The 139,590-nt window shown below is 47.6% G+C and overlaps 13 protein-coding genes and 1 pseudogene across 17 annotated transcripts in view; 11 read left to right on the forward strand and 3 right to left on the reverse strand.

Moving 5' to 3' along the window:
* The first annotated feature begins 4,043 nt into the window (after window positions 1-4,043).
* On the forward strand, window positions 4,044-33,293 carry LOC129338693 (sacsin-like). 2 transcript variants are annotated; one of them, XM_054993113.1, is made up of 8 exons: window positions 4,044-4,153; window positions 8,335-8,365; window positions 8,874-8,961; window positions 10,963-11,074; window positions 11,789-11,935; window positions 12,336-13,794; window positions 16,366-16,454; window positions 20,169-33,293. In XM_054993113.1, the coding sequence occupies exons 2-8, from the start codon at window positions 8,343-8,345 to the stop codon at window positions 30,944-30,946; spliced, it is 12,696 nt and encodes a 4,231-aa protein (XP_054849088.1). In that variant the 5' UTR covers window positions 4,044-4,153; window positions 8,335-8,342; the 3' UTR covers window positions 30,947-33,293. The 2 variants fall into 2 exon arrangements, with proteins under 2 accessions (XP_054849088.1, XP_054849089.1); XM_054993114.1 differs by lacking the exon at window positions 4,044-4,153 and adding an exon at window positions 5,282-5,339.
* A 7,383-nt stretch (window positions 33,294-40,676) lies between these two features.
* Window positions 40,677-48,542, forward strand: FIZ1 (FLT3 interacting zinc finger 1). The gene is made up of 2 exons (XM_054993121.1): window positions 40,677-40,806; window positions 44,932-48,542. Exon 2 carries the CDS (start codon window positions 44,948-44,950, stop codon window positions 46,391-46,393), a length of 1,446 nt encoding a protein of 481 aa, XP_054849096.1. The 5' UTR covers window positions 40,677-40,806; window positions 44,932-44,947; the 3' UTR covers window positions 46,394-48,542.
* Window positions 48,543-52,120: 3,578 nt separating this feature from the next.
* Window positions 52,121-53,428, forward strand: ZNF579 (zinc finger protein 579). The gene has a single exon (XM_054994119.1). The coding sequence runs from the start codon at window positions 52,121-52,123 to the stop codon at window positions 53,426-53,428; it is 1,308 nt and encodes a 435-aa protein (XP_054850094.1).
* A 3,769-nt stretch (window positions 53,429-57,197) lies between these two features.
* LOC129338442 (histone H4) lies at window positions 57,198-58,143 on the forward strand. Its single transcript, XM_054992687.1, has one exon. The coding sequence runs from the start codon at window positions 57,210-57,212 to the stop codon at window positions 57,519-57,521; it is 312 nt and encodes a 103-aa protein (XP_054848662.1). The 5' UTR covers window positions 57,198-57,209; the 3' UTR covers window positions 57,522-58,143.
* A 3,692-nt stretch (window positions 58,144-61,835) lies between these two features.
* On the forward strand, window positions 61,836-62,616 carry LOC129338439 (histone H1-like). The gene has a single exon (XM_054992684.1). It carries the CDS (start codon window positions 61,867-61,869, stop codon window positions 62,530-62,532), a length of 666 nt encoding a protein of 221 aa, XP_054848659.1. The 5' UTR covers window positions 61,836-61,866; the 3' UTR covers window positions 62,533-62,616.
* Window positions 62,617-63,431: 815 nt separating this feature from the next.
* LOC129338443 (histone H4) lies at window positions 63,432-64,708 on the forward strand. The gene has a single exon (XM_054992688.1). It carries the CDS (start codon window positions 64,308-64,310, stop codon window positions 64,617-64,619), a length of 312 nt encoding a protein of 103 aa, XP_054848663.1. The 5' UTR covers window positions 63,432-64,307; the 3' UTR covers window positions 64,620-64,708.
* A 2,066-nt stretch (window positions 64,709-66,774) lies between these two features.
* On the forward strand, window positions 66,775-67,076 carry LOC129338444 (histone H4-like; annotated as a pseudogene).
* A 3,763-nt stretch (window positions 67,077-70,839) lies between these two features.
* LOC129338441 (histone H3) lies at window positions 70,840-71,250 on the forward strand. Its single transcript, XM_054992686.1, has one exon. It carries the CDS (start codon window positions 70,840-70,842, stop codon window positions 71,248-71,250), a length of 411 nt encoding a protein of 136 aa, XP_054848661.1.
* Window positions 71,251-72,138: 888 nt separating this feature from the next.
* Window positions 72,139-72,807, reverse strand: LOC129338440 (histone H1-like). Its single transcript, XM_054992685.1, has one exon. The coding sequence runs from the start codon at window positions 72,802-72,804 to the stop codon at window positions 72,139-72,141; it is 666 nt and encodes a 221-aa protein (XP_054848660.1). The 5' UTR covers window positions 72,805-72,807.
* Window positions 72,808-101,238: 28,431 nt separating this feature from the next.
* LOC129340568 (urotensin-2 receptor-like) lies at window positions 101,239-102,246 on the forward strand. Its single transcript, XM_054995437.1, has one exon. It carries the CDS (start codon window positions 101,239-101,241, stop codon window positions 102,244-102,246), a length of 1,008 nt encoding a protein of 335 aa, XP_054851412.1.
* Window positions 102,247-114,449: 12,203 nt separating this feature from the next.
* On the reverse strand, window positions 114,450-123,231 carry LOC129338938 (zinc finger protein 665-like). The gene is made up of 4 exons (XM_054993499.1): window positions 123,158-123,231; window positions 121,811-121,896; window positions 120,094-120,191; window positions 114,450-118,562 (listed from the first exon to the last, which is right to left on the reverse strand). The coding sequence occupies exons 1-4, from the start codon at window positions 123,164-123,166 to the stop codon at window positions 116,155-116,157; spliced, it is 2,601 nt and encodes an 866-aa protein (XP_054849474.1). The 5' UTR covers window positions 123,167-123,231; the 3' UTR covers window positions 114,450-116,154.
* Window positions 123,232-126,038: 2,807 nt separating this feature from the next.
* On the forward strand, window positions 126,039-129,980 carry TBRG1 (transforming growth factor beta regulator 1). 2 transcript variants are annotated; one of them, XM_054994937.1, is made up of 2 exons: window positions 126,039-126,131; window positions 126,827-129,980. In XM_054994937.1, the coding sequence occupies exon 2, from the start codon at window positions 126,878-126,880 to the stop codon at window positions 127,898-127,900; it is 1,023 nt and encodes a 340-aa protein (XP_054850912.1). In that variant the 5' UTR covers window positions 126,039-126,131; window positions 126,827-126,877; the 3' UTR covers window positions 127,901-129,980. The 2 variants fall into 2 exon arrangements, with proteins under 2 accessions (XP_054850912.1, XP_054850913.1); XM_054994938.1 differs by lacking the exon at window positions 126,039-126,131 and adding an exon at window positions 126,179-126,229.
* A 5-nt stretch (window positions 129,981-129,985) lies between these two features.
* LOC129340256 (translational activator of cytochrome c oxidase 1) lies at window positions 129,986-139,186 on the reverse strand. Of its 3 annotated transcripts, none has more exons than XM_054994940.1 (6): window positions 139,109-139,186; window positions 135,318-135,536; window positions 134,254-134,360; window positions 133,151-133,281; window positions 131,382-131,559; window positions 129,986-130,710 (listed from the first exon to the last, which is right to left on the reverse strand). In XM_054994940.1, exons 2-6 carry the CDS (start codon window positions 135,532-135,534, stop codon window positions 130,510-130,512), a joined length of 834 nt encoding a protein of 277 aa, XP_054850915.1. In that variant the 5' UTR covers window positions 135,535-135,536; window positions 139,109-139,186; the 3' UTR covers window positions 129,986-130,509. The 3 variants fall into 3 exon arrangements, with proteins under 3 accessions (XP_054850915.1, XP_054850914.1, XP_054850916.1); XM_054994939.1 differs by lacking the exon at window positions 139,109-139,186 and adding an exon at window positions 136,898-136,918; XM_054994941.1 differs by lacking the exon at window positions 139,109-139,186 and adding an exon at window positions 136,662-136,681.
* Window positions 139,187-139,373: 187 nt separating this feature from the next.
* The window catches only part of LOC129340562 (zinc finger protein 24-like), an 8,305-nt gene continuing 8,088 nt past the window's right edge, over window positions 139,374-139,590 (forward strand). Inside the window, exon 1 of the mRNA XM_054995430.1 lies at window positions 139,374-139,460. The gene's annotated coding sequence lies outside the window, so the exon portion shown is untranslated. The remainder of the gene's footprint in view (window positions 139,461-139,590) is intronic.

Here is a 139,590-nt window from a genome sequence, read left to right on the forward strand (position 1 = left end):
AAGGGGGCAGGCATTGCTGCCTGCTCCGAGCCTGGTCCCAGCTGGGTGAAGGGGAGTGGGCATTGCCACCTGCTCCCCGCTGGGTGAAGGGAGGAACAGGCATTGCCTCCTGCTCCGCACCAGATCCTGACATGTGAAGGTGGTGGTGGGCTTTACTATCTGCTTTGCTTTGCTCCTGATCCCAGCTGGGTGAAGGGGGTGTGGGCATTGCCACCTGCTGTGCTCCTGATTCTGGCAGGTTGAGGGGGGCAGGCATTGCTGCATGCTTGGTTCCTGACTCTAGCATTGCCACCTGCTCTGTTCCTTATCCCGGCTGGGTGAAGGGAAGAAGGGCATTGTCTCCTGCTCTACGTCTGATCCCAGCCAGGTGAAGGCACAAAGTAGGCATTGCCACCTGCTCCTCTCTTGATCCCAAATGGGTGGTGGCGGGGGGCATTGCCACCTGCTCCACCATTAATACCAGCCGGGTTAAGGTGGGAGATGGGCATTTCCACCTGCTCTTCTCCTAATACCAACTGAGTTAAGGCGGGGGTGGGGCATTGTCACTTGCTCCACTCTGGATCCCAGTCGGGTGAAGGAGGGTGGGCCATCAGATCTGCTCCTGATTCCAGCTGGGTGAAGGGCAGTGGGTATTGTCACCTACTCTGCTCCTGATCTCAGCTGGGTTAAGGTGGCAGGTGGGCATTGCCACCTGCTCTGCTCCTAATGCCTGCTGGGTTAAGGAAGTGAATGGGCAAAGCCACCTGCTCTGTTTCTGATCCCAGCTGGGTGAAGGGAGTGTGGGCATTGCCAAGTGCTCCACTCCTAATACCAGCTGATTTAAGGTTGGGGGTGGTATTGCCACCTTCTCTGCTCCCAATAACAGCTGTGTTAAGGTGGAAGGGGAAATTCCACCTGCTCTGCTCCTAATTCCAGTTGGGTTAAGGCGGGGGCAGGCATTGCCACCTGCTCTGCTCCTGATCCCAGTTGGCTGAAAGGGGGGGTGGGCATTTCCACTTGCTCCACTTCTGATCCCAGCTGGGTGAAGGGGGGCGGGCATTGCTAACTGATCTGCTCCTGATCTCAGCTGGGTGAAGGGTGGGTGGGTATTGTCACCTGTTCTGCTCCTGATCCCAGCTGGGTCAAGGTGGGGGGGGCATTGCCACCTGCTCCACTCCTAATACCAACTGGGTTAAGGCGGGGATGGGCATTGCCACCTGCTCCGCTCCTAATACCAGCTGGGTTAAGGCAGGGAGAGGGCATTACCACCTACTCTGCTCCTAATACCAACTGGGTTAAGGCAGGGGGCAGACATTGCCACCTGCTCCACTCCTAATATCAGGTGGGTTAATTTGGGTGGTGGACATTGCCACCTGCCTCACTCTTAATACCAGCTGGGTGAAGGCAGGAGGCGAGCATTGCCACCTTCTCCCATCCTGCTCCTGGCCTGGGCTTCCCACCATGGCACATTTTCTGGAGTGATATGGTGCCTTGTCTAGGCAGCTCTCCATGGCAGCGCCCTCTGCTGGTGCACCAGGGTATAAAGTGAGTTGTCTGAAATACGCTTACTCAATTATATAGTAAGATAACTATTTATCAGGTGATGTTATTTACCTTACTGCCATGAAAATCTTCAATGGCCCATTTCCACACATTAAGTCTTCATAAAATGGTCAGGACATTTTTCTCCTGGCCTGTTGGTATATATGGTATAGTGGTTAAAAGGCTGGGACCAGGAGACACAGATTCAAATGTCTACTCTGCCATGGATCTGGGAGACTCCAGTTCGAACCCCTCCTCTGGGTGACCTTGGACTAGCTGCTTTCTCTAATCCTAATGTGCCTCACAAGATTATACTTGTGAAGATAAAATGAAAGAGGTGAGAAGTTGAGAACAATGTTGTAAGCTGCTTTGGTTCCACAGGGGGGAGAAAAACAGGGTATATGTACCTAAATGCATTTGAAAAATTTGCTTTGGGGAAATGATACCTTCAGCTTTGCCCTTCCCATGTGCCCACCCAAAATAATTCTTTCCCAGGGGTGACCCAAGGTCATCCAGTTGGCTTCAAGTGGAGGAGTGGGGAATCGAACCTGGTTCTCCAGATTGGAGTCCTGCTGCTCTTAATCACTACACCAAACTAGACCCAGATGGGAGCAAAAGAGGAAGAGCAGTGCCCCTGAGCCTTCTCTTTCACATCCTGTTGTCTCCCTGCCTGCTCTTTTCCTGGGCCCACTTCACCCGCCAACCCTGCCCCCACCCCCATCACACACCACCTGCATCACTTTTTGAAACTGATGTTTGTTTTCCATTTCTGAAAAGTGAAATGGAAACCAAAACTTTGAAGCTTCCCCTTCTTATGCTGATGAAGTTATAGGGGGGAAAAAAACTTAGCTCACTTAACTGCTGTTTCATTTGTTCAGTATTGAATAAGGAGGAACTCGATTTCCAGGAGTGCCTTGACCAAATGCAGCTGAACAATCAATGTCTCATATTTCCAGTGTTCTTACAGTGCTTTGGGGGAAATGCTCTGCCCTGGGGGGGGGGAGGGGGGACTGAGGCACAATTAGCGATGCTGACAAGGAGCTGCCAGGAAATATTAGCTTTTATTAAACAACAACCTGAAAAAGTGCAAGCTGGACTTGCTTGCCCGGCTTTTGGAGTACAGAGGAGTTGCTTTCACCTGGAGTGTGAGGTCTGGCTCGCACATTCTGTTCTCTACCATGATTCAGAGCAGAGAAGCAGGGCAAAATCTGGATATGTGCTTGCTGGCTATGACTGGGCTCAACAGTAAAGCAAGAGGAATAAGTTGTTCTTCCCATCTACACCACATTTGAGAGTGTAGGAGCCAAGCAAGGGGGGAAAGCTGGCAACTGTAAGAAAGTGGTCTCAAGAGATCCATCAGTAAAGGGATAAAGAGGGACCACAAACTTCACTACTATTACTGTAAACAGTGAGGGACCACAGACTTCACTACTATTGCTATAAGTATGATCGTACTGGCAATTCCTATATTGTTTAATATACCGGTAATGGAATTTGCCTATTCTCTGTTTCAACATTGTTTAATCTGTAAACCTTTCTTTTTCTTTTTTCCCTTTTCTTTCGCTTTAAATCTTGCAAATTGCATGTGTATACCCATTACATGTATGTTACATGTATATGGAAATGTCCTGATATTGAGAGCCAGTTTGAGGTAGTGGTTAAGAGTGGCAGGACTCTAATCCAGAGAACTGGGTTTGATTTCTCCCCTCCTCCGCTTGAAGCCAGCTGGGTGACCTTGGGTTGGGCCAGTCATAGCCAGAGCGCTCTCAGCCCCACCACTTCACAGGGTGAATGTTGTGGGAATAACATACTTTGTAAACTGCTCTGAGTGCGATAAACCAAATGTTATTGTTATTATGACACTGACTCATGCTATGTAATTTGCCTTGCATCTCAGTGAGACAGGCAAACTATAAATGATGTAAATATAAATAAATAATTTAATTTTAATTTAATTTATTGTATTTATATTCCTCCCTCCCCGCTTTCGCAGGCTCAGGTCGGATAACAGAATACAAATATACACATGATTAAAAACACCCTAAAAAACACAATCATCTCAGCTACATCTATTACATATAAATAATTTTTTTTAAATTTTTTAAAGCAGCACATAGCAAAAGTTTAGTGTATCACACAGAGGTGTGATAATAAATAAATAAATAAACTTTGCCTAGTAGGCTTGCCACCATCCAGGTGGGGTCTGGAGATTTGGAATTACAGCTGATGCCAGACTACAAAGATGGAGTTCCCTGAAGAAAATGATTGCTGAGGTCTTTCCCTCAAACCACACTCTCCTCCAGTTCCACCCCCAAATCTCCAGGAATTTTTCAACACAGATTTGGCAACTCTAGCAACTTTGATCTTTCTCCGAAGTCTCCCCTTCTGACTTCCACCAGCACAGCGAGCCCCACGCCGCCTTTCCGCAAGCCACGCAACAGGAGCTGAACTGCTTTCGGTTTCCATTTCTGAGGCTTCACTCTCGAGAAGCGAAACCGGCGGAAGCTTTAAAAGCCGGCGGGTGAAAAGCTCCCAGCTGGTGTCCTGCTGCGGCGTTCGGACGTTTCCGTGCGATTGCGGAGCCGGGCGGGAATCTGCGTTGGGACCTTAAGCCGCCATCCTTCCTGAGACGGTAAGTTGAGCAGGAGCGAGGTTAGTTCCTCTCTTCGAGAAAGAGCTAGCAGGGCAGGGAGGAGGAGGGCAAAGACGTTTGGAAGGTAGATTGCTAATTACCCACAAGAACGTCATACAAAGGGCGGTATAGCAGGATAGCGGGTCGCCGTGTTGGTCTGCAGTAGAACGGCAGGGTTCGAGTCCGGTGGCACCTTCCAGACCAACAAGCTTTTCAGAATGTTCGCTTTGGAGAGGCAAAGCTCTTTTCTTCAGACACCTTCTGTCTTGAAAATCTTTGTTTCAGTCCAGTGGCAGGCGCCTCAGAGACCATCAAGATTTTCAAGGGTGTGAGATTTTAAGAGTCAAAGCTGTTCTTCACATACCCGCTTTGGTTCTCCAGATCTTATACCCTGAAAATCTTCTTGGTCTCGAAGGTGACGATGGACTCCAGTCCTGCTATCCAAAGGATGTGATGCTCTAGCACACCTCTGGGAATACCACTAGCGAGGCATGAAGGCAACAGCCTCTGGCATTTCTTTGTATGTTGCTGCTGAGCCTTGGAGGTTCCATTAAACTGAACTTTTAAAAATGCTCTTCATGTGGGTGTGTTGTGGGGGGGGGAAGGTTTGTTTTTTAAGCATTGAGGTTGTTCAAGAATAGAGCGCCCCCATCTGGTGGGGCAGTGCCCTTTACCCCCTTCAGAAGACCGAAGCTGCACTAAGAGGTTTGGTGTGGTAGAATGGTTAGTGTTGCAGATGGGCAGAGAGAGATTGGGGTCTTCTGGTTCTCCTACGCCCCCAAGGTCATCAGTCCGGAGTCTAACCTACTTTGCAGGGGGGGGGGAAACCAATAGAGTCCCGTGACACCAGCCTAATTTATTCTAGCATAAACTTTTATTGGACAGTTTTCATGAGTCACAGCTCACTTCCTCAGATAAAGTGAGCTGTGACTCACAAAAGCCCCTACCACTATTTTTGTTAGTCTTAAGGTGCTACTGGACTCTTGCTGTTTTCTACTGTGTTAAAACAGAATCTAATGAATGCCCCTGAACAGATTATCCTTTTGGCTGGAGCCTGAGTCACACCTCTCCCCCCCTCCCCCCAGTATCTGATGAAAGAAGATCTGACTTATGAACGCTTATGATGGAATAAATGCTGGTCGTCTGTATTTTGGTGCTGCAGACTAAAATGTGTGTGTAATTTCAGGTGGGTAGCCTTGTTGTAGAACAGCAAGATTTGGGCCCAGTAACACTTTAAAGATCAACTAGAGTCCCAGGGTATGAGCGTTCAAGAGTCAGCTCTTGCATCTGATGAAGGGAGCTCTGACTCTCAAAAGCTAACCAGAGCTGGCCCTGCTTAAGCTTCCTAGATCTGATGAGATCAAGCTTTGTCTGGACTGTCCAGGTGAGGGCTGTACCACAGTCCCCAGTGAGAACTGCCTGCCTGCCGGGGGCTTGCTCTGGGGATAAAATGGAGAAGAAATTTTGTCTTGACTTCTGTGATTTGTAGGGTGGGGGTAAAAAAGAGATGGATAAAATGGCATCTGGGCAATGACATTGCAAATGCGCACATGTTCACTTGCACAATATGAAATGCACCAAGGGTTGTCTCCTCCCCTTGGTTTCTTGCCTGTAGGAGAGGCAAACCTCCCAAAGGCTTTTTGGCACAGAGAGACGGTGATGGGAAAAGGCTGAATGAATCTTTAGAACAAGAAACAAAGTTCATGTAATGCCTTTTTAGGGCCAACCAAAATGACAGTAAACATTATGTAAGCTTTTGAGCTCATCAGTCCAGATGTTGCAATTTTTTTAAAAAATGGAGGAGGGGAAAACTAATTTTCCAGATCTTAAGATACACTCAGGCCACCTTTGGGGGTTAGACTCCCACAGTCTCTAATTTAATGGCTGTAGGTGTGAGATTACAGCACTTGGCTTCTGGAAAGAAGGAACAAACAATGGAAAGTCGTCTTGCCTAGGAAAACAGAGTCTAGCAGTCTGCCTTGCCCGTGGCTTTAAAACTCAACTAAAAGATGGCACCCTGGCAAACCACTTTGGGGCACAAATACTTTTCTATAAAAGCTCAATGTGTTTGTTTATGAAACTCTGGCTGGAGCTTTGCCCCCGCCCTCTCAAGGAACTTTCCCCTTTGCGGAAATTGTGGTCTTTGGATAGTTGTTAAGGGGGAGATAGAAACTTACTTAAAGTTAAAAGGGGGTATATTATTATATTCTATTGAATTAGTATAGAGTTATAGTATTAGTATTATAAAGTTAAGAGTAAGATAGCATATTCATATGGGAAGTCATAAGGTTGAATAATAAGGTTTTATAGGTAATAGGGAGTATATACGATATTTTAGTGATGTAATAGAAGTAATAGATTTATAATATAGATAATAGGTATTTAAGGAATAGTATATTACATATATATTTTTTCTTTTAGTTAGTATATGTACCTATTATATACTTATATAATTTTTATACTCTTAATTTAGATAAGTATTATATTAAGATAATACAATTAAATAGACTAGATTAGTATGTATTATATATATATATATTATATATATTATTATAGACTTTAAGAATTTATATTATATATTCTTTAGGTTAAGTTGGGTATGGAAGACTGTTCGGAGTCATTAGAAAAGGGGGGGGAAAGGATGGGGAAAATGCAATGGGGTGGAAAATGATAATGATTATTATGTTTATGTTTGTAAACCCATCCAATAAAAAATTCTTTAAAAAAAAAAAGGAACCTTCCCCTTTGCCCTCACCAAATACCCTTCTTCTTTGGCCCCCACTCTCCTTCCTACCCCGTTTCCCTTTGTGTGTCCCCCAAGACCCTTCCTCTTTGTTTTGGAAAGGGGAAGGCTTTCACTGCAAGGGAGGGGGGCTGGAAGCTTGGCATTCCCACCTTGCAGTTTTTGTAGGGGCCCTGCTAGTATTGTTTAAATTCAAGGGGAAAACCCCAAAGGCACAGAAACTGCAGATTCTCTAATTTTAGCTCATCTGAAGACCTGTACATGTGGTATGCCATAGACGTGGTTGCCCACTTAACTGTTTTGCCAGAATTGAACACTTATCCACTGGCACTGCAATCCTAAGCAGAGTTAAACCCTTCTAAGTTAATCAAAGCCAGTGGGCCAAGGAGGGTGTAACTCTGTTTCTCCTACCCCGCCCCAAAAGCTACAAGATAGACTGCTTTTGCAACCAACTAGAATTTTAAAAACAGTTTATGAAATAGTAATTTTAGGAGCCTTACTGTTTGCTTTCTTTTCTGTTTTGTTTGTTTGTTCATAGCATTCATTTTACAGTTGTTAGGTTGTTTAAAGGCTCAGGGTGAGACAGAGCGCAGCTTTAGGCCTCCATTTGCTTTTGCTGTGAAGCCACGCCCCTTCTTTGTAATTTTTATGCAGAGAATTGTGTTTGTTCTTGTTGTACGGTTGTGTTTTGTTAATATTTCTAAAGTTCTGTTGGGAGCAGGAACACACAACCCATGTACCTTCTCTGTGTATAACCTGCTTGTTGCCTGCAAAGATGCATGGCCAGTTATAGCTTAATTCAAAGTTTGTTTTATTCAGAAATCTTGCCAAGTTTAAGGGGGAAACTTTTCTACTAAATGTGCTCGAGGCTGTGCTTTTAGCATTGAATGATGTTTGAAAGAGGCCTTGGTATGTGTGTTCATGCACTTTCACATCTAGTAAACTGGTTTTGCAGGGGTTTCTATTTAAAAATAATGACCAGAAGTCACAGCAGGACAAAAAAAATATTGCCTGTAACCAGGGCTTTTTTTCAGCTGGAATGCGATGGAACAGAGTTCCGGAACCTCTTGAAAATGGTCTCATGGCTGGTGGCCCCGCCCCCTGATCTCCAGACAGAGGGGAGTTTAGATTGCCCTCCATGCCACAGCGCAGAGGGCAATCTAAACTCCCCTCTACCAGCCATGTGGCCATTTTCTCCAAGGGCAACCCACTGAGTTCCACCACCTTTTTTCCAGAAAAAAAGCCCTGCCTGTAACCATTGGAAGTGATGCCTCATCGTAACCGACTTTGGGCTGGAGGCTTGCTAAGAGAGTTTAAAGTATCATAGCAGTTTTTGTGTACTTCTTTCAGTGTTCATAGCAAAGCAGTGTGCAGACTGTACTGATGACATATTGCGATTTTCCCCCAATTCTCTGCATTTTTCTCCCCACTTTTGCAGGTTTCATCATGTCTGAGAAACGGGTGGAAAGGTGAGTGAAAAGAATGATTTCTCAGGACAGAAAATGTCTCTTGATAGGTCTGAATTCAGACTTGACACCAAATCAGAAACCAGTCAACGCGGGGGGCATAAAACCATGGCTTTACATGGTTTAGCATGGTGTCTGGATGGGCAAACCATAGTTACAGGTTGCCCCACTCAAAGGACTATAGAAATGAATGAATTTATAAAGTGGAGTGCTGAGAAGATTGAAAATAGACAAGGGGCTTGAAATCATGATTTGCCTGTTTTATGTTTGCAGTGCAATCCTATGCAGAGTTACTCCAGTTTAAAGGCTCATTGATGTCCAGTAGTTTTCGTTAGCCTGGAGTAAAAGTGTATAGGATTGTACTGAAAGCATCAGCCATGGTTTGCTTGTAATGGTAAGCACAAACCGTATGACATCTTTATTCAGTTTGTGCCGGATGGACTGATCTAGAACCATCTTTGGTTTGATGGCACCTTTTGCTCATCTCTTTCTTTCTCTCTTTTTGCCACAGGAAGGGCTTTCGACAGAGATCACCTCCATTTCTGAAATACTTGCAGAGCATTCTCCGCAAATACCCAGATGGGGGCCAGATCTTAAAAGTAGGTTCTGGGGTTGCTTGTTTGTTTGTTTTATAATCACATTTTTATTCTACTTTTATTTATAGTCTGCCTGTCTCACTGAGGCACAAAGGGATTACATAGTGCAAGTCAATACAATACAATAAACAACTTGAGCATTCATTGAGTAAAATTCCAATACGATCAACAGTTAGGACATTCAATTAACAGACACAATAGGGTATGGTTGCAGAAAATTTGGAAACAAGCATAAATCTAAATTTGGAGATGAAACCTTTCTGAAACAAAGTGTAACTAAGTAACACAACATCTTTAACAATGTGGAAATTACCCAGTAGGAGCAGCTCTACATCAGCAAGCAGCACGCAGTAGCATAGTCTATAGTCCCTATCTCTTACCAATGCATCTCTTTGAGGTATTTCTTATGACATAGCCCTATAATCTGAGCACAAAAGCCTCCTGAATAATTAAGTTTTGCATAATTTATGGAACGCCAGGAGAGAAGGAGCTTTCCTGACTGCCTCAGGTAGACCATTCCATAAGGTGAGGGCTACCACAGAGAAAGCTTGTGTACAGGCAACCGTTGATTTTGCTTAACTGCAGAGCGATACCTGCAGAAGGCCCTGTTCAGATGAAAACTTCCATGGTGAGACATGGGGGAGAGGCAGTTGCACAGATACAAGGGGCCAAGGCCATGAATGGGCTTTGAATGAGATAGTCATGAAAACTGAGCCCAGTTACTGATGGGTATGCAGATGATATCCAGCTCCATGTCTCGCTGAAAGCAAATGAATTGAAATCGAACCTGGACAACACGGAAGTGATACTGGCTGGAAAAGCAGAGATCTTGGAGGACGTTGTGCTTGTTACACAGAAGAAAAATATAAAATGAGACCATAAATACAATTGTAGATAAGCCAATCTAATCAACAACTTATTGGCAAATTGCAGGAAAAAATTAATTTCCTCTTTTTAAAAACATGTTTGAAAGGGGTGTGTGTTTGATCCTCTGCACATTGTTCCTTTGATTATTAGTTTCTCCACCCCCTGCCCTTCTTTGGTCTTCTTGTGTTGCATCTTAATTGTAAACTCTTCAGACATATAATTTTGCAGTCTCCAAAGCGGAGGACGGTGTGCTGCTACTACCACTAATAATCATAATATGAGAAGTGGGCTACAGCAAGAACAGGAGCAGAGCATTGGGAAGGGGTGTGTACAGCTCCATAGCAAGAAATTTGGAATGGAGGTGAGGGCACTGCGAGGAGGGTCATGTTGGAGTGATTCGGCTTTATGAAATGGTTTCGACGACATTTTAATGTTAAAAATCAAGCCTAGTGCTTGTACCTTTGCAATTAATTGGCCAGGATACTGGAAGTTAAGGTTACTGTTGATTATAACACTCTTATGTGCATCTTGCCTTCATTAGTTCAGGGGACCAAGAACTTGTTTGTTTAGGGGGGAAAAACCCTAAAGCAAAATCAAGGGAAACGTTTTGAATATTCCTGTGGGGGCATTCTCCCCGCACAGGACCTCAGTGGCCAAATTCTTGGTGTGAAGATGTTTTTACATACACAGCATGTAAGAGATCCTGCATATTTAGATAGTAAAGAGTCCAGTAGCACCTTTAGGACTAACTAACTTTATTGTAGCATAAGCTTTCGAGAACCACAGCTCTCTTCATCAGATGCAGATGCTCTCATCAGATGCGGATACATCTCTAACTCTTCTGGATCTATGCATATGTAGAAGAGAGCAATGGGTGAGAGCAGAGAGAGGTGACTGGACTCCTGTGTTCCCTGAACAGGATCTAAGCAGGGGTGTTCCCTCTTTTCTCCTGGGAGGGAAAGAATGAGAGGGGGGGGAGTGTAGCACCTTAGAGCAGGTAAGACTGGGGGCCTGGACAAACTGATTTTCTGGGGAAAGATTCCAGGCAATGGGGTGACCCCTGGGTTCTGTTCTTGCCTTCATCTGTTGTCCATTCCATCCCTCCATCCGTTGTCAATTCCCTACTTCTTCCCAAAGGAACTGGTCCAGAATGCAGATGATGCGAGTGCTAAAGATGTGATCTTGATCTATGACGAACGGAAGTTTGGGACCCAGAGACTTTTCTCAGAGGGACTGGCGAGTGCCCAAGGTATGGACTAGGCATTATAGAGGGGCACCATGTGGCTGTACTACATAGCCAAATCATAAACCATGTAAAACAGAGACTGACTGAGGAACACCCATATTGTATTATTTGGGGTGCAAAAACCTGTGGGTAACGCCCCATAACTTTTAAATGATAATGGTGGTGGTGGAAGGGGGAGTCAGGGCTGACCAAAGAACTATAGGATGTTAATATATTCTTCACTTTTCTGTGCTAGAAGCAGGGTAAGCATCTTCTAGGTTGGAGAGAGAGTTTGGGAATGGGAGAGGCCAGGACAAGTCTTGGGCACAAGTCTAGGAGCTTAGAGCTGCTGTTGGGTGAGAACCAGGGCTTTGGGATCCTTTGGGAATCTAGTGTGGAAAAGAGACAGTAGGACTTTGAGATTCCCTGACGTGTTGGGGTAGTGGTGGGGAGGCTGCAAAATAGGTACTTTCAAAGTCACGTCTGGTACTCCCGCCCCAACCAATTGCAAACCACAACATGCCAATTCAGACACCATGCCAAGCCACAGATGAGCTTTCTTGCAATGCAATCCTACGCACAGATATTCCCATCCAAGCATATGGACATCAAAAGACTTAGACTGGAGTAATTCTGTATAGGATTGCATTGCCAACCCCAGCTCGATGTGGTGTCTGAGCTAAGGAATCCTTCAAGCATCCTGGCCCTTTCTAGACAGCCCCTTTTCCTTTCTCTTAGGACCTGCGCTTCTCGCCTACAATGACGGCCTGTTCTCCGAGGCTGACTGGGATGGCATCCAGAGCCCCGGCCTCAGTCACAAAGTAGATGACCCCTCTACGGTCGGGAGATTTGGCTTGGGCTTCAATTCAGTTTACCACATCACAGGTGAGAAGTTCTGTGCAATTGGACTTGGGGGGGGCAGGTCTTTAAGCCAGAGGGGCACATCTCCCCAGGGAGTGAATTTTCATTTTGAAGCTGAGATTCTGCACACTGTGCATGCATGCACCCCACCCCACCCCGCCCCCATTTCAGTTCCTGGGCAGAGGAAACTGAAATTATGTTTCAGAAAAGAATCAGATCCTGCCAAACTGGGAATAAATGTTTCTGGATTTCCTCTTGGGGCAGTGGTCTAAACTGATGCTATTTAAATAATTTCCCACCCTTGTCCCTTGTTAGTTGGGCATCCAGCTCTCTGTGCTGAATCAGGGACATTAAGTGGAATGAGTCACCCCTGTAAGAAAATACACGTCTTTGTGATCAAATTTCCTCCCTTCTCACTCTCCAGATTTCCCATCTATGCTCTCTGGTCAATGGCTGGGAGTGCTGGACCCACAACAAACAGCCTTACATGATGGGGGGCAGCTTTGGAGTATGGACGAGTGGGAAGAGGCGTCTGACCAGTTCGAGCCGTTCTGGGCAGCCCTGAAATCGCTAGGCCGGCCGTATCCTCCTGCTAAGGGCTACTTCCCTGGCACCTTGTTCCGCTTCCCGCTGCGGCACAGTCCCTCGGAGATCTCTGAAAATCTCTACAGCCCAGGACGGGCACAGGAGCTGCTGCTCGCCTTCTTGGACGATGCCCCCATCAGCTTGTTGTTCCTCAGGAACATCCGGCGACTGACGCTGGGCCTCATTGGATCCGATGGTGCCGTCCGTGAGTTACTGAGGGTTGAGGCCACTGCTCACTCTCTTAACGGGCCAAACGTGGGCCCGGGTATCCCTTGCTGCGTGCCGAAGGTTGCAGAAGGTTGGCTGGACAGAAGTGGAAATGCAAGTGTCCTCCTTCATGGCTCAGACAATGCTAAACTGGATTCTGCAGTCAGCATCACCACGCTTGCCCTGTGTGGCACTGGGATTGGACAGGCTACCTGCCGGGATTGGTTGGTGTTGTCAGCGGTAGCTAAAAAGGAAGCCTTTCCAGAACTCTGGGATCTCGTGGATTCAGTGAGCTCTGAGCCGACACTGTCCTTGGCTTACCCCTTGCAAGGTGGGTGCGCTGGCCGCCTCAGCTGTGTCCTACCACTCCCTGCAACGGAGGAGAATGCCACCGGCCTGCCACTGCATATCAGTGCCCCTTTCCAGCTGACAGATGACCGAAGACATGTGCAGTGGTCTGAAGAAGGGTCCCGAGCACGCAGTGAGGATGCACGTTGGAACCACTTGCTGATGGAAGAGATGTTGCCGGTTGCTTACTGCCAAGTCCTGTATCTGGCATCTGGCTATCCTAGTGACCCGTATGGGGCATGGCCAGACCCAGACCAAAGCCAGCAACTCCGATTCAAGGCTCTAGTAGCTCGCATATGCCAGAGATTGATGGACATGAAACTTTTGGTGCGGGTTGGAGACGGAGATCCCCGTTTGCTCCTCCCCTGTGAATCTGTTCTCTTCCCAGAGAAGGTGGTAGATAAACCAGTGGGTCGGGCACTGGAGAAGGCTCTGCTCTTGGCAGGGTCACAACTGGTGGTTGCCCCTCCCCATGTTCGTCGTGCCTTGAATTTGGGTGCCAAAGGCAGGGCAGAAGTGCAGGAGGCAACTGCAGGATTTGTGAGGGAGATTCTCCGAAAGGCTGCCCACATCTGGAGTGAGATACCTGACTTGGAGAAACTGTTACTGTTGGAGTACGTGACCGAGGATGGGTGCTACCGGGCGCTGAAAGGTCTGCCACTGGTGCCAATGGCAAATGGCCACTTTGCCAGTTTTGGAGATTCTGCAGAGACAGTGTTTGTTGAGACCCATAACTTTCCCAGGTGAGCGATCTGCTTGGCTCTTTGGTTAGGCCAGCATAGTTGCATTCTTCTTTCTGTCCTATAGCAATGTTTCACCCCCCAATAAATGGTCAATCTGAGACTTGCGAAAGGTTATGGTTTGCACATGTTTCCGTTCTGGCAAGTACAACAATGGCATAAGTTTTTTGTCAGGCAAAGACCACAAGTACAAACAGGAAGGGTGTTGTCAAAGACTGAAGACTCGACTGTCCAAGAAACAGGTCTGCTTCATTACTTTGCAAAGAACAAATATAAAGATAATTCACTCAAAACAGTGAAAGAGTCAACTGAAAGTGATGTGTGGAACATTCTAGATTGAATGGGATGAACTGACAGAGCTAGCTAGCTAGGGTATGTAAATCTTCTAAACAGGGTTTGGCCGAGGGCTGGAGATGACGATCCTACACTGAGGCCTGTGCAGAGTTCTCATCCCATTCTGCTGCCAGATTTACTGGGTGTCCTTGGACCACTTGGTCTCTCAGTCTATTTTATCTTACAGGGAGGTTGTCAGGAGGGGGAGGGGGACATGCTTGCTGCCTTGAGCTTCTTGGGAAAAGGGTGGAATAGAAATCTAATGAATAATGTCCTGCTTCGTGTATCAAGCTAGCTCCTCCAAGTTCCTGTTGCTAACAAGTCTGCATATGATTCCTAGAGACCAAGTTTGATGGTGTCAGATAGGCATACGAAGTGACGAATTCTGGTCTGTTATCAAAACAACAGTCTCATAGGTCCTTCATAACTTCATAACTCCTTCATAGCCGCCCAGAGCCCCTGGGGATGGGCGGTATATAAATTGAAAAAATAAAATAAATAAAATAATGCACACTGCAATCCTATGTAGACTTTTCCCAGTCTAAGCCCATTGTTTTGTGTACCCTTAGACTAGATTAACTGCACAGGGTCGCACTGTCTTTGTGGCATACACATTAACAAACGAGCCTACTTGGATCAGACACAGGACTGAAGGTGCTGTCCACCTATGGACAGCTTTGTGTAGTTTCTCTGTTGTTGCTGTGGCTGCCAATATAGCACAGCAACAGAAAAGCTTCCACATAGTGGGTTTCCCCACATTTTCTCTGCCCTACTCCCCTGCAGCAGGCAATTCCCCCTGCACCGCCAGGGGGAGATTTTTTCAGCTTGTTTAAAAACCAACAGTTGACAGGTTATATCATTGTAACTATCTATTAGGTTCTCTGAATTCTCTGATTTCATCTAAACAAAAAAAAAATTCTCTAGGCCTTTTTGTTGCAGAGATAAGGGGAAAGGCCCCTCTCTAGCTTCATTTTAATATTTCTCAAAACATTTACAGCAAAGCAGGATTGCAAGAAAGACTAGGAAAACCTGCACATAAGTGCCACGATTCTGTAAGGAAGTGAGGGGTGATGACTTGCTTCTCTTTAGCATCCAAGCTGGGGCAAATAACTTGTGCATAACTGAATTAAGTGTTCTCAAACCAAGATCTAAAAAAAGAAAATACCCAGTACCTGTGATTCTGTCCAACAGTACAGTTTGGAGCCCTCCCCACTTCCAAGGTGGGCAGGTCATGCTTGCCAGTAGAAGGTTGGATTCTTTAGGATAAGTGTGTTTTGAAAATTTAAGGTCAGTCTCTCTCTTTCAATGCCTGTCTTTAAAACATACAGATAAAGAAGATATTGGTGGTTAAGGATTGTCTTCATAGCAGAGGCAAAAGTTGTAAGGGTTTCTTTCTGTTGCAAGTGGGTTGATGAATCGGTCTCATATGTCCCCTTCACTAAGCAAGAGGCAGTTTCTTCATACTTTGAATGACAGAAAGGGCAACTGGGGCTAATTGTGGTAGCAAAAGGGATACCCCAGCCAGTCTTTTGTGGAGGGGGAATATGTGAGTCCCTCCCTGTGTTTTGCCCCCCTCGATCCAGGCCTGGAGTGTGCTTTAGTACATGCTGGTCCACAAGGCCTTCTGGCCCCCAAGGAAGGTGCTCTAGGGTCGCTTTAAAAAGCCTATGAAGCTGCTCCATTTGGTTTCTAGCCACTATTATTTGATACAGAGCAGGGATTGTTGGCAGCATGGCACTGGGTACCAAAACGATGACTGGCATAACAGGCAAGGTGGCACCTTTGAAACAATGGCTAAATTAAAGTTGGATTGCTGCCCTCTGCCAGTCCTGCATGCAAAGCCACTAGAAGCCCAGATACCTAGTGAAAGGACAGTGGCAGGGGAAGCAATTCCTCCTTTTGCCTTCTTCAGCTGCCCTGAAAATGGGCACATTGGAGCGTGGCTAACTCTGGAGACTTGTGAGAAAAGGAAGGACGGACTTATTCCTAAAGTACCTTCGGTCACTAGGTTGGCATTGTACCTCAAAGAAGTTTAAATCTGTGGGCCCTGCTACTCCCTCAAAGTTTCCCTTAGCAGCTAAAGGAATCCACTATATGCTTTTGATATTTACGGGTTTAGAGTCTACATGACTCATGCCACATTTCTTTGCCAACTGAGATAGTCCCACACTGGGAAAATGTCTTGTGTGGTGTCCTCTTTCCCACCTCATCCTTTCTAGCTTGTGTCCCTTGGTTTTTCAGAATCCTCTTGCCTGGCCTCGATCACCAGTTTTTGCCCAAAGATCTGAACCCCGAGCTGTGGAAGCGACTGCAAGCAATTGCAGAACAAGGTGAGTTCCCTCTGGCCAAGAGAGACAAAAGGGTCACCTCTGGTCTGATTCAGCCCCCCTATTGACCAGCTATTTGACTAGGCCCACCTGCACCCATGGATGCAACCACCGAAAGGGCTTGCTGTTGTGACACGCACACCTCCCTTGCCAAAAAGCTGCAGTGTCCTGCCCTTTCCTCTCCCATGGGGGTCTTAGAACGAATTCCCATAGAATTCTTTTCGCGTTGGTCCCTGCCAAAAAGAGCCACCCTGTTCTGATGGTGGGTTTTTGTGATGACTCCTAACTGTAACTCTCTTTCTACTGAAAGATGGGGGTGGATCCTACTCGGAATAATAATAATTTGGAAGCATGAATCAAATGTTCTGGGTTGCCTGGGGCCATTGTTTCCAGAAGATTTGGATGGTGTTCATCTGTATTGGAGCCTATATGCATGCAGCAGGAGGAGGGAATGGAGCCTTGAACTGGCGGAATGGGCTGTGCCATTTCTGCTAACAGTGGGGAAATCACATTCATAACCCCCTCTTCTACACTCCCGCCCGCTTATCCTTCCTTCCCAGAGGCTTTGCCCCATCAACGGCAGAGGTTCTCACCCAGCTCTGTCTTCCTGCAGTGCTAGGCTCCTGCTAGGGGGAACGTGTGTTTTGTGCAGGGAGGTATTCAGAATGGACTTGCCCTCTTCCCGCAATCTGGGATGGCACAGCTGCTTCTGCCACCTGACTCCTTTAGCATGTGCAAATCTGGCCTCAGTATTGTAAACGTGATACGTATTTCCTTGGTTAATTGTAAATTTGCTACGGCCAAGGGCTAATTGCAATAAAACTACTCATGTATTTCCTTTGCATTTTTGAACATCAAGATGAGTCAACAGTGTTATTAGGGTTCCCAGGTGCCTGCTGGTGGTGGGCAAACTCCCAGGGGTTTGCCCCCTTGGCTGCCGATCTGCCAGCAATTGGCAAGAGCTGGCAAGCCCCTAGAGGTCGCCTGGCACTGGCAGGCACCCCAGGATCACACGTGGCGATGTTACTCCCAGAAGTGATGTCATCACGCTGGCTGCTGGAGCGCTTGTGTGCTTCATTTTGAGCTGAGTTTGGTCCCAACACAGAGTGCTGGAGCCCTCCTGTGGCTGGCGCAATGACATCACTTCCGGAAGTGATGTCATCGCATAGGCACTAGTGTGTGTGCTCACAAAGAGACCACACCACTGGCAGAAGGAAAGTGCAAGCCTCCTCCCCTCCCACCAGGAGGGTATAGCCCTAAGGGTGGAGTAGTGGTTAGTGCAGGAATAAGATCAGGAAGGCCTGGATTCAAATCCCCACTTGGCCATGAAGCTCACTTAATGATCCTAGTCTAGTAACTCTGGTCTTTTCTGCGCAGGGTTTTTTCATAGGTTCTGGCCCCATACTGCATTGGTTTTTCTCCAGACTTCTGACCCCAATTCAGTCTCTAAACTGCTTCCCAGACTTTTTTTGCATTCTGCACAGAGAAAGGCTGCAATTGCCACAGAATCTTTCCCCAGCTTTTCTGCAGTTTTTCTTCCGGCACACGTACCCCGATGTTTTTCCCCCAGCAAAGTCAAATTGGGGCCTTTTGGAAACGCAGAATGCTTTCTTTGGTGTGAGGCCTGGCCCTGCCTTTTGTCCGCCCCTTTCCCCCCCTGAATCCTGATTGGTTGAATAGCAACTAATCAAGTGTTTTCCTGAATTAAAAAAAATTAAATAGCAACCTTGCAACCTTGGTGCTATTAAAACAGAACCCCCCCCCCCAAAAAACCCTTGTAAGTTTCCTCAGCCTATCCACTGAGGAAACAGATAAGTCCTCAACAGAACGGAGCATGTTTCTGGAGCAGAAATAAAAAACAGACACCACTTCAGTTTAACTCCTTCAAAGTGTAAAGTTACAGAATTGAAGCCATATGGGGCCAGAACTGATTACTAAAGCAGATCCAATCTTCATGGGTTGAATAAGCAGAAAGCCTACTGTAAAGCTCACCATGTTGAAAAGGCCTGACAGAGTTGTTGCGAATATAAAATGGGGAAGGCAAGCCAGGCGTGCTGCCCAAGGCTGAGGAAAACAGGCAAGACAAACCTCTAGTTCTATTTGGGATAAGATTTAGGATATTCCCCCCTTCCCCCTCCACCATCACATTTTCTTCACATGAAAATACAGGACTCTGTAGCCGTGGCTCTTTCCTATTTTACTACCAAAGGCCTTTAAGCTAACTAAGCTTTCTAATCGATAAGAGCTGGATAAGCAGTTAAAAAGACATTTTCCTTTTTAATTGGTGTCTTTGTTGAAAGCTAAAGGGAAGAAACAAGATGGGAAATAATGGGGAACTGAAGGGATAGACACCTACTTATATATGAAGAAATCAGAAGCAGTACATGTAGGAATTTGTGAATCCTGCTTGTAAAAGAGTACAGCATGTGGTGATCCCACATGTCAATTACAGTTACGGAGGAGTCCCAGATGTGAGGTTCCAGACCCATAGTTTTTTAAAAAAATAAATGTATTATATGGTTGTTGTGGGTTTTCCGGGCTGTATTGCCGTGGTCTTGGCATTGTAGTTCCTGACGTTTCACCAGCAGCTGTGGCTGGCATCTTCAGAGGTGTCACTGTGACACTGAGAGATCTCTATCTTTTGGTGCTACACCTCTGAAGATGCCAGCCACAGCTGCTGGTGAAACGTCAGGAACTACAATGCCAAGACCATGGCAATACAGCCCGGAAAACCCACAACAACCATCGTTCTCCGGCCGTGAAAGCCTTCGACAATACATTAAATGTATGATACTTCTGCCCCTTGCTTCATCAGAAAGTCCAGATCACCTGGCAAGGAGTTCCCCAGTGTCTTTCTATCTGTGCACTGCTCAGGCCTGGATCTGTTTTGTTTTTGGCAATGCTGCAGCTTCATGTGTGCCCAGATTGTGCACTGGGCCTAGCTGGGCTCCTAAACATATAGGAGTCTTGCTGCATGAGAAGCAGGTCTCTGTCCCCAAGGATGAATGCAAAACAAAGGAGAGCGTTTTTACAAAGGGATTATTTATTTATTTGCATCATTTATAGTCCGCCTTTCTCACTGAGACTGTAGGCGGATTACACAGTATGAGGTTAATACAATCAGTATCAAGTACATTTCAATACAATACCATAAGGTAAACATATACAAGTTTAAAGACATAGCATCAGCAAGGATACATATACATAGTGAAGCAAAACATAATCAATTCTAGTATAAGTATAAGGAAACAGCTCAGGAGGATGCCTTTATAAGGAGATAAGATTGTGGTCTGTTACTATGTTTACTGTACTTCTTGCTGCAGTGTGCTGTACCTTTATCACTCCCTTTCTTCAGTATGGTATATCATGCCTTAGACAGTTTTGTGCTTGCAGTGTGTTTCCAGTTCTGTAATCCTAGTCCTATGGCTTTGTTTGTTTGTTTCCTTGTTTGTTTGTTTATATTCTGTTGGACCCACAAGTGGGCTCAGAACGGACCACAATAAAATCAACAGGGTAGCATAAAAATATAAAAACATCCATAACAATTGATTAAAACAGCAGCACACACATCTTGCACAACCCTCTGGTAGGTCTTTGCTGTCTGATTGAATGGCTTTTCATATTTTGTAATCTGCCTTGAGTGTCAGTGAGAAAGGCAGGCCTGTAAATGAAGTTGCTAATAACAATTCCCTCTCCCTCCTTCTCGTCCTCTTTCAGAGTTATTCGGCAATCTGGTCACCGTGAATCAACTTGTCGTCGAGCAGAACATTTGTGCGGCTCTCCCCAAGGACTGGGTCGGCAGTAATTCAACCCCTGTGGCTTGGCACCCAAAGGAGTCCCTGAAACACCCCCCTCTGGAGTGGCTTGCTGCTTTTTGGACTTTCTTGAATCGTCACGTTTCCTCCCTGGTGCCCTTCAGGGGCTGCCCACTGATACCACTGACTTCTATGCACAATCACCCCAACGGCATCCAGCTGGCCCGGCTGCTTCCTCGGCCAACCCTGCTGTTCCAGAGCCAGAACAGGCTCAGCTTGTCAGCTGAAGTGGTTGGCATTCTGCAGATGCTGGGGTGCACCGTGATCCAGAGCTGGGAGCCAAACTGGTGCCACCACCAACTGAGAGAGTACATCCTAGAACCCTCGCCTGGCAGTGCCCTGAAGGCTTTTGCACATTTGGGGGTGTCGTCTGTGGCTAACCGCCTGGCACTTCTGTCCACACACCAGATTGAAAGCTTGAGCACGTTTCTCTCAGGGGCTGCCTCGCTTTCCCAAGAAGAGAGAGAAGTCCTAAGGGAACTGCCGCTGTTCATCAAGTTGCCTTCTCTCCTTCCACCCTGCATGCCTGCCTTGGTGCCAGCCGGGAGCCACATGGCTTTAGAGAAGAACCTGGTCCCACCGGTGCCCAAAGATCTGTTGACTCCACAGCCTATGTTGCTATGCCACTGTGAAGCAGAACGCCGGCTGCTTTTGCATCTCCAGGTAAACCTCTTGGGAGCACCAGGTCTGGGTATTCTGTGTGTCAAAGCAATGAAGAACGGGGCATATGCCGGACGAGCACAAGAAGCAGAGAAAGTCATGCTGTGGGTGCTGCACAACGCAGACATCCTCTTCAGCCAGAGCCAAGAACTGCAAGGATTGTGCCGCGACTTGCCATTTCTGGACTGCGGGTCTGGAGAGCTGGCCCGGCCCGGTGATCTTTATGACCCAGACAACCACACTTTGCGGGCCTTGTTGAGACCTCACCGCTTCCCCAGTGGACCCTTCCGGGAGCCAGTGATGCTGCGGGCCCTTCGTGCTCTGGGTCTGAAATCTGATCTTGCTGCTGTTTCTCCAGCTGATGCACTGATGGCCGCACAGGATGTGAATCAGCTACAGGAGGCTGCCGTCGCCAGTGCCAAATCGCAGGCATTGATCCGGGTCTGCAATGAGACTCCTCTACTCTCACGCATGTCATCACGGGAGCTGGAGCAGCTGCAGTGCCTGGCTTGGGTGCCTGCCATCAACCCCTCTGTGCTCGTGCCAGCCAACTGCTTCATGGCACCTGAAATGCTTCGCTCGGAGAAGTATGCTGCTCTCGTGGGGCTGGTCATGGGTCTGACGAATGCTTTTTACCCACACGCTGCAAAGGCATTGGGGCTGGAGCAATCACCTCCTCCAGAGAAGGTGGGAGAGAATCTAGCCTGCTTGGCAAAGGACTATATCCCTGAAGGGACTCTAGTATTAATTTCAAAGTTGCATAGCATCTATCAGCACATGCAGCAGCATCTGAGCGACTTCCAAAAGCCACCAGCAGGCCCTGCAGTGTGGAACGGGAATGGCTTCTCACGGCCTGGAGACGTGGTGCTGGGCTACCCTGGTGGCTTGGACCTTGCTGCCCTGATACCACGAGTGCCTTCTGACTTCCAGCACTATGGTCAACTCTTTGCAACCTGGGGCATCCGTCGGTCACCCGATGAGGAAGAAGTGTGCCAGGCCCTCCACAAACTGGCCGATCGCATCAACAGCCAACCGCACAACAGCACGCAAGCAGAACTGCGCCTTGTGGTGGCTGCCTTGGACTGGTTCCGCGCTCAAGATTACCACGGAGGAATGGAGATGTTAGTGCCTATGCAAATCCCAGGACGGGCTGGCTTTGCTCTACACCCAGTCAGTTCAGCACTGTACTGTGACATGGATCGCAGCCGCCTTGCCGACCTGGATGGACCCCCACCTGCTTTGGTGCATGAAGCTGTTCCCCCGGCCACAGCTGTCTTCTTTAATGTGGAGATGCTGAGCACTCGGCTGTCAGGCTTAGAATTATTTGAGGCTTGGGGTCCTTCGGAAGCAATCACCCTCCGGATCCGAAACATTCTTCGTGAATACTGCCAGGATGCAGACGTGTTTCAGGAACTGCTGCAGAACGCGGAGGATGCTGGCGCCAAAACCTGCCACTTCTTAGTGGATCTCCGGCCACATAATGGCACTATGGAAGGACTCTTGGACCCTGGCATGGCTGCCTGCCAGGGGCCGGCACTTTGGGCTCACAATGATGCCGTGTTCACCGAAGCAGACTTCTCTAATATCATCCGACTAGGGGCAGCCACCAAGGAACACCAGCATGACAAAATTGGCCACTTCGGGCTTGGGTTCTGCACAGTGTACCATATGACTGATGCCCCCTCGATTCTCAGCAGCCGCACTGTACTCATCTTTGACCCCAACGTCACCCACCTCCAGAAGCATATCCGTGACCCATCCCGGCCGGGCATCCGTTTGAAGCTGAGCCACCAAACTGCTGCTATGTTCCCTGAGCAATTTCGGCCCTTCAGGGGCGTCTTTGGTTGTCAAATCGGCGAGGATTACCAAGGCACACTCATCCGCCTGCCCTTCCGCACTGAGCAGGAGGCACGAGATTCTGAGATTTGCTCTGAGCCCTTTGGACCCAAACGAATCAAAGCGCTGCAAACTGGTTTCCAGGAGATGTACCAGCACCTGCTTATCTTCCTACACAGTGTGCAGGAGGTGTCGCTGACCCACTTCCCTGGGGGTTCCAGTTCTCCAGAAGCTGCCCAACCATTGGCTACAGTGATCAGGCAACCACTTGCCAAGGCGGGCGCTTCTGATATTGTGCAAGTGACTGCATCGTGGGAATCTAATGTTGCTGTAAGTCATTACCTGCTGCACTCCTGTTCCGGTATGGGAGAAGCCTTGAAGCTGTTCCAAGGTGGAGGAAAGGAGGGTTTCAGCTTCTCTCCTCCTGTCGCCAGTGTTGCCTTGCCCCTCTGCCCCGCTAGTACTCCTGGACAATGGGCCCCAGATCTAGAGGGCTTCGAGGGCCGTGTCTTCTGCTTTCTGCCTCTTCCTATAGAGTCTGGCCTTCCGCTGCACCTCACAGCGGCCTTCGCTGTGCTTAGTAATCGCAAAGGGCTATGGGACACCACTGAGAAAGGCCAATGGAACAGGGCACTCCTTCGGGATTCGGTGCTGGGTGCCTGGCTTGGGGCGCTGTGCCGGCTCCGAGACATGTGCACGGCAGGATTGCTGGAGCGTTACGAGTACTACACTTTCTGGCCCGATGTGCACCATGCAAAGCATCCTTTCAGCGAAGCAGCCCAGGCTTTCTATCAAGCATTAGTGGACGGCGTTGATGGGGAGCAGCCGATTCTCTTATCCGATGGGGACTTGTGGTGCTCAGCTCAGCATGCCTGCTTCCTGGATGCTGATGTTATCCGTGAGAAGCAACTGAAACCTACAGCTACCAGGGTCTTCTCTTCCCTCCTGCCAGAACCAAAGATGGCAGTGAATCTTCCACACTGGGTGAAGCTGAGTTTCAGAGCAAGCACCTCGAAGGATGTTCTGTCTCCGAACACCTACAACTGGGCACGATTCCTCCAGGAGCTTGTTCTTCCCAATTTAGCTGAGCTGGCCGTGTCTGATCGTGACGCCCTGATCCTTCATGCCCTGGATATGAAGGATGCCAGTGTGGACGAACTTCTGAAATCTCTGCCTTGTGTTCCTGCCACTCCAGATAACCAGCTGAAACACATCAGAGGGTTGGTGAATCCCATGGGGCGTGTGGCGTCGCTCTACGCCCCTGAAGATGGCCGCTTCCCTATGAATGCAGAATTTCTGAAGCCAGAGCGTCTGTTTCGCTTGGTGGAACTCGGTATGACCCAAGACCAGGTCGCCATGGAGGAACTGATAAACCGAGCCAGAACAGTGGCAAACTTATGGCACCATGAGCCACGCAAAGCCTGCCTGCGTGCCCGTCACATCCTGCATCTCCTCGAGGACCGTCTCCAGGAAAGCTTCAGCAACACTGCGCAAGTTGTTTTCAGAGAAATTCCCTTCTTGCCCGCTGAGCTTCCCGGCAACCACCACAGACTCTGTTGCCCTAACCAGATTTATCACTACAAGCTGCAGCCCTTGGTGGGCTTGATTGAACCCGTCCTAGCCAAGAAGTTTCTTGATGAAGGCCTGAAGCTTTCCAACGAACTGAAGGAATTCTTGGGACTGAGTCGCCAGCCGCCAGTCACCACAGTATTGATGCAGCTGGAGGCAGCGTCACGTGGCTCCAATGCCCTGAACAGGACAGAGCTGGCTAAGATGACACAAAGATGCTATGCCTTCCTGAATGAAATGGTTCACAAGAACGCTCAGTGCAGACTGGAGGTATCCCAAAAGGCACAGACATTCCCCTTTGTTCTGGTGGGTTCTAGCTTTGTACCCGTGCGCAGTGTGGCCCACAACTTGGCTGTTGACTCTGCTCCGTATCTGTTCCAACTGCCTCAGGAATACCAGCAGCAAAAGGAGCTGTGGAACTGCATAGGGATATCCGATACCTTTAAAGTGGAGGACTATGCCGCAGTATTGCAAACGTTAGCTAAGAAGGCAGATGGAAAGTCACTTTCTAAAGGGCAGCTGAACCTAGTCATTGGACTGATTGCTGTAGGTCTAGTTGGGGCCTTGCCAGAGGGCCAAAAACTGGATTCTTTTGTGGCCCAGAGTATCTCTTTCCCAGATACACACAAAATACTGCATCCCTTGCCCAAGCTGTTCTTTGATGACACTCCCTGGCTGCCACGTGAGAAGGGGGTCCTATTCTGCCATTCCATGATCTCACGGGAAGTTGCCCTTTGCTGTGGAATTCCCACCACAAGGCACCACATGTTATCACGCCGGCAAATCCAGGGTTTCTCCCAGTGGGCCACTGATTTTGGAGCCAAGGAGGACCTCAACACCCGGTTAGCCAACATCCTCCGTGAGTACTCCTCCTCTTCACGGGATGTATTGAGGGAGCTTCTGCAGAATGCAGACGACGCTGGTGCAAGTGTTGTACATTTCCTCTGGGACCAGCGCCACCATCCAGCTCATCGTGTCTTTGGTGATGAATGGAAAGATCTTCAAGGCCCGGCCCTCTGCATCTACAACAACCGGACTTTTGACATGCGTGACATAGAAGGCATCCAGCGTTTGGGCTCCGGTGGTAAAGGTGGGAGGCGGGATACTACTGGCAAATATGGACTGGGCTTCAACACAGTTTACCACTTGACTGACTGCCCTGCCTTTGTGACGGGTGACAGCGCCCTGTGTGTCTTCGACCCCACGTTATGTTACCTGCCTCATTCGGATGACGTCTCTCCTGGAGGAATGTTCAGCCTCACTAAAGATTTCAAGGATGCCTTCCAAGATGTTTATGACACTTTCTTGCCTGAAGTGTTTGATCTGGAACGCGGCACCGTTTTCCGATTGCCCTTGCGTACCCCTGCTGGGGCAGCAGTCTCCCCCATCTGCCAGCGTTCTGTATCGGAGGAAGATGTGAGTAGCATGTTAACGGCACTCACTGAAGAGGCGGATTGCTTAATGATGTTCCTCAACCATGTTCACCGTGTGGTTTTCTCTGTCATCAAGGAGAACCAAACTACACCCACAGAAGTGTTCTGGGTGGAGACCAAAGGTGGTGAGCCTGAAAGACTGGAATACCAGAAACAATTCCACCAAGCAGCTGCGGCAGGTGGGATGGATGTGGGCGAACCAGTAAGAGTTTTCTACAGAATGAAGGTGAACAGTAGCGTCTCTGAGATTTCCAGTGACTGGCTAGTTGGGAGACAGATTGGAGTAGACAGCTTGGCCACCGTGGAAGGTGTGCATCTGCCCCATGGTGGGGTGGCCGCTTGCATTAATGGACAACCAGAGGGCAGGGCCTTCTGCACCTTGCCACTGCCAGTGAAAACTGGCCTACCCATCCACATCAATGGGAACTTCAATGTGGACTCTGGTCGGCGTGACTTGCGGAAGGATGACAGCAAGGACAGCCCTGAGGTGGTGTGGAATAGCTTTCTGCTGCGGGACCTTGTAGCCCCCTTGTATCTCCACCTCCTTGAGGAGCTGCGCAAGGCACTGGGAAATCCGCCGCTGCAGTTCTCCTCCTTGAACGCATGCCAGAAAACGTTACATTCAGATTACTTGCGGCATTTCCTACTTGTGACAGACCACGTCCCCCCGTTCTGGCATCAGCTAGTGCACCATATGTATAAGCTGGCATGTAAGGGGCGGTTTTCGCTGGTGCCAGTGTACCAGAAGAAGAGTAACCATAGAATGGAAGTGGTGAGTGTGTCCTGGAGTGTGCTCCGACGCGGACACCCAACCAAAGATCCCTATTTCCTGCAATCTAAGATAAACGGTTCTCTTGAGGATGCTCTCCAGAATCTGGGCATGCTCTTAGTCCCTGCCTTCCAGTGTCTACAGAAAATCCGTGACCAATGTGTCAAAGCAGGAACTGACGTCCTCATCCTGGATTCTCCATCTCTCTGCTGCTTCCTCAGGAGTTTGCCTGGCTTGCGTCTGCCATGCCCGCTCAACCAAACACCTATGAAAAATAGTATGGGCTGCTCTGCTCTTCTCAATTTTTGCCTCAAGGGGCTGCTCTCCAAGGATGCCAGATGCCTGGAAGGTCTCCCCTTACTGATAACCAGTGATGGTGTGCTCCGGCATTTCAGTCAGCAGGATCCGGCCTACCAGAGCAGCGCTTACGGACTTTTCCCACGTCATAAGGATCGTTTCTCTGCCTGTTGCATTGACAGCCCAGAGGCCAGCCAACTGTTAGTAGAGACTGGGTTTATGAAAGAGTTTACTCTCAGTGAATCTGCTTTTTACGTCCAGGAGAGGCTGAGATTGAACGACTGGGTCACTGGTGCTGACAAAGGCCGGGACTGGCTGCGCAAGGTGTGGGCGTTCTTTGAAATGAAGATCTGTGCATCTGGCGACGAGGACACAATGAACCAGATGTTCCAAAAGCTAGTTTCCCTCTTCGAAGGCTGGAGGGTGCTCCCTGTGCATGGAAGTGGCGAGGATCTGGTTCCCCTTGATTCCCTGAACACAGTTGTGCTCGGCCTCTCTGGGGATGTGGCTGAAATTCTCTGCAAGCTGGGCTTTGCCAGGCTGGACCTGTCTCTTCTGCCTTCACATCTCACCACACAGTGCATCATACAAAAACTGCTTCAGACGGATGACCCTGCCACGGTGCTGGTACAGTTGGCTGCCCAGCCCAGCCTCCAGTGGCAGGCACTTGAACAATGGGAATTTGAAAGGCTCCTGAGGTTCCTAAGCAAAGATCTGCAGAAGTTAGCATGTGACAGTGGATTACTCAACAAGCTGAAGGCCTTGCCAATATTTGAGACACATCAAGGACACCACGTGCCCCTGGCTTCGTACCAGAATATGTACCTGCTGCAGTCGAAAATCCCAGAGAAGTCCAAGAACTTCAGGGAACTTTATGAGGCAGATAAAAGGACAGTTTTGCTAAAAGATAGTTCACTCAACAGAAACCTGAGTGAGTGCTTGGGTATTGTTGTAATGAATGATTTGCAGCAGTTTGTTCGACTCCTCTTGCCTCTTCTGCAGAGTCTCTCTGAGGCCCGTCTGCTGGAGGCAGTGAAGTTACTCCTTACCATTGAGGTACACTATCCAGAATACAAAGATCAGAAGGAGACTGTGATAGCAAAGTTCCAATCCGTTGCCTTCATCCGGGACAAGCAAGGAGTGCTTCGTCCTGCATCCTACTTCTATGACAGCAGCGTTGATTTTTTTCAGAAGTTGGGGTTGGACTCTCGATTTGTGCCAGACAAATTCTATAAGACTGTGGGGTCAGGAAACAAACCAAAAGTGATTCGATTCTTAAAAGATGTGGGTCTGCGGCATGAAGCCTCCGAAGATGATTTCCTGCAGTTTGCAGTCCAGATTGAGAGGGAAGCATTGAAGAATGGTGCTATGTCCCCTGAGCTTCCTGACAAACGAAAAGCACTTCTGTCACACTTGCTTGATAAGAAAAGTGATTCTTTATCCGATGCCTTCTTGGATCAGCTGTCCCAGATCCGTTTCTTGGCACCTCGGCTCATCTGTGACAATCTGTGCAAACTCCATTCACCGTTTGTCTCTAACAACACTGCAGTGGCACCTCAAAATTCTTTATGTAGTTGGGGAAAAATGGAACTAGCCTGGACAGCAGCAGTACTTCTGTATCCCATTCCAGCATTGGATGAAAACACAAGAGCCATTTTGACACGCCTAAAGGTACAGTGTACCTTATCAGCCCAGCTGGTCTTGAAAAATCTGAGCAATGTCTGTCAGGCACAATGTAACACGCCGGAAACCAGGAAAACTCGGGCAGATGTCCTCCGACTGATGTATGATTACTTGATGGAACATGAAACTATAGAGACTGAATACGCCAATGGGCTCCCTGTGGTGCTGGTAGATGGCGACGAAGTAGCAGAAGCCCAACATGTGGTGGTGTCTTTGAACAACTGGAATGAATTCCGGCCATACCTCTACAGGCTACCCCCAAAGTTAGCTCCCTACAGGGAATTTCTGGAGAAATTTGGGGTGAAAGTTGAACCCACCATCCATCACTATGCCAGTGTCCTGGCCAGAATCTACCAGGAGACTATGCAGAAGGATACACTGCAACCCAACCTCATTAAAACAGTAAGGAGGGCTACCAAGTGCTTCTTCCAGCTTCTAGCCACAGCAACGGAAACAGACGACTTTTCAGACCTGGAAGAACTGCACCTGCCCTGCACTGATGGGAAGCTGTACCCCTCAAACACCCTTGTCTTCAACGACTGTGCCACAGGCCAACCCCTCCAGGCTTTGCAGGGCACATTTCACTTCCTAGCGGATCTCTCTGATGGCTACCCGTCATTTGAGAACTGTTATCTTAGAAAGCTTTTGCTCCTGCTTCCAGTATCCCTGAGACTCCAGAGACTGTCAGATATTACCACTGAGCAACTAGATGATTTGTCTCTAGAGCTCTGCTCCTATGGAGTTCACTGCGAATTCCAGTCCCGCCTAAAAGAACTTCTGATTGCCCCCGAGTTCCACTATGCCCTTGTTGCCCTGCTGAGGTGGCAGAACACAACCAAGGAAGGAGAAAAGGAGGCAGAAGTCGATGGGGTATGTGTTGGACTCTTCTCATTGGATCAGCTGGAGGTTATCTGCTGTGAAAAGGTATGCACAGTGATGTGTCACAACTCACAGTGCTTGGAAGGGAGCCAAGAGGCCAAGACAGTGTTTGTTGCAACGATGGCAGATGGGAAGCAGCACATTTACCTATTGCACCAGGAGCGTTTGGATCGCCGAAAAGCTGTGAAGATCTCTGACACCTTGGCTGAAGAAGTGAATAAGCTTCTTGGAGAGAGGCTTTGCAGGGAAGCCATGCGTGTCCTTAGAGAGGTTTTGGCTTGCCAAGAACCTGAAGAAATCGCTGATGTGCTGAATGAACACAAAGTGCCCCTCCAGAAGTTTGGTCTCAGAGATGCCTTCATCCTCCCTGATCCTGGGGAGGAGATTCCTGAGGAATGGCATGATAGCCTGGATATGAGCATCCTGCATTCCTTTATGCCGGAAGATTATGTTGGTTACTTGGACCCTTCATTGCAAGGTGAGCACTATGTCTATGCTGTGGTCTTGGAGGACCTGGGGCCACGGCAGAGTGGAGTGGGACAGGTGCATATGTACCATGTTGATGTGGGAGGTGGACAGCACTTGGAGGTCAGCGCTCACGATCTGTACCACTTCAAGCGGAGCAAACCAGCATCAGACACAAGCAAAGCTGTGGTGTCAGTGCCAAGTTCCTCTGATGGTGCTGCTGCTGCAGGCCTAAGTGGTGGCGATTGGTACCAGCAGCCGCTGAGTGAAGTGAAGAAAAAAGTGGATGCCTGCCTAGCTGAGATCTGGGGTCTGTCCAAGGAAGAAAGGAAGAAGGCCATACGGAGACTCTATCTGTGCTACCACCCAGATAAAAACTTAGGTCAGGAGGTCTTAGCCAACAAAATCTTCAAATACCTTAAAGAGAAAATTGAGGAGATGGAGAACAAGGGAAAGCTCCAGGGTTGTGGCGGGCAACCTAAAAGCAGCAGTTCCTTCAATAGCAGCAGTTGCAACTTCTCAAAGTATTGGAATGAATGGGACGGGCAAGCTCACCGACACCAAGAGAGGCGCCAGGAATTCACCAGGCAAAGACAGAGTGGACGAGGTGGAGGCAATTTCACGTACAACTTCTGGTCCTTCCACGCATCTGGAACAAAAGGCTATCGGTCAAAGGGCCCTGGCATGGAGGAGGCAAGGCGCTGGCTGCAGCAAGCGGAGTGTGACCTGAGGGCAGCAGCCAATGACGTTGCGAACGCCAGCACTGAATGGCTACTTTACAAAACGTATCGAGCGGTGGAGAAGGCCTTCACAGCGGTTGAGTACAAGCAAGGTGGACATTTTGACAACAATCTGTCTGTGGCGATGCTGGTGGGTAAGGTAGCAAGTCACGGACAAGAGTTGGCCACAATTCGTGACCATGTGACCAAACTCCGGAAGCAGGGCATGGATGATAAGACAACACAGTATCCCAGATACCACCCACTACCCACCATTCCCAACGAGGCCTTCAACACATGCAAAGAACGGGAAGTGCTGCGGCTAGGCCAGGAGATTCTAGACACAGTACGGGGGTGGCTTGGCCCGTAGTGAAAGCTTGAGCAGTTAAAAATACTTATTATGTAGATTAGTTTATGTAACGCCAACTACCTGTAACAAGAAACTTTAGAATCAAACGAATATGGTTAGTGTTTCATCAGATGTTTGATGGATTTTGGGCACTAATTTGTGGGCCCAGCAGGTTATCCATAAGTTTCAACTAACAATCTTCAACTGCACCACTTCTCAACTGTGTTCTTCACATCTGGCCTCTATATCTAGACTCTAACTATATTCCTTAATTTTATTCTGGGCAGGTATGGCTCATCTTCCTGCTACACAGAAAGTGTCCAAGACAACTAACATTCAGGGATAAAGGATCCAAATATAAACTTTGTCTAACAAAAAAAAATATCTCTCCTGGTTTGGCAACCTTACCCTAGCCTGCCTTAATTTGCAAGTTGACCTGAAGTAACACAACAACAGTAGAAATGATTCCATCCTTTTTGGTGTAGGTTTCAGAGCATTTAATTCATTTTCATACTCCCCATGTTACCATTGGATTTATGTACTTAATAATATGCATGTCCAAATCTCCCTTTTATAGTAAGGGTTGGATAGCCAGCTTTCCCAGTAAATCTCACCCAATCTCCCTCATTACTACAGCCCCCATCTGACACACCTTTTGTTTATGCAGGTCCCATGAACCCCAGCAGATTCTTTTTGGGGTGTCAAAGGGGAACTCACCTTCCTTTTTCATTAGCGGAAATGCTTCCTGGCTGTAACCCTATTTGTCCAAATTACCCCTCTGCAGTATTTTATCAATGTGGATATTGTTCATATATAAGGCTGTGCCAAGATTTGTTAATATTCTATGGTTGTATACACTTGCACAAATTACCAGTTTGCACATCTATATTGTGGAATTGGGCAGGAGAGAAAGGAGCTGAAAACTGTACCAATCAGTGTGTGTGCTGATTCCAGAATCATTTAAACGAGAAATATGAAACAGAAGGCAAGGCAGAGGGGGAGGAATTGGAGGGGGTAATTTATAACTCGTAAGAACAGCTGTGTAAAGCAAGAAACTACCTTCTGATATTCTGTACACTATGCAGGAAACATCTGACCATTGGACAGCTGCTGCCCACTGCCCCTAAATTGTACTCTTTTTGCCTAGTTCCCTGGTTTATTTCAGATCTATAGCAAAACTTCAGAGGATTTTTGGAGTGGGTGATAAAAACAGGGTTTCTCACCTGTAACTGTTGATCGTCGAGTCTCTTCTGTGCAGACACACATTGGGACTGCGCAGGCGCAGGCCAGCCGCGGAAAAGATTTTTCTAGCTTCCAGAGATGTGAAGGGGACGTTCGGATCCACCGCGCATGCGCGTCGGTGTTCCCGCCAATTTTGAATGCATATATATCCGAACGTCCCCGGCATTCCCTCAGTTCACCTGAGCCGCCGGAGAAACTAAGTTAACGAAACACTCACAGCGGGGCAGGCGGGAGGGAATGTGTGTCTGCACAGAAGAGACTCGACGATCAACAGTTACAGGTGAGAAACCCTGTTTATCGTCTTCGTCCTTCTGTGCAGCCCCACATTGGGAGAGTAACTAGCATCTCACCAATGGGGGCGGGTGTGAGTGTCTACTTGAACAAGGACTGCAGGACAGCTGTGCCAACAGCCGAGTCACGTCGTGCATGCACATCCACAGAGTAATGCTGGATGAAAGTGTCCGCAGAGGACCATGTCGCAGCTTGGCAGACGTCCTGGAGCGGCACTCCTCGCAGGAAGGCAGCAGAAGCAGCTTGCGCTCGAGTGGAATGAGCGGTAACCAACAAGGGACACTGGACTCCAGCATGCTGATAGCAAAGTTTAATCGTAGACACAATCCAGCGAGAGATGGACTGGGCAGAAGCAGGAGAGCCCTTGCGAGGGCCAGAGTAACACACAAACAGGGCAGGAGACTTCCTGAAACATTTGGTGCGGTGCAAATAAAACAATAAAGCACGCTTTACATCCAATGTGTGTAGTGCTCGTTCCCCTGGGGATGAGGGTGTTGGAAAAAAGGAAGGGAGGAACACCTTTTGCTGTAGGTGAAATCTTGAGACTACCTTAGGCAGAAACTCCATGCTAGTGTGGAGCATGACAGTACCAGGGAAAAACTGCAGAAAGGGAGGGTCACACCGCAGGGCAGACAGCTCCCCAACACGCCTAGAGGACGTGATTGCCACCAGGAAAGCCACCTTCTGAGTGAGCAAAGGCAGGGGGCAGGAAGATAGAGGCTCAAAGGGCTGGAGCATCAGTTGGGAGAGAACCAGGGAGAGACTCCATTGTGGAATGGGATGGGCCCTAGGAGGGAAGGTCTTGAACAGGCCCTTCAGAAACTGCTTGGAAAGCCAGTGAGTAAAAACGGTCTTCCCATCAATCTGCTCATGGAAGGCAGAGATTGCAGCCATGTGGACCTTAACACTGGAAAACGCAAGGCCCTGGGAGCAGAGATCCAGGAGGTAGTCCAGGATGACAGGAAGCGGGCAACTAAAGGGAGAAACCCCCTTTGGGGCCAACCACCGGGAAAAACGTGACCACTTCCTCTGGTAGGACAACCTGGTGGACGGTTTCCGGGCATTCAAGATCACCCCAAGCACCCCAGAAGAGAGGTTCATTCCCGGTTGCCCAGAAGCCAGGCAGCCAGATTCAGTACAGCCACATCGTGATGCCACACCCCGTCCCTGGTTAAGAGGTCCGGGGCGTGAGGCAGGGGGAGGCATCGCCCCTGGGACAGGGAGAGCAAAAGGGGAAACCAATCCTGGCGAGGCCACCGAGGGGCAACGAGGATACAGTGGGTTCGGTAGGCCCTGACCCTGGAAAGAACCTTGTACAGGAGCGGAAAGGGCGGGAAGGCATAAAAGAGCCCTGGGGACCAAGGTATTTGGAAGGCATCCCCTAGGGAGTGGCGGCCAATGCCGGCCCGGGAGCAGAACAGCGGGGCCTGTTTGTTGCGGGCAGTGGCGAAGAGGTCGACCAAAGGCGTGCCCCATGTGCGGAAAACCTGGTCGAGGTAGACCCTGTTTAGGGACCACTCGTGCTGAGGCAGAAACACCCTGCTCAGCGCATCTGCCGAGGTGTTGAGCTCCCCGGCAATGTGCACGGCCCTGGGAAGGACGTTGTTGGCCACGGCCCAATTCCATAGAGTCGTTGCCTCCTTGCAGAGCTTGAGCGAGACCGTTCCCCCCTGCTTGTTGAGATAGTAGCAGGCCGTGGTATTGTCCGACAGGACCTGAATCTTCCTGTTCCGAACGGCATCTGCAAAAGAAGCGAGGGAGTAACGGATCGCCCTAAGCTCAAGAAGGTTGATATGCATGGATGCCTCAGATGGGGACCAGATGCCCTGAGCCGAAAGCTGTCCACAGCGCCCCCCCCCATCCCAAGTTGGAGGCATCGGTATAAACTGTGACCTCAGCTAGGAAGGGGCCGAAAGGACAACCCTCAGACAGGTTTCCAGGGACAGTCCACCAGGCCAGAGAGCGCAGCACCACCCTGGGAATGGAGAACTTCTGATGCTGGCCCATAGTGAGGGGGTTGTACCTCCGGACGAACCAGTTTTGCAGAGGCCTCATATGCAGGCGTGCAAAGAAAACCACCCCAGTGGAGGAGGCCATAAGGCCCAATAACGTTTGGATCAAAAGGGCAGTTTGGTAACGGTTATGCAGGAAATGACGGGCTAAGGAAGAAAGCCTGGTCAGGCGATCTGGAGGCAGGTAGGCTCTGCCCCGTGGTGAGTCTAGATGAACCCCAATAAACCTAATGGCTGTGCCCGGAGTAAGGATGGACTTATCCCTATTAACCACCAAGCCCAACTCAGCCAGTACAGACAAAGTGAGGGCAATATGGTCCTGGAGAGAGTCAGCTGAGGGTCCCACTAGGAGCCAATCATCCAGGTACGGGTAGATAAAGCACCCCCTGGACCGTAGGTATGCCACCACAGTGGCCATGCACTTCGTAAAGACCCTGGGTGCAGAGGCCAGCCCAAAAGGCAACACCGTATATTCATATACAGAATCCCCATAGGCAAACCGCAGATACTTCCTGTGGCCCTCAAAGATGGAGATGTGGAAGTAGGCGTCTTTCAAGTCTAGGATAGCTAACCAGACGCCCACCTCTAGGAGCTCCATGACCCGTGCCAGGGTCAGCATCCGAAATTTCTCAACCTTTAAATAGCTGTTGAGGCCCCTAAGGTCCAAAATGGGCCGGGAACCTCCATCCTTCTTATCCACAAGGAAGTACCTCGAGTAAAATCCCCACGGGGAAGCAGCGACATTGACCACCCGGACAGCACCTTTGTTAACCAACTCTATAACATTATTGTGCAACATAACATCACAACATGGAGAACAACGGGGAGGGAGAGAGAGAGGAGGCGCATCTGTAAACATTAACTTGTAACCATGGGCCACAATGGACAGGACCCAAGTGTCAGAAGTAACACGTTGCCAACAGGGCAAAAAAGGCCGAAGCCTGTCCAGAAACTGGGCAGCAGAGGAGGTGTCCTCGGAGGCCAACAGGGGAGCGTTCAGGCTTAGTCAGAAGACCGAGGGCTTCTGCACCGAGGTCGAAGGCTTGGGTGAAGAAGGCTGTTGCCTGCCCTTGGACCGGCCGGAGCGCCTGGAAGAATGACGCTGCTGGGCTGAATAGGATCGGTGACCGTAGGACTGGCCCGAGAAGAAGCGCCCTTGACGCTGCTGGTAAGGTTGGTAAGAGGCCTGGTAGGATCGGAACCGACCATAACGATACCTCGGACCCGATGACTGAACTGAGGGGGCGACTCCGAGGGACTTGGCCGTCTGCTGATTCTTTTTCATCAGGGAGAGGGATTCATCCGTCTTCTCCGAGAAGAGCTGGGGCCCCTCGAAGGGGAAATCCTCCACTTTCGCCTTCTTTTCAGGCGGCAGGGCAGTGGACCGGAGCCAGGCGTGTCGACGCAGGACCACCGAAGTCGCCATCGAGCGCGCCGCGGAGTCGGCAGCATCCTTGCCCGCTGTCATCTGCTGTTTTGACAGCCGTATGGCCTCTGCCTGAAGGGCCTTCACCAAGTGGCGGCGATCCTCGGGGAGATCGGAAAGGTAAGAGGACAGCCGTTTCCAGAGGAACAGATTGTAGGACCCCATAATGGCCTGGAAGTTGGCAATACGGAACCCCAAAGACGCGGACGAGTAGAGTTTCCTGCCCATGCCATCCAGCTTTCTGCCTTCTCGGTCCGCCGGGGCCGACGAGGAACCGGAACGGAACCGAGCCTGACCCTCCTCAGCCACGATTGAGGAGGGTTTCGGATGACTGAAGAGGTACGGGCAATCATCCTGCTTTAAACGGTAGTACCTCTCTACCTTCTTTGCCGTCGCGGACACGGACGCCGGTGTTTGCCAGAGCGCGAGAGCGCTGTCAACAAAATCCTCCACAGGGGGAAACGCCACCGACGCGGGGGACCCGGAATACAGAGCCTCCAGTAGCTTACTCTTGGGCTTGGAGGTCGTGGAGGAGACGTCTATCTCCAGCGCGGCGGCCATCCGCACCATCTGCTCGGAGAACAGCCTGTAGTCGTCATTCGGAGACGATGAACGGGGCCCACCCACGGTGTCATCCGGGGAAGGATCAGAGGCCGCATCCGAAGAACACTCCGACGGGGACGCCAGACCTTCCTCATCCTCGGAATCTGAAAACTCCGGTGAGGTTTGTGTCGGAACCGAGGACCGGTGAGCGCTCGGGGCCGACGGACAAGCCGCCGGAACCGACGGTCGCAGAGGCAGGCCAGGAGGTGGAGGAGCGGATGCCGGGAGCCCGACTGGCTGAGCCGGAACGGAAACCACCGGAACGGAAGGATGCTGCAGGAAGGGCAGCGACTGCTGGAACCACGCCACAAAATCCTGCCAGGAGGTCATGTTCCCAATCCCCGCGACAGGCTGGCAAGGGGGCAGAGGAGCAGGCACCGGGGCGGGCCAGCGAAGAGGCATCGGAACCGACGAGGTAGACGGCAATGGAACGGAGGCCTCCGAAGGCGCCGGGGCGGAAGGCAGGGAGCGTTCGAATGACTGGAACGGTTCCGTGAAAGATGGGAACGACACGAATTCCTCGGGAACCGACGGAGGAGGCGTGCAAGGAGGAGACGGGGTGTGGAGACTCACCACATCGTCAGGGATCAGGACCGGTCCAGATGGAGTACCAGGGCGCACAGTCGGAGCCGGGGATAAAGCACGGCCCTTGGCCCTCGATTTCGCCTTGGCCTTCTTGGGCTGGGGTTCCGAAGCAGCCTCTGCGGCCGAGGGCTTGGAGGAGGACTTCGGCTTGGATGCGGAACGCTTCTTGGCCTTCCGGTCGGAAGGACGATCCCCGGAACCGGAGTCAGGTCGGGCCTCCGGAACGGGTTGCCCCATTGGTTCCGTGGGGAGCTGCTCTGGCGACTTACGAGATGGCGACGGCGACGGAGCGGCGGAGCGGGGTCTATCTCCCGAAGAGCCGGATGGCTTGGGGGGGAGAAGGTTAGCATCCCACAAAAAGGCACGGAGCCTGGCCTTCCGATCACTCCTTGCCTTCGGGGTGAAGGACATACAGATGGAGCAGCGCTCGACAACATGCCCCTCGCCCAGGCAGATGAGGCAGAGCTCATGGCCGTCCGAGTGCGTCATTTTAGTGCCGCACTTAAGACACTTCTTAAACAAAGAAGTTTGGGACATAATGAACGGTATCTCCCACCGACAAGGGGAAAAAATACCGACCAGAAGATCACGATCCAAAACTCCGAAGAGACGCTGAGAGGATAAATGCTAGACAATAGAACCTTTTCGTACGGCGGCGAAAAAGGAACTGAGGGAATGCCGGGGACGTTCGGATATATATGCATTCAAAATTGGCGGGAACACCGACGCGCATGCGCGGTGGATCCGAACGTCCCCTTCACATCTCTGGAAGCTAGAAAAATCTTTTCCGCGGCTGGCCTGCGCCTGCGCAGTCCCAATGTGGGGCTGCACAGAAGGACGAAGACGATCTGTTGCTGTCACAGTACCCCCTAAAGGTTACCCCAAGTAGTAGCTCCTGCTTCCCCTCAAACCAATGCAGTATTCCCAGCATTCATTCATCTGTTTAAAGATTTTCAGTACATCCATATAACCATCATGAACCTAACTGGTCTTGTAGGCTGGAGTAGGCATGCCACACAGCCTCCATTAATTGCTCTTTACATTTCTACATTCCTGATCTCCTGGTCAGTTGGCATGCCACACGGGAAGACTCGGGGAGTAGTTTAAATGTGTAACATTAAGTCTCTCACCCTTCACAGAGCACTATATTCCCATACACTCTAACATTCTTCTATGCTCAGAAGCTCATGATGTACCTTTCATTCTGTTATGCTTCCTAGATAAGACAAAAGTCAACGCAGCAATATTTTGCTTAGTTGGCTGAGAATGGAATGTGTAACTTGCAACTGTTGTAATAGCCATATTTGGGCATCCGGGAGTTCCTGAATACAAGTGAATAAAACTGGCCTCCATTTTGGAGGGACAGACTTTGCATCCAGACCCTGTCTCGTGTCGTTCCTACATGGTCTGACTTGGGGCTAATTTCTTACAGAAGTGGCAAACTAGTCTTGAATGTGCACTACACAATGCATTTTATGGAGTCTTATGGAATGCTCCAATAGCTTTGCCTTCTTCCTGACAGTCTAGGCAGGGGTGAGGGGATTTTTACATGTGGATCACTTGTGATCCTGGCCTACAGTCTGAAATAAGTAACACCCAGACATCATTTTCTGGAACTAATGGCTCATGGGTCTTTCTGTATACGTTATTTGCCTTGAGTTTGATGCTGTTGGGAAGTAGTTTCCCACAGCATTGTGATGCATTGTGCAGCTTCTCAACATTTTCCTGGTTTTTCTCTGAACTTTTTCAAAGCTGATTTACTCTGAAGTTTTGGGAAAGATTGTAGCAAAATCTGGGTAGTTGAGTGGGTGAAAAAGTGGGATGGGAAACTGGCCCACTGACATACAATTTCAAACAAGAAATAAAATTGTGTTTTATTTTGTGGCAGAAGAGGATTATGCTTTGTGCATGCTTACGAGTTGAATGGGGGTTCTAATCTTTGTAGCTGGTTGGGTGTATGAAGGCAAAGAACACTAGCTATTCTAGAACACTTAATCTGAAATAAAAACGTGGGTCTTGTATATGGCATAAAATGGTGTTGGTTCTAGTTCAGAGATTCTGCCTCTGGTCACGATAGAAAAGGAGGACAAGGTTGGGTCTCCAATGGTGAAAACTGGCAATGATCAGGCACATTTTCCCCCCAGATGAAATTACCAGATACAGCCCTGGCAATCACCATTCATTCCTTTGCTACTTTAAAAAAAATTCCCAGCATCTTAGAAAAACGTGGTTGTGACGCTGTTGCTGGTCTGCTAATGAAAGGTTGATTCAGAAGAGCATCTCAGAATGATTAGAGGTGATGAAAACAGGGCAGTAACTGGAAATCTTATTTATTAAGCACGTTTTAATCCTACACTTCCTCCGTGGCGATCACAATATACCTCCAAGTTACAGCAAGATGAACGTAACCTGTTGAATTTCTGCCTGTTGTGACGGCAAAAAAACAACCATTTCCAGCGCTGAGGACTCAAAGGGCCAAACTACAAGTGACAAACGACACTTGAACATCAAGTGTATTTCTCCCTGTTCACTTGCCCTCCACTCAATCCACTTGCTGATCAAGTGTCATTCGTCACTTGTAGCTTGGCCCAAAGATTACCCTGTCTCTCCCACCCACCCACCCCGCCCCAAACCTGTGGATCATGGGGAAACACTGCAGTTTTATCTTTTCTACCCTTTCGATGAAAGAATCGAATCCTCCCCATACCTATTTATTTCCCTTAGCAGTAGAAAAGAGCAAGAGTCCAGCAGGACCTTTAACAAAACAGGACCTAACAAAATTTGTGGTAGGGTATGGGTTTTCGCGAGTCACATCTCAGTTCATTCTGATCTTAATGTCTAGGATAATCTGTATAAGTGAGCTGTGACTCACGAAAGCTCATACCCTACCACAGATATTGTTAGTCTTACAGGTCCTACTGGACTCTCGCTTTTCTATTGCCACAGCCTAACACGGCTACCCATTTTGATCTTTCCCGTAGTAATGATGGCACCGATCCGGGAACTATTTTTGCTCATAGTAAAAAGGACGTCTTTATGATTACACTAACAATGGCACTTGTCTTTGTATTTTAAAATTTGCGGCAAACCGAACATTTGGCGCCACTTTGAACACGAAAACCAGACCTCCAACCTTCTTTTCCCATTTCAAATATGGCGACCCGCGGGGCGGGGGGTGCGACTATCCTGGCAACAGTAAAGATGGTGTCTTCCTCCAGTTTTCATACATGGCGGCTCTGCCCACCTCGCTCTGCCAATACTAAAGATGGCGTCTCAATTCCTATTTTCCCACCCCCTTTCGAAACATGAATCGTTTCCCGGCGAAAAGTGAAGTATTTGCGGTTGCCATACAGTTTTGTGGGTTGAAAGCCTCACCGTATTTCGAGTAAACATCACGCCCACCTCCCTGTGCCCACACTAAAAATGACACCTCTCGCAACGAGGGGCCTCGCCTACCCCATGCCCACAGTAAAAATGGCCGCGATGTGTCCGTTCTTACTCCTCCCCTCTTTGCCCGCAGCAAAGATGGGTGCGGAGAGGGGGGTGGGGTGTCCTGTTAACTTCCATGGGGGCTGGATTTGAGGGTGGAGGGGACAGGCTGTCGCAAGAGGTCACCTCCCGCCCCTCCGCGACCGCTGCTTCTCTGGGGGTGGGAGAGGCTCTGCCTCTTCCTCTGGAGAGAAGTGACTCCCCCGTTACGATGTCGGCACCCATAAGAAGTTGTGAGTACCGGGAGGTGGAGGAGAAGGAGGAGGGTTTGGGGAGGGAAAGCAAACAGACACACAGAGAGACTCCCTCAGGATCATACCTACTCCAGGGCAGGGGAGATGCTAAGTGGGTCATGCAGGTCGAAAGGATAAAGGGGCCAAGAAAGGAGGAGAGCCAGGACTCCTGGGTTCTAATTCTGAGCAGAATTAAAAGAGTAGTTGGGGGAGGGGGTGCTTGGAGCTCATGGGTTCTCCAGGGGTGCATGCTCAAAATCGCTGAAGGCAGATTAGACACACGCCTCCCTTTCACACTACTTAAGATGTATCTATTTAGGACTTGTATATGTTGATAGCCAGCTGGCTAAAGAAGGGCAAATGAGTGGGTTACAGCCATATGCCTTTAATGTATGATTAGGGATATATATTTGTGCAAGAGCAAGATTAGAGTCAAGTAGATATTTTCGGGGTATGAGCTTTCAAGAGTAAAAGCTCCTTTAACTCTGGAAAGCTCATACCACGGAAATCTAGTTGGTCTCTAAGGGGCTACTGGACCTGGATCTTGCTCTTCTTCTGCACACCAACAGCTACCCACCTGAATATATTTTTGTGTTAGTGAGCCTGCTCTCAAACCCCATGTGGCAGAAGTTATTCCAGAATAATTAATTGAAGGTGCGAGCAGTTATGTACTTAACCCAGCAAACAATATTAATGGAATCTTATGAGGGATGTTGGGGCTTTTGGATTCTTCTGTGGGAAGGAAGGCTGTGAAGTACTAAGAGGTTACAGATGTTCCTATCTCCTTCTTCCCCCCAGATAATTTTTTGTTACCTCAGCCTGTCTGTGAAGAACAACCTAATGATAGTGCCAGAACTGCAATAGTTAAACATTGGGTGTTCATTTGTCAATGCAGTTTTAAATTCTTGTACTGTTATGCTCCTATTAGTGTTATGTCAATCCCTCTACCTTGTTCTGTTATATAATGTGTACAAAATGATACTGGAGCTCTGATTTTTTCCTAACATTACCCCAAGCACATATTTGTAGTGTTGCATCTGCTAATAGGTTGTTGGGGTGTGCATGTGAATGACTTCGGTGAGGAATGAGACCAGGAACCAGAATTCTTGGGTTCTTTGGGAGAAAGTTAAAGTGGGATGACTTAGAGCATGGTGGGGTGAAAGGAGATTTATTTCAAAATACTCTGCATGCCAATTTAGTTCTTCTTTCAGACAATACCCACAATCGAGAGACCAAACAGTGATCTATAAAGAAATATGAGTTTTATTCCAAATAAAGCTCAGATGCATAAAGAACAATCACATCAGAGAATCTTATATACATTAGCACTAAATGATAAAACGGAGGCTATCGTACTTTGGTCACATCATGAGAGGATAAGATTCTCTGGAAAAGTAAATAATGCTAGGAAAAGCGGAAGGCAGTAGGAAAAGAGTACGGCCCAAAATGAGATGGCTTAACTCAATAAAAAAAGCCACGTCCTCCAGTATGCAGAATCTGAGCAAGTCTGTTAATGATAGGATGTTTTGGAGATCTTTCATTCATAGGATCACCATAGGTCGGAGGTGACTGGACAACACATAACATGCACACACACAGAATAAAAGATCAAAAAGGTTAATATAAACCTCTTCAGAATTACATTTCCCAGAATACATGGCGCTGTACAAGCTTGAGTGACAGGTCAGTCAGATCTCACTATAATATAAACGCCTCAAATGCTGGAACCATACATTTGTTATGAGTTCAAAACACTTCTGAGAAGTAACATTTCCATTGCTGAAATCATAGTAATGGAATGAAAACAAAAGGATGTTTACAGTTGCTGGATAACTTCCTCACTTTTTATGATTTTATGCTGACCAGCAGCTAAATCTCAACACTGTAGGAGAAAGCATTTGCCACTAAGGCAGATTTTGCCTTTCTGCGTGAATGCCTTGTTTGAATGAATGCTCACATATGTTTTCTAGAAGAGGGTTTTTTAAAAATCCCTTAACATAGGGCGGAGTTTCGAGAGTCAAGACTTCACTGTTCCCTGGAATGGAAAGAGTTTTGTTCCTGGTTTTAATCTTAGAAACGCAAAGCTAGGTCTCCTGTCTACAGTCCTCCTTTTTTCTAGGGCATCGGGAGCTCCATCCCTCAAAAATTTCTGAGCATACTGTTTTGCTCTTGCGACAGGAAGATTTTTAAAATTATTTTTCCTCTCTACTCAAAGTATTTTGATGGTGTACAAAAAAAATCATTGTCTAAATTAATTTTCATATCAAGCTAGTGAAACAGATTGTGCTGGGAGCTCAGAGGGTGACTTTCCTGAAGTTCAAATCCCGTGGCGGCTGGACAGAGATTTGAACCTAGGATTGCAGACATTCAAACCCACTCCTGTATTCACTGTCCCCTACCATCATACGGAACTGAGGAATTGGGAGAATCCCCCAAAGCCTTTGATTCGGCTTCCAGTCCTAGAAGGAAAAGCTCGAAGTGGAACCACTCGGTCTCCAGCCCATACTGAAACTCAGGAATTACAACCAAAATACTTGGGAGATAGAAATTATTACACAATCAAGGGTTATTTCAGGAAATATAGAACAATCAAAGTGCTCACTGTACAAGTTATATCACTTTTAAACAACACATTTATACATACAAAGATCTGAAAGTCCCAACAAAGGGGAGGGGATGGTCAGTCATAGACCGTGTCCCTGTGGTGCGTTAAATGGATTGCATGTGAGAATTTTTGTACATGATGGTGTTTATTCTCTGTGATGCTGCTATTTTATATTTTTGTATGATGCTTTTTAATGTTTTATATGGAATGTTTTTAATGCTGTTATCCGCCCTGAGCCTGCTTGCGGGGAGGGTGGAATACAAATATGATAATAATAATAATGGATGTTTTGTCGGCCCCTGAGGAAGTGGAAGTTCTATGAAACAAGCTGGAACATCCAGCCGGCAGGTTGAAGGGCCAGGGGGCTCTGCGGAGCTCCTCGTTCTTCCTTGGAATCCACCTACAAAGGAAATTGGCTTTCCACACATTCTACAAGTTCATCTACTCACCTTTTGAAATAGACATCTCCTTTTTCCTGTAGACTTTGGTTGACATCTCATGGTCAAAGGAATAGTTTTTGTATGGGAGTCTCCAGAGTTTATTTACAAGAAAAATTCATTACAAGACTGTTCAAATTACCTCTGTGGGACTCTCTTAAAGGGATACGGTTTATGACTGACCATCCCTTCCCCTTTGTTGGGACTTTCAGGTCTTTGTATGTATAGATGTGTTGTTTAAAAGTGATATAACTTGTGCACTGAGCACTTTAATAGATTTTCTATATTTCCTGAAATAACCCTTGATTGTGTAATAATTTCTGTTTCCCAAGTATTTTGGTTGTATTTCTGGTTGTTTCTTGGGTTTGCCTCTGTCTAGGTATACTGAAACTCAGCCTAAAGAATATGCAATAGAAACAAAGGGTTGTCTTTCCCTCGCTCTTCCACTCCCACTTTCTTGGATCCCTTGTGTAAAATTTTAGATTAAAGTAGATATCTGCCTACTTGTACTCAGTAAAGTAGTAACTCACGTGCCTACCTGCCCTCTGTAAAGTACTAAATCATCTTAACCAGATAGTTTTGATGTTTATTGTCTATGCCTACCCCACATAAACAGCCATTTTCTCATACATGCAGTCTCTTAAAGTTCCTGCCTTGGTCTGTCATGTGAATCAGTTGGAACTATTCTCTTGGCAGGCACCATTTGTCTCTGTTGATGTGTATTCTATGGATTAACTGAGTGGGGGGTGTTATGTATGCTCAGGGCTTTTTTTCTGGGAAAAGAGGTAGTGGAACTCAGTGGGTTGCCCTCGGAGAAAATGGTCACATGGCTGGTGGCCCCGCCCCCTGATCTCCAGACAGAGGGGAGTTTAGATAGCGGCGTGGAGGTCATCTAAACTCCCCTCTGTCTGGAGATCAGGGGGCGGGGCCACCAGCCATGTGACCATTTTCAAGAGGTTCCGGAACTCCGTTCCTCCGCGTTCCAGCTGAAAAAAAGCCCTGTGTATGCTAAGTATTTGTACTCAGTGGCTTTTTTATCCCTTTCATCTCTATTGCTGCGATTGTCCCCTTTCTGTTCTTCAGAGGCACTGTTGGGTAAATGGAGAACTGCGATGCACAGTGGCCAGAGGGCCAGCGCCCCATTGAGACACCGGGAGTTGGTGCTACCACCGGCTCTGTGGAAGAGTGCGCGGTTCTGTACTCTGATACCGAGGACGATCCGTCACTTCTGATAGACAACGGAGGTGGGGCCCGGGCCCCTTTCCACTGCTCCGAGTGCGACAAGAGCTTCCGCTACCGCTCTGACCTGCGCCGCCATTTTGCCCGGCATACAGAACTGAAGCCTTTCCAGTGCCCTCATTGCGTCAAGAGCTTCAAGCATTCCTTCAACCTGGTGAACCACATCCGGAGCCACACAGGGGAGCGCCCCTACCGCTGCACCATGTGTCCAAAAGGCTTTCGGGACTCCACTGGCCTTCTCCACCATCAAGTGGTACACACAGGGGAGAAGCCTTATTGCTGCCATGTCTGTGAACTCCGCTTCTCCTCCCGCAGCAGCCTGGGCCGTCACCTCAAGCGGCAGCACCGGGCTACTCCTGCTGCCACAGCCCCTCAACCGCCTACCCCTCGCTGCCTAGCCTGTGGCAAAGAACAGAGTCCCCTGGGACACCTCTGCAGTGCCGGGCGAGGTCGGGCTGCCCCCTTTGGTTGCGGGGCCTGTGGACGGCATTTCCAGTTGGCATCTGAACTGCGACGCCATTGGCTGGCTCATACAGACATCAAACCTTTTAAATGCCCCGAATGTGAGCGAGACTTTAATGCCGCATCCTTGTTGGAGCGCCACAAGCTCACTCATGCCAAGGACAGGCCCCCACCCTGCCAAGTCTGTGCTGGGAAGGTCCAACCAAGCGAAACGGTTCTGGAACTGGTAAGCCTGGGAGAGGAGCAGAAAGAGGGGGAGCCAGAGGAACAGGCCCTGCAGCACAGCAGAGGTTGTCCGAATTGCCCCTCTCCAGACACGCGACCCCCGGAGACTTTGTACCAGTGTGAATGTGGGACCTTTTTTGCCAATGGCAACACCCTCGCAGCTCATTTGACTGCCCATGGGGGGGAGCCCTCCTTCACCTGTGGCATATGTGGCCAGCCCTTTGTGAATTTACAATCCTTAGAGGAGCACCAATTGAGCCACGCTGTGTCGACACCGCCTACACCTGCCCCGGGCAGCGAACTGGAACGCCACCTCTTGCCCCAGCTGGATCTTCGAACGTTCCCAGCACGGCCAGGCAAGAAACTCTACAAATGCAGCGAGTGTGAAAAATACTTCCGCAGCCCGCGGGACCTGGACCGGCACGTCTTGGTGCACACTGGGGAGAAGCCCTACCAGTGCACCGAGTGCGGCAAATTCTTCCGACACGAATGCTACCTGAAACGGCACCGGCTGCTGCACAGCGGTGAACGGCCTTTCAAGTGCACCGTTTGTCACAAAGGCTTCATCACCCTGAGCAACCTCTCCCGGCATCTCAAGCTGCACCGTGGTATTGACTAGCAGGGGACCAGCATCTCCTTAAAATAGCCCTCCACCCCCTGCACTGTTACCTCGATCCCAGTGGCAGCCAGAGGCAATCCTGTTCCGGAGATGCAACTCCTGCCCATGTGCTCAAACCACACTCACCCACCTTTCTTCACAGTCCGTTAGCGTAGAGTAGGGGGGCTTGCAATGTAAAAATGACAGTAATATGAAAAGTATTATTTGCTAATGTTCCATTTTTGCAGCTGGTAAAATATCTTGCACATGCTTGAGAACTGTTAAGTTTTAGAAGTGCTTGCTTGGAGAGGGAATTGAGGATTTTGGATTCTTTCCTTTAATATTCCAGGCAGAAGTAGGATATGCTCGGGATGAGGCAAGGCTGCTGCCTTCAGGAGTGCAGTCCAAGTGAGCCTGTCCCTGCCAAGGTTACATTGTCCCAGACTGGTGTAAGTGCCCTAGCTCAACCAACCCCCTAGGAGGGTTTTCCAGTGGTAATGGGAGACTGAGCTTTGACCAGGAGACCCATTCCTAACCTGTCCCCATCACTTCCTCACCACTGTCAGGCGGGAGGTGTCGTTTTTGTGTTTCTAGGCAACGCTGTTGGTCAGTGTAAATGTATTCTTTTGCAGGAACCCTACATCTTGCGGTTGGACTGTCTGATTCTGTTCCTTCCCCTTTTCCCTCCTTTGAATCCTCTCTGCCTCTGGACAAGTATAACCACAGTTAGGATGGACTTCTGCCTTTCCCTCCCAACTTGAAAGGCATAACTGCATCACAAACATCAGTCTGCCAGGATTTCCACTCTCTCAAAGAATCCTGGACACTGCATTTCCTGGGGAAAGCAAGAACCCGATTGAAAATCCATTTAATTTTGTAGCGTAACTGTACCCCTTGTTACTTAGAGAGGCTTGAAAAGGTTTACATTCAATTTAGGGAACCCCTGCTTAACAGTTGTGATATTTCTGATTGCAAACACTGTAAAAAGCATCCCTTTAAAAAAAAAACACACACACATACGTTTGGCATAAAAATGGCAAGATTTAACAGCAAAAATAGTTTTCTCCAGTGTTCCCAATTTTTTTTTTTTAGCTTTAGGCCAGAGGCTGAAACTCTGTTTTCAAAGGTTCTTCTTTCCTTTTTCCCCCTGTTCTTTTCTTTGCAGTCATGAGGACTAGACATTTAATTTTAAAACAAAGCAGCTAAATTATCTTTGCTCATTACCAGGTAGAGCAAAATAGTCTCTAAGGCAACCACACTGCCTTGTGGAGTGCATCTGGTCAGGTCTGCTGCAGGGTCTCTGGGGTTCAATGTGGCCTCGCCTGCTTGCCTAACTTTATCTGTAGGTTTTTTTGACAAGGTTAACGCCAGCACTTTTGGTTAGAGTGGAAGGGAGGGGTTGCTTCTGATTAGAGGTAATTTTTTTTGCCTTCACTTTTTTTTTCTCCCCAAAAGAAGACATGATTTCTCTTCATTTTATTTGCAAATCAGAAATTCTTTCATTTCTAACAAATCTTTGCATATCTGAAAATTGTTTGAATGGTAGAAGGATGCCTTTTCTTTCACGAGAAGGGTCAGCTCTTCAGGAAAAGCTCACATTTTTCAATATAAGGGCAACCTCGAACAAACCATTTTGGTGAAGGAAGAGCTGCAGTGTTGGTAATGAGACTGGGGAGCTCAATAAATGCCGTCTTCACGCTTGGACATTTGAGGTGGGAGACAAGCTAACTCTGGAGCAGATCCAGGTTTGTACACCTGTGTTTTAAGGGAGTCTCCCAGAATGCCGGGGGGGGGGGGGGTTTGAAGCCACATGAACTTTATCCACAGAAAAATAAGCTGTCGAAGAACAAGCTGGAAAAGAATAGCATATTGTACATGCAGAGGGCTTGTCGAATTGTCACTTCTGCACATGAAAAAGGAAAACCAGCTTCCTATTCCCCGTTACTGCTCTTGCTATCCAGTTCACTTGTGTCCATCTTTGAGGCTTCTGGGCTGGACGGATGGATCCCTCAATGAATTCAGGTTTCAGTACAGAGACAAATCTCCCCCGCAAATGGAATTATTTACTGACAAATAGTTGTTTTGTTCTCTCTCTTTTGTTTGTTTCCTTAAGCCCTTGGTAGGACCTTGAGAATAATCTAATAAAAGCCAGCTCCTGACCAAATTCCAATTCCTTATCTTCTGTGGAATGCAAGCCTTTTGGCTGGGAATTTCTCTACCATGTAAGTGAGCGTGGCCCTGCGTGTTTTGGAACGCAAGGCCATCCTAGGGTACAAGCCTTGCAGGGCTAGGTGTGGAGCCTTTTCAAACATGAAGCTGAGATCAGCTAAAGCAAAAACCTGGCCTGGGAGGTGAAAACAAAACTGACATGGGCTGGAACATGCAGCTGGATTAAAAGGGTGTCTTCTACAAATGGAAGGAGCTGTGTTATGTTGAGCCAGACAGTTGATTCACCTAGCTCTGTAGTATTGTACGCTCTGACTGGCAGCTGCCCCGATCTGAAGGCCTTTCCCAACATCTCTTGCCCCTTAACCGGAGATGCCAGGGAGACTTCCCTGGACCCAGAGTATGTGCTCTCTGGGCCTTTCACCTTCCTGTCCTGCTGAAATAACTTTGACCTGTCCTGTGCAGAAATGGCACAAAAGGGTTGAAAAGGAATGTTTCCGATCCAGCTCGGTCTGTTTCCAAAGATGGGGCTTAGTGCAAGAAAGTTTTGGCTTGGCTGTGCCCCACCCCATCACTGATTGTTTTAGGGTAATATAGGCTGTTGGGAAGACAGGACTCGCTGGAAAAGACAATAATGCTAGGAAAAATGGGAGGCAGTAGGAAAAGAGACCCAACATGGGATGGATTGACCAGTAAAGGAAGCCACAGCCTTCAGTTGGCAAGACCTGAGCAAGGATGTCAATATAGGATGTTTTGGAAGTCGTTAATTCATAGAGTCTCTATAAGGTGGGAGCAACTTGACGGCACTTAACATACACCGTCGGTAGCTTCCAGGGTTTTATGAGAAAATGGGAATAATTTTAAAGTGATTGTTCTTAAGTTTTTTTCAGCAAATTTCTTAAAAGTAGAAACGTTAAAATCATGCTATTTGAACTGTACAAAATGAAGAGGCAACTTTCTATGGTGTAAGGAAATAATTCAGGTTTAAAATTACATCAGACGTAGAGCTATATTCTTGCCCAACATTCTTCCTGGGCAGTGTTCCAGTGTTGCACAAAAGGCCATCCTTGCTCCGGGAATTCCTAGTTTAAACCTGTATTTCCTTTGAGGAGAAAAGGGATAAAATGTTAATCAGCCTGACATTCCACAGAAGTTACATCCTAAAGATATGGAGAGTTTTTATATGTGGAAGAGTGGCAATGAGAAGGATCAAACCAACAGCCAGCGGAACAGCATTCCAGAGGCTGGAGGCCGCCACTGAAAAGGCCCTGCTCCCTGTAGATCCCGACCTAGCATCCGCATAAAAAATTTAGAATAAGGCTTTTCTTAGCAGACGTCCATATGAGAGGAGACGCTACGATCCTGCTAAGCGCGTCTGGGTGGGCAACAAGCTTGCACGGTTGCATTTCCTGCTGCACGTCTGTATGCACGCACGGCTGCAGGTGTGAGGGTCGCAGTCACCATTGCAAACTTGCACGTTGCCTAAAGCTGTTTGGGGAGCAAACGGGGGGCTTTGGCGCACACGTGAAGGTCTCCCGGGCTTCGCCGGCGCTGCCCACGGGAGAAGGAGGGGGTGTCTGCCTGAATGCATCGCCGGAGGACGACGCCTCTTGCGCCACTGGATGCCGCCACCCTCGCCGCCCGCTCTCCCAGCCCCGGCGCGGCGCCTCCCCCCGCCCCTCCGGGCGGCGACTGCGGAACCAGGTACTGAGCAGGGGATCGGGGCGAGCAGACGGGTTGCCGGGGGGCGCGTTTGGCGGAGAGGGCAGTGGGGGGAGAGGCTTTTCTCGAAGAACGGGGGCTGTACACAAAGCTGCGAGGGAGGAGGAGGGCGGTTGGACAGGCGCCCCCAGGCGGCTTCTGGCTGCTCCGATGATCCCATCCCGCCCTTCCTGGCTGATGCCCAGGGCTGCAGATTTGAGGGATCGAGTCTCTCTATCCTGGGGTAGCTCAAAACACCCCCTTCAATTTTTCCACCCTTTGAAAGAAGATCGAGCGTGTGGGGGGGGGGAGCACTTACCCTCCAGGGACCCCTGAAAGAAGTCCTGTGGCGCCATCAAGGTGTGTCGAGGCTTGGCACCAGTTTCCCTGGACTCGACCCTCAGAGGCAGGAAGCCTCCTTCCCGGTTGGAGAGGCTCGTGAGCTTGTAGAAACAAAATGTGAACCGCGGGGCCACATTTTCCTGTGTACCTTTTGTGTGTCTGTGCGCGCGCGCACACACACATTTCAGGCATCTGTTGGAGAGAAGCTCTGGTCCTCCAAAGCGCGCGCCAGGATAAGCGCAGTCCTAAGCAGAGTTACCGCCCGAAGTCAGTGGATTTGCTTAGGGTGGCCCTGCAAGTTTTTCAGGTGCCATTTGGGGATGCTACAATAGGCGAAGGCAACTTCAGAACCTGGCCTCTGGAATCTTGAGCCGCTGCTCCAAACTCACCAGACCCCCGTCCTTGGTCAGATAATGCTGGTGCCTCCTATGATCTCGGCCACTGGGCTTTCCCTAGCCTTTAACCACAGGCTCTCCCTGATGTCTGTGGACCATCCATGACTCTCTTTCCCCCTAAACAGCTCCCCCACCTAATGTGTAAAGAAGATAAGAAGCCTGGGATTTCAGCTCTTTTCCTTGGACCACCAAGATCTACACCAATCTGCATTTGTCTTCCTCCCTTCCTCCCCTCCTCTCTCCTCCCCTCCTTGTTATTTCCTCCTTTTGTCTTTAAGACTGTAAGCTCCTTGGGGACAGAGACCTCTCTCTTTTACCTAACACCCAGCGTATGTTGCTGTATATAATAAACAAGCGAGATCCTTCCAGTGAGCTCCCCCAAGTCATGGGAGGGCTGGCTCCCGATCTTACTTTTTAAATTTGTTTTCTAACCTCTCAGCAGGGCCATGCTTTTCCATCCGTGCAAAGAGACTCGATTCCTTAAGGCAAGTCAGACTCATCCCAGGCAGCTAGGAGCACCAGCTACTTGCAAGCTGGAATTAAAAGAGCTTTAAAGAGATGCAGCGGAGTTTTTTTATATATAAGCAAATACTGTAGGTCTGTATGGTAAGTCTAAATTAAAAAGAAAAATGAGCTGAAAGCCTTCATACTCATGTATGGTCTCATAGAACAAGACACAGAGATAGAGTAACATAGGAAGGGAAGACTGAGGCTCACGAGGCAGTGTGTATCCTAATTAAGTATCAATGCAAATGAGAGCTTAATTTTAAAAAATCCTGAACATAACAAAATAAATCAGCATCACAATACTCCCTCTTCTTTTACATCTTTCTCTCCCAAACACATTCTGAGGAGTAGTTCTGTGTAACACATAAACTGGCAACTTGTCGAAGGCAGCTCTGACTCTTGAAAGCTTATACCCTGGAAATCTAGTTGGTGTTTAAGGACTCGGATCTTGCTCTTCTACTACAGACCAACATGGCTACCCCACCTGAAACTGGCATGCATTTTGAAATATTACTGGTATATAATAAATATAGCTCAGTGGTCTTCTCTTTCTCTGGTACAGGGATAATTCATGGAGTCACCTAAGCTGCCAGACTCACGTGAACCAAAGTCATTGACTGCACCCTCCAAGCCTACCATGCTTGAAACTCACCTGTATCCTACCCACCGTTGCCCTGCTTGCAACAAGGCCTTCATTTCTGCAGCAGCCATGCATGATCACCGTTGTCAGTCTGGAAGCAAGCACCAGAATTCCTGCCATGTTTGTGGGAAGGAGTTCAAATTCCCTTACTACCTAGCACGGCACCGTCTGACCCACAGCAGGCAAAAATCCTTCCAGTGCCAATTTTGCCATAAAAAATTTAGCCGTCCTGTAATTCGGGCCTGCCACAAATGTACCCAAAGTGCCAAGCATTCCCCAGGTGGCACTGGCAGCTCCCAGCCCTTCCAAGAGCGGGGTCAATTTCCCCCTCAACAAGAATTGCACAAGGAGGAGGTAGTGGCAGCAAAAGTTGGCATTAACAACACCGCGACTTCCTCTTCTGCTATCCCCAGTCAAAAGCAGGTACTCCTGCTGGAAGACTGGACCTTGCTATGCCTCAAGTGCAATGAGGCTTTTGAGACCAAGGGGGAGTTAAAGGCCCACAAGTGTTTCAAAGGGGTGGCAAGCCAAGATGGCGCCAAGCAGGACGGACCTAAGCAGCACCAGTGTAGCATTTGCCACAAGAACTTTGCCCGACCTTGGTCGCTATCACGGCATTACGTGGTCCATACTGGTGACAAGCCATTCTCTTGCCCTGAGTGTGGAATGGCCTTCCGCCTCTCTTCCTACCTCAGGCAACACAGCCGGATGCATGCAGCCAGTGGGGACTGCCCTCTGCTCCATCAGGCCAACACCCAGGAAGGAGAAGCAGCGTCCCCCCCTTTCACTTCCTCTCCCGCTGGGCCACCTCCCAAGAAGGCCTACAAATGCAGCGTTTGCTGTAAGCCCTTCAAGAGCAAATATGACCTGGCCACGCACTTCCTCATCCACACTGGAGCTCTGCCTTTCCAGTGCAGCCGCTGCGGGAAGCGCTTCCGCCGCCATTCACACCTCAAACAGCACGACGTGACGCACACAGTCGCTCGCCCATTCCAGTGCGTCATGTGCCAGAAGGAGTTCAAACGCCTGGCCGACTTAGCTCGTCACCGGCAAGTCCATGAGGGAGACAAACCTCACCAGTGCGGGGTCTGCCACAAGTTTTTCTCCCGCTCGTACAGTCTGCTGAGGCACCAGCGATGCCACCTGTCAGAAACGGCTGTCGTCGCCCATCCTGAAGATTACCTCAGCAACTCCTGCTTTGACAGTCAGGATCACTCGGCCTTCCTGACACACCAGGAGAGGGAGGATGAAGACGAGGGGGAGGAAGATCTGAGAAGCTCCAGGGAGGCTTCGTGTAGCTCATGATGGGACCAGGATTTGGAATATGACCCGAAACGTCCACTTGGACTTTGTGGAAGGAAGACGGCGATTAACTGAAAAGACCAGCCGAGAAAACGGGTGATTCCTGAAAACAAAACTCCCGTTGAGGATTGCCGCATGGGTCAGTGACAGAAAATAAACATGAGCAGTTGCACTGTGAGACAGATTGATTCTTCAAATAAATTGACACATTGCCTATGACGAAATTGCAAGTATCCGAACAACAATAACAAAAAAACCGACATAAGATCAAAACAAAATTACGGTTACACAGCAATGTCCAGTTTCAACTCCTCTCCATTATAAAATTCAGGCTGTGATGGAGATGCACCTTTAGAGGGGGAGAGAATTAAAGCACAGGTGGTGTGGTGTAGTGGGTAGAGTATTGGACTAGCATCTGGAAGCCCGGGTTGGGCTCGCTCCTCTGCCATGGAAGCTCCCTGTGGGACCTTGTGCTAGTCATTCTCGGTCAACCTAACCTGCCTCACACAGGATCTAGGTTAGTCTTATAGGTGCTGCTGGACTCTTGCTCTTTTCCACTGCTACCTCACACAGTTGCTGTTAGGACAAAATGGTACGGAGAATGATATTGTAAGCTGCTTTGGGGCCCCATTAGGGAGAAAGCAGGGTATAAATTTCTAAATAAATAAATGGATGGATGGATTTAGAGCAGATTGATGATGTCATCCTCCTAAACAGAGTTACTTCTTTTTAACTCCGTTGAAATTAATGAGATAAGCAGGGAGTAAACTCTGCTTAGGATTGTAAATGTTTGTATGATTTGGTGTATGACTCACTGTATGACTTGGGTTATGTTTGGATTTTAGAGTGGGTTCATTTCATATTCTAAAATTATGATTTTCCAGCTGCAGATTACAATTATGTAGCATTTTGCTCTGTGCAATGAAAAAAGAACATTAAGAGGGGGGGATTCCTGGAGAACAGGTCCCCCCACAGTACACCTTGGAAGCATTCATTACAAAGAGATGCTCATCATCTACTTTTGGGAACACTCCTAATAAAGAATCATTGTTGATGTCAGGATAATGGGAAAGTAGCCCCACTAGGAGGCAGCTGTAATGCAGGATTTACTCAATCTCTGACAAAGGCTTCGAGCCTTTCCTTGCCTCTGATTCCTTTATAGCTGGTGGTCGCTTCAGTCAGGAGGTCCACGCTCAAATTAACTTGCAGATTGGAGAAAATGCCAGTGTAGTGTAGTGGTTGCACTAGGACCTGGGAGAAGAAAGGTCCTTATTCAGCCATAAAGCAAAACTGGGTGACCTGCTTTCTCTCAGCCTAGCCTACCTCACAGGGCTATTGTGTTTATAGAATGAAAGGAGAACCATGTATGCTGGCTCAAGCTCCTTAGAGGTAAAGTGGGATAAAAATGTGATAGAATGCACTGTTTGGGCAATAGCCCCCCTAAATGTGTTGGGGTGCATATGTATGGGGGCTGTGATGAAGAAAAGGACAAGAATGTGTCTAGAGAGTATGATTATAGGGCTATCTTTCGACAGCAGGCCTGGGGAAATACAGATTCAGGGGTGAAATCAGATGTGGGAAGGGTGGAACTGCCTTTTGTGGGCTGAGGAGTCCAGTTGCATTCCCAACAGATGTGGGAACAACTCTTTTTTGTCTTTTTTGCCTGTACAAAAACTATTGTAATCTAATAAATTCAAGAGGAGATACATATTGGTGGCGGTCAAATTAAGCCTCTGTTAAATTGCTTCATGCTCTGAAGCTGTCAGTGGCTTTCAAATGTTAAGATTTTTGCATCTAAAATATGGTGCATTGTCAAAATCTAAAACTGGGTACACATCTAGTTCAGCTAAAGTATGAGAGCAGAAACTAGAGTTGCCAGCCTCCAGGTGGGGCCTAGAAATCTCCCACAGTTACAACTGATCACCATACTATAGAAATCCATTCCACTGGAGGAAATGGCTGCCCTGGAAGGCAGATTCTATGGCATTATACCCCCTTCACCCCTAAATGTCCAGGAATTTCCCAACCTTTTTGTTACTGAAACCTGACTTCTCAACAGGTTACACACATTCTCATGATACCCAATCCAAAAGTATGAATGCTCATGCAAATTTAAAACCTCACAAAGGTGTGTTTTATCCCAAAGGAAAACTGAAAGGTGTATTTTGTTCTCACTACCCTTAGAGATAGGTTAGATCTTCCACCGCTTTCTGGCCATCGATGTCTTTTTCAAAGATAAGAGATTAAAATGGTTTAAAATGAGTAAAACATATCTATATTCAGTGCCCAGTGAAATAATTTCGCAAAACAAACGGGGTAGATCGGGAGGCGTGGCCGTGGGTTAGGCTGTTTTAGCAAAATTAAAGAGTCCACTCACACCGGAAAAACTAACATTATTTATTTTTCAGCCCAAACTTGCTTGAGTCAGATGTTTTGGACGATTGGGACAGGAAACGGTAGGTATACGTTCGTTAAGTGTAGATAAAAATGGCCGCCCAGAGAACAGTTCCCATATTTAGTTAATAATGGTTATCCTGGAGGAACAGGAAAGTAGAATTAGATGTTTTGTTTTTAAAATTCCCGCGCTTCGATAGGCTTGGTCACGACCAGGAGAAAGTATTTCCAGCACCCCCTCGACTTCCCTGCGAAATGGCTGGGGGCGGGAGGGGGAGACAGATAAGCACGTGAGAACGGCGCATCCAAAAAACAGATCGCGTGGAACTTTGCGCTCGGAGCCAGGCCGCCAGATTCTTTCGCCACAATTATTTCGAGAAATGGCTTGCTGGTGTTAGAAATACAAGCGAGATTCGTTTGAACTGGAGACCTTTTGTTTCGAGACAAGCATTTCCTCAGCTTGGCAGATTCCCTCCCCCACCCCCAGCCACCATAAGTTTCTTCCTCTAAGACTAGATATCAGACAAATGAAAAAAAAAATCAAAGCGCCTGGCTCTTAAGAGTTGACAAGTCAAAAGCCAGTAGAAAAGCGAAAGAGTCCAGTAGCACCTATAAAACTAACAAAATGTGTGGTAGGGTATGAGCTTTCCTGAGCCACAGCTCACTTCTTCGTGAGCTCAGGAAAGTTCATACCCTACCACAAATGTTGTTAGACTTGTAGGTGCTACTGGACTCTTGTTCTTTTCTACTGCTACAGACAAACACCGCTACCCATCCTGATCTAAGTCAAAAGTCAGAACGGGGTCCTGTGCCTGGAACAGCAGGATTTGAGTCCAGTGGTACCCTAGAGACCGATAGGATTTTCGGGGTATAAGCTTTGGAGAGTCGGAGCTCCCTTCTTTAAATACTTGGAGGTGCTTTTTTCCTTTCCCTGCCAACTGGAATCTGTAAAGGTTCTACTTTGTTACCCAACAACGCACACAGACATGTAAGCATACACGTGTAGCACGCGTTGCATACATGGAGAAGACTGAATTTTAGCGCCGCTAAATTAAAGTCCTTAAAACCCTTTTTAAAAGACCCGGATTTGTCAATCTTGTTAATGTGTAGGATTGCATTTGGTTTTTAAAAAGATTGGTGTGGCCAGGCTTCTGCAATTGGTCTCTTATGCTATTAAATTGGCCTGAGCTGCGATTGGACAGTTTTCAAGCGTCCCCTTTGTTGATTGGTGGAAAAGCGTCGACGCCCATTTTTAGGGTAATCGAAACGTTTGGGAGGCGGGGACCGGAGCACAGCAGCAGTGGTTTTCACTGCGGTCGGACCGCTGGAAATAAAATGCGCGTCCCTCTGATTGTCAGAGTCATTCTTGTTGGTTTACTGATCGTGGAAGATGTCTGGGCGCGGAAAAGGAGGTAAGGGTTTGGGAAAAGGAGGCGCTAAGCGGCATAGGAAAGTGCTTCGCGATAACATTCAGGGCATCACTAAGCCTGCAATTCGTCGCTTGGCTCGTCGCGGGGGAGTGAAGCGTATTTCTGGCTTGATCTATGAAGAGACTCGAGGTGTGTTGAAGGTCTTTCTGGAAAACGTTATCCGTGATGCCGTGACTTACACCGAGCACGCCAAAAGAAAGACCGTGACCGCCATGGATGTGGTATACGCTCTGAAACGTCAGGGCCGCACTCTCTATGGCTTCGGAGGTTAAGGCATCTTTAAAGAACTGAAGAAAAAAAGAAAACAAAGGCCCTTTTCAGGGCCACCCACATAGTCATAAAAAGAGCTGTTGCCTTTTTGTATGTTTAAGCAGTGTCTCGCTTGAGCTCATTTCCATAATTGTGATAGGTTATTTGTCATGCTCTGATGCTAGTTCAGTCTTCCTTTAAAAATAACAATTCAATGAAGCTTATTCCTAGGTAAAGATCCTAGTCTCATCTGAGATCAGGAATAATTTCTAGAAGCACAGAATTGTATGTAAAAAAATGTATTAACTTTCACTACAAGCCAATTCGTTGGAAGGTTTTTGCAAACTAGATACTTGTCTTTATAGTGTTTCAGTCATTGTATGTACAGCATATTACTGCCTTTTGTTGAATACACCCATTATAACTATAGGTTTAAATTTCTGAACATGCTTGGTAATAGAAGTGATAGCCAAAGTTGCCTTTTTTGTCCTGGATGTATATTTTAGTATCTAATAAAGGAAAGAAATACAAATCCACCCTCACCTGGCTTTTAATTTGATCCTTCTGCTAACATCAGTAATTGCCAAGTTGGGGGTATTCAGACTTCACAAAGAACAAAGATAACCAAGGGGAAGTCTTAACTGCCCAGCCCACTAGCAGCAGGCAAACTGGAATTCTTAAAAGTAGCAAAGAGCAATCAGCAATCATGAAGTTCATTGGGTAACTAGGCCTTTATGTTAGTCTAATCTACCTCCAAGGACTGTTGTGACTATAAAATGGAGGCATATATATTTAGAAGAGCATGATAAAACATAGTAGATATATTACTGAATGTAAAAGTAAATGTGGAAATAGCTTTGCAAAACCTTCCATGGTAGAATGTATCCATCACTTTGTAACTATTCCAGAGACCTGTATGTTTCTATCAACTCTCCCGTGTTGTCATACTAATCTTTTTTATAAAGATTTTCAAGTTTCACCAAGTCAGAAAAAATAAAGCAATGTTGGACAGGGTTGCTTTGGGCTTCTGAAGTGTTTTCTGATCACAACACCATCAATCTTTGTCCTGTACTCTCAAAGGGTTTTAATTATTTACTGATTTTATTTCTAGTCCACTTTTTCATGCTGAGACTTGGCAGATTACAACTAAAAGAAGCCATAACAACTGGATAAAACATATAACCTCCCAAATTAGAGATCATGGCAGTAAAACCATAATATAGTTCAAATATTAAAATAGGAGTTCCAAGAGCTTCCATGCAGTGAAACATTATACACAATGTAATAAATCTGGGTTACAGAATTACAGAACAATGCAACAAACAAAATAATATGTATCCTTAAAAGTCTACAAACGACAACATTGTTTACTTTATTAAAAAGAAATTATGGACTAAATTGTTTACTTTATTAAAAAATTATGGACTATAAATAAAGTGAATAAATATGGGAATCTTTTAAATCACAGCAGGTTTTTTGCACAGGAAAAATATCCTGCGCTCTGACTCTGCTTAGGATAAAAAGGAAACAAAATAGTTCTTGAAGTCTTATCCTGCCATAACCCCAAAGTAGAGGCTATGATATTTTAAAAAGTTTTTCTGTCCCCACAACAACTTGGGAGGATTGGTCTCTTACCAGACTGCCTATTGTGGAGGATAGATCTTTAAGTGGCTAGAAGCCATGACAGCTGAAAAGAACCTCCATGTTCAAGTGCAGTATCTCTCTGAAGACTAGTTGCTGAGGTACAAAAAAAAGGGGAGGTGTCTTGTTTTTGTGCTGTTTGTGAACTTCCTAGCTGGTTGACTATTGTGGGTTACAGGAGGTTTGGCCCAGCAGAGCTGCTCCAAGTTAGAGTTAAAGAGAACAACTGCGCAGGATTTTGCTCTCCTTTCCTATGCCTATATTTAAGCCTCTTTCTGGACGCCTACTGGCTTCAGCTACAGCATTGGCTGGTTCATAGCACTGTTACTTTACCATAAACAGGGTTCTAAAAATCCTAGAGATTGCAAAAACCAAGAAGCTAAATTATTTGGCTGCAAATAAATTGACTTGAGATTTCAACTGGCATTCTCTTGACAGCTCCTGTCAAGTGGTGGCTCTGGAATGAGCAGGGCGCTTTGGAAATCAAATTCAGCAAGTCTTTAAAAGTTTTATGACATTGAATGAACTGAAGAAGTAGCTTAAATATATACTCAGGTAACCCGAGTAAGTTGCCTTGCCAGTGGAGCGGAGTGGTTAGAGTGTCAGACTAGGATCTGGGAGTCACAGGTTCAATTCCCCCCATGGAGGCTGGCTGGGTGACCATAGGCCGTCATGCTCAATCAGCCTAACCTACCTCAATAGGTTGTCCTGAGGATAATATGGAGAAGAAGAATGAGGTACCTCAATTTGGGTCTCCATTGGGGAGAAAGGAGAGAGATAAATGAAACAAATAAATGTAGCATTATTTCCACTTCCTCTAACTTTTAGCTCACTCAGCGAGTGGCCCACCGGTTTACAAGCATCTTGCAGAATCAATATCAAATCAACCTAGTATAGCTTTTTTAAAAAAGAATTGCAGCAACCAGATAGAGGGTCCACTGGTAAAGCAGAATCTGCCTTCTGCCCACATCAGCTTTGTGGGGGTTTGGTAAGCTAGTGTCACAAAGATCTACAGAAATCACAAAGAAATACAAAAATCTATCAAACATGTCCCTGGCATCAATCTGTCATGGCAAAAGCAACTGAGAAGCTATGAGGACTTGGGAAGGTTTAAAATCCAAGGTTTGAAGTTCTGACCTTGGATTTGTGTATGTATCAGTGGTTTTGCCATTCTTCCTGAGCTGCTTTGTTTACACTTAATTAATAGCATAGTAATTGGATCCCAGATATGTGGTCATTGATTGGAATTCCTGAATGCAACCACAGAACAGAGAAAGAGAAGTCAGTGGAGGAGAGTGAAAAAATATAAAATGTTCCGAGTTTGAAAAATCCCAACAACAAATGTAACTCCTGAGTTAGAATAAAAGTGTGATTGAATTCCTCAGAATGCACTGCTGGGTACAGAAGAGGGGGAAAGTGGGAGAGGGGAAAGGGCCTTTTCAGCACACAATAGAAGACTCCAGAGCCAGGCAGGTTTTTAGAGTCCTCATTGGAGTAGGTGGCTCTGGCTGCAAAGTTGATTTCAGGATGTAACATCACTGGGAAAGAGGCAATGAAAAAAATGGCTTCTCTCCTTTTGAGCATACAAAAGCTAGCAGAATCAAAAAGAGTCCAGTAGCACCTTTAAGACTAACCAATTTTATTATAGCATAAGCTTTCGAGAATCAAGTTCTCTTCATCAGATGCCTGATCAAAACTGAAGAGAACTTGATTCTCGAAAGCTTATGCTACAATAAAGTTGGTTAGTCTTAAAGGTGCTACTGGACTCTTTTTGATTTTGCTACTACAGACTAACACGGCTAACTCCTCTGGATCTAAAAGCTAGCAGAGAATCGGTCTCCTTCCCAGCAAAAATCAAACCACCCGGGTCCCTTCCAAAGCACATAGCAGAAAGGGAAAGGTGGTAATTAAGGAAGAGGAAGGTTAATAATGAAGCAATCGAGCTGCCTACAATCTTTGTCCCAAGAAGTAACAGTGCTAAGCACGTTGGCGGCCATTGCTATATAAATTACTGGACGCAGAACGAGGCTATCTAGGAAACGTGCCCCAGGCTTAAGCGTCTGAAAGTTAAGCTTCCTCTTAACACACCAGCACACAAAAGGAGAGCAAAAACAGATAAACATTTTTAAATTCAGTGCTTAAAACGCAGCGCACTTGTGGGCCAGGCATCCCCTCCGGCACGCGAAGCCACTGCGTGCATGTGTTACTTGGGGCCGTTCAAAGGCCTTTGGCGGGCGCAGGGCAGCTCCACTGGGGTTGCTTCCCGGCCGGGAAGGGGCGCCGCCTCCAGACACGGCCCCGGCCGCCTCCGCCAGCCCCGGGCCCCGCAGGGGGCTTCGGAATCGGCCGGAAAAGGGCAAAGATTCGGCAGCCCCAGAGGCGCGCGGCCGGCCCGCGCCGCCTTCCGCTCGCCTTCCCCGCCGCGCCCGGCCCCCGCCGCGCCCCCGCCGGCCACGCGGGGCCGGAGCGGATCCCGCGCGCCCGTTTCCCTCGGCAGCGGAGGGCCGGGCCTGCGCGGCTGCGGAGACACGGCCGCTTTTGCCCCCGCAAGAAACACAAAGTGGCGGCGGCGCAGCCATGTCTGGGCGCGGGCGAGCTGGGCGCAAACGCACCAATCAGAGCGCAGCTCCGCCCCTATAAATAGCAGCCGCCTGGCCAGGGCCGGCTCAGACTTTATTTTCCTGCTCCCGGGGAGACTTCGAGGAGGCCCGCAGACCCGCAGCAGCCATGTCGGAAACGGCTCCCGAGGCTCCAGCCCCCGCCGCCCCCGCCGCCAAGGCGCCGGCCAAGAAAGCGGCCAAGAAGGCCGCCGCCAAGCCGCGCAAGGCCTCGGGCCCCAGCGTCACCGAGCTGCTCACCAAGGCCGTGGCCGCCTCCAAGGAGCGCAACGGGGTGTCGCTGGCCGCCCTCAAGAAGGCGCTGGCGGCCGCCGGCTACGACGTGGAGAAGAACAACAGCCGCATCAAGCTGGGCCTCAAGAGCCTGGTGAGCAAAGGCACGCTGGTGCAGACCAAGGGCACGGGCGCCTCGGGCTCCTTCAAGCTCAACAAGAAGCAGGCCGACGGCAAGGACAAGGGCGCCAAGAAGAAGGCGCCCGCCAAAGTCAAGAAGGCGCCCGCCAAGAAGCCCGCCGCCGCCGCCGCCAAGAAGCCCAAGAAGGCGGCCGGCGTCAAGAAGAGCCCCAAGAAGGCGCCCCGCAAGCCTGCCGCCGCCGCCAAGAAGGCGCCCGCCAAGAGCCCCAAGAAGCCCAAGCCCGCCGCCAAGCCCAAGAAGGCCCCCGCCAAGAGCCCGGCCAAGGCCAAGGCCGTCAAGGCCAAGCCCAAAGCCGCCAAGCCCAAGACCCCCAAGGCCAAGACGGCCAAGCCCAAGAAGGCGGCGCCCAAGAAGAAGTGAACACGCCCGCCCGCCCCGCGCCGCACTCAGCCCAAAGGCTCTTTTCAGAGCCACCCACAGCCGCCCAGAAAGAGCCGAGTCCCTTATGCACCGACCTTCCCCCACAGCGTGCTCTATCAGTATGCAGTATGCCCAGGGTGCTTCCCGTTTACACTGGGGAACAAGACAGGCAGAAAAGAGCACGATTCAACCCCGCGCCCTTTTAATAACGGCAATAAATACTGATGGGCACTCGTTCAAAAGCGCAGACCGGCTCTGCGCTCAAGCACTCTTACCAACCCAAAAAGCTGCTCTTGCCTAGCGGCGAAACACCCAGGCGCTTTGATTCTCAGTAAAGTGCCCCCTGTCCGACTCCCAACACTTTTAAACGAAAATGTAAGTGGTTCTGCAAAGAACCTTTAGGTTGCTGAGTGGAGTTGACAACCATTGGCGAGGAGAAGGGGAGCGTTTTACGTTCTCTCCCCGCGGGCGCACCTGGCTAGCTGGATTATCATTCGGCACGATGCTTGACCCGTTAAGCGATGGGGGCGGAAAGATTAGTGTCTAGATGGACCGAGTAGGTCTCGCTGGCCTCCTGCAGGGCCATGACAGTCGAGCTTTGGAAGCGCAGGTGGGTCTTGAAATCTTGGCGACCACGGGCGCTAAACCCTGAAAAGGATCAGCTCTGTAGACTTTTGGTGGGGACGGATTTCTCCTACGGCCACCTCGCCAGGGCGCTTGCGGTGCGGGTGTTTTCCACTCCCGCCAGGGCTGGAGCACTTCAGTGGCTGTTTTGGGAGTCACCAAGTGCTCGCCCCCCCTCCGCTCCCAACTACAGAAAAATAAAATCAGTTCTGACCGACCCTGGATGCTTGAAAGAAGCGCTATAAGCCTGGCTTTCAAAAGGTTCCCGGGTTTTACAAAGAGTGGATAGACACCGTCCCCGCCTCCGATCGTCAATGCTTCACGTTGGCTCCCGACCAATAGAATGATATTCTCAGGGAGGCGTTCATCCATCGAAGCCATTTTTGTTTCCTTGTAAGTTTCAAGGTTTTGTTCTTAGTTCTTACTGATAATGGTGAGCAGCTGCTTTATATTCAGTTTTATCTTGTAGGGAAAAGTAAGAAAAAAGCATTATTCGCGGAACTGAGTATGCAACTCTGTTGCCGACAGCGCTATATGAGCGCGCCTGTGAAGAGTATTGATAAATAAAATAAAGAGAAAATAATGTAAAATCACGGAAGACTTGATAAATACCAGAAGAGCCTTGGGATCTCGTTTATATAACCACGTAATTTAACTTGCCCTGAGCTCCAGCCACTATATTAAAAACCCATTTTTTTTCCAGATAAATGCTGTCTATTTAAAAAGTAAATGACCAGGATACGGTTTGAGACGAAGTTAAAACAGTTTGTTGTGCTCCTTCATATGTCTTTTTCAGAAACAGGAAGAAAATCCAGATGCATCTTCCAAACCAAATATTGTAAAACATTTTTTTAATTGATTGCCCTCCCAGTAAAAAGAGTTTCTTTGACAGAAACCGCATGTTTTCGAGCCTACAAGAAAATACTCTATTTGAAGTATCCTTAAAACTGGAAGAGTCCGAACAAACTCCCGGAAGGTGAAGCTGATAAGAAGCAAATAGGCTGATAAGATGGGCGGAGCAAAAATCAGGACCCTCCCTCTTGAAGTTTTCACTCAAGTCCGATTCCGTGCTATAAAATCCGGCCGCGGCGCTTCGATTTTCAAACGTTCTGTTTTTGCGCAGTGTGTGGGAGAAAGATCTTGCCTGAAGCATGTCTGGCCGTGGAAAGGGAGGCAAAGGTCTTGGTAAAGGGGGAGCCAAGCGGCACCGGAAGGTTCTTCGGGATAATATTCAAGGCATCACTAAGCCAGCTATTCGGCGTTTGGCTCGTCGCGGGGGTGTGAAACGTATTTCTGGCTTGATCTACGAGGAGACCCGCGGAGTCTTGAAGGTTTTTCTAGAGAACGTGATCCGAGATGCTGTGACATACACTGAGCACGCCAAGAGGAAGACGGTGACGGCCATGGATGTGGTCTACGCCTTGAAACGCCAGGGCCGTACTCTGTACGGGTTTGGTGGCTAATTTCCCCGTTCCTGCTTTTCCCATAAACTCAAAAGGCTCTTTTCAGAGCCGCCCATGTTTTCCAAAAAAGAGCTGTGTTGCTATCTACTGAAAACATAAGATCTAGTTAAGTCTCGCCCAACGTATACTACGTGTTTTTTACGCTCCTTGTTTTACATGTTTGTTAATAAAAACGTTTTTAATTCATTAACACGTTTGGATCCAACGCTTTCCCGGGAAAAATATGCTCAAGTAATTATCACGGGACAATTGTCAAAATGAGGGTTTGAACTTGTATCTCTTGGGGGTTTTGTTTGAATGAAACAATTTTTAAACATTGGGTTGTAGGGTGATTTTTTGTATTTGTAGCAACTTTCGAACGGCTGCTGCTTTGTAATGTATCAAAACGGTTCATCATCTTCCTATTTTATTGCTATCCTGAGCACTTTTTACTGATTTTTTTTTAAAAAAACATTTTCTATGTTTTGGCTTCTATAAAATGCAAGTCGTGGAGTGGAGCAGAAACGATTCTGTTTTTCCAAGTAATCTTCAGGAAGTTTTTCTGGTTTATTGATAAAGCGTTTATTTCTTTATAGCCTGTCCATTTTTACTGCCTTTCCCCTTCCCCCGCGTTCAAATTGTATTTCAGGCGGGATTCTTCTCCTTACGAATTCTCTGGATGGGGCGGTATTTTTCATGTCAATAAAGAACGCAGAAGCATTGTAGAAAAAGAGGTCTTCTAGCGTCTGTCCAATCACAACGCAAGCTACATTCCCTACGTCACTAGCTTTAAGACTAATCAGGCGCCTCCAATCTTCTAACCATTTTCTTTCTTTGATACCAAATTCTCGCAGTTTTCGATGCACGCAGAAAATAAAATAGGTTAATTCACAGGCTCTAGAGAACAAGCGAAAAACTGACACAGTTGGGAACAGTTCGTGGATTTCAAATATTTTAAGATACCGTCTTTCTTTGTGAAGAATTGTTTGTTACCAGCTGCGCAGAGAGGGCCTCAAACCGTATAAAAGGCATGTTTTCCTACTGGGTAGTATTGACATTAATTTTAAAACTCGGGGCCCTTTTCCTATTTCTTAATCAAGCTAGCTTCACTGGGCTTTCTCGCAGGATATTCAGGCATGAAACTGACCGACACAAAAGCACCAAATCGCAACGCTGTTCTTGGGGGAGAACAGGGAGAAATTTATACCGCTTGGTAACAGCTTCGGAATTTTAATGACATGAGGTTTCAACTCTATGCACTCTAATTAGAGAGCAGGTCCCATTGAACTTATTTACTTAGGAGCAAACATGGATTTCAACAGCCTGCATTTACACTGATTGCCTGCTGTGCGAGTCTGATATCTTAGTTGAATAAAATAAAGTCCAAAATAAACGTTCATACATCAGATGCATCCGAAGCTCTGATTCCCAAAAAGTTAGGCTGGAATAGCTGTACTCTGGACTCCTGTTTTACTTGGCTGCGGCAAAGAAATTCTATTGCTCCTCTGGAATCTTCTGAGCGATCAGAAAATAATCCTGTGATTAAACTAGAGGTTTAGTTAGCGCTCACTTTCTGGCCATCCCGAACAGTCACATACATCATTTTTTTCGATTTATCAATAAATACAGCACGACTCAAATCTTGCCGGTCCTTGGTACACTGATTTCTTATTGGTTAATTTAAAATTGTATTCTTGTCATTCATTGGTCAGACCTCCCGCGGGAGGAAATGACGTCACCTCGTTAAAAAAATCTCTGCAGTTCCCACTCTGGTCGGATTAAGAAAAATCAAAAAGAGTCCAGTAGCACCTTTAAGACTAACCAATTTTATTGTAGCATAAGCTTTCGAGAATCAAGTTCTCTTCGTCAGATGCATGATACAAACTGGGCAAATACAGAAGAGGAGGAGGGAGAGGGGAGAGAAGCCCCTCTCTCCCCTCTCCCTCCTCCTCTTCTGTATTTGCCCAGTTTGTATCATGCATCTGACGAAGAGAACTTGATTCTCGAAAGCTTATGCTACAATAAAATTGGTTAGTCTTAAAGGTGCTTCTGGACTCTTTTTGATTTTGCTACTACAGACTAACACGGCTAACTCCTCTGGTCGGATTAAATACTCTCTAAATAGTTTTTTTTCCTCTTTCTGCTTACACGCAAACCGTTTGCAGTAGTTTGAGAGATGCGTGGCCATGGAAACGATGGCAAAGGAAAGGGGGAACCGAAAGGTATCGTAAAGTTCTTCAAGATAAAATTCAAGGGATTGCTGACCCTGCCATCCGCCGTTTGGCTCGCTGGGAGGAGTGAAGCGCGTTTCAGGACTGATCAATGAAGAAACATGCAGTGTGCTGAGGGTTTCCCTGGAGAACGTTATCAGGAATGCCGTAACATATAGGGAACATGCTAAGAGGAAGAGTGACCACCATGGATGTAGCCTGTGCTCTGAAGTGTCAGGGTCCTACTCTGTATGGCTTTGGAGGCTAAAGAGCTACTACCTTCAATTCAGGGTCACTTACTTGTACATGGAAAGAGTTGTTTTTTTAAATTGCAGAATTATCATTTGCAAAAATGAGTATTTGGAGGATCCCATTCCAAAATAGACGGAGGACCATAAAATGTGTTCTATCAGTGAAGAAATAAATCTGCAATAGACTAAAACTTAGACAGTTAATTCTTCATAGTTTATTTTTTGATAAATGCTGGTGCAACAGTTTGGTATTTGACTTCCTGTGGCAATGCTTGAATGATTAAAGTGGGAGAAGGTGAGGGCTTTTCACCTTTGAAAGTGACATTCTAATTTTCCACTATATTTGAGTCTTTGTTACAATGTGGAGTGTTTTAAAGCATTTTATGGATTTGTAGGGATTGTCTTGTTAGTTTTGCTTTAGTGGATCAGTTGTACAGAAGACTTATCCCCTAAGTGCAATTTAAAATTAATTTGCCACTGTAGCAGAGATGATTAGTGAAGCACTAATGGTAGTTTACTTATATACCACCTTTGAACCAAAAGTCTCTAAGGTAGCTTATACAACACTGAACTGCAATCCAATCAGTAAAAGGCTATTTAAAATTCTGTTGAAAGCAGTGATATAATTAAGTATATAACGTTTATTTATTTTATTCATCTTATACCCCGCCCTTCCCACAAGTGGGCTCAGGGTGGCTTCCAACAAATATATTGTTAAAATACAATAAAAACCTTATCAACGCATTGACACATCAAAATTCAGGTGCCATCAGACAGATCAGCTACTGCAAAATCATCACAAGCCCCGGCACCACCATGATGTAACTCAAGGGCAGCTGTAAAAGGAGGGTGTGGTGGTCAGGAGGGGACAAAAAAGCTGGCCCCTGGTCAAAGGCCCGGTGGAACATCTCCATCTTGCAGGCCCTGCAGAACTGTAAAAGGTCCCGACTCCCCCATCTCCATTGGGAGAGTGTTCCACCAGGCTGGGGCCAAGGCAGGAAAAGCCCTGGCCCTAGCTGAAGCCACCTGAATTAAGTTCTGCCAGTGCTACTGCTCTGATGTGTTTTTTTGAAAAACACCAGTCTTCAAAACCACCTGGAACGCCATTCTCAACTCCTGCAAGGAGGAGTTATAGAACTTGCAATAGGCCCCAAAGCCCTCTTCCAGATATCCACCAACTGCTAAGGCTGGTTCTTGGGGAAAGCCCCTCTGGACTGACCTCGAGTCTCCATTTGGTTCATACAGATAGTAGTGCCCCAGGAGACTGGATCCTGCAATCTGTAGCTGCAATCACCACTTCGTGTCCTTGTGAAAGGTTATCCTGGGATTGCACGGCCAGCATAGATTAATGGGGAAGGTGCAGTGCAGTGCAGACAGCAAAGGGACAAAGTTGCTCCCCTCTCTCTTCTATGCTTTCCCCTTCAGAGATAGAAGGGGAATCCTTATTAAGAAAATCTGGAAATTCAAAGAAACAAGTGGAGGGTGGCTGCAAGGCTAACCTGCCTCAGTTTGAGAGGTCTGCTCCCCCACCCCAGCCTGGAACCCAGGAACAGGCCCCTCCATTGTCAATATAACTGAACATACTCTGCATTTGGATCAGCAAGCTCCCAGCAAAATCCCCATAAAGCAAAAGGAACTTTATCCAAAGAGATTTTAATCAAGAATTTCTGACAGCAATACAGTTCCAAGGGCAAGTTCAAATGCACAAAAACAATAACATTAACTCTCTTGATACGCTTACATAACTAGGTTGCCACAGCACAAAAAGCATCTCTTTATATTGCAGCAAACTGCCAACATGATATGGGTTGGAAGAGAGCAGGCGAAAATCAAAAGAAAATAACCTTGACCATGCAAATAAACAACATTTATAGAAATGCTGGGCATAGACCTTCCACTAATCATCACCCTTTCTCCAAAAGACAACTCTCCCCACCCACCTTACACTAGCTGCAACTAATGCCCAATTAATAGGCCTAAAAAAAACCCTGATGGTAACAGTTTTTACTTAAGAGTATAATCAGCACTGGTTGTTTAAAACACAGAAAGAAAGCCAAAATTTTCTTCAAATTATTCTGTTAATAAGAATTTATTATTATTTATTTATGACATTTATAGTCCGCCTTTCTCACTGAGACTTACTGGTCTCTCCCCCCCCCCTCACTAGCCTTAGCCTTCTGGTGGTGGGGTGGGGAAAATGGTGGCCCCAAAGGCTTGAAGGGAGGCAAATGACACTGATACTTTTGGCAACTGAATACCTACTCATCAAGTCCGCTTGATTACACACCTGAATCATGCCAGCCCCAATAAGATAAGAGAAAAACAAGTTTGGGAAAGAGTGAACAGAGAAATGTGACCCGAGCCACTGAGTCATGGCATATAGGGGGACTAGCTCTACCCACTATAGCAGATCTCCTGGCTTGCCTCTCCTCCATTTTCTGCTGCCAGTTGGGGGAAATGGGGCAGCAATTTGGCATTGTTCCAATATGCTATGTCACTTCTAGTGTAAAACTGGGTGTAATATGTTGAAGTGATGTCATTTCTGGTTTTGCACGGGGTGTGATACAGCTTGTTGATGCAATGCTGAAGAACTTGTCTCTGTTCCCCAAACTCTTCTGCTGGGGTGCCGGCGCCATATGGAAGCATCTTGCATTCTTAGTATGGCCATAATAATTAAAAGTGTAGCTTCCATACTCAGGAGCAGTATACTTAGATACTAAAGATAAAAAAGTTTTTTAAAACTCTAAATGATCCTGTGGCACCTTAAAGATTAACACATGTATTGTGTGTAAGTTTTTGTGATCCACACCCACTTTGTCAGATACAGGTTTCAGTTCTCAAGCTATAAAGTGTATGGCACACCTCTAGAACATAGGTATGTTGCACTCCGTTGAAAATGAATACCAATGCTTCCTGCATCCAAAGAAAGGAATATAACAGACAAAAAACGTTGCCACAATAAATTCTTCAATCTTCAAGGTGCGGTAAGGTTCTTGGTTATTTTAGTTGCAGCAACGTAACCTGGCTGCCTTCTGGAATGTATTGCTTTGTCCGGCTTGTGGGTGTCTCTTGGGGCACATCCCATGTTGGAGCTGGAACCGGAACATCTGGGGGGGGGGAGCGGGTCTGCCCCGATTCTCTCATTTAATTGCATGCAATGGAGAACTCCACCACTGCGACCAGTCTTTTCTCTTTGTAGAACGTGTACTGGAATTTCTCATGTCGTATAATTTCCCAGAGAGGCACAAGAACCCTCTGAACGTTGCAGCTTTGTAGGTTTAGAAGCAATGGGAAGGGGGGTGAGGGTAAGAAAGAAGTGTTTCTAAAGCTGTGATCCTAAGCACGCTAAACGGGAGTAAATCCCACTGAACCCCGTAGGACCTACTTCTAAGTAGGCATACGTAAAGGATAAAGCTGCATGGTTACTAGAAAGAAGCTCCCCCCCCCCCAATCCCGAGTGGTATTAGCCTCTTAAAAGAACCGAGGTGGGGCATGGGAGCAGGTAGGGTGGGAATGGGATTTGTTTAACAGAGGGAACAAAGACGGGGGGGGGGGGAAACAGAGAAGAAGGAACCAATCAGAACGTTTTTACCTCATCGGCCCAATCAATGCGAAGCGCGGGAAATTCAAATATTGTAAACGGTTGCATTCCAGCTCTCAGCCAATGGGACGAGGAGAAGGCAGCTATAAATAGGCACCCGAGGGGCTGTGCAGTTCACTGTTCGAGATTAGCTACTAGGAGGAAGATACTGAAGAGGGTGTTCGTGAGCTGCTGAGACCATGGCCAGAACTAAGCAGACGGCGCGTAAGTCTACTGGTGGGAAGGCTCCCCGTAAGCAGCTGGCGACTAAAGCCGCGCGCAAAAGCGCACCGGCGACTGGTGGCGTGAAGAAACCGCATCGTTACCGCCCTGGGACTGTCGCCCTTCGAGAAATTCGGCGCTACCAGAAATCTACCGAGCTTCTGATCCGCAAACTGCCTTTCCAGCGCTTGGTGCGTGAGATTGCTCAAGATTTCAAGACTGACTTGCGCTTCCAGAGCTCCGCTGTCATGGCCCTGCAGGAGGCCAGCGAAGCCTACCTCGTTGGGCTCTTCGAAGACACCAACCTCTGCGCCATTCACGCCAAGCGAGTCACGATCATGCCCAAAGACATCCAGCTGGCCCGACGCATCCGGGGAGAGCGAGCTTAAACTGAGTCCAAGTTTCGAGTCATACGGAACTCCCGTAACTACCCAAAGGCTCTTTTAAGAGCCACCACTTTTTCACTTTGAAAGAGCTCGTTTCCTACTTTTGCAACATTTTTTTTTCCTTTCTAGGGGGATACATTGAATGATAACCTTTGCAGTAGGTAGTCATGTAAAACTGAGTGCGTGAAGCAAACTTGACATTTCAGTACCCCCATCGAACGGCTAGGAACAGGAATAATTTAAAGTTGGTCCGGACATGTGAGCCTGTAACCCGCTACAAGCTTGGGGGGGTAGTCTGAAAAGTAAACCGCTTCAACAAGACTAGCTTTTCTGATATGCTTTCTAGCTGTATTTACATACGAACGCACATAAAGCTGCCTTGTACTGAAACTGAGTATCGATGTTAGTGTTGTCTACGCAGTGAGGGTCTTACATAGATTGAATCACCTAAAATATTTTTTGCTAGATAGTGGGGTTTGAGCTTGTACCAGATGCTCCACCAATGACCCACTGCACACTTCTCATGATTTTTGTATTGCAAAGCGGGATGGAGAGTAGTCTTAACACATGAGCAATAAATGTCGCATCCTTGCTATTGAAAGATGCAGGGCTGCCTGAATTCGCATCATTGCACAAATGATCTTGTGCGGTTATTGATCTACTGGCACTTCTACGGTACAAGCTTTCAATAGTGAAAAGCAGCTAGCTGGGCGTTATCCAACCACAAGAGGGTTTTTTGGTTGGGAAGAGTTGTGGCTGTTCAATTTCCGTGTTAAATATTTATTGTAAAGCACGCTATGGGAAAGGACTCGGCTCTTTCTGGGCGGCTGTGGGTGGCTCTGAAAAGAGCCTTTGGGCTGAGTGCGGCGCGGGGCGGGCGGGCGGGCGTGTTCACTTCTTCTTGGGCGCCGCCTTCTTGGGCTTGGCCGTCTTGGCCTTGGGGGTCTTGGGCTTGGCGGCTTTGGGCTTGGCCTTGACGGCCTTGGCCTTGGCCGGGCTCTTGGCGGGGGCCTTCTTGGGCTTGGCGGCGGGCTTGGGCTTCTTGGGGCTCTTGGCGGGCGCCTTCTTGGCGGCGGCGGCAGGCTTGCGGGGCGCCTTCTTGGGGCTCTTCTTGACGCCGGCCGCCTTCTTGGGCTTCTTGGCGGCGGCGGCGGCGGGCTTCTTGGCGGGCGCCTTCTTGACTTTGGCGGGCGCCTTCTTCTTGGCGCCCTTGTCCTTGCCGTCGGCCTGCTTCTTGTTGAGCTTGAAGGAGCCCGAGGCGCCCGTGCCCTTGGTCTGCACCAGCGTGCCTTTGCTCACCAGGCTCTTGAGGCCCAGCTTGATGCGGCTGTTGTTCTTCTCCACGTCGTAGCCGGCGGCCGCCAGCGCCTTCTTGAGGGCGGCCAGCGACACCCCGTTGCGCTCCTTGGAGGCGGCCACGGCCTTGGTGAGCAGCTCGGTGACGCTGGGGCCCGAGGCCTTGCGCGGCTTGGCGGCGGCCTTCTTGGCCGCTTTCTTGGCCGGCGCCTTGGCGGCGGGGGCGGCGGGGGCTGGAGCCTCGGGAGCCGTTTCCGACATGGCTGCTGCGGGCCTCCTCGAAGTCTCCCCGAGAGCAGGAAAATAAAGTCTGAGCCGGCCCTGGCCAGGCGGCTGCTATTTATAGGGGCGGAGCTGCGCTCTGATTGGTGCGTTTGCGCCCAGCTCGCCCGCGCCCAGACATGGCTGCGCCGCCGCCACTTTGTGTTTCTTGCGGGGGCAAAAGCGGCCGTGTCTCCGCAGCCGCGCAGGCCCGGCCCTCCGCTGCCGAGGGAAACGGGCGCGCGGGATCCGCTCCGGCCCCGCGTGGCCGGCGGGGGCGCGGCGGGGGCCGGGCGCGGCGGGGAAGGCGAGCGGAAGGCGGCGCGGGCCGGCCGCGCGCCTCTGGGGCTGCCGAATCTTTGCCCTTTTCCGGCCGATTCCGAAGCCCCCTGCGAGGCCCGGGGCTGGCGGAGGCGGCCGGGGCCGTGTCTGGAGGCGGCGCCCCTTCCCGGCCGGGAAGCAACCCCAGTGGAGCTGCCCTGCGCCCGCCAAAGGCCTTTGAACGGCCCCAAGTAACACATGCACGCAGTGGCTTCGCGTGCCGGAGGGGATGCCTGGCCCACAAGTGCGCTGCGTTTAGGACTATAGGAACTTTTTAATACCCCGTTCTCATTCCTCTTCCCCCCCTTGCTCTGAAATGGAACTGAAGGGATGGCCATGAATAATCCCCAGAATCTTCGGGATGGGCCCTTTGCCCTCCAGTGTACTCTATTGGTTCCTGTGGGCTGCAAGCAGGGAAAAGGTTATAGAGTCCTCCTCTCTCTTCTCGTGTCTGATCTGCCCCCCCCTTCTTTTCTTCGTCAATTCCTTTTTAAATCCTGTGCTTCTAAGGGGAAAACTTGTGCTATGGCGCTGCTTTACAATGAGGTCGATTAATTTAAGAACTTAGTGAGTTCAAGGGGATGTCAAGGCAGTCCCCAGAAGCAGGTCTGTTAACTGTCTCGCTGGAAAAAACAACAGGAGTCTTGTGGCTCTCACTTGAAGGGACTTGAGTTGTGGTTCTGATACAAACATTAGTGGACTAGAAGTGGACTGCAGTGCAGACCACAAAAGTTGATTCTAGAATAAAAAAGTTTTTTCAGATTCTTCTAGAGATATGTCCAGCTGCCTGATCTGGATGGGCCCAGGATAGCCTAATCTCATCAATTTTTTACATTGCATATGTAAAAATATGTTACATTACATTACATCCTTAAATAAAAACACTTTGCTGGGGATAAGCCCCTTTGAATTAGATGGGACTTCTGTGCAGAGTCACAACTGCCCCAATTATGTTTCTGCATGAATGGTAAATGGAGAGCCTGACAGGTGGGTAGTAGATATGCATGCTGAACTCCAGATTTTTTAAAGTTGAAATAATTTTTTTAAAAATTGGGTGATCAAAGCACACATTTTTTATTATTTGGATATTAGAATTTAATTCTGCTCTTCAAGTTGCTCAGGAGAGCATATACAGGTCCCTTTCAGCTATAAAATAAACCTTTGAGGTCAATTAGTCTGAGAAAGCTGAGGGGGGGGGGTTGAACCCAGGTCTTCCTGGTACAATAGCATCATTTTTAAACAGGGTCTGAGTTCTGGTATACACAAGTGACAGAATCAGGAGCTAGAATGCTGAGGTGGTAGATCGGGCTGAACTGCTTCTGGCTGGAGATCACATTTTTTTTAAAAAAAAATCCTGCAGTGGGGAAAAACACAACACGGACTGTACCCTTTCTCTCTGGTGCTTTTTACATGGGAAGCAGACAAAGGTGGTATGGCCTATCTGTATTGTGCAGTGGCACCACTTGTTCTATTGCTGCTTTCTATTGTTGCCAGCTCTGGGGTGGGAAATTGCTAGAGCTTTCGAGGTGCCGCTTGTGGAAGGCGGGGTTCGGAGAGGAGTGGGACCTCAGCAGGGTTTAATGTCATGGAGTTCACCCTCCAAAGCTGTCATTTCCTCCAGGGGAACTGATATCTGTAACCTGGAGATTGGTTGTAATTCTGGGAGGTTTCTAAGAATCTCTCTACACAAGACGTCTTACCCAGGGATGCTCAAGTGAAAGATTTTACACTTGTTCTCCCATTGTGGATACCTGTGCACCACTAGGGAGACAGAGTATACTTGAATATAAGACCACAAAGAAAGTCACTTGAGCATCCCTGTGTATGATGTCTTGTGCAGAGAGACTCTAAGACTTACCTGGAGGTTGGCATCCTAACCTCATTCTGTTGCATGTTTTGACCCAACCTGTGACTTCAGTGCCGGGGAGGACTAAAGAGTTTAGACACTGATGATCAGTGTGGGGCAGCTTGTGAAGTCCCCCCCCTTCTCTTCACCCCACTCACACCAAAATGAAGTATTTGCCAAATATAAGATTAATGTTGGATTATTTCCAGGCTACTGTCAAGTAAGCTAGAGCCATCCCCACCAATAGCACTCTCAAACATGTGCAAGGAACTGAAAAGTAAAAGTGCTGATTTGAGACAAAAGAAGTCAGTGGTTTTTGTTCTTAGGGTGAGGGGGGGATACTGCTCCCTGGCACTACTTTATGCGAGGAAAAGTCTGCTCCCGTGCTGCTTCTTGAATCTTGTAAAACAACCAACCGACTAAAGCCCACTCTCTTCATTTTACCAGAAAAGTAATACAAGATGATGCCAATTTTAAGCATTAGGTTATTTCCAAGGAAGAAAACCAAATGGCAGCAGTGTCCATATTCCTGAATCCCTGAGCTTGCAAAACATTGCTCTTTGTTCTCATTGGAAAACCCTTGGAAAACCACAAACTTCTACGGCATCTGGGAATCAGCGATGAAGATTATGACCCTTTGGGTAGGGAGTTTTAATACTCAGTAGTTGCTAACATCACTTGCTGTAAAATAGCAACAAATGAGGTGGGTGTGTAGGGAGAGCATTAGGGTATAGCATAGTGTTGGGCAGAATGACCTGGAACCGCCGAGATCACAGTTAGCCACCGCACTGAACCATCATTCTTCGCTCCAGTAGCTACAAGCTCATTAGGAAACTGTTGGCCAGCCATTCCCCAGTCTGCAATAGAAGCCTACCATACAGGGTTGTGACAGTAATATAAAGTGCTTTCAACACAGAAAACGCTATCTGACAAAGGGAACTGTGTCTCTTGGAAGCTTATAGCCTGGAGATCTTGCTAGTCTTTAAGATGCTACTGGACTCAGATCTTGCTGTAAGTATTATTATATTTCATTCTTGGTCTTTTTGCTTGTTTCCTTTTCCTCTGGCCAAAAAGGATTTTGTTAGAATATCTATTAACTTTTTGTTCATCTTCGTTCTTCTGTGCCTCCACACATGGGGACTGCGCAGGCGCAGGCCAGCCGCCGGAGAATTTTCTAGAGCTTCCATGGCTCCGAAGGGGCCGTTTGTCGCGCGCCTCAGCGACCGTTTTCCCGCCCAAACGGTCACGTGATCCTCCAGCGACCAACGGCCCCTTCCCTCAGTTCTCTTCTTGCCGCCGCTTGGAGAGAACGTGAGCTTCGTTGCTCTGTGCTTTTGTGCTTCGTGCTTTATTCTGACTGATTGCTTGGCTTTTGACTTCGGACTTCGTGACCTCGACTATTCTTCGGATCTCGTTTGGACTTTGTTGTGGACTCGGTAATTTGACTCGGACTGTTTGTTGACCTTCCTTTTGCGTGCCCCTGAAGATGGCCTCAAAGGCTCTCTTCAAGCATTGCCTCCAATGCCACACTAAAATGGCCAAGACCGATGGCCATGAACTGTGCCTGTTCTGTTTGGGGGAGACCCATAATGTAACGGCCTGTAAGATTTGCCAGGGCTTCACCAGCAAGGCCCGACAGGAGCGCAAGGCCCGTCTTAACTCCTCCCTGTGGCAGAAGGTCATGTCCGGAGGCGCCCCGTTGCCCTCCTCCAAGGCCGGCCCTAGCCCCTCTGCCGAACGGCATTCCAGAGCTGGCTCAGTGGCCTCCGCGAGGTCGGGGTCGAAACCGCGTCCCCCGAGTGCCTCGGCGTCGAGAGCGGCCTCTCCAGCGCAGGGACCGGTGCGGCCGCCCCGTAGCGCATCTTCCACCAGGTCGGATCCGAGACCGACATCGGAACCGAGGATCCGTCTACCGAGTCCCCGATCGGAACCGACGACCGGGTCGATTCCGGTAAAACCTAAGAGATCGAGGCCGAGGTCCCCTTCGAAGGCGAGGAGCGCGTCGGTTCCGAGGTCTTCTTCGGAACCGGCGAAGAAGAAGAAGAAGACCAAACATCACCGGTCGCCGCATCCCGCTCCCCAGGAAGAGGTCATCGTGCTTCCTCACACGCCTTCCCCTCATCTGGATTCCCCGGAGCCAGAGGACATCTCCGTGCCGGTGCTGGATCCGATGGCCTTCGAGACGGTGCCCGCAGAATTCTCTTCGGGACCGGAGCCGAGCCCGCGCCGTCGGATCCGAACATCGCCTGCTCTTCGGTCGCCGAGGCTGGAACCGAGCCCGTCTCCTCGTCGGAGCCGTCCGTCGCCTGCCCGTCCGTCTCCACCAGCTGCCGGTCGTGAGCGACGTCGGTCTGGGGACAGTGTCCGATCGGTCCGGTCCACTGCGTCCCGACATCGACAGGCCTCCTACCTCCCCTCGCCATACCATTGCCAGTGGGAAGGGGCACCTGCAGGTTTCTCCGTGTCGGAACCGAGGCCTCCGACATCGAGGTCGACGTGGGCTCCCCCTCCGCACCAGGTTCCGGAATCCCAGCTCGGTTCCGATGAGGAGGATGTGGAGAGCTTTGGCGGCTACCAGTCGGAGTCCTGGTCCGAACCATCGCCAGCTGAAGAGCTTGTACCATCTGCGGACTCGCCATTCGAGGACCTCCGCATCTACGCCGACCAGATGGCGAGGATGGCCAAGGCTCTCGAGATGGACATCTCCTCGGCGGTTCCCCAGACCAAGGACAAGCTCCTCAAGCGCATTTACGGAGACAACCCGGCATATGTTGGCTTCCCCATGCTCGAGGGTCTTGAGGAAATCGTGGAGAAGGTGTGGCAGGTGCCCTGCGATCAACCTCCAACATCCAAGAGGATTGAGCAGCTCTACAAGATCAAGCAGGGTACCTGGCCGGCGCTGGTGAAACACCCTCCACCTTCCTCCTTGGTCACAGAGGAGTTCAACCCCAGGCGATCGGGTCACTCCTCGGTACCTGCCGATAAGGAGGGCAAGAAACTGGATGCCATGGGCAGGCGCCAATACATTGTTTCTTCCCTAGGTCTGCGGATTGCCAACTATCAGACCATCATGGCAGGGTACCAGCTGTACCTCTGGGAGAAGTTGGCATCCTATACACGAGACCTCCCTCCTGAGCAGAAGGCTGTGGTGTCCCTGCTGCAGACAGAGGCTGTGAGGCTGTCTAAGCAGCAGATGAACGCTGGAAGCCACGCTGCTGACACTGCTGCTAGAGGAATGGCTTCGGCGGTGGTCCTCAGGCGCCACTCCTGGTTGCGGTCTACGGCCCTGTCCCAAGAGGTGCGTTCCAGAGTGGAGAGCATGCCATTTGAGGGGGACTCGCTCTTTTCCAAAGCGACCGACGAGACCCTGAAGAAAAAGAAAGAGGACCGGCAGACGGCGCGGTCTTTGGGTCTGGCTCCAGCGGACAAGCCCTCCTCCAGGTCACGGTACGCTCCCCGATCTGGTCCTTACCATTACCAGGGCAGATACCATCAACAGCGGCCAGGCTACCAGCAGTATCCTGCCTACCAACAGCGGCCTTACCCTCCCGCACAACAGCAGAGGAGGCGTCGGCCCTTCAAGCCTCGTCCGGCACAACAACCGGCCCAGCAGAAGGATCAGCAGGGCACCGGGAGGCAGTACTGACGGGTCACGCCAGCCGTATCCCCGAACTTTTCGGACAGACTTAGTCCACTCCTCTCTGAGTGGGAGTCAATAACATCTGACTCATGGGTCTTAACTATTGTTGAACTGGGATACGGGCTGGAGTTCGTTGAGCTGCCTAGATGCAGTTCACCCCTGACAGCTGTCAATAACACTATGGCCGAGCTGGATGCGGAGATCGTGTCGCTCTTGGCCAAAGGTGCTGTGGAAGAATTGCCCTATGAGGACTCTGTAAAGGGATTCTTCTCTAGGTTCTTCCTGGTCCCTAAGAAGGATGGGGGCTTACGTCCCATCTTGGATCTGAGGGGCCTTAATGCCTTCCTCAAGGTGACCAAATTCAAAATGGTAACGTTGGCGGCTGTGATCGCCTTGCTGAAACAGGGGGATTGGTTTGCGGTTCTTGACTTAAAAGACGCATACTTTCACGTGGGCATACGGAAGGAGCACAGGAAGTACCTGAGCTTTGTTTACCGGCAACGGGTTTTCCGGTATAAGGTGCTCCCCTTTGGCCTGTCCACTGCCCCACGAGTGTTCACTAAATGTGTGGCCCCTGTGGTTTCCTTCCTACGGGAAGAAGGCTGTACCATCTTTCCGTACCTCGATGACTGGCTCATCGTGGCTGAATCAGAGTCTAGGCTGGTGCAGGACATTGGCTTGGTACTTAGCACTTGCCAACGCCTGGGGCTCCTGGTGAACTTGGAGAAATCCAAACTGGTGCCCAACTGCAAGGTGTCCTACATTGGTGCACTGTTAGACTCTGTGGAGGGTAAGGCCCTGCTCCCCTTGGAGAGGGCTCGGTCCCTAAGGGGTCTAGTGTCCATGTTTAAAAGGAACCGGTTCCAGTCTGTGCGCACTATCCAGTGCTTACTAGGGCATATGGCAGCGGCCACCTCTGTGGTGCCTTTCGCTAGGCTGCGTATGCGCCCTCTACAGAACTGGTTTGTGCGGAGGTATGATGCTCTACTGCACCCTCCGTCCCTCAAATTCTCTATCCCGAGGGTCATCCTCTCCTCCTTGGACTGGTGGCTGTCTGATGACAACTTGTTTAGAGGGACCCCTTTCGGGTATCAACACCATGACATCACGGTTACCACTGATGCCTCTCTGTTGGGATGGGGGGCTTACTGTGGTGATGTGTCGGTGCAAGATGTCTGGTCTGACAGGGAAAAGACCCTCCATATCAATGTGCTTGAACTAAGGGCCATTCGTTTCGCACTTGTGTCTCTTACAGCACTGCTGAGAAATCGTCATGTCTTGGTGCAGACGGACAACACGACTGCCATGTACTACGTGAATCAGCAGGGGGGCACAGTGTCCATGGCCCTGTGCCGGGAAGCCACACTCACTTGGCAGTGGGCTATCAAGAACGGCGTGTCGCTCCGTGCTATACACGTGGCTGGGTCGGACAATGCCCGGGCAGATGCCCTCAGCAGGGTCCCTTTACTGGAACACGAGTGGGAACTGAACGTAGAGTGCGTTGGGCCGATCTTCCAGATGTGGGGTCATCCAGTGATAGATGTGTTCGCCACTGCGGCGACCACCAAGGCCCACACGTTCTGTTCCAGGGCAGGGAGCGACCCCCTCTCTATTGGGGATGCCTTCCAGTTTACGTGGACGCAGGGCTTGCACTACATGTTTCCTCCGTTCCCCTTGATTCCCAGGGTCCTGTGCAAGATAGAGGAGGACGGGACGGACTGCATCCTAGTGGCCCCCTTCTGGCCAAGGCAGGTTTGGTTCCCGAAGCTCCTGCGGATGTCCCAACGGACGTATGTGAGTCTGCCCTCTCGGCAAGACCTTCTCCTAAACGGGAGCCTGGTCCACCACGATCCAAGGAAGCTGCATCTAACGGCTTGGCGGATCGTTCCTCCCCGATAGGCTTTACTGACGAGGTACAGAGGGTCCTCCTGAATGCTCGTCGGCCATCCACTAGGCGCGCTTATGCGGCCAAGTGGCGCAGGTTTGAGCTCTGGGCACTTGCCAGAGGAGTGGTGCCTGACAACAGTCCCTTGGGGGTGGTGTTCGAGTATTTGTGCCACTTGCGTGGCCTGGGCTTGAAGGCTTCCTCCCTCAAGGTCCACCTGGCAGCGATATCAGCTGCTCACACCCGAGTTGAGGGTGCTACGGTGTTTTCTCACCCACAATCCCGCCAGTTCCTTAAGGGCATGTACAATCTTTACCCACCTGTGTCAGCGCTAGTGCCTCAGTGGTCGCTGTCCTTGGTGCTCTCACGTCTCATGTTGCCTCCGTTTGAACCTATGGCTACATGCCCCTTGGATATGCTATCCTACAAGGTAGCATTCTTGGTGGCCGTCACATCGGCCAGAAGGGTCAGTGAGCTGTCTGCACTGCGGTCTGACCCTCCCTTTCTTGTGTTTCACCCCAACAAGGTGGTCCTGCGTCCCTGCCTTGGGTTCCTGCCTAAGGTGGTGTCCGCCTTCCACCTCTCGCAGGATATCTCACTGCCTGCATTCTTTCCTCAACCCTCCTCTAAGGGGGAAAAGGCCCTCCATACCCTAGACTTGAAGAGGGCCCTAGCCTATTACCTGGATAGGACGAAGGGATTCCGCTCCAGTCCTCACCTGTTTGTATGTTTTGGGGCCAAGGACAAGGGTAACAGGGCTTCCTCACAGACCCTGTCTAGGTGGATTGTGACGGCCATTAGCAAGGCCTATTCCCTAGCAGGGGTGGCTTGCCCGCTTCATGTCAGAGCCCACTCCACGCGGTCCCAAGCATCCTCTTCGGCACTCCTCAGGGGGGTGCCCCTGGTTAACATTTGTAAAGCAGCCACATGGTCCTCTGCAGACACCTTTGTCAGGCATTACGCCGTTGATGTCAATGCGGAGCAGGATGTATCTGTGGCCAAGGCTGTCTTACACTCCCTTTTTTCCTGAGGGAGTTTTGGAATGACTTTCTTGGCGTACCTGTTGGGTACCCTTGAGTGAAAGTGTGTATATATGTACCTGGGGGTGTGTATATATGTAAATATTGAATATTTATGTGTCCTTACACAGTATTTTTTACATAGATGTATATATGCATATCTATTTATTGTTGATCTTGTTTGCTTAATAAAATTGTGTTGGACTTCACCCCCGCCTTCCTTATTGTGTGAAGCTTGGTACACTCCCATGTGTGGAGGCACAGAAGAACGAAGATGAAAACAGGGTTAACATACCTGTAACTTATGTTCATCGAGTTCTTCTGTGCTGACACACAACCCTCCCTCCTACCCCGCTGTGAACTCCAATGCACAATACTGTGATGGCTGTAACGGATATTGGTGTTTTTAAGGTGTTACGGCTGAAGTGTGTTGGTCAAGCGGCGGCAAGGGAGAACTGAGGGAAGGGGCCGTTGGTCGCTGGAGGATCACGTGACCGTTTGGGCGGGAAAACGGTCGCTGAGGCGCGCGACAAACGGCCCCTTCGGAGCCATGGAAGCTCTAGAAAATTCTCCGGCGGCTGGCCTGCGCCTGCGCAGTCCCCATGTGTGTCAGCACAGAAGAACTCGATGAACATAAGTTACAGGTATGTTAACCCTGTTTTTTGCTTTATGGTGCCAGATGTCAAGCCACAACTTTTTTGAGGATGTTAATGTACTGTTAATCTACTTGCTTGTCTCTTGGAATCTGATGGTCGATGGAAATGAACCCTCTGTGCTTTTACAGTTGCTAAAAGACTTAATACTTAAACATTGGAAAGACAAAAGTCCACTTTCTGTAATTCCCTGGATTGAAGACTTATGAATTTATCAACATTTGAATGTATCGTATATAGAAAGCAATTGCGTATGGACTTATTTTTAGGTATTTGGAAATCTTTATAGATACCTATGAATAAATTTGCTAATGAGCTTTTGTTGCCACCACTGTTTTCTTTTTAAAATTTGTTTCCTTTTTATTTTTTCCTGTTTCACACTAATAAAATGTTTTAAAAATTAAAAAAACTTTTAGAGTTGGGGGAGGGGAGGCTCAGACACACGTTCTTACACTTTGTAGCAAAAGTCAAGCTGCAGAGACTCTGATAAGAAGAAATCCCTGCACCAGTCTCAAGGCTTAGGACTTTTAGTTAACTTAGGTACTTCCAGGCTCAATAGAAAGCAACTGGAGATGATTATCTTTAAAACCCTCATGGTCTAGTACTAGGGTAATTGGGAGCCTCTGGAAATCTGCCTGACAGCTGGAATTGTTATTTGAGGCCCCTTCTCTGCCTTAGGATGGACAGTGTAATATTTGGTTGTAGTCCAGTTACAGAACTCCCTTCCCAAGGACATTCACCTGGTGCCATTGTTATACTTCAGACTAGGGATCCCCAACATGGTGCCCATGGGCACCATAGCACCCGCTGATACCTTACTTGGTGCTTGCCAAGTGTATTTAAAAAGTGGGCATGACCACTTCAGATTGGCCGTTAGTAGGGATACCATGTCCCCATTGGGGGCAGGACTCCCCTGTACCCCCACCTCTGCTCACCTGGCCAGTGGGTGGAGGCATCTGGGGGGCATGTGTACAAAATGCATGCTCACTTTTGTGTTGCACCAGAAAATGATGTCATTTTTTGGTGCAACGCAGAAGCTGTGGGTCGTACTGGGGGCAAGTTGCTAAAAATCTCCCTCAAATGGGGAGCTTCCATGTTATGCTAAAAATGACGACAGGTGGGTGAGGGAGGATGTGTACACTTTGTGTGCTTGCAGGGGTAAATACCTGCTGCCCCCCAGTTATGGCACTGCATTAAATGATACCTCTATCTATTGGAGATCTGATTGGCTGTGCAGATTAAAATAACATTGCTTCTGCAGCAACTACCTCCACAGTGTTGGTTTTATCCTCGATCTCATTCCTTTTTCCAATGTATTTTTTAAAATTACCCCTCTTTCCCTCTGCACCTGCACTTGTCTGGGGATGTATCTCTACCTCCTGTGGTAGCCATTTTGTGGATGGCTCCATCTGCCATGGCAGCCATTTTCTGGTTGCATCCTCCACCCTATATCAGAACTTCAAAGGTGTCCATGGACTCAAAAAGGGGCCCCTGCTTTAGACACTGGGCAAAGCATATCTCTTCATCGGACTCTGTTTTGCTTTGGTCTGTGTTTCGTGATGTTGTTGTTCTTACTGCTGTTTCCTTTATTTTTTAGCACTGTGATGTTTTTAATATAAGTGTATCTTAGTCCCCTTGAATTGTGACCAAAGGGGGGCCATGTACCTTTGAGAATTATTATTCTATGTGCAGTTTCAAAGCTTGAGAAAAGCAGGCCTAGAGCATGGTAATAAAATTAGGAGCTGTTGCTCTGTGGGAGAACATCTAGGCCCCAGGCACAGTTCCTGATGTGTCTAGTTGTAAGGATTGGATAATAGGTGATATGGATGACTTTTGCTTGGGACCCTGAAGAACTGTTGCCTTTCAGAGTAGACCACGTGGACCTAAATAGACCAATGTTCTGGCCTAGAAGAAGGCAGCTTTATGTCTTCATATGACTAAGAGAATGCAACCGGAAAGCACCTATGGCTTTCTGGGGCTTTGAGATAGATGTTGAAAATACTGCATTTCCCACACACACTGGTGAGTAGACATGGGCACAAATAAAAAAAAAATTAACAAACCAGCAGTTTGTGGTTTGGTGCCAACGACGAACCCGAACCAGCGAACTGCAACAAACATTTCCTGCTGATGAACCGGTTCGAGGTTCGTGGTTCATGGGCATTGGAATTGCCTCCATTGTACTTAGAGAGTCCATATTCCCAGGGAGTGTTTAGCAGGCTCTCCTCCAGCCAGCACCCAAGTTTGGTCAAGATTGCAATAGGGAGCTTGGAGTTATACCCTCTCCAATCCAAGGCCCCCAGGAAACTCCCATTCGATACAATTAGAGCCACCAGTTGATGCTGGCCCAGTGTACAAGGGGTTGGCCATCAGAACTGCCTATCAGGGTTTGCATGGAATTTGGAGTGCCCATGGCTACAGAACACCCCCTTTCCCCTTCCCTCCCCCAAGGTGTCTTCTCCCATGTAACCAATTGTAACCAATTTGCAGCTCCATGGTTGGAAGGAAGACCTGCCAATCAAAATAAGCTGGGCTTCGATTTGGGTTTCCAGGGCGACAGAAGGAGTGCAGACAGAGTTCAGGCATTCCCCCAGCTCCGTTTCCAAGGGAATTGATTGATGGTTCCTGACGAACCGCAGGCGAATGCAACGATCTGGGCTTCCAATGAATGCTGGTACGTTGGTCATGGACCCTCATGAACCGCCGGTTTGTGAACAGACAATCCGGCGGTTTGTGGGTTTTTTTGGTTCGTGCCCATGTCTAGTAGAGAGTCCAACTAGGATCTGAGAGACCTAGGTTTAAACCACCACTCTACCATAAAGCTTGCTGGGTGAACTTGGGCCAGTTACACATTCTAAGCATGGTGGACTGACCTTTATGGCTCCTGGGACTTTTGTTGGTGGGCCTATGGTCTTCACCCTACCGGGGCTGGGCCATTTCAGTGGCAGAAGGGTGACATATGGCCCACCTGAGTAGGCAGACTGCTCTTCCACCTTGCTGGGAGGGCAGGATCCTTTTTCGGAGCTATTTTTCCATCCCAGTCCACCTCTGACCTTCAGCCTCACCTACATCACAGAGATGTTGTGGGGATGAAATGGAGGAGAGGAGAATGATAGAAGCCACTTTCAGTCCCCACTGGGGGATGAGAGAAAGGTGGGGTATAGATGAAGTAAATAAGCCAGTGAACAAGCCAGTTCTCATCTTCCTGTCACACAACAGAGTCACCAGCAACCCAAATATAGCCCAGGAATATTCCGCTGGTTGGACAACTAGTGTAACAGAGAGGTTGCCATAAATATAGGGAGACTTGGCTCCACAATCTCTGCTCCACCATGAAGCTCACTCGGGCTACGGTCCAACGTACACTTATCTCCTAGTATAGTATGTCTCCATCTAAATAAAGCTGGACTTACTTCAGAGTAAATATGTATATTAATATATTTATTTACGTTATTTATAGTCCAGATGATTGTATTGTGAGTGATCGTGAGACAGTGGCTACCCTACTTTGAAAAGGTATTGTGAAAATAAAGTGTAGCTTGGGGAGGGGGACGCTGTATACACCTTCCTGAGCTCCTCAGAGGAAAGTTCAGAGATGTCATAGCAATCGTGTAAACGGGGGGAAGGATGTCTAGATACTGAATTAGTACTGCATCCCTTTCCTTTCATCCTCTTGCAAAAAGTAATGTATTTTGACATGTTTTAGAGTGCAGAAGGGTAATCTGGCCTCTGTCCACAGACGCTGCGTGGCCTAGTGCTCACTGACAGGTAACCCCGCCCGCTGATGCGCTGAGATCCCCCTCCCCGGATATAAACGATGGGAATTTTACTAATGGGGCATGATCATGACAGAGTCCACTAGGTGGCAGTAAGAAGCAAGATTTGGTCACAGCGGCCACTGTTCCCTACTAGTTCCTGGCAAGACTGTATTCCTTGTCAGCTCTCTTTTGTAATTATCCAATTAAAGAATCAACGAGTCTCTTTACACAGAGGTCTGACACGTGAAGAACATGTGTTGGGATATGCAATGTTAGCTGGGAAGGGTAGTTAACAAGACAGAGCCTGCGGCAGGGCAAAGGCTTTGCTATACCCTGGAGCTGTGTGAAGGGGCTGTGAAATGCCAGAAGGGAAATTTCAGCCCATTACAACTGCTCCAGGTCCAAGCCCAGATCTGGAAGGCAGCTAGAACACATTTCCAGGGCTTTTTTTCTGGGAAAAGATGTGGTGGAACTCAGTGGGTTGCCCTCCGAGAAAATGGTCACATGGCTGGTGGCCCCGCCCCCTTATCTCCAGACAGAAGGGAGTTTAGATTGCCCTCCGCGCCACAGTGTGGAGGGCAATCTAAACTCCCCTCTGTGTGGAGATCAGGGGGCGGGGCCACCAGCCATGTGACCATTTTTAAGAGGTTCCGGAACTCCGTTCCCCTGAGTTCCCCCTGAAAAAAAGCCCTGCACATTTCTATTCCTCGCTGCCCTCTGGTTGCCATCCCACACAGTTTTAGACTGATGGGGAGAAATTGACAGAGCCTTCTGGGAGGCAAAGATGAAATTAACCAATCCTCTGAGGAGCTATCTACAGGCTCTGTCTTTTTAAACTATGCTTCCTGGCTAACATTGTGTCTCCCTACACTTGAGGAACACACCCTGAGGTGACTTGTGTAGAGAGACTCTCACTATCACATGCATTTAAGTAAAATGAAAAGGGAGAGGGAATGTTGGGAGATGGAAGAATATCAAGATCCTTTGTTTCAGGCAAAATGAAAAGATCGCTAACAGTGCCATAGGTTTAATGGGAAGGATGGACAGAGGGAAAATATGAAAGGAAAGGGTGGGGACATGCATGAAATGGAGGGATGTTTGTAGGAGAGAGATTCCAGAGGGGTCATTGTATTAGTTTACTGCAGCAAAAAACAAGCAGGAGTCTTGTGGTGCCTCAAACACTAACACGGTTTTATTGTGACCTACAGCCCACTTCATCAACTGCATGAGAACAATCCTCACCTTGGCAGATTATATATATATATGTATACATATATAATAATAATTAAAAGAAAAATTGGTAAGGCGCAGGATCAAACAGGGAATGACAAAAATTTGTACAGGGTGCAGCCTTCTTATGGACAACTTACTGAAATGTAATCAAAGCAAGCAGTACAGGCTGGATCCCACCAGCTTTTCTGCTGGTGAAAAAGTGTGTGGGGGGGAGCTTTTAACTACAAAAAAAAGGCTATGCTGAAGATTGTGGGGCCTGCATGTGGAAAAAAGGCACGTGGAAGGTTCTGGTAAGGACAGGAATGATGTGAGATTGACTGAAAAAGCTAACAAGATCCTATGTAGTCATTGATTACTCACTGTAGTGGTAATCAGTGATAACACAGCCACCCTAGTTCATCCTAATCTGGCTGATGGCTGAGAGGTGCTTGTTCTTTGTTCAAGCCTTGAGAAACATTCAGATTTCCTGATGGATTCTAATTGTAGGGGAGAAAGGAATGATAAACGATTCCCCTTACAGTATGGAAGACAGAGGTTTTCTTTCTTTCTTTCAAGCCATCAGTTGCAAATGGGACAGCATAGGAAGATGCTGCAGATGCTCTGAAGAAAAGTGTATTTCAGTTCCTCTTCTCTCTAGATCAAGGCGGGAGATATTTAAAGACGCTTGTTTCTCTCTGGTACACTGCAGGCGCTTAAGATAAGTGGGAGAAATCCACGCTAGGTGGGCACCACCTTTCCAGATCCCAGAAGGGCATGCAGGGCTCATGGGAGGAAAGCACTAGGTCAGAGGCAGGGACGGGGCATTGGGTTGCAGCTGGCAGGCAAAGATTTGGATCTACGGTGGTTCCACAGGCTGCAGACTTTAGGTGCGGCTGTGTGTGTGGATGGATGTCACATCCTCGCAAGCTTGATCTGGAAGGATCTGGGCTAAACCAGCTCCTGCTGTCGGTTGTGGGCCCCATCTCCTTAGAAATGGGCTCAAAGAGTTCACCAGGATCTGGCACCAGGGAACTTAATGAGGGGGCCCAGCTGGAGCTCTGGTCAGGAGCCACAAAAGCTTCCGCTGTGCCCAAAAAGGAACCAGGAGGGGCCACGATTGGCTGTGGAGTACAGGGTCTAGGACGTATCTGGTGGGGCACTGCAGGGGGTGCCACAGCCTCCTGGGAAAGGATGGAGGAGGCCAAGCGTTGAGTAGCAGCTTCAATGTCTGCAAAGCTCCTGTGGGAGGAAAGGAGTGCAAGTTTATCAACAATAGTGGCATGAAAGCGGAAGGGGGGAGAGAGGCCCAGGGAAGCAACCCCAAGCAATGATAGTTTTAAAAAACAATCAGAACAGACTGTTAACAGTAATTAAAAACCTCAGCATATGAACTCATGCAACCCTGCTGTACATCTCACAGCCTCATGGTACCATTCAAAACAGAGTTGCACCCTTCTAAGGCTATTGAAGTCAATGGGCTTAGAAGGTCATAGCCTGGAAGAACCACTTTCTCCTGGGAGTAAAGTGGCATAATTGAGGTTGAAGGTCCTCCAATTTCTTCTGGGTGGTTAGATCAGGCCTGTGCGTTTTCCTAGAGGGGTCAGCTTCCATGAAGTAGTGCATTATGGGATACTGCAGTGATCTTCCCACAACACCATTCTGAATTCACTGGCGGTGAGCAAGAAGACAACTGATTCAAGACGTCCTACCTGCATATTTGGTTCTGCAGAAACCGTCGGTGGTTCACTTTCCTCTTGCTGGGCCGAGTCTTGCGGGGTCTCTGCAAAGTGCGCAGGATGTGTGATGCTGCTGTTGCCACAAAGGTGCACAGGTCACGCCCACGCTCATACGTGGCCAGGGGCTGTGGAGCTGCCAGGGAAGGCAAGGCCAAGGAGCTGCTGCGAGGCATTCTCTGTTCTGCAGGAAAGGAGGCCACACACTGCGAAGCACAGAGAGCTGTTCCAGCAGTCCTGCACGGCGTGGCATGAATATTTCAGGCTCCTGTTTCTTTATTTGCCGACTCAATTTCTATTCAGATTTTCCTTGCTGCTCCAAGCACTTTACAATTTTAAAGAGCTCATGATAAACATGCCCTCCCACCCAGTTTCCAATATTAGTCCCAACTGGTGTGTGTGGCTGGCAATTGTAAAGTAGCAGCAGGATGCTACACTCTGTTGCAGCAGGCAGAGAGTGTTGCCAGTCCCACACACCAACCCCTCACGACACTCAGAATGGAGGAATCAAGAATGGGAGGCATTGGCAAAGCTGCCAGGTGAAAACAAAACAGGGCCGTTTCCAGGTGGATTACCTGAAGCTGCTCCATGCCGCAATGTTGTGAATCGTGCCGGGGAAACGCAAAATATCGCGTTTTCTTGCGCGAGTTTTGTGCGACGTCGTGCAAAACTCGCGCTAGAAAACACGATATTTCGCGTTTTCCCTGGCACGATCCACAACATTGCGGCATGGAGCGGCTTCAGGTAAGCCATCTGGAAACGGCCTAGGTGTGGAGGGAAGAGATTGTGATGGAGGGACATGGGCTGAACCATGGGGGATGCCTGGTGCTGCACCGATAGGATCTGACATCTTTATTTGCAATTGATCTACTAATGTGCTGTGGGTGTGTGATTTGGGATGGTTCTAAATTTGTTTGGGAATGCCACACCATTCAGAGTCCTATTCCTTATGCAGGCTCCATCAGCAATAAATAAGTAGGTAAAGGTAGTCCCCTGTGCAAGAACCGAGTCATTAATGACCCATGGGGGGGGGGACGTTGCATCATGATGTTTTCTTGGCAGACTTTTTACAGGGTAATTTGCCATTGCCTTCCCCAGTCATCTACACTTTACCTCCAGGAAACTGGGTACTCATTTTACCGATCTCAGAAGGATGGAAGGCTGAGTCAACTTTGAGTTGGCTACCTGAACCTGGCTTCCACCAGGAGCGAACTCAGGTCATGACATGAGCAGAGCTTGGGCTGCAGTATTGCAGCTTACCACTCTGTGCCATGGGGCTCTTTTACCTAATAAGTACATGTAAAAAAACGCATTACACACACCATTCAGCATCCAGTGTAAAGCTGCAGTTAATTTATGGATCAGGAATAAAGAGACATACAAAACAGAGGGGGGAAGTCAATATAATAATAATAATAATAATAATAATAATAATTGTGCTTATAGACCACTCTTCTAGACAGATTAGTGCCTCACCCAGAGCAGTGAACAAGTTAGTGTCATTATTATCCCCACAATGCAGCTGAGGAGCTGGAGCTGAGAGAAGGGGCTTACCCAAGGCCACCTGGGCCGTTTCCAGACGGCTTACCTGCCTCCGGAACGTCGTGCCATCTTGCGGGAAAACGCGAAATATCGCGTTTTCTCGCACGAGTTTTGCGCGATGTTGTGCAACGTCGCGCAAAACTCGTGCGAGAAAACGCGATATTTCGCGTTTTCCCCGCAAGATGGCGCGACGTTCCGGAGGCAGGTAAGCTGTCTGGAAACGGCCCTGCTGAGCTCATGGCAGTAGTTGGATGTGAACCAGTAGAGTCCTGATTCGCAGCCAAGCCACTTAACTACTGTGTTGTACAGGTCAGAGTGTCAAGACTAGAATATGGGAGTCCTAGGATCGAACCCCTGCTTTGCCATTGAAGCCCACTGAGTGACCTTGGGCCAGCTGCACTCTCTGTCTCTCAGCTCAACCTACCTCACAGGGTTGTCGTTGTGAGGATAAAATGGAGGAGGGAGAATGACGGCGCAAGCTGCTTTGGGTCCCCCTTGCAGAAAAAGCAGGGTGTAAAAATCTAAATAAAATGTTTAAATCTGCAAAGCTTTTGGACTCTGACCACAAGTTCTGATTATCTTCTTGGTATGTTGCACCCCCCCACACACACACCTTCCCCAGCAGACGAGTCCTTCACACAGACTTTGAAACTATGTCTACGTTTTGTGTAATACCAACAAAGTATCACTGAATTTAATAAGGGGCTGCACCGATTTAAAGGAATCCCATCCCAAACATATTTCCAGTTCTACATACCTGCTCCTAGATGAAGCGGTTCAAAATGGTGGGTTCCAGGTAAAGGTGCCAGGACTTGCTAATCCTGTCCCTCTCTCTATTTATCTGTCTGCCCATTCATTCCGCTCCTTGAACTCTTTATTCTCATCTCTCTCTCATTCTCTTCCCCTCTCTCTCTGCTCCCTTTTCTTTTCTAGAGCTCCTAGCTTGAGACTTGGCTGCCTGTCCAGAGACTGGTACCCTGTGCAGAGTAAAGGGTATTAAAGATGCTCAGGAGCTCCACCCCTTTCATCTTCCCACCCACCCCTACTCCTTCAATAAAACAGGCACACAGTTGAAATTAATTTCTGTCTCAATCATCGTTGCTGATCGAAGGGTTTGTTTTGCGGTCTTCTCCCTTTCGGGTCTCTGACTGGCTGAGGTGACACATCTAGGAACAAGGCTGTTCATTCAAGACCCCACCCCCACCCTCCCTCATTTGAAGCATTATACTATACAGACAATACCCAAGAATACAGGAAGGTCAAATAGTTAAGGGGGAGGGAAGTCAGCACACACCATCCCAGGTTATCCAGGTGGGGCCAGATCCCATGGCTCTGGGTGGCTTTTGCGTTTCTCCTCAAAATCCGGGCCTTCAAAAATTATTTTGCTGAACAAATTTAACCTCACTTACTGCACCCCCATTGCCACTTGTAAATCTTTTTTTTTTTGAAGTGTCAATTTTCAACATTCATGAAGTATAACCATTGAAGCTTTTCCTTGTGGAAAATGCCCAGTTTCTTAAGGCCAGTTTGCACATTACAAAGTCCTCATATACACCCTTGTGTGCCACAACACTTGTTGACAGACGTCCTCTGGTGTTCCGCGCTCACAACGTGTTCAAGGGACTGATTCAAATCGGAACTGCAGTGCACAAGGAGGGGGAACTTACGCACCCCTCCACATACCATTCCTGAAACAGCCCTGGGGAAATCCTTATTTGGGCTACACGTGCGTTTCCCCAGCATTGGAAATAACAGCTCCTGGGCCCATTTCAGGTGAGTAAAGCAGCACTGGGGCCTGGGGAAGGCTCAGACCTCCTCTTCCTGTGCACTATTATTCCAATCCGAATCAGGCCTTCACGTGCCTATACGTTAAATTAGGAGGAAACTCCCAGAGGATTTGTTTGTTGATCTGGTGCGTGACAGAAGGACTTTGTAAACTTGAACTGAACATACAGGAACAGGACTGGAGCAAACCCGGTCCCTTCTATGTCGCCCTTGGCACACCATCTTCAGGTCTGCCAATCTGCTTATCTTACCTGCATTTTTCCTAAGCAAAACTCTTCTGCCTACTCTCTGGCCATTCAGTTTCCCCTTTGAGGTGAAGGATGAAATCTTCATCCTCTTCTTTTCTGTCACACTCTTCCTCTACAGCCTCCCCCCACTCCCGCCCACAAATCCAACTGCCCTTGCCTGTGTTTTCTTTCCTCCCCTTCTTCTACAAGCCCAGCCTGGAGTCCATCACCACCAGCTTCCCAATTAGTGCATACTTGTTCCCGGGATGTGGTCCTTATTGCTACCTGTACCAATTACGGATGTCAGGTCCTTTAATGGTCTCTAAGCACTCAAGGTACCCTGGAGACAGCATCCCCGGCGGGGAATTCACCAGCACAAAGACACCAAACCCGGCCCCTCCTTCATCTCTTGAGCGAATGCCCCAGTCACTGGAATGATAAGGGCAATTATAAGGCAATTGGCGATCATGATGATTAAACGCAGGTCTAGTGCTTGCAGGATGGGAGGGCAGGGGGAGAAGAAGATAGAAAGGCTGGAAACAACCTCTCTGTCAGTCTAGCCAGCAGGTAACAGTATCCCTCTCCACAACAACCCATGGCAGACTGATTATTCAATGGCTTTTTAAAAATATGTTATTAGAAATGTAACACACTGGAGGGAGAAAGATATCACTTGCATTTTAAGCACCTGGGGAAACATCTGAGTTTAACCTTCACAGCGGTTTTGTAGAGTGAGCTGCCTTGAAAGGGGAAGGTAGAAAAATGTAGGCTGCTGTCCTGTCCTAAGCACACAGTAGGACTTAGTTCTGAGCAAACATGCTTAGGGATGCATTGAAAGAGTGGACACCTATGCACCCTTAATTGGGGGGAGGGGGGAATGTGCTCCCTGCAATGAGCTCCAGGCAACATTTATTTGCTTACTTTATTTATACCTCCCTTTCTTCACAATGGGGATCCAAGGTGGCTTACATAATTTTCCTCTCCCTCATTTTATCCCCACAACAACCCTGTGAGGTAGGTTAGGAAGAGCGTGAATCACCCAGCAAGCTTCCATGGCAGAGTGGGGATTCAAACCTGAGTCTCCCAGATCCTAATTCAACACTCTAACCACCACACCCCCCTGGTATGTTCTTGGGCATACACCACACATATTCAGGCCCTCTGCTTTCCTCCACTTATTTGTAGAGCAATCCTGCGAGGTTGTTCATGCTGAAAGAGAGCTTGTATCCAACCAGGCAGCTGTTCTGTTTGCAGAAGAGGGGCCAGTGATTTCTGCCAATTTCTTCTGTCCTAATGGAGACTCTCACTTTGCCCCAGTGCAATTCCTGAGGGTCTGCTGAGGGGTTTAGCAAGCTGCAACATAAAGGGGAAAGGAGAAATTCCCCCTATGCAAACTGGGTGATTACTGCAGATACACCAGGGAGTGCCCCAGAGGTACCCCGTGAACCTTGGGGCCAGGCAGGGCTTTCCGACACTCTATGACACCTCCCTGACTCTCAAATCCCACTGAACTCGGTGGGACATCTTTCCAAATAAACATGCTGCATATGTACACTGAGTCACTTTGAAGAGGAATGTTTTCGTTCTGGACTGGAGGAGAAAGGGGAACCTAGGTGCCCACACTATTATAAAATAAAACAACGCAGCTATAGAAAGTATGAATGGGAGCCTGATAGGTAATTTCTGGACACCAAGCCCCCATTGGCCCCATTTTTATCCTCCCAAAGTTCCAGGCAAAGTCACTGCTGTTTTCTACCAGGCTTTTGCTCTCACACAAAGATGTCCAAGAGTTGCAGCCTCAGCCGTTTTCCTTTGGCCCTGCACTCTGAGTACACATCTGGGTGCCAGCATCCAGCTGGATGTGGCTCCCCCTCACCCCACCTCTGCCTGTCAGCAAACACCGCTCCCTCCTTGAACGGTGAAATCAAAGCCTCCCTCCTCCCCTCAAAGCGCTTGTCACACACAGGTGGTAAAACAAACTCTGCCCATGAACAAAGATCCCTCTCATGTTCACAGGCTGGCGAGAGAGGCCAAAGTCGGGTGAGACAGGCCAAGACATTCTTTTCCACTGCCTCTGATTCCCACCACAAAAAAGGATTCTCTTCAATCCAAGGCATTTAATCCCTTCCCCCTCCCCTCCCTCCAAGGAGCTCAGAGCGGTCTTCGGTGCCTTCTGCTCCCTATTTTAGTCTGACAACAACCCTGTGAGGTAGGTTGGGCTGAAAGAGAATAACGTGCCAAAACTTTATGGGGATTTGAACAAGGGTCTTCCTCTTGTTCTAACTGCTATGCCTTATTGGAAGGAGGTGGCCAAAACAGCCATGGCTTCTAGAGGGAAAGCAAAGGTCCTGCAATATTTTATTTTCATAAATATTCCTGGCCTACCTGAAAACTACCTGAGCGAGGGAGCTTGGCTCTCAAAAGATTATACCATGGAAATCTAGTTGGCCTTGAAATCTGGGCCTAAATCTTCCTTTTCTACTACAGACCAACATGGCTACCCGCTTGAAACGACCTGAAACCAGTGAGGCAGAATGCAAATTCTATTGGAAGTAGACCTGCTTCAAATCCTTATTTATCTATACTCAAACTTTCAAAAAATCCTCCCCTTTGTACTTCAGATCTGTAAAATGAGAACAAGAGATTTATCCTACAAAGGGTTAATATGAAGATAAGTAAAGCAAAGACTATATAACACTTTGCATATTAATAGTATTACGAGGAAAAAATATTAATATGTAGTGCCCAGAGGGGGAGATAACAACAAAGACTCAAGAAAAAACACCATAAAATAGTTGTCAACCCTGGGTTGAGAAATTCCTGGGTATTTGGGGGTGGAGCCTAGGGTTGCCAGCTTCCAGGTGGTGGCTGGAGATCTCCAGGAATTGCAACAGATCTCCAGGCCACAGAACTCAGTTGCCCTGGAGAAAATGGCTACTTGGAATGGTGGATTCTATGGCATTATAGCATGTTGAGGGGCCCACTCTTCCCAAACCCTGACCTCTCCAGGCTCCAACCCCCCCCCCCCCAAATCTCCAGGAATTTCACAACCTGGAGCTGGCAACCCTAGTACAGCCTGAGGTGGACAGGGTATGGGGGGGCTGTGGGGTATAATGCCATAGAACCCACCCACCAACACAGTCATTTGTGGTCAGGAGACCTATTTTAATTTTGGGAGATCCAGGCCCCACCTGGAGGTTGGCAACCCTACCTTAAAATGTGGGACTCTTCTGTTTCTAGGTGGAACAAAGTAGGACATGTGCTAGCTGCTCTCTGCACCACATCTGGTAGTGCTGCTGCTGTTTTCTGTTGGTTTATTTTTCTGTGAGCTGCTGGCGCTCATGTGCAATCCAGGCACGGCAGCCAGGAGCCCCCTGCTGTCCTTGGGCTCAGAGCTTCGAGGTGGCAGCCAAAGAAGGAGGTGAGCTGTTCCCTTGGAATCACTCAACCTCCAGCCCCTGTGCCCTGTCTGGGGACCATGTGGAGAGAATGGAAAAAGAGGGAGAGAAAAGGGAAAGAAAGAAAGAAAGAAGGAAAACAACCCCTCTTTCCATTTTTCCTCTAACCCTCGTCTGCATGAAGCAGCTCAAGACAACATTGGTGCCAAGGGGCCTAAAATTCATTTCAGAAATGGAACCTGAGGGGTCAGTCAGTGGACGAACCATGACAGAACGCTCACTGCATTTCAGGTTACAGCCCCGGTCACCTGACGGCAGTTTCACTGCTCAGACCAGTAAGGAGTGGCTGATTGACTGCACAATACCTTTACCTTTAAAAGGGATGTGTTCTAGAGACCCTTCTACCTCCCTTGCTGCCACAGGATGAGGTAGCGAGGGCAAATCTTCATCACAAATGTTTTCTTCCATAGAATAAATGAGTGTTAAATCCTCACCTGACTTAACCAGATTTGCTTTTCAGCAGTGACCTCGAGTGGCGACTACCTGCTTACCTGGAGCAACATCTGACACAAATCCTGCAAGACAGGAGAGCCAATTATCTCTGCTCCTGGCAATCTCTCCCATAATACTGCCATAGACCAAGCTGAGTGGTGTGAGGCCATGTCTAGAAGAGCACCACCACAGAGCAAGTCAGGCCTGCTTCTCACAAGTCTGATTCCCACAGCCACCTGACATGGCTAGAGGCTCCCAAATGTGAAGGATACACTCTGCATATGCTCAGAGGTATTTTATTATAGCTTAGAAAGCTGCGGTGTGCCGTTCAGACCAGGTTCTTTGGCTGAGCACTCCCCTAGGTCTAAATGTTCTTTCACAGGTTCTGCCTGGCTCTTTACTTGAATTTGTTAAATTCTCCCCTTCCCTCCCAGAGGAGGGGTCATGGGGTTAGACAAACCCAGCAGCGCCAATCCAGTTTGCTTTGGCCAAGACTGTGGACTGCTGGCTAGGATTTCCCCCTCCACATGCTTCCCCCCCACCCCCTTCAGTACAATCCACACAACTCAGGCCAGTAATAACTTCTTTTCAAGCTAAGCTAGTGACCAGCTGAAGATGGGGTGGGGATTTGGGGCTGAGAATGGGAGCAGAGTGGATGGGGAGGGGGCATCTAAGGGCATAAGGAAGATGGAATGAGACTATGCCACAATGGCAGATAAAGGAGATGACACCATTTACTAATAGTCCAGGCAAATATGAAATATTATAATATCAAGTACATTTGACCCAAACCCTGTCGAACAGCAAACTCTCCCCCACACACAGATGCCTATAAAGATATATGTTTATTCAAGCCAAACAGACACACACACAGCACTCATACAAATGCTGCTCAGAAGCATGTATAAACAAAGACTGACCACAAACACACCAAATTATACAAATATTTTGCATATATACAACTGAGAGACACGTGGAAAATACAAAATCTCAGTATTATAGAAACATTAATTGCCTTGACAGACCAGGCGAGAGACCTCGAAAGTGATACTCAACGCTCATGGGAATCAGGGTGCCCATTGAGGGGTTTCCTGGAGCCCATTTACTTCTTCCGCATAGTAAATAGCCGGTCCTGGCTTTCCTCTACCACACAGGAACAGGAGGTAGCTTCTTTGTATCTGCAGGGACTTGTCCCACAAGAGCGTGCTTGGCTGACCACTTTCCACTATTTTGTGACTGGCAGCCATTTTGTGATTGACGTTTGTCCCTGTGGCTGCCATTTGTGGTGGTGCCCCTTCTCATTCTCAAAATTCCAAAAATATTCACACATTCAGCAAGATTCAGGATTAGACTGGTCAATGCCAGGGCACAACAGCATTAACCACACACCAAACTAAACTGTCAAAATCCTCTATTACTAACTCCTATAATTCCCACACTTGGGAAAATAATGACATTTTCAGCCTATCGAAGGAATGGGAGCAAGTGAAAAGTGTTTTCTCAAACTCACAACTATTCCTCTTCCCCCTATTCTTGATTTTGGCAGAAGCCTAACAGCTATATGACAGGTATGTTTCCAACAGGTGAAGCTTTTTCCCTTCAGGGCATCTCTTGGCTTGGGGATGATAGTGTGTGATGTGTGGGTATGCAGGTGTCAAAGAGTAGGGAATTAGTACATAATAAGAACTTGGGCAGGAGAGCGTTAAGTCTTTCTCCTGACTTTCACCTCATTTGGACTTTTCCCATAAATTGTTCAGAACACTCTTCCAGACCACAAGCCCTGGAAGAGATTGGAGATCAGCAGCTTTCCTTCCTGCTCCCCACCCCACCTATAAACAGAAATATTGCACAAAGTTTCTGGCAACGAGGATACCAGAAGGTAGGGTTCAGGGCAGCAAAATGGACTAAAACTTCCCACATAAGATCTGTTTAGTACCAGGTTTTAATCCTTGCCTTCCATGACAATTGACTGTCCATGTGAAGTAAAAATATACAGTAAAGTAATGTTGCCATGGACCAGCCTTCTAAACTGAATCAGAAGTCACTAAGCAGGCTGTGACTGTAAGCAAAGTAAAGGGAAATGTGATGTCATAAAATGGAATTTTCAGTTTGCTTCTGGGTCAATATACACTTTCTAACTGCTTGCTTAAGAACATGGATTTTTAAAAACCAGAGTGGCTTCATTGAAAGCATTCATTCATACTTTGTTGTGTAAAAATAATTCATGCCTTCCTCTCAGTTAAGGTAATATTCATTATGTTTTTTCATACTGTTTGTCTATGCTTAGTTAGTCAAGAGAAATATTATAGTAATGAAACTGTTTCCCCATCCCTAAACAAATAGACGATAAACAAGTTCTATTGAAAGTGAACAGGATTTCCAAAGAATGTGCTTTGAGATTATTATTACAGGATTATTATTATTATTATTATGGAATGGATCCTACTGACTTTCTGCTGGTTGCAGCCCTCCCCGAGACTATGCTGGGGTTTGTAACGTGCAAACTCAGGAAATAGTGCAGGAAATGGTGAAAATGCAAAACATTCATCAACAAACTAGATTTTCAACATTATATGAAATTTAAGTACATGTCAGTAAATAGTCGTGCTGAATTTTGGAAGGTAGGGTGGGAGGGATAGAAATAATTATTCTATCTGGATTATTCTTAAATCTCTGAACTGCCTCTGCTTGCAGAATCTTGGATAAATCCAAACTAAACTGAAAACAGTTTGGCTGTTGTGTTTCCAGCCAGAATTATAGTTTTGGAGATCCATAGTGAGAATGGGTAGATTCAATACAATAAAGAAGGCCAGCAGATATTTAAAAGATAAATTGTGAAACCATCCCACAGTATTAAGGATTTGTGACTGACTTTCATTTAAAACATAGTCTCAAATTCTTCACCAGCTTACATCTTCTTGAATCTCATTTGACAACAGAATCAGGCCAACCTACCTGATTCTTCACTCCTGTACAAAAGCACGACAGCTGGTGACAGCCACACTGGCTAAGAGGTGAGGGTTAACAGCCCAAGCCTATTGCACAGTCCTGAACATCCTATACCAAACTAAAGACAAGCCCCCCATTTTTTTTAAACCCTGACCTGGATAGCCCAGGAAAGCCCAATTTCATCAGATCCAAAGCTAAGCAGGGTCAGCCTTGGTTAGTAATTGGGTGGGAAACCTCCAAACAGATAGGGGTAGTATGCAGAGGCAGGCAATGGCAAACCATCTTTGTTCGTCTCTTGCTTTGAAAACCCCAGCAAGGGTGGCCATAATCTGGCTACAACTAGGCAACACTTTCAATCACCAAAGAAAAACCACATTTAAATAACAGTACCGTGATGCAGAGAGTAGCCCCGTCTTTGCATTTCTCTAGTATGAGCCTTCTCTCTCTTGTCATTTGTGTGGCAACTCGGGTGACTAACTTTAAGGTGGGAAATTCCTAGAGATTTGGGGCCAGAACCTGAGGAGGGCAAAGTCTAGGGGGGCAGCTCAGGAGAGATGTGATTCCTCTGAAGTGGCCATTTTCTCCAAGACAACATATCTCCGGTCTGGAGATCAGTTGTAATTTCAGGAACACTCCAGGCCCCACCTGGAGGTTGGTGACCCTAATGGCAACCCCATTCAGTTTGATACCATGTGCTCCCACAATCGCGTGGAGAACGTGTGAAATTCGTATTGTCTGTTTCGGCTCTCAGACTGCATTGGAACGGGAAGCCCTGCAAAGGCACATGGTGCTTGTTCAGCAGTGAGGGGGAATGCCCTCTGCTCATACTAAAAGGCATTCTCGTCCTCATTTTCATTTTCTATTCCCTGGCATTGGAGAGCCTGAACAGAGTCCTACAGAGACGGAGACCCTTGCATGAACAAGCAAAACTGAATCAGGCAGGTGAGCTCCAACTGAGAATAGGGTTTAGGAGTATTTAAATTATTTCATTATTTGGGGGAGAGGGGGGGACAATTGTTAAAAGTAGAAATGAAAATTGTAAGAATACTGAAAGGCCATCTTTAAACACCTCACCTCCCCACTCTTTTTGGTCAGACCTATTTCTGTCTCTGCATTTATGAGTTCCTTTTGTCTATTGATCCATACGGTTTCCTTCTGGTCTTTCTATCTCTTAGTTATTTTTTTTTCTCCCGGTTGGTGTAATTCCATGGAAACCAGCAAGATTGTGCCAGCAGGGAGTTGGGCCCTCAATGTCGGTCAGCTGGGGGCGGGGGGAGAGGAGGTGGAGGTAAAGATTCTGTCTATTCCAAACTCCGGACCAATCGGACTCTCGAATGCTGTCCCATCACCCACCCCGAAGTGCCTTTTGCTGACACGCTGTCAGAATCCCACCCCACAGACGAAATAAACAGGTTCCTCAATGCTGACAGAAGCCGAGAGCTGTGCTCCCCATGAGGGGCCGAGCCAAGGTTCAACCCCAACATACCGACACTAGCAGGGTGCGAGGAATGTGAGAGAAGAGAATTCGCAGCCCCAGACAGACACACGCCGATTCTCACACACAGAAGACCTCCACTGGCTTCAGACAAGGAACAAGAAATTGAACAAACAGGCCTTTGCATCCGGATGGGGAGCCTTAACTGTATGGCTGGAACAGAAGAGAGATTTCATGAAGCAGACAAACCCCCAGAATATCCTTTGCAACCTGGGATTGACTTTTTGGTACAAAAATAGGATGGAGCAACAGAAACAGCATGAGCGAATGAACAAAAAAACAGCTAAATCAGACAGCCTGATAGATCAGGCAGGTAAACAGATATATCTAGGTAGAAACGCAGCTCAACAGAGGGAGCAATGGGAGAACAACTAGGTGCTTTCACATCTCTTTCTCTCGTGGACCGACAAAGGCATTGAGAAGTTCATCCAGACATCAGTTGATATTGTCTGTTTATGGAGGCTTCACCGATCAACCTTATGGAGCCTGCCCCAACCAACCTTTCTTTGGAGATGCCGCTGGGCAATGCTTCTTTGTCAGAGGGGGGTGAGTCAGCAGTGGCCCTGGGAGCTGTACTAAGCCTGATGTGTGCCACAGGGGTGGCCGGGAACCTCTACGCCTTGGCTGTCGTGCGGGCCTCACCATCAGCCTCCTCATTGCGTGTCCACCTTGTCAACCTGGCCCTGGCAGACTTGCTGTACCTTTCAACAGCCCCCTTTATTGTGCACAATGGGTTGGTGAAGGATTGGCCTTTTGGGGAGGCAGGTTGCCGGGTCCTCCTCAGTCTCGACCTCCTCACCATGCACGCCAGCATCTTCCTGCTCACTCTGATGAGCTGCGAACGCTACACCGCTGTGGCACACCCCTTTCAAGCGGCGCGCCGTGCCCATCGGTGCCGCCGGCCTTTGGCGATTGCGATCTGGCTCCTCTCCTTCGCCCTTGCCCTCCCTATGATGGTGATGATCCACCAAGAGGAGCGCATGGTGGGCAACGGAGCCGTCGTCCGGCGTCTCTGCTCCCCAACCTGGAGTGAGGAGCAGTACCGGGTGTACCTGAGCATCCTTTTCAGCACCAGCATTGTTGTCCCGGGGCTTGTCATTGGGTCCCTCTACTGGCGCCTGGCAAGGACCTACTGGCTTTCACAGACCCGCAGTGGATTAGGGCGCTCTCCCAAGAACCGTGTATTCCTCCTCATCTTCATCATCGTCTTGGCCTTTTGGGCTTGCTATCTGCCCTTTTGGATTTGGCAGCTCCTGCCCCTTTACTGCCCACTGGCCACCCGCCTGCCTGTCCACACCGAGATCTCCATCAACCATTTGGTGACCTGCTTGACTTATGGCAACAGCTGCATCAATCCTTTCCTCTACACCTTGCTGACCCGCAACTACCGGGAGTACCTGCGTGCTCGGCAGCGGGGGACATCGCATGCTTCCTTGCGATGCCTCCAAAGCAGAGGCCGGCCTCAGGGGGATGACGCAGAGGTCTAAGCAGATACAGGTAAGAAATGAGGGACACGTATCAACATTTGTATTTTGCGCTGGAGGTTTATCACACATCAGAGCACAAAAGCTGGCTATGGTGGTGGTTTATCTGGACTTTCAAGGGCCTTGTTTTCTCTGGGAAAGGACCTGCAGGTCTCAGGAACAAGTAGATCTGTCAGATGTGCATCAGAATAAGGTGACAAAATTTTCCCTATAAAATGGAATAGGTTGAGGGAGAGATTTTAAGCACAGTAAAAATAGACTTCTCGTTGAGGATTCTGTTTAATGATGAGGACATGAATCTTACTTTCTTTCAAACAGAACCTATGGTTTTCAGGGCACTACTAGACATAATGTGGCACAATTTACTCCAGGTCATATTCAATCCCTATAAAGCAGGGTAGGGTAGAGAGATAATAAGCATATGGTAGATGAGCATAAAGGAGGTAATGTAGCCCTTCACCCATTGATATCCACCCCTCCCAATTGCTTCTCCTGGGCTTTTTTTCCCTTTTGCTGGAGCTTTGTGACCAGAAATAATCTTTGTTCAGAGAAATAAGTGGAGAAATGTGCTTTGGGAGGAGAACCCTGGACAGAAGAAAGATTCTGCCCCCCCTTCCCTCCCACCGGTGCTGTGCTTTCTCTTTCCCGTTACCCCCACCACCAACCGCTGCTTTACAGGAATTTGACATGACCCAGAGTTAGTTGTGCCAATATTACACCCTGACAATTACAGGATCCATTTAACAAAAAGTAAGGCTCTGGCTCTTGTTGTGTGAAAAAAAGCTCCACAAAAGGTATATTTCTTTTCCAGCTTGGTCTTAATTCTACCTCATAAGACCACTTAATAAGTTGTGCTCAGTTCAAACAGCATGAAGTGCAACACTCTGACCAGTATACCATACTAGATATCACCCTGGCAGAGAACTATAAGCTAAGCCTCTGGGCCACTCTTCCAGAAGAAGCACTAACAGCTGCTCTCTCTAGAAGAAGTTTCTAAGGAGCAGGTTCCTCTGGGATGTCAATTCCCCTTGTGGACTAGTTTATCTCTGTAGTCGGCTCAGCTCCTAACAAAAATGTTTGTCACAGCTCAAAATGAAAAAAAAAATCCTACTTTTTAATATACCATAAATCCAATTTCTACCATTTTCATTGGGGTGTGGGCTTTAATACATCGGTTATGAGAACAGGCTGGACTGGATCATTCTTGTAATCTTCCTACTTAGGCAGATCTCTACATATCTGAAGTGAGCTGTGTGACTCACAAAAACTCCCATTTAATAAATTGTTAGATGTCAAGGTGCTACTAGGCTTTTGTTTTATTTTGCTGCAATAGACGAACAGGGCTAAAACCCCACTTTTCTGATCCTGTCTTCCTGTCACAAGCTATTTGAAGTAAAGAACCTTCCGGAACCAGCCCAACATTTAGGGACACTGTTCTTCCAAGAGTCTCAACACCACACAGTCTGGTCCAGTGCAGGGCATACAGTTTTGTATGAGCCTTCAACAGGAAGAAAAGACTGGACACAGTAGGAGAGCACTTGCTTTGTTTGCATAAGGTCCCAGGTTCGTATCTTGACAACTTCAGCTAAAGAACCTCAGAGAGTAGGCCTTTGGAAAGACTTTTCTCTGCCTGAGACTGCAGAGAGCCCCTACCAGCTAGACAATATTGAACTAGATGGACCAATAGTCTGATATGAAGCAAAGCAGCTTCCTAAATCTGTATGCTTGAACCCCAGTCTTTTATCTAAACTAACCAAGATAGTTCACATGTCTCTATGACACTACCCCCAAATTTTGTTGTGCCTGTAGGTGCTTTTGGAATTTTGAAAAAGGGCAGTAGAAGCTACCACAAAATGGCTGCCATGAGAGATGGGACCAATAACAAAATGGCTGCCATGGGAAACACCTACAAAATGTTGGGTGGTTCTAAGCCAAGTGCCTTCCTATGACGAGGGCAGGAATTTCTAAATGGGTGCAGCCAGTGCAGACCCCAAAGTGATGCATCCTGTTACACAAAAGTGCCCTTCTGCCCTTACCTAGATTCTTCAGAGCAAAAGGAGGAGACAGACAAGTGCTTCTTTCAATGATTGTATTGAATATTGCAATATGGGTACCCAGCTTTCAAAGGAGCCCTGAGTACCAAAAAACATAAAGCTTGCAAGCAGTTTTAAAGACATTTTTTAGTACAAAAGGAACTACCTGCTGAACAATTTGTAATTGGTCATTACATACATCTAATCTCTACAGTTCTTTCAATTGGCTACTTCTCAGTTCTCTAACTAGTCTCGTGATTTTGCATCTATCACTGTAACTTTTTCATTCCCCTTATTTGGTCACTATCCTTTGCTGACTCTGAATTTCTTGCTGACTTCCAAACCTTAGAATCAAAAGTTATAGATACAGTGAATGTGCTCTTCTTGTATCTTTTTCTCCCTTCTCATGAGACAATAGCCTAAAGAATGTGGCCTTATCTTAAGTTTCCTAAGCAACTGAGAAAAGAGAAACATTTTTGGCGTTGGTTATGTTATGAAGCAACTTTCAGCAAAGATGGAACAGTGAAAGAGAGAAAGGGGGGGGGGGGTTTGCAAGTACTATTCATTCATTCTAAGAATATGTATATGAAAGTATGAAAGATTATAAACCCTTATAATAAAAGGAATATTAAATCTTAACTCTGCAATCCTAAAATCTTCTGAAGCATTGCCTGCTCCACTGAGATAGAGGATTTTTAGGATTGGCTCTTTGCTTTGAGAAAGAGGTGATCTGAGGAAAAAGAAAAAGGGCATCAGGAAACACACCAATGGGCACGGTGGTGGCCCTAAATCAGACTGTCCTTCTACATCAACATTTTGTTTAAGGAGCAAAGTATCATTAGCATTCTCCTGTGCCTCCACCTTCTTTTTCTCTGCCATAGATCTCGCAACAACCCGTGCTTAATGAGAGAACTTCTGCATCGGAAATTCTCTTGCCGTTTCTGAACTCCAGCCTCTGAGCTCTTCACTCCTTGAACAAGAACAGCAGGTAGCTGAAGTGAAACGTACAATATGCATTGAAATTTGGGGCTGCCCTCAACCGCTGCATGACAGACAGAAAACAACAGGTGAAGGATTTCCTTCAACACCATTAGTGCATACAGAAACACCGTCGTCACACGGCCATAAATTTAGCGCCAAACTAGCGCCATCTCCCGCTGAATTCTCACCTTATTCCGGCTCTCTTGCGATTTCGCCATTCTCCCCAATTCACGCTTTGTGACTCTTTATGTCGTCTTTATCCACTTCCATGTGAATGCCCTGGATCGACTATGAATGCTTTGCAACACCAAAACGCTCACTGTCCCTGATCATCTGTCTCACCTAACACTGATTCTCCTGCCCTACACTCCCACAAGCCCCAATGCGACCCGCAATTAAGCCTCAAAGTAATTTTTTTAAAAAAACGTCAGCCTTATAGCGCTATAACACTATAGCGCTATTCTGTCATGGGTGGGAAACCTCTGCTACCTATGACGGTTGGCTTTTTGGTTGGCCCAGCACAACATTATAATAGAAGAGTGATATAACACAACTATGCAAAAAAAAATTTTTTTTAAAGGGGGCAGGATTTTTAGGGCCCCGTTTCTGGAGGCACTTTGACTGACCGTCGAATTGCGCTTTTCCCTTTTAATGTGACTGACTGGAAGTGCAAGCAGTCGTCAAAAGAGGGGAGAATCCGTTCTAATAACGATAACAGAGGAAACGATTTCTAGTGCAAAACTGACTAAATAAGGGCCCGTGTGACGATGGCCACTTTTTGGGGAAAATTCTGTTTCTTTTGTTTTCATTTCCAAATTCACAACTGCTCCTCCTTCTATCCACTTCCTGTGACCATACCAGCCTTTCAAATGCTGCAGTACCATGCTTTTATCATTCCAATGTTTAACTAACAATGAACAAATCCCTGAGCGGGGGGGGGGGGGTGAGGGGGGTGAGGGATGCTGATCTTTCCCCATTTCAGCCTTCGAATGGGCTATCACACACACATTCATCCATAGTTTCTGCATTAACCCACATGTCTCTGTATATTCCTATGTTATTCTTTTATAGTTAGTAATAATGCTTTGCTTCAGGATAATGGAAGAGGAAAGGCTTTCGACTCCCGCTGTGTCTCATGTACTCATCCCACAGTATTGCCTGTCTATTTATGAATATGCATGGCTTCCTCCTTTGAAGTGGTTGCAGAAAAAGGATTCGCTGTCTTTGTCATTGTGCTTCCACATTATTTCACACTCACCTAACGCCCATCCAGAAAAATAAAGGGAGCAGCAGAAGGAAAAAAAGGGAGGGAAAGTACATTTAAACTTACAGTTGTGCAAATTTTAGGAAAATTATTGATGTTATGCCCCTCAGCCTTGGCAAACTCCCTAATCACCCGTATTTGGCAATGTTGCCTGTGAATGAGAAGAAGTGAAGGAATTAAAGATGGAACCTGAGTGGACTTGTGAAGTGGAGGGTAGGAGTACCATTTAGAGGCGTCCCCAATGGGTGGAGAGATTGCTAGACTTACTTTAAATGTTTTTTTTCTGTGCAAATGCAGCCACCCAGATTGCTTTATCAAAGAGAAGAATGAAAGGGTTATATTTTTTACATCCTCTTTCTGCCTATGCTGTTCTCCTCCTTGATAAAGCAATCTCAGAAGCAGCATTTGCAAGGGGGGGGGGGCGCATTTAAAACTGTAAGGCTTGAGCTCAAACGCATTCAGGGGAATAACCTGGGTGGAGGAGGGAGGATGGTTTCTATGGAAGGAGAAAATTGCTGGCTGGGAACACCAGTCATGTATTTGCACTGCACCCATTTCATAGAACAGTGTACATCTGAATGCCCCTTATATCACTATGCAAAATGCCTTGGGTCAGCTGTGACTCCGCAGTGGTGAAAGAGCTGCAATGTAGGCGGTCCCTGGCTGAAATCTTTCCTCTGCTGTAAACTCACTTGGTGACCTAGGCTTAGGCAAGCCATCGTCGTTGTACGGATTGAAAGGCCACATACATGAAATATTTTGAATTCTGAAAACACTATATACATGCAAAGTATTATTATTTTAGGGCATAGCCAGGGCCTGAACAAAATCTTTTAGAGGGAGGGGGATAAACTGCCTTAAGATTTCAGGGAGGTGTTGGGCCTGCTGGGCTCTAAGGAGAGAAGCAGCTGCACAGCTGCTTTCTGTTTGTACATCTCCAACATTTTTATAGCTTCATTTCCCTTTGCCACTAGAAGAGATATTTAATCTCCGCCCCCCTCCCCCACAAAGAAATGCTAGTGTTCTGCATCATCCCCAATAAAACATCCATGACAACTGCAATTTGTTTTATGTATTTTTTAAATAATCCACTTCTCACACACACACAATACTCTGATGAGTACCGTCTTTGTAAGGCCACACACTCATGAGCTATGCTTATTTTTGCACTTTCTATGTCTGCACAACGACGACAACACACTGACCCACATTGCAGGCACTCAAATGTTAATTAACACTTGTGCTCTTAGAACTATCACATCCTACCACCTTCCAAAGCACCAGAAGATAATGGGGAATCCCAGAAGTTCCAATTCTGTGTGGCAAGATAGTGAAAATTGCCCAGCAGCTCTTGACAATGGGAAGAAACATGAGAAAACAGCAGAGTCCTGTGGCATCTGGAAGACTTCAATGTGGCATGAGAATTCAAGAGCCATTTTGCCAGGCGCTGTGTGGATACAGCTCCCATGTTCATTTGGCAATATATGATTTAGCCGTAAGCATGACTAAGCCATGCAGTGGAGTCCTGGGCCGTGCTGGAACATGAACTCAGGTCTTCCAGATCCAGGTCCTATTCTAACAACTGTACAATGGCTGTAAAAGCTCTACAGGCAAGCCAAACCTTTTTACCCAAAGCAAATCTTGTGTGCATTTGCTAATCTGCCTGCAGGAGAAGATAATGAGCCAACCACCATTAGATCATGGCCATATCTATTGACTATAAACCAATTTTTTAAATGCCAGCTCAGCTGAAACAAGTTCCCCCAAAGAGCCTTGGGAACTGGCAAATGCCTGAACTCTAGACACCCAAACAGAACAACAATGTTCATAGGGCTCCCTGGCAAGGCATGGAGTGTAACAGGGAATTCATCCTATGGTGGCACTTTAAACAGCCCTAAAAATTTGGAGGCACTAAAGCTCAAAACAATAGTTATAATCCTTTTAACAGCCTATGAAAATGTCCCCATATTTATGTTTCTAGATCTCATGGCTGTGGAAAGAAACTTAAACAGACAAAAAAGTAAAGAAATCAGAAGCTGACCAGGCATGACTGTCAGTGGGGAAAGAAAGTTGTGGGGAAGGGATAATAACACTGACTTTGTTCACCACTCTGAGTGGGCACTCATCTGTCCAGACAAGAGAGATACAAATGAACTGTTGTTGTTGTTACCGTTGTAATAAATGCAGCCAGTGACTGCCACAGTAATTTTTGTAGGGGCAGTAAAAGAATATAGTTACTAACTGAGCCAACTTTGTTCAAAGGGACCAGTAGAGGTGCATGTTTTGGAATGCCTTTTTGAGGTGGTCTGTGCAGATGTGCGTATGTTGGGGACATATCTTCTCCTTACAAAAGGTGACCATGCAATACATGAGTTAGTTTTAAGGTGCCATTGGACTCTTGATCCGTTGGAATTGGAACAAGACCCCCTCCTCAGGAAATTCTCCCCCAGGAATTTTCCACAGTGCAAAAGGATGGGCGTTTCAACTTTAATTTCCTGTCAGCAAAAATAAAAATACTTGGAAGTCACGCTTGCCTTTACCTAGAAACCACATTTTCCACCCATGAAATCTCTTCCAAGTGGAAGATTTTCTAGAACCTTTTCAGCTGTAGAATTCTCTTTTTTAAAAACACCAGCTGAGGGAAAGGGACATTGCTGGTGCTTGAAGGAGAATTCTGAGAGGAAGACAGGGGAGAGAAAGAAGGTCAAAGCATTGCTTTTGATCAGGGCTTTTTTTCTGGGAAAAGAGGTGGTGGAACTCAGTGATAGAACTCAGGACTGCACAATAATGTCACTTTGGGTCAGCTGGAACAAGGGGGGGAGTTTTTTAAAGTTTAAATTGCCCTTGGCGAAAATGGTCACATGGCCGGTGGCCCCGCTCCCTGATCTCCAGACAGAGGGGAGTTTAGATTGCCCTCGGAGGGCAATCTAAACTCCCCTCTGTCTGGAGATCAGGGGGCGGGGCCACGGGCCATGTGACCATTTTCAAGAGGTGCCGGAACTCTGTTCCACCGTGTTCCTGATGAAGAAAAGCCCTGCTTTTGATCCATGCACTCTAGCTGAGTTGCATTTCTCTATGAATATTCCCCCTCCCCTGTTTGGGTGGGTGGATAGGCGGATGAATAGATACGGGCCCTAGAGTCCCCCTGCAAGGCACCACCAGAGAGGTGTTCATAGTTGTTCCACAACTGTAGACCGCTTTTCCCCTAAAATTCAAGTCTATTTTCTAGAAGGGCTTTAAAAAAAACAGCAAAATCAACAACTTTCCTCAGAGCTGGCATACAATAGCTAGAATTAACTATGGAGTGGGGGTAATGTTGACTGGATACTTTTGTGTTTTATTTTATACTTGGACCAGGCTCTTTCCAAAAACATCATAGCAAATCAGGTTTGGGAAAGACCAAACTGAGGACGAAGAAACCTCAACTGGAACACTATATCATGTGGGTCCGACTCCTGTCCCCAAACCAGCGGAGGAAAAAACCTCTTCAGTGTGGCAGGTCCTAGCAGAGCGGGACCACAAGTGACGCCTGACACAGGTTGGACACTTGCCAGCTTCCCTCAAGTTTTGATGGGAAATGTAGGCAGCTTGGCGGAATATTGGACAAGTGACAGTTGAAAAGTCCATTGGACAGCAGTCAGAGTCAAGCTGCAAGACCAGGATGCCTACATTTCCCATCAAAACTTGAGGGAAACTGACTAGTGTCCAACCTGTGTCAGGCGTCACTTGTGGTCCAGCTCTGAGATCACATCACAGCTAATCTGTTAGCAGGCCACCACTGCCCTCTAGAGGGCTATGTGACTCATGGCAATAGAGAACCTGCCTCCATTTACTGTTTCTGCTTCCAAAGAGTTTACCAACTGATAACGCCAGAGGCATCATTTTGCTCACAATGTCCATATTTAACATATTATAAGGGCTTCCTTTTATAAACAGCAATGCAGACCTAGTAAGTAGCAATTATGAACTAACTGGTCTACTTAAGAATATAAGAACCCTGCTGGATCAGACCAAATGTCCATCTAGGCTAAATCCTGTTTTTCACATCGGCCTAAGGTTACCCTGGAAAGCTCACAAGCAGGGAACAGGCATATATAGGCCCAAGGTTTTGCTTGCTATTGTCCTCCTCACGCCCACACCAGAAATGGCAAGCAGAGTCATATTGTCTCTGACATGGAGATTTCATTCAGCTATTATGACTAGTGGCCAGGGATGGGCCTCTCCACCACAAATGAGTCTAAGCCCCCTTTTAAAGCGATCTGACCAAATGCAGATTATGCCCTGTGTGGAGCTATTTGTTCTGAATCTCTTCTTCAATCAACTTCAATAATAGAACTTCGAGTTCTACTATTTTGGGAACAGGAGAGAAAGTTCTCTACTTTCTATACCTTGTATAATTTTATGTGTCTCTATCATGCCCCTTACACTCTTTTTTCTAAACGAAAAGCACCAATACCTTTTCTTGTAGGGAAGACGCTTCAGCAAGTTGAAATTTTGATTTACCTCAGGTAAATTTGATTTACCTGAGATGTTTCAGGATTCCTTTTTCTCCAGGGTGCCTCACTTTACATTCAAGGTGTCTTGAACCGCTTTTGCCAAGTTGTTCGGCAGATATGCCTAGCCAAATGTCTTGAAATAACTGTACCTCCTCCTCCCTCTATTAGCAGTGGCATATACTTCTAATTTGGGGGGTGAGAAGTGGTCTTAAAGAGTAACATGGGATTCCCGTCACCTCAGCACCAGCAATGACAGTTCCCTTTGGAACAAATCTCACCTTCTCTGTGTGTAACCTTTGGCCAGGTATCTCACATAACTACTGCAGCCATGACAGACTAGTGAATTCCCTAGGTCATTTGCATGTACTCTCAGGCATAAGGACTAATTTTAACCTACCTCAGAAGGTTGTGGTAAGATTACAAAAAGATCCAGAGAGGGCAGCTCGTAAGTAGAGATCACATATATAAAAAAACACATTCTGAATTCTGTCTGTCACACTCTAGGGTGATGAAGAAATAGAACTTAATGAGAGGCCTATATAAATGAAGCAATTCATGAACATGAATTGCTTCATAGGTCAGTGATGGGTGGCCAATAGTTCCTGCAATGTACAGAACTTTCCTCTACACCCCCCCCCCACTTTTCATGGATATTTTGTCAGCAAAAAAATTAGTCTCCAATACAATCGTCTAGAGACAAATTCTTAAGCACCTTTAATTAACACGTTCAAGGCATTCCTAACCATGGATTCTTCAGCACATGGGTTTGAGATTTACTGAGATGTTTGCCAGAGGGGATCAGTGTTCCAATTTCCACCCTCTTTTTCCTTTCCCCCTTTCCCTGCTGTACAAAAATCATATCCTGTTATTAATTCAAACCCTGTTCAAATGCATCAAGCTAAAGCATTTATTTTACAATAGCAACAAGACTTAACCAAAAGTTCCCTTTGAAAAAGTTCCCCTCTAATGAATACTCTGACCCGACATTTAGAAGCACCCTCTTCACTCAAACACAGGTCTTGACTGAGCATGACTGGAATTTCCCTTTATTTTAGCTTCCAGGTGACAATGCTTGTTTGAATTCTGTAGGATTAAAACCAGTTTCCAAATAGAGGTGATGAAGCTGGCCTCCAAGGCATACATTTAGTAGAATACCACTTCTAGCTGGTCGTCTTCAAGGTGTTGTGGTGGGCACTTAAGGATATGGGCTTGTTTGCAATCTGGGTCTTCCAGTTTGGGGACCGGTCAGACTTCTTACCTTGCAAAAGGCTACTGCAAAGAGTAATTGGGAGGGTAGGGGCAGTTGTGATTTCCATCACAAAGGTCACAGCTCATCTACTTCCTTCTTCGCATACCCTTGGCTTACGGTAGAGATCATGAGTCATTCCAAAGGAATGCTTTGAGTTTCTTTGTGGTGCTCCAGTGTTACATCCAGGGTAAACTGGGTTCAACTCTCCCCCCTCCCCCAATCAGAACTGTTCATCAGAGAAACCTATGGCAAGATTATATTTATTCATTATACTTTTGTCCCACCCTTCCCCTAATGAGGTCAGGGCGGCATTGCGTTCATCATTCTCCCCCACTCTATTACACTTTATTTTTTGAGGTGGGTTAAGCAGAGTGACAGGCTCAAGGGCTCCACAGCCAGCTTTATGGCAGAGCAAGGATTTGAACTTGGGCCTCCCCGATTCTAACTGCACACTCTACCCACTACACAACACTGGCTCTTGCTGTATAGGATGTGATTCCACAGCAGAAAGATGCAGAATAAGAAAGCAACCAGAGATTCCATTTCACGAAAAGGGCACATTTCTAGTCCTTATGGTAGTGGAGACATACTTAAAGAGTGTGTAGTGAATGCCAGGTGCTGAATCAGACATTCATTAAACGGGAGGCAGGGCTTCGGTGTTCCAACCAGCTTCCCGCCCCATCCCATGAGCAGAAGAACAAACTAAACACAGTGTGTGGAATGGTGCCAAATGGTATTAGCCACCCAGACTGCAGAATCCAGCTTGTTGTGTTGCCAAATTTGTGTCACTTCAGTGCAGATTCCTTTTCTTCTTTGAGGGAGGCAGCCCTCCGGCTATCAGCCTGGTAATATTTGCAGCCTCGTTAATGTGCCAAGGAATACCCAGTCATAAACCAAAGCACAAAATGTTAATATTTCAGCCACTGCTCACACAACTGATCAGTACACGATGCCTTTGAGTCCAGAGAGCCTTACTAGTCTTTGGGGCAGCCAGTCATACATCAGGAAGTACAGCCAGGGGAAAGAGGTGGATTTCTAGCCCACTCTGTGAGCTCTCAGTGATGATGAGTATGACAGGGAGAAGGAATTTGTATTAAGTCCATTGATGCTGCCTTCTTATTCTTTTAAAATGAGGTACCCTCATTGCTGGTTTCAGCATTTCAATCAAATTCTAGTATTCCCAGACACAACTCCCCGTTTTAGTTTTTTTAATTTGGGGGAAAAAACAAAAAAATGTTTAAAATACATTCATGTATGGGAAATTGCCATTACAAAACGCACAATGTAAATAGTGTGTGAAACCACGTACTCGTAAATAACACTGGCACCCATCAGTCATGACATAGGCAACCATCTGTCATATACTGAACCAGGGCTTTTTTTCTGGGAAAAGAGGTGGTGGAACTCAGTGGGTTGCCCTCGGAGAAAATGGTCACATGGCTGGTGGCCCCGCCCCCTGATCTCCAGACAGAGGGGAGTTTAGATTGCCTGTTCACGCCGCTCAGCGGCGCGGAGGGCAATCTCAACTCCCCTCTGTCTGGAGATCAGGGGGCGGGGCCACCAGCCATGTGACCAATTTCAAGAGGTTCCGGAACTCCGTTCCCCTGTGTTCCCCCTGAAAAAAAGCCCTGTACTGAACACTGTACTTATTTATACTGTGCGGTTCTGTAACTACATTCTCACATGTGCTGTATGTTGCACAATAATTTCTGTAGGGGTGAAGGCTCGTAGTGTGCGTGTAATGTTCATGATAAATGTATTTTTATTGTTACAACCTTTAGTTCTTTTGCATTTTGTTTCTCTTCATAACGGTTTGTCTTTATCCTTTTCCTTTTTTAAAAAAAACTAAAGCTCATTGTTATGGGAAGGGGAGAAGAAGCAACCCTGGATGTATATTTCTTTTGCTTTCTCTCTTACACAAATCCCGCTCTAGATAAAATCCCTGCCTCAAAAGTATTTTGCTTATCAGTAAAGGAAATTTACTACCACCCCTTTCCCCCTCTTCTTCTACAATCCCGTTCAAGATTTGAGCAAACTGTAATAGCTCCAGCCAGACCACACCCAAATCGGATCAGAAGACCCTTCCAAAAACCCCACATTTTTTGCCCCATTGTAGAAAGAACTCTTCCTCTTTTTAAAAAAAGAAATAAAGCCAGGGAAACTGAGTTTCTGATAAGTCGGGCTATATTAAACAGTTCACTATTCCCTGCTCACATTTTCTTTTTCTATTCCTCTCCCTTTGTGGCTTAGACAATACCTCCTTGACCCCAAATTAACAATCCCAAATGCCAACAGAAAATGCTAGGAAAGAGCTCTAATGGGTGAGTGCCATGAAACGGAAGAGATGGCTGGTCTATGTGGATGAAGGGATGCCAGGCAGGAACAAGAATTTGGGGAGGGGGGGGGACCTGAACCAAGGCAGCCGAGGTCTAGTCACTTAAGCCGAACTCTCCATGAATCCAGCTTATTGTCAGGACCCTGTGTGCCTCACACCTCCCTTCTCATCTAGAGAATCCCAGTTAGAAACTAACTCCAGTTATGCATAACACAGAGATGCTCCCACATGGGTGAATAAGAAATAGAGGCCTCCCACCCCCAGAAATTTGGGAATTTAAACCAAGGTTTGACCCCTACTTGGTTTCTAGGGAGGAAACTAACTCCAGCTAGCCCATGTGCCTGCATTCACACAACACTGAAGGAGCATGCACAAGCCTGACAACAAACCAAGACCGTGTGCATGTACGCAGAAGAGCACCTGTTGGCTTCCACTTATGTCAATGCTGCCCTAGGATCAAAGAATGACCGAGTTACAAATAGTACTGGGCAGCCAACACACCTCACCATCCCATTCAATGAGACAACAAAGTACTCTCCCACGATCCCTGAAGGAGCATGATAGAAATGTGTTTGATAAATACATAGACTTTCCAATTTTCTGAGCACACCTCACTTTCAAAACTGCTCCCAAGGATTGGAGGTGTATTTGATAGGGTAGTGTACCACCTCTGAATGGTTGCTAGGTGCCCACTCAGGATTGAAGACCTCTGCATCTAACTTCCATGAATGTTGGCAACTTCCATTTCCATCACACCTCCCGCAAGTCCCTTTTTTGTCTGGGGAACAACGGTGACTGCATGTTGGTTAGGTCTTCAGGCTCAAAAACAACAGGAAGGGGGCCTCGTTTAGGCTTCTCATCAGGTTATTTGACCTGGATCTCACTGGAGCCTATTGCAATTTAGTTTCAGGTAGGTAGAACTGTTGGTCTGCGGTAGAACAGCAGAATTTGAGTCCAGTGGCACTTTAAAGACCAACAAGATTTTCAGGGTATAAGGCTTTGAAAGTCATTGAAATTTAGATCAATGATCTGAGGTGATTCAGGAAGAGTTCCGGGAGCTAGACAGATACCGATGAGGCTTGTAAGGTCTAGAAGAGGGGAGAATTTGGAGGAAGGGCAGCAGATACGGAATTAAGAGACTACAAGCCAACAGTTTTGAAAAGGTCTTACATGGTGGATATGCCAATGGTAATGAGAACTACAAAACCAATTTCATCAGGCTTCGGGGACAAAGTGCAAGAAATCACCACCAGGATTGGGTTGAAGGGTCAGATTTAGAGCCAGGAGGCAACAATTTTGACAGGCTACAACTCAAGTCCGCTGGTGTTTAAAGAACACTGAGTTTCATTGGAAGAGTTTTCTCTTCAGTGTAAGGTCAGGGAAAAGATAGAGATGGATCAGCCAGTGCTCAGATGGGGCCAGGATTTCTTGTTTGGCCAAACACAATTGGGATTGAGGAAAGAGAGCTTTTTGGTGTTTGAAAAAGGCCAAATTCATTGAAGGAACTTTCTCCTTCCTGCCCCCCCCCAGGGTCAGAGTTCAGAAATCACAGATCAGGGAGCAAGGTGTGTGCGCTGGTGTTTGGAGAAAGCTGAGCTCCACCGGAAGGATTTCCCGCAAGCACCACAGACATACGGACGGGTGCCTGCATGCTGGTGCTGATGTTCAGCCAGGTTACCACGCTGCCGAAAGCTCTTGCCACAGACTGGGCAGCGGTAAGGCCTTTCGGCTGTGTGAACACGTCGGTGCTTGACCAGATGTGAGTTCTGGGTGAAGGATTTGCCACAGGAGGCACAAACATAGGGTCTCTCACCTGTGTGTGTACGTTGGTGCTGAATGAGGTTGGAGCTTTGCCGGAAGCCCTTGCCGCATTCAGTACACCGGAAAGGGCGGGCCCCTGTGTGGGTGGCTTGATGCTTTGCTAAGTAGGAACCCAGGGCAAAAGCCTTGCCGCAGATGGAGCAGCGGTGGGCCTTACCGGGTGCATGTGTGCGCCGGTGTTCTGCCAGGTTGGAACTCTGGCTGAAAATTTTGCCACATTCAGGGCACTTAAATGGCTTCTCACCAGTATGTGTCACCTGATGCCGCAGGAGCTTTGAACTCTGTGCAAAGCCCTTGCCGCACTCAGGGCATTTATAGGGGCGTTCTGCTGGATGGCAGTTGCGTCGGTGTTCAGTAAGCCGGCAACGCCACACAAAGGTCTCACCACACTGAGGGCACCGGGCTGGAGGGTCCCTTTGGTGCTGCCGCAGCCCTGAGAGCAACACAAAGCCCTTACCACAAGCCGGACACCGAAAAGGCCTATCTTCACCCAAATGGCGCCTTTGGTGCCTCCCTAGCTTGTTGCTGTCAGGAAAGCGTTCACCACATGTTGGGCAACGGTAAGCAGCATCGTCAGACATGTGGATCCGCTCATGTGCCGCCAGTGTGGCAAAGAGGGCAAAGGACTTGCCACAGGCTGTGCACAAGTACGGCTTGTCCAAGGTGGCTTCTGCTGGGTGAACCACAAGCTCTGAGTTATTAGGAAACATAGCACCACCCTGGCAGGATCTTTCTTCTGCTGTGTGGCTCAGCTTGTGCGTCACGAGATCAGCGCTCCCAGGGAAACAAGCACTGCAAATGGAGCATCTGTAAGGCTTCTCTTCCTTGTCTGCCTTGACAAGGTGGCTCACCTGGTGAAGTGCCAGTTTTTCACTCTCAGGAAATGCTTCCCCACCCTGGAGATGGTCATAAGAATCCTCACCCAGGGAGATACTCTGGAGTGTAACTACAGCAGCGGTCTCAGCAAAGGAGGTTCTACTCTCCAAGGGCTTCTCCCGGCCACTGTGGATGCTTTGATGTTGTTCCAAGTCGTAGCTACTGGGGAAGTTCTCTCCACATTGGTGGCAGTAATGGGATACCTCCCCACAATGTACTTGCTGGTGTATCTTAAGAGCAGAGCTTTCAGAGAAACAAGAGTAACAGGCTGGACATTTGTATGGCTTCTCTTCTGCATGACTTGTCATATGGGACTTCAATTTTGATTGGTCAGGGAAGGTTTCTTTGCATTGATGGCAGTTGTTGGAGCTGTCAATCAAATGGGCCCTCTGATGGGCAGTGAAAGCAGAACTCTGGCTGAAATCCTCTCCGCACTCAGGGCATGTATATTTTTTCTCTTCCTCCCCATCTGCATGATCGTGATGTTGCCCAGCTTGTTCCAGGCCCTCAGGGGACAGTTTTGCAACTTCTTGGATACTCTGCTGTGCAGCTGAAAGTGGAACTAAGGGGTGCAATTTTGCCACAGCGTTCCCCCAGCTGCTCCCATTAGCACGGTGATTGCGCACATGCTTAGCGAGGTCCGAGCTGACACCAAAACAGCGGCCACACTCTCTGCAGCAGTAAGGTTTCTCACCAGTGTGAGTCCGCCGGTGCGTGACGAGAGTGGATTTGCGTCCAAAGCGCTTCCCACAATCAGGGCAGGCATGGGGGCGTTCACCCGAGTGTGTGCGCAAGTGGTGCGCCAGAGTAGAGCTCTGTGAAAAACGGGCCCCGCACTGGTGGCACCGGAAGGGCTTCTCACCCGTGTGAACCCGCTGATGCTCAGCCAGTGTAGAGCCACGGGCAAAACGTTTCCCACACTCACCGCATGCGTGGGGTCGGCGCCCACCATGTGCCTTGAGATGTTCCGCTAGCGAGGAGCTCCAGCTGAATCCACGGCCACATTCTGGGCACCGGAATGGGCGCTCCCCTGTGTGAATCCGCTGATGTTTCACCAGGTTTGAGCTCTGGGCAAACCTCTTACCGCACTCTGAACAGCAGAATGGACGAGGGTCTGATCCCCGCGGTGCAACAAATCCAGAATTCTTCTCCTCTGACACCACATGGGACCAATCACAGCTCTCTGGGCAAGTGGCCTCTTCATCCTCAAGTTCCTCCATCGCTTCCTCCTCTTCTTCCTCCTCACTTGCTGAGTCACAGCCTGCTGGAAGAAAGAAAGATAATCTACCCAAATATACCAAGTATTAAATATGCCCCCCCGCAATGGTGTGATTGGCAGAAATCATACTTCATATCATGACATGCAGCAGAGGAGAAGTGCCATCCTAAGCAGAGCTACATAATTCAAGATTCGTTGACTTCAATGGATGTCGTTCAAAGGGTGTAGCGCCGTTTAGGATAGCACTGTGGATTTCAGGCCCGTTGTGGTCATTTAGTGGCCTTGGGGGACTCATATTTCACAGGGATGCTCAGTAGATTGGAGATAAGGGCGCTTGGCAGGGTACTTTGTAATATTTTAAAAAGTAATACAGGAATGATAAGTAGTCGTATCATAAGCCTATGGAAATCAGATTGAGTTAATTTCAGAGCTTCGCCTTAATAGACTTAGGCTCCAGGGATAGCTCACTGATATTAGGAAGGCAGGGTTCCTCTGTAAACCTATGATTCAGTTGTGTTCCTCTTAGCCGTAACTTCTGGTTGCACCAGCAGTTAGGAAGGGCTGTTATTCCTTCACTCGGTCACAGCTTCTCTCTGCTGCGCCTCAACCTTTTGGACCAGCCTCTCAGAGCAAGTGAGGAGAATACCATCACTGTTAGCTTCCAGGAAGACTTGTAAAGCAGTCGTTTCCACAAGGGCTTTTCCTTAACCTTACTGGATGCTGCTGGATGCTATGTAACTAATACTGGAGCTTGTGCTTCCTGGATTGGAGGGTTTGCATTTGTCATTTTGATACTATATATGCTTAGTGCACATATTTGTAAACAGCCTTGATTTTAAAGGAAATGTCTTAAAAGAAACCAAATAAAAATCTTCAGACTCCGAACCGCAAAATGAGGAAAACACTACCGGCCTACCTAACAAGGCTGTTGCTGTCATAAGAACTGTCAAGAAGACTCTACAATGTGACCCTCTAATGGGGTTAAAATGGGCAAGGAAAAACAGATGTGGCTTATGTGACATGAAGAAACAAAAATAATGGGCTATAAGGGGCTAGTAGAAGCCTTCAGTTCATTGCAATAAACCCTGTTCCATTGCGGTAAAGAAATATACACACACTTCTTTAAATGCCACTTGGACAAGCAGCGCAAACTTCTTCAGCCTGCTGCAGGGTTAGGTACAAGCAGGGCCAGCACCACCATTGAGGCAGTGAGGCGGGCGCTGTGGGGCCAGAGGGGGTGCCGGAGGAAGAGGTGAGCGCCACGGAGCTGGCGTGCCTGGCCGGGCGCCGCAGCTACGGGCCAGGCACGGCAGGCGGCCGGGGCAGTGTGAGGAGCGCGGGCAGCCTCCTTGCACCGCCCCAGCTACCCGCCGGCCAATAGCTCCGGCTTTGCTGCGTGATGACATCATTACGTGATGATGTCATCATGCAGTCCGGGGGCGCGCTATGTGCGCGTGTTCAGAAGGGTGGCTGCAGGCGCCAGAAACCCTGTCGCCAGCGGTGGGTACAAGCCAAAGAGCTGAGCTCCTTGGCTGGGAGGCAACTGCACTGATGCAAGCGACAAAACTTTCCTCACCTGCTTTGACCACTGTCAGCTCCTGCCTCTCTCCTGTGTCCGGCAATGGCAGCACATCCCCTGGTTCCATCCAGAAGTGTGGCTCAGCAACGGGGAACCTGAAGGACAAACCATTTACGACACAGAGGAATTATAGGAAACACAAATCACATGTATGCCTTCTTTTTTTTTTTTAAAGGAAGGTCAAAAAACCCTAAGGCCTTTTCACAAATGAAACCAATATCTGAATTTCCCAAACTTGTGAACCAAATGAGAAACTGACAGCAGCCAAGGTAATAACAACTGTGCTCTTCTCGACAGATTAGGGCCCTACTCAGAGCAGTAAACAAAGCCAGTGTTATTATTATCCCTACATTACAACTGGGGCGCTGGGGCTGAGAGGAGTGGCTTACCCAAGGCTTCTGCTGAGCTCATGGCAGTGGAGGGATTCGAACCAGCACAGTTCTGGCTGGAAGGTATCTGGGGACTCAAACTCGGGGCCCTGCAACTGTCACACAGCAGCCACAGGCAAGTCTGAGTGTGAAGGGAGCCTCCGCATCATTCCCCAAGTAGCCTCTTCAAGAACTGGAGTCTAGGCCCATCCAGCCTAGGCCTGACAAGGACAGACAACCATTTCCTTATACATTTCAATGGGCTTAGACTGGAGCAACTCTGCTTAGGATTTCACTGTAAGAGACTCTGTGAATCTCTAATACCCAAAACTGGTAAAACAATTCTTAAGGCCTTCACCTGGAAAACTTGATTTCCCTCCTTCGTTGTTTAATTTTGTAACATCCAGCCTGATGAAGAATTCTGAGGAGGTCAAAAGCTTGCACAATGTTTTATATCCTTCTGATTGGCCCTAATAAAAGACATGACATGGACTTCGTTTCCTATTCTCCCAATCTACAATTATAGCCAAGCTTTAAGTACGTTTGACTACATCTGACTACATTTGGCCCATGACTCACCCTCCCATCCCTCTGTTGCTCCCCCCTCCCTGTTGTCTATTTTAGATTGTAAGCTGGGGGGGGGAAGGGATCAGTTGGGTTTGGACTGTGCAACCCGGTACATAAAACCATCAGCAACATCAGGATATCTGGGATGCAAGTGTGTGCTTTTTAACTTAGTAACTTGCAACCACGCAAACCCTACCCACCATAACACAGTTTTGATTTCTTAAAGGAACAGTCACACCAAATGGTACACACTTCACAAGTCCTTATCCTCAACTATTTATTTATTTAAAGCATTTTTATGCTGTCTTTCCACCAAACTGAGGGTCCCCAAGGTGGCAAATGATCAATACCATTAAAACCACTTTTAAAACACATATTAATAAAACCAATTAAAATAATTAAAGACAACAATTAAAAACACAAACAGGAAGGAGGGTCAGCAAGGAAACATCAAACAAAATAGATGTGTCTTTGCCCACTGGTTGAGAGGGGCAGGCAAATATCCTCAGGGAGGGTGGAGGCACGATGGAGAAGGTCCTTTCTTAGATTGCTGCCCATCTAATCTTAGATGGGGAGAGCACTCAGTGAAGAACCCCTGAAGATCACCTCAGTAATGGGACAGGTTCACATGGGAGTAGACAAGGTATGTTTGTCCCAAGCCATACAGGGCTTCAGTGGTCAGTACCAGCACCTTGAAATAATTGTGCACAACTAATTGTGCATAAGAGGGAAGATCCAGTGGGATGATAACTGAAGGCAAAAAAGAAACAAGGTTTTACCTTGGGTTGTCAGGATCCTCCTCCACAGGAAACGGGTCATTGCTTTCAGCTTCCTCTGGAAAGCCTGGGTATGTTATTGATCCCACCTGCTTGGGAGGAGAAGAGTTAAGATCAGCGGCAGGGAACAAAGCCAAGTAAGCATTATGCAGTAGTGGCTCAGGATCTTGCTAGACAAGAAAGATCCCCAAGTTCATACAATTATGGTACAACTTGGCCTATCCAAGTTTTCTCTCTTGCAGGAGGCACAAAAGTGAGCAAGCAGGCAGTCCCACGCAAGAGCAAAGGCACACACGTTCCCAGGGTCGAAAGGTAGTGAGGACAGACAACCATTTCCTCATACATTCATCACCCACTTGCGCCTAAGATGAGGCAAAAATCCCCTTGGCGGAGGGAGAGGGATGTAGCTCTAAGCATAGCTGTAATTTTCTCGATCCATCGAAGTCCAGGAGCTTCGACAAGTGTAACTGTTCAGGGCTGGCTGTGCCGTGAGCCACCTCTAGAGTGAGAGAGCTCGCTCGTTTCTATGGACTCCGTGCCGGGGCTGCCGGAGTGGCGAAGGCACGCCCTCTCGGAGGAAAGTGTCTCCCACAGGCAAAAACACTCTTTTCTCAAAGGAGGGGAATGGACACTGAGTTCGCTTCGTTTCAAGCGGGTGGCCGTGTTGGTCTGCAGTGGAACAGCAGGATCGGAGTCCAGTGGCACCCTAGAGAGCCAGAAGATAGCTTTCGAGATTCAAAGCTCTCTTCTTCAGATCTGAAGAAGGGAGCTTTGAATCTCGAAAGCTTATACTCTGAAAATCTTGTTGGGTCTGCTTAGGTTTGCAGTGGCACACGCATGCCTCAGGGTCATGGAGGCGCCCCCCAGGCCTAAAGGGAGCAGCCCTCTTCACTCCAAGGTCTCCCCTCATCCGTCCGCCTCACACCCCCGACAACCCCCCTAGGAAACCTGGGGTCTCCGTCTTCTCCTCTTCCACAATTGTTTGCCCCTCTCACTGCCCAGGGCTCCCAATCCCCGCGTGCCAAGGCGCTCACTCTCCTGCCAGGCGCCACCTTCTCCCAGCCAGCCTCCTCGCCCGCCGGAGCGCACGGCCGCAGCGGCTCCATGCCCCCTCGGGGCGCACCTTCCCCCCCGTCCCACCTTTCGGAGCCCAGGGCTGGAGTCCCTCTCGCCTTTAAGCAGCCTCTTCGCCGAGATCCGTGCCTGCTGTGCGCGCCCCTCCCTCCCGCTTGCTCGCCCCTCGAGCAGCGCCCGGCCTGCTCCTCTCCAAATTCGCCGTCGAGCCGCGCGGGGCCCCCCAAGCTTCTCGCCTTCTTCCCCCGCTGCGAGCCAGCTTCCCCCACCCCTTACCGTTTCCATAGCCCCCGGGCGCTCCCTCCCGCGCCGTCTGCAGGCAGCACGCGAGGGGTTAAGCCCTGCAGACAATACACCGCCAGGCCCAGCTCCGCCTCCGCCTCCTCCGGCCCGCCTGGCTTGGCTCCACTCCCCCCTCGGCCGCGCGCACCAGGCAGGCCAGTCGCCAGCAGAGACCGGCTCGCTTCGCCAGCGCTGCGCGCACACAAGTCGGCGCGGAGATTCTCTAGAAGGGAAAACGGCAACGGTGGCAAGGACTTCCCATCAAAACCAAATGGGATCTCAAGAGCCGGGGCGGGAAGGAAGGGCCGCCGGACTCGAATCCTGCCCTTCTGGCAGCCCTTTAAGCGCCCAATAGACACGTGGCTGTTCAAACGACCTTGGGCAACTCATTCCTCCGCCCACTTGTCTTCAGCTTGCTGTGCCGGATAAAATGATGCCTCGGGGCAGAAAGACGGTTTGACTTATCTGGGCGCCTTTGACGCTGGGAAGAAAACCGGATCCCATTGAGAGTAGGGAGTTGCAAACAGGTCGTTCCAAAAGATCAGCGCCCAGACTCCAAAGGCCCCTTGGTCTGACTCTCTGAGGCTTGACCGCTAAACTCCACTCCTTAATCTTTTCAAGAAGAAAGTCAGTTCTGGAGTTCTTGAAAAGAGGAAACTGCCTCTGGCTCTGAGCATCCTATTCCTCAAACAAAGAAGCGCCAAGAGCAGATTACAATGTGAGATTGCTGAATTTGAGTTCATTTACAAATTGAAAACAATGGAACCTCCGGAGCTGAAGAGAGACTTGAGATTCTTATCTCACTAAAAAAAGCTAATTCCTGCTCCAATCAAATTGGACGTTTACATCCTGACCCTCCCTTCTTTGCTTCACCCCTCCCACCTCCTGACTGGGATAGGGAGCTCCACTCCTCCTTGTTATGTACAGAAGGGAGCTCCAGCTCTTGAAAACTTACACCCTTGAAACAATCTTGTGGGTCTTTAAGGTGCCACTGGACTCCAATCATGCTATTCTACTACAGCCCTACATTGTTACCCACCCAAACATGAGCATTCTGTGCCTAGTTTATGGAACTTACTGTCAGGAAATGTGGTAGCAGCCGCCAGCTTAGATGATTCTAAAAGAAGATGACACAAATTCATGAAGGAAAGGTATAGCCACAGCTCTTTTAGTTGTGATATGACACTGAATTAGATAGAAGTTCTTAAGGCTACAGCCAGCCATGCTCCTCTGTCTGGGATGGAAAGGGGTTGTCAGGTCAGGAAGTGTGGCTTTTGCAGGCCATTTTGAGCCTTGCCATGCCTTTAAAAAAAAAAGAAATCTGAGTTTTGAGTTAACTTGAAAGAGAAGAGAGGGATAACAGATTCAATCTCTGGTAAATGGAAGTTTGTCCCTAGGAAAGGAGGAAACAGCACTCTCCCCCAAGTAGATGGATAACTCTCACTACCATTCAAAGCATCTTGTACTGAAAAATACTATCAGAATCCAAAAGTGAAATATTAAATATTGGTGGCTGTTACATAGCAAAGATGGGATGCTGAAATAGTTGGTTAGTCTTAAAGGTGCTACTGGACTCTTTTTGATTTTGCTACTACAGACTAACATGGCTAACTCCTCTGCATCTATGAAATAGAAACAAGCTTCCTTAGTTGTCTATAAATATTGCCTATGAAATATTCAGCAGATATTTGACAACAGCGTTGGCAGAGGAGGATTCAGGAGACAGTTCCTTTTCAGCTGCCCTGACAATAATAAAGTTAATATTGAATAAAGCCATTTTGTTAGAATACTGCTCATACTTCCCTATTTGTTTTGCACCAACACAAAAATGCTCCCTCAAAAATAGTTGCTTACATTACTTTCAACATATTTTTATTTTATGTTTTTAAAAAACTTTCTTTTCAGATTCATAAAGCCTGTATCATAAAAATACCAGAAAAGTATATCATTCATAGGTAGGTAGGTAGACTATGTATCATACATAGTGCCATATAATTACATCTTTAATTCCTTTAAAATGTTTCATCTGCCTCCTAATGATGTAAGTTCAACTGGCCTTCTTAAGAACAAAATTTCAGCTGTATTTTCAAAATAGTGGAGAAAGCTTAATTTTAAATATCTTTTTTAAAAAAATCTGATTTTATCTTTTGTGGACAAAATCTTAACAGATTTTCCAAGGGAAAGGCCTAACGGACTGCAGGAAGACTGAGCAGCTGGGTGGGGGGAAGGCAAGGTTTCACATTACCCTCTCCATCTGAGCAGCTATTGCAAAAACTGCCCCCCTTCCTTCATCCTAGTCCTTGCAAATAAACGATTTCGAATGATCTGATACCAAAGGAGATGAAAACAACCTTGCAGGTTCCAAACCTAGAATCCCTTCCACCTTTTCCATTCTCTCGATTTGCATCGCAGAAAAAAAACCCAAAGGTTCAAACATCAGCTTCTCAAACCCTTGCTATGGTTGCCAGCTCCAGGTTGTGAAAGTCCTGGAAATTTAAGGGTGGAGCTTGAGGAGGGAGGGGGTTTGGAGAGAGGAGGGACCTCAGTGGAGTATAGTGCCATAGATTCTACCCTCTACAGCCGCCCCTTTCCTCCAGGGGAACTGATTTATACTTCCGGGAGATCTCCAGCTACTACCTTGAGGTTGGCAACCGGCGGCCTTTAAAAAAAAACCCTGTTTCTGAACATTTTAGCACGTACTGCTTTGAGGTGCGATACATTGTCTTGCATCTATTGACAGCACAGGAATGTTTCGCTTCTCCCAACCCGTCCAGGCTTCCCTGCAGTCTGGGCAGGAACGCGTCACGCAGCCACCGGGCAGCGGGGACTTCAGAGCTGTTGCGCTTTCCGGTTCCTGCTAGAGCTGAAGAAAGAAGGAAGAAGCTGCGGGCCAGTGGTGAGAAGCCAAAGGCAGGCATGGCGAGATGGGCTTGTGTTGCGCGCGATCTTGAAGTATTTGCCCGGGAAGGTGAGATCTGCTTAACTCTGAACCCCATGTAGAAACTGGCCATGCCTTCCATTTATCTGAATTTCCCGTTGCTTCTTTCTGGAGAAGAGCGTTCCCAGGTATTTTTAAAATTCCGGGGTATCTTGGAATCCAACCTCGGGCATCACGTGCAAGCAGAAGCCCGTCTGGATAAACCATTCTGATGCTTACATACTTGAGGATGTTGCTCTTGAGACGTGGAGATACAAAATGCTCAGTGGATATTTGGAAATTATCCAAATATTCAGCCTTGCTGAAATTAAGCAGGCCTGGGTCTGTGCCTAGATTACAAGGATCCTGTCTGAATAAATCTGTAGAAGAAACGTAGGAGGTAAAAATTTTATTGGCTGGTATGGTGAGCAAGATTTGAGTCCAGTAGCACCTAAAAAACCAAGATTTCCAGGGTATAAGCTTTCAAGAGGTATTTGTTGAAGGGAGCATGACTCTCAACAGCTTACTGGACTCAGATAAATCTTGTTGGACTTTAAGATGCTACTGCACTCAGCTCTTGCTCTTCTACTGCAGACCAGCACAGCCATCTGCTGAAACTAACTATAGTAGGTACATCCTTACTGTATTGAGTTTTTAATACTTTAGTGTTTGCATTTTGAGAAATAGGGTTGGCATAGAAACAAAATCCATACTGAAACCACCTTTACGACTGTTTTCTTCCCTAGGTTTCTTCCCTCGTCAGGTCTGTTAACCTACTGCCTAGCCCTTGCCTCACAATGAAGAAAGCTCCACGGAAAAATCAAGGTGAGCGCTATCGTTTGAAGTTCCAGCGTTTGCGCCGTGCAGCCAAGGTACTCGTTTATGAGAACGCAGCTCTGTGTGATGAGATTGCCCGGCTTGAGGCAAAATACCTGCGTGTGCGGGAAGAGCGCCGTTTCCTGCTCGCCCGGTTATTGCAAGCCCAAGCCCTAGCTGACGATGAGTCTCCTGTGCACGCTGCAGTTGCTGTTTCACAGCCCTCCCCAGACGAGCCAACTATCCGCAAGCCACGCCGAGAGCGCAAAGGCAAAGAAAATGGTCGAGCATCCAGGCGTAGGGCAGCAACAGAGCCGGGAGTCCGCAGGCTGGTTCCACCGCTTCCCTTAGATCCTTCTGGCCGTCCTGTTTTTCCCATTACATTGGGTTCACTGACTGTCTACAGCCTGGGTGAAATTGTCTCTGACCGTCCTGGATTCCACACAGAGAGTGCCATCTACCCTGTTGGGTACTGCAGCACTAGGATCTTTGCTAGTGCCCGCAGGCCGGTGCGCCGCTGCCTCTATACCTGCCAGATCAAGGATGGCGGTGCTGGGCCACGCTTTGAAATTGCACCTGAGGATGAGCCAGGTTGTGTTGTTGCTGGCCCCACACCTGACGCCTGTCATGCTCAGCTCCTGGAAGCTGTGGGTGCAGCACAGCTGGATCCAGCAGGTGCTGAGTTCTTTGGTCTCTCGCACCCAGCCATCCAGCATCTCATCCAGAGCTGTCCAGGGGCACGCAAGTGTGCTGGTTACCGCTGGTTCCGCTTTGAGGTGTGCCGCCCAGCAGATGGGCCACCACCCGAGGGGTTACCTTCAGGAAACCCTGGCACCGATTACGAGGCTTTCCAGAACCAAGGCTTGGCCGGGCCTGTGGGCTTGGACTTCCCAGCAACCACTCCTTCTCCCCCCAGTGGTAACGGATATGCAGAACTCTTTCTGCCATGTGCTCCATCTGGGGGGTCCCCCATTCCCCAGAGTCCAGAAAGTGACACTGACTAAATTTTTCCAGATGTGCACCGTGGAGCAGAAGGTATCCCCTACTGCCCTTAAACTTTTCTGTGGCTGAAAATTGCATGAACGTCCTAAACTGCTTGTCCTACAATTTGGAGAGTGGCTCACATGGTCTGCAGAGGCAGATAGTTATAAGATAGTGGTATACCTACTTTAACAGATTCTTGAGACAAATTCTTCAAACATTTATTAATAAAATTAACTATAGGGGGGAAACCCCTGGTGCTTTTACTGTTACCTTTCTGTAAAAATGCTTTGTAAATACATCCCCATGACCTGATACAGATTTGGTATCTTCTTTGAATCTGAGTTAAGCATGGGTATTTGCTGATGTGGTCAAGCTTCAGATTTCACAGGAGAATTATGATTTAGGATAGGAAAAAGGTTGTGTAAACTTCCCCTCTGGCTTTACAAATGTCTGTGTGTAACCATGCGAATGCCAGGAAACTGTGCAGTTTCCCATAGACTCGTAATAGACTCAGAAAAAGAATTGTGTCACCCTGCTTAACCATTCAGCCCCCCCACCTCCTGCTCCCATGCTTCAGCATGATTAGTTGGTTTTTCTTTTTTCCAAGCCAGGCCTGAGGCCAGTGTTGGTAAAACCACCAAGGCATGCATGGCTGTTCTAGGATGCAAGAGGTGACTTGTGAGAGACAAAGAACTGATGGTTACAGGATGGCGTGGCATGGCTGGGCCGTTTTTTGATGTGTTACCATGCTAATGTGTGGGACGTATATGTTTCAGATTGTCACGAAAGTTCTGAAACTTGTCCAAATACTTTAGAAATTAACATAAGAGGTGCCCTGTTAGATCAGACCAATAGCCCAACTGATCTAGCTTCATTTCACACAGCAGCCAATCAGATGCCCTGAAGGTCATCATGGCTAGTAGCCATTGGCTAGACCTATCCACCATGAAACATGTTCTGAACAACTAAATCCCTCTTTTCATTGAAATTATCTACATATAACTTGCCTTTTACTCTTTTCCAGCTGTGGACAAGCCATCATTGGTGTTGCCAAGGTTGCTTGGAAGCCAGGAATTAGTGGAGGCCCAAAATAATTCAAAAGCTCCCTCCCATGCTCAAATAACTGGGTTTTTCCATGGCTCTTCTCTGTCATTAGAAAGGGTACAGTCTGCCCTTTTTGTTCCCTAATCCAAACAGCAAATGTTTGTTTGCTGTCAGGAATGCATACAGCTCTTGCCCCAGATAACAGCACTGACAGAGACACCTGCTTAGTGACTTTCCACTTCCTATAGAAAGGATTTATTTGGGCTTAGATCCTATGAACCAGTTCTGTGCGCTCTACATTGTCTCTGCTGTAGAGCATGCTTTTCTTGTGCTAGCAACTCTTGTTTGCATAAGACTGGTGGTTTTCAACGATCATTGTGAAATGGAAGTGCTAGCTAGCGTAAGAGGAAGCGCACTCCAGAGCAGAGACTATATAGTGTGCACAGAACTTGGATATTTATACTCTGCTTTTCTCCCCATTGGCAACCCAAAAGCAGCTTACAGCATTATTCTCTCCTCCATTTTATCCTCACAACCACCACCCTGTGAAATAGATTAGCCTGCGTGATTTGACCAAGGTCACCTAGCAGGCTTCCATAGCAGAGTGGGGATTCAAACTTAGTTCTGCCATATCCTAGTCCAACACTGTCAACATTGCACCGTACTGTGGAAGGGATACATTTGGGGATACGACAGAAGACAAGAGTAGAAATCTGCAAAACCTGCCTCCCTAAACATTCTAGTGAATTTGGAAAGCAAAATGGCCTTTCGTTTGAAGGTGGTTCTTTAGAGTGCTCTTGCTCAGATGTAAGTCCTGAGTATTTCTTTTGAAACGAGAACATTGCCAATATACAAGTCTCCCATTGAAAGCAAAGAGGATTTGTTACACACATATTCACTACCCTGAAAACCAAAAATGCCTCTGCATACAAGTTCCAATTACTCCCCTCTTCCAGTTAAGGTGTACCTTCCAAATGCATGCATACATTAATGCTGTCAAAAGCATGTATTTTGCATGGTCACCAGTCGATCACACAGAGAAATAACATCGGAAGGAAAATTTAAGAAGTGAATGATCCTGTGATGGTTTGGGCAGCGCAGGAAGCAATTCAACGGTGACACCAATCTCTGGCTCAGGAATACCTTCAGTTCACTGCCATCCTTGAAGCTGTGCTAGGTCATTGGTAAGCTGGAAACGCTGTTAATGTGGCTGCCGTTGTTGTGCTCTACCAGGGAACACCATAAGTCTCAACCAGAGACTTTTTGGCCTTTCTGGCAGAACTCCCTGTCCTGCCAGGCAGAAGTGCATCGAATAGGGCCTTGAGCCTGTACCTGACATTCCCCCACCATTCACACTTCATTCCTTGATGCAATTTGTTACATTTGGTGGGCCTGCCTTAAGGTGAAGTATGGTACCTGTGAGAGAAACCCAAGGGAGCAAACAGTAACCCTTACCCACTGTTGTAAATTTTAACAGGTAAAAGAGGCAGCCCATATCTGGCATCAAGGAAAGATCAAACACTCAATTTGTAAATTTTTGGCAAGTCAGAGAGAGGGGGGCGTATTATAAAGATGTGCTCTAATTTTAGGCAATGTTATCATATACTTGTACAACATCCAGACAGTCTCCGAGTGCCTGTAGCAGCTGTGCCGCCCGATCCATCTCTTCATCTGACAGCTGGGTAGTAATAGTCGGGACAAACTCAAGGCTGGCCGAATGTGAGCAGAGGCCCACTGCATTCAGCTTTTCACGAACTTGCCGCAAGGTAGGCACAGAGCAAATGAACTGGAACAAAACAGGGGAAGGAAGAAAGAAATTCACCCACAAATCCTTTACAACCTCCAAAACAAACATGGAATCATTGACCGCAGCCGTGAACGTTGTTTAGTTCAGGTCCCTGGGAAGCAGCAAAGGTTTGGGAGGAAGAAATCCTTGATACCCTGAAAAGGGATCTAGTGGAAACTTGGGGAACAAGGAATCCTGGGCAAGAGAGGAACAGCTTTTTTCTAGGGGAGAGGAGAAAGAACTGGCAAAAGAGGGAGGAGAGTTCTGCTGCCTCTAGAACAAAATTGTTTTATAAAGAAAATAGGACTACGTGATTGCACTGTTTACTGTACGTATTTTCTTGGTTCTACTGCATTTCTTTTCTAATTTATAATTCAGCCTTATTGCATTATTGTATGGGTATGCATGTTTATTGCATCGTTTTAAAATTTTGTATTCTGCCTTCAGTCTCAGCGAGAAAGGTGGACTATCAAGTGAATAAATATGCACATCTGAAAAATGTATTTATTCTTGTGGGGGGGAGTGGAAGGGATGAGGCAGCTTAGAAAGAAGGCCCCTTTGGTCCTCTGAGAAAAGGGAGTGGTATTTTAAAGTCAAAGCACAGCTACACTCAACCCCAGCAAAGCATGCTGCTGCATCTCTATCCCACATCTAACGGTGTCTGATCTCACCTTAAGCATCATTTTCTCATCCTCATCTTCCTCTTCTTGAACATCTTCAGCACCAGCTTCGATAGCCAGCTCGAGTGCCCGTTCCAAGCTGACAGAATTACCAGACTGGTCCTTCATGTTCACCACAATAATGCCCTTCTTCTCAAAGTTATGCCGAGCTCCATCAGCAAGGGCTGCTCTGCAGGAAACCCAATAGGATATGAAAATAAATGGGACTGGACCACAAGATCTAGGAACCAGTCTCGAAGAATCATTTAATTTTCTTCATCCATTTGATTTTGTCTGCCGTTTGTTCCTTAGGGACCCTCCCTTTAACCTGCAGGAACTCTGCAATATAAGTGAAACTGTGTGTGTGTGTGACTGGCCTAATGTCAGCCTGGGATCATCGTGGTAGGGTGGGGACTTGAACCCAGAGTTAACTGCATACTTTAGCTACTTCACCACACTGGCCAGAGTGCTTCCATACATGTTGGATAATGCACTTTAGGGATCATTTGCAATGGAATTTTTCAGTTTTGCACAAGAAAATCCAACTACGACCAATGACTCATGTGCATTGAAAGTGCATTATCCAACATGTGTAGAAGCAGCCTGGCTCCATCAAATAAGTTCTAGCTATAGGCAAAACTATTACCACAGGAGGAATATGATTTGCTGAGAGGACTCATTTCCCTAAGAAGACAAAAGTCCCACTTCCACATATCTATACCTTACAAGCTCATGGCACACAATTCTCTCTCTAAACTGCCATTATGGCGAGGGGAGGGGTAGATTTCCTATGTTCTCCTACATACCCGCCCAACATGTTTATTCTTGTAGATGTCAGCCTCTCTAGAGAACGTGGACTCTGGTGTTTTTCTCATGTACTAAAAGTTTCTCCCTTTCCAAAAGAGATCTCCATTCCTAAAGAGATCTCTCAGCGTCAGGAGTCTAGCTACTGTCCTGCTGAGCTGAGCAAAGGGAAGGATGAAGAAAAAATGGCTAGGAAAAGAGGTTTCATAATGGGGAAATCTCCTGAAATGTTTCCTTCTACTTAGTGAACGTTCGTGGGTTATTTTTTAACAACTGTCCGGACTGAGCTCCTGCCCTTTGTGTTTTCTTCTCTCCATTCTGAAATGCCTTTCCTTTCTGTCCTCTTTGCTGTATATTTCTTATGAGGCTTGTGGGAAAGTTATGGCTTAGGGTAAGTGAAGCAGTGTCTTGGTCGGCCTCTTGCACACTTCTTAAAAATTACAACATTGGAAAGGAAAATCCCCCCCTCCCCTTACTACACCATGGAGTCTGATTGCCTTTCTCCAAATATCTACGAATCTCACTTCCAATCTCCTGCTAGTATTCAACTTCTCCAAACTGCAGTCTCTCCCCTTCTCCAATAGGAAACCAGGAAAAAACCCCAATATTCTCTCTTTTAGTCTAGTGAGCAGCTAGACATGCACACACGAACACATACCTCAATCCAAAAGACAACCAGAGAAACTGTGCCTATAAGGATCAAACCAAACATGACCACAGCAGACCAATAAATGACTCTCCAGATGCTTTTAAAAATACAAATAACAGCCAAGGTGTAGGTTACAATTCAGATCTGAGTTGTGATGCAGGAAAGGGGGAGGCAAGATATCCCGCCTCCGGGGTGCTATTTTTTTGCAGTCTTAAACACACACTTCATTCCCAGTTTTAAAAACAGTGGGAGGCCTTCCTTCTCAGCTGTTGCCATTGCTCTCACTTCAGACCTCAGCCAGAGCTAGCCCTCTGCACACCAGACTAACCCGTATTGGCTCAGAAGCCGTCGAATATCATGGAAAGACCTCTTTGTGTTGTCTGTCAGTATCTCAATAAGAAAGGAGGAGCCGCCAGGGCCTCGTGCTTCATACAACAGGTAGGAGGATTTAGTTCTATCCTGCAAAGAGTAAAAAACAGTATTTTCTTTAGAGGAGCTCAATACGATGCCCGTCCTTGTGTTCAGGCCTAATCCATATCATCGTTAAGGCTCAGTGCTGGGATTAGATTCAAGTAGTGACTAAGGGAAGACAACTCAAAATGGGGATCATGAGGCCTGCAAGGAGAGAAGCCAAGAGGGATGGAGGTTGTACTGAGGCAGGGAATTGGCCAAGATGGAGCAAAAAAGGTGGCTGGATCCAACCCATGTTCTGTGGGCAGAAGGTCTCCTTTCAGTCCCTGAAATCTCCAGTTAAAAAATCTCAGGCAGTGAAAAATGCCCTTCTCTGCCCTTGACCCTGAAGACACACTGCCTGTCAGACAATATGGTGCTGGATGGACCAATGTTCCAATTTGGTATAAGACTACTTCATAATGTCATGCAATTTAAAATAAAAGACTTGTATTCTCAGCAGTCAAATGGAATTTGCGGTGTGTGTGTGTGTGTGTGTCTCATTTTTCCTCCAAGACAAATAAATAGAAAGGGGGGGATTATTGAGACAATATTAAGGATTACAGACCACCCCTGAACGGTAATGCAATTCCAAATACTTCCATATCCATATTCTGTATTCCCTGCATGTATTATCCGGAATTTCCTTTGGGAGATTCTGGCTTCTAACTATACATTTATTAATTACATGTTCCATAGAGAATGGGGGGAGGGGTAAATTAAAAAATAAGAAATCTAGGTGCTTGAGCGGACCAATGTCCCCAATCCCCTCTTCCCAGTTTCTTTTTTTATTCCTTCAACTGATGTCCTCAGCACTGTTTGTCTCCTAAAGCGTAGCAACCATGCTAATTTCTCATTTTGTGTGTGTGTAGTAAATACATAGTAAATAAGTCCTTTCTGATCATTACCAGGTTGTTATCACTCTCCTTCTCTCAAAGCACAGCACTCTCAAAAAAGAAGCCAAGCAGTTCAGAAACCTACCCCGCCAGCAATAGCTCCTTCAATGGAGGCTTTTGGCATGTTTCTGCTCCGACATTGCTCAATAATGTTGGCTAAATTACTGTTAAACTCTGGATTGGGACCTCCTTCTGCCAAAGCAATGCAAGAAGAGAGAGAGCAGATTATTATTAGATCGCCAGCTTTTAATCAACCGATGATCAGTTTGACTAACCAATTTAAAAACCTATTATTCAACCACAAAGATTAATCCAGCAGCAAATTCCTTCTTAAAAATTATTTTTACATATGACTACTTTAAAACTCTGCAGAGGGCAAACATCTTAGAAAAGGCATCCCCCCTTTGCTCACACAGAGAAGGGATTGCCTTTTCTAAGACAGTGCATGGTACAATTTGTGTAATTTAAAAACTAACTTGCTTTCCCTTCAAAGCTATTGTTCTAGTCCTGTGCAAATATATGCTAATCTAACAGATTAAAACTCATACTAGAAATTGAACATAATTCTTAACTGTGCCTCCATCCCATCCTTCCTCTAATGGGCTCCGAACAACGGTAAATGAGCTTTCCCCATTTTATACTCACAATCATCCTGGGAGGTGAACTACCATAGGGTTGCCTCTCCATAGACCAGACATAAACTAGATGTGCACTTTGAAATTTCTCATGAAAGCAACAGCTCCCCAATCCAGTCATCCACTGCTACCCCCTCACCTGCAATATGGGACATAGGTGGATCTACTTACCACAGTGGGTGGAATGGCGATACAGTTGATAACACTACCTTGCCTTTTGCTTTCATGGGAGATTTAAAGGGGATCGGATTGGGAGGCGAGGTCAACATTAAAGATGTGACAGGCCCAAAGCCACCCAACAAGTTTCAGTGGTGAACAAAGATGCTAACCCATGTTTCTCTGGACCAAGACCAACCTGGCCATCCAGAGTGGACAGCAAGAACTAGAATGAGGATTACCACAAGAAAGAAATGTCTTCCATTGGTTCTCATCAGCAGAGATGCCTGGTTTCTTGGAAATCTTAGCTCTTATTTTAAAAAATTTAACAGAAGTAGGGGGGGGACTAGAGTTGTACCTTTTACAGCCAATCGGATCATCATGCTGAGTTTCTGAAAGGCACGGCTCCGAGCAGTATCCTTGGGTCCCTTGACGTGTTTGACTTTGGACCACTTGTTGTGTCCAGCAAACACCGAGCAAGAGGCATGGATGGTACAACTGGGATGGTCCAGGAACGTCCAAAGATGTTGGCGAAAGAGGGCATTCACCCGCGTAAGCGTGAAGCCTACAGACATAGCTTGGATGAGACAAAAAGAGGTATGTAATTGGATCTTGGACATTACACCCATGAAAAGGACCATCTATGGAATAGGTCATCCATTAGTATACCGTATTAGAACATTTCAAGTTTCCCACTTTAAATAAAAGGAGGTGCTGCGAACAGCCTAGCAAAGAGCAGGAATGCCTTGCTTCAAATCCTGCCTCTGCTATTTAAGCGCCCTAGCAACCTCTATCTACAATAATATTGGTCTACTTTACAGGGCTGTTGTGAGAATAACGAAATCATAAATGTAATTTGAATGCTAAGAAAGCACTAAATTGGAGTTAAACATTACTGTTACATTCTGTATATAAAAATAAATAGAAATCAATTCACAAAGATCTTGAAACCAATCAAAAGATATTAGAACACAAACTCTAATCCACTAAATGAAGAAGGAAGGAACTCCTGAACCACATCAAATGAGAAGCAAGATTTTCCTAGGCAACAGGGAAGGGGAAATGGAGGCAGTGTTTAGCAGTTCTCAACACAGCTTAACAAACACTCGCTTGAACTGATTGTGCAGGAAGATCTTCAAAGAGCACAGCACCAACTCTTTCTTCCTTACAATGTTTTAGATTTCTAGACCTCCTGGTTCCAATGCCTTAAACTGCTTCCCTTTTCACACAGCTCCAGAGCAACAAATAAAGGACAGTCAACACATTGGTTTTAACCCAGTGTCACGAAATGCAACATAGAACCCCCATATTTTACATGGGCTCCTATTGGTGGTGGTGGAGAGTGTCCTCAAGTCATAGCTGACTTATGGCACCCCCCTACTGCGGTTTTCAAGGCAAGAGACAGAAGTGGTTTACTATTCCCTGCCTCTGAGACCCTGGTCTTCCTTGGAGGTCTCCCATCCAATTACCAACCAAGGCTGACCCTGCTTAGCTTCCGAGATCCGGCTTGCTTGGGCTATCCAGATCAGAGCAAACTCCAATTAGGTATAAGAAAATGGGTTTTTTAAATAAATGAATCACATTTGCAAGACAGTGAGTTTAAGCCTACTAAAAGGCACGCACAGGCACAAAAATCATATCCATTCCTCTCCTTCCAGTAAAGAAACCTTAAATAATTATCTAGCCCTGCTTCTGAACTCACGAGCATTGGATAATAGGCGTGCATCAGAATTCTCACTTTCCCCATAAACGTGTACTTAAAGATTCGGAAGGGGCAATTCGCCTGCTTGTGGCTGATGCATGTTAGTCATACAATCTGCCTTGTAACCTGCAGTGTGTGCAGTTAGCAAACCCAGATTCTGACTTCCAGAATCTCCCACTTCTAGCCCATGGAATTCCCCCCCCCCCTTCCTCGCCCAGGCGACCATCCTAACTCACCCTCCAGTAGCTCCTGCAATGACCCCCAGAATTCTTCCTGTCCTAGCTCCACCCCAGGAGGCGGTGCCTGAAATTAACCCCTTCGTGTCAGAATAGCTCCAATGCGGGAGCGCCAAGATTCTCAAATGTTTATGCTGGAATAAATATTGCTCTTCTTTGAAGTTCCACCTGACTGCTGTTTTGTTTTGATTTTAAAGGCTAACATAGCTACTCATCTGAAATGATTTTTTAAGAGGAAAATCTAATATTGGCTGGGGAACGAAGACGTACACCGGGAGCCAAGACTGGTTGGGCAGTAACTGAGGTTGCCAACCTCTAAGTGGTGGGTGGAGATCTCCCGGAATTACAACTGATTTCCAGGCCACAGAGAACAGTTCCCGTGGAGAAAGTGGCTGTTTTGGAGGGTGGACTCTAGGGCATTATATCTGCTGAGCTCCGTCCCCTCAACAAACCGTACCCTTTCCAAGATCCAGCCCCTAAATCTCCAGGAATTTTCCACTCTGGATCTCTAGATCTCTTTCCATCCCTAGATAAACTGATTTTTTTAAACTGAAGGATCAACGGGTTAAATGCCACTTGAGAACATTCCTACATTCTGATGTGGGTTTTTATTTTATTTTAAACCGGGGGGAGGTTTTTTATTTTATTCACTGTCCATCTTGTGTACTAAATGTATGTTTTGCACATACTTGTCTTTCTTACATAAAAGTGAAAAAGCATATACAAACAACATCAGGGATTAAAAATTATATGCGATATGACCAACAATATGTTTTCTTACCGTAGTCGATCTCCTTGTACCTCTTTCACCCAGCATTTCTGCTTTCTTTTTTACTATTCAGTAAATGTATCAAATGACATACTAAATGGAACAGCTCACGCTCATTCAGACTGTTGATCTTATAAAGCTTTTGACAATGATTGTTAAGGCCAGCACTTTCACTCTGTGCCAGGATGGTAGTGTGGAAGCTGACTTTAGCATTGGTTCTTTGAGAGACTGGATGAATAGAGCTGCTATTTACCCATCTGTAATGTTTTATATTACCTTTCCTCCAAAAAGCTCAGGGCTACATGGCTCTGCATTTTATCTTCACACTAACCCTGTGAGGCTGGCTAAGATGAGAGTGGCCAGCCCCTGAGATCACTCAGTGAGCTTCATAGCTGAGTAGGGATTTGAACACAAACCTCTTTTGTCCACCACTCTAATCTCTGTATTAGGGATCTCCTACGTTGCTGAAGAATCTCTGTGGGCACTTATGAATTTGAGAATAGGTAGAGGGTGCCACAAGAAATGGCTGACTCAGGGACCAAGACCTATCGCAGAATGTTGGGAGATCCCCCAGAATGTTAGAAGGTTCCAAGCCAAGCATCCTCCTGTGAAGAAGGCTGCTGTTTCCCAAAGGATGCTCCCTGCACACAGAAAACCGATGCTTCTTGAATGTTTCAGAAAGTACCATTTCAAATAAATGGAGGTCAGATACGATTTGCTCTTTGTTTTGGGTAAGAACAAGGAAGCACATCTGTAGACCGAGTTAGGGGACAGAAATCTAAATCGCCAATTCAGTTCATGTTATGTCTGGGACATAACAAAACGCAGAGTTATTAAATACAATTAGATCCAGAGGAGTTAGCCGTGTTAGTCTGTCGTAACAAAAATAGAAAAGAGTCCAGTAGCACCTTTAAGACTAACCAACTTTACTGTAGCATAAGCTTTCGAGAATCACAGTTCTCTTCTTCAGATGCAACTGCATGCATCTGAAGAAGAGAACTGTGATTCTCGAAAGCTTATGCTACAGTAAAGTTGGTTAGTCTTAAAGGTGCTACTGGACTCTTTTCTATTTTAAATACAATTATTGCAGCATATAACAAGCTGCAGATTTACATAAGAAACTGGGGAAACACTTCTGTCAGAACAGGATATTTGACCTCAGATTTGCAGCATATTGTATGAGTGGCTAGAAAATCCTGGTGAAATCTGACAGCTGCCAGATTGACAGAGATCAGTACCCCTGGAGGAAAGGGCAGCTTTAGAGGATGTGCTCTATTATGCCCTGTTGAGTCCCCAGGAATCTCCAGGAATTTCCTTAGCTGGAATTGGCAACCCCACCAGGTACCCTCCGTAGATGCAAGCCAGCAATTCAACAGGTGACGCCTTTGCTCGTCACTTGCAGACACGGTGGCATCCGCCTGTGGTTCCTCTTTGCTACGCACCTGCTCGATATACCGTAGCCCCGTTGTCTTGTTTTTTAAAGAAGCAGAGGATATAATCACTTCATCTCTATTAGCAAGCGCCTGCAAACTCCACTTGGTGCTTTAATGGCACTCGAGCAAATGAGCACAGGATTGCATCCTGCAGGAGCCTCGAGTTCCTGAAAGGGTTAAAGAAGTCAAAGCTGCAGCCGCGCTCCTAGAAAGGCTTGGAGCTATGCGGGGGAGGGGCAAATGCCACTTTGCTTCCTTTTCCGCCCAAAATGTGAAAGGAAGTGAATTTGGGTTTTGCTTTATTGATTTTTAAAAAAATAGCAACTGCAAAGCGAGACAGAGGCTGTGATGTGCACGGGGGGTGAGTTCGATATGGGGTGGGTGTGAAAAGGGGACAGGAACAGCAAAGACTGTTGGGATTTAAAGCTAGGGAGACCCCCGAGCTCCCTACCTCCCTCCATTCCAGAGCCATGTGGACCCTTGGAAGTTTT

This window comes from Eublepharis macularius, chromosome 12 (assembly GCF_028583425.1).
Source record: "Eublepharis macularius isolate TG4126 chromosome 12, MPM_Emac_v1.0, whole genome shotgun sequence".
Taxonomy (NCBI): Eukaryota; Metazoa; Chordata; class Lepidosauria; order Squamata; family Eublepharidae; genus Eublepharis; species Eublepharis macularius.

Excerpts from the sequence above, each read along its gene's own strand:
- LOC129338442 (XM_054992687.1), top strand. The coding sequence starts at position 57,210 with ATGTCTGGGCGCGGAAAAGGAGGTAAGGGTTTGGGAAAAGGAGGCGCT.
- LOC129340256 (XM_054994940.1), bottom strand. The coding sequence starts at position 135,534 with ATGTCTGTAGGCTTCACGCTTACGCGGGTGAATGCCCTCTTTCGCCAA. Across the intron at positions 134,361-135,317 it reads GATCCGATTGGCTGTAAAAG|AAGGAGGTCCCAATCCAGAG; the intron begins GTACAACTCTAG and ends TTGCTTTGGCAG. Across the intron at positions 133,282-134,253 it reads AAGGAGCTATTGCTGGCGGG|GATAGAACTAAATCCTCCTA; the intron begins GTAGGTTTCTGA and ends TACTCTTTGCAG.
- TBRG1 (XM_054994937.1), top strand. The coding sequence starts at position 126,878 with ATGAAGAAAGCTCCACGGAAAAATCAAGGTGAGCGCTATCGTTTGAAG.
- LOC129340568 (XM_054995437.1), top strand. The coding sequence starts at position 101,239 with ATGGAGCCTGCCCCAACCAACCTTTCTTTGGAGATGCCGCTGGGCAAT.
- LOC129338443 (XM_054992688.1), top strand. The coding sequence starts at position 64,308 with ATGTCTGGCCGTGGAAAGGGAGGCAAAGGTCTTGGTAAAGGGGGAGCC.
- ZNF579 (XM_054994119.1), top strand. The coding sequence starts at position 52,121 with ATGCTTGAAACTCACCTGTATCCTACCCACCGTTGCCCTGCTTGCAAC.
- LOC129338439 (XM_054992684.1), top strand. The coding sequence starts at position 61,867 with ATGTCGGAAACGGCTCCCGAGGCTCCAGCCCCCGCCGCCCCCGCCGCC.
- LOC129338441 (XM_054992686.1), top strand. The coding sequence starts at position 70,840 with ATGGCCAGAACTAAGCAGACGGCGCGTAAGTCTACTGGTGGGAAGGCT.
- LOC129338938 (XM_054993499.1), bottom strand. Across the intron at positions 120,192-121,810 it reads GAGGATCCTGACAACCCAAG|GTTCCCCGTTGCTGAGCCAC; the intron begins GTAAAACCTTGT and ends TTTGTCCTTCAG. Across the intron at positions 118,563-120,093 it reads GCTGACAGTGGTCAAAGCAG|CAGGCTGTGACTCAGCAAGT; the intron begins GTGAGGAAAGTT and ends TCTTTCTTCCAG.
- LOC129338693 (XM_054993113.1), top strand. The coding sequence starts at position 8,343 with ATGTCTGAGAAACGGGTGGAAAG. Across the intron at positions 8,962-10,962 it reads ATGGGGGCCAGATCTTAAAA|GAACTGGTCCAGAATGCAGA; the intron begins GTAGGTTCTGGG and ends TTCTTCCCAAAG. Across the intron at positions 13,795-16,365 it reads GAGACCCATAACTTTCCCAG|AATCCTCTTGCCTGGCCTCG; the intron begins GTGAGCGATCTG and ends TTGGTTTTTCAG.
- LOC129338440 (XM_054992685.1), bottom strand. The coding sequence starts at position 72,804 with ATGTCGGAAACGGCTCCCGAGGCTCCAGCCCCCGCCGCCCCCGCCGCC.
- FIZ1 (XM_054993121.1), top strand. The coding sequence starts at position 44,948 with ATGGAGAACTGCGATGCACAGTGGCCAGAGGGCCAGCGCCCCATTGAG.